The sequence below is a fragment of the Hemitrygon akajei genome, chromosome 11 (genome assembly GCF_048418815.1).
Source record: "Hemitrygon akajei chromosome 11, sHemAka1.3, whole genome shotgun sequence".
Taxonomy (NCBI): domain Eukaryota; kingdom Metazoa; phylum Chordata; class Chondrichthyes; order Myliobatiformes; family Dasyatidae; genus Hemitrygon; species Hemitrygon akajei.
Window position 1 is genome coordinate 46,715,932 of NC_133134.1, and position 121,896 is coordinate 46,837,827.

Consider the following 121,896-nt stretch of genomic DNA (forward strand, 5'->3'; position numbering starts at 1 on the left):
GTTTGAAAGTAACATAAAGATTAGTATTTGCATGAACTTTTGTAATATACACGTAAGCTAAGATCACAACTCTTTAGTTTTTGTTTGCTGAAGGAAAGGAATAAAAATAGGTGGTTATTAAATTGGAGTCTGATGCTACAAGAATTTATTAAGGTACAAGATGTTAAGATATTAAAGTAAGTGACAATGTAATCACTAACTGTCTAGATGCTGAATTAAATGTATAACTGTATTACTCTGTAGTGAAAAAAAACTCTTTTGTATTGTGTTAGATCCTAAAATCCTGTAAGACTCTGTATTAATTCATTTTTACCGATGGTAAAAATCTTTGAAGGAAGGGGGTGTTACGAATGTGCCACAACTCTGAGGGGCCGAAGGGTACAAAGTAGCCCCCTCCTTTTTGAGAATCGCAAGATCGCTATTAATTCAGGTCTGGAACCCAGGAAATGAGAGAGAGACACACAGAATCTACAAGGTTTGGAATGTGTCCTGGCCTCAGCAAAACAAAGCCACGGATAACGGCCATTGTCTCTTGGAGACGGAATTGTGTATTGAGTACTGTACTATTCAGTGAAGCCCTCAGGGGACGACCAGAGTGGGCTGGTTGAGGGATTGCATCATCCCAACCTGATTGACATCTGAGACCCCGTGAGTAAGGATAAAAGAGGGTCTGGGGAACAACCCCTTTAGACGCACCAGGAGAAACGCTAGAAATCCCGTGACAGTGTTTACTAGCGACAGCCGGTGGGGGCTCGTGAGCGTCCTTCCCTTGCCTGGGATTGGCGGCCTCGCCACGGAAGAATGGCTTTAGCTAAAGGAGAGGCCACAAGTGAACGGCCACAAGTGAACGGCCACACCAACGGGACTCCCGACGGATCGAAATCATAAAAGGAAAAGCCGGCAAGTTTTCTCCCAAAAATCTCTCTCTCTCTCCAACCATTGAAATACAGCAGTCCCCAAAAGGCTGCAGCCTGCATGAACTGAGTGACTTTTATATTTCCATCGGACAATACATTATCCCCTAGACAATGATAGAGCTATTTCTTATTGATTATTATTATACCCGCACTTTTAGATTTAGTATTGATGATGTATATTATCTGTATGTTTGCATTGATATTATTTTTGTGTATTTTTACTAATACATACTGTTAAAAATAGTAACATCAGACTTCAATGGACCTCTCCATTTTTGCTGGTAAGTGACCCAGTTACGGGGTTCATAACACTTCAAACATTGCTACTTAGTCAGGTTGACACATTAGAACTTCTCCTGGAAAACTTCGTCTGGACATACACTGTTACTGAGGATCCAATCTCCCATCCCTCCTCATCCATCATTTGGCAGGTAGCCCTGCTCTCGTGTTTCCCCAGGTATTGTGCCCAGAAACAGTACCACCACATCTGGACGATATCAAAATTAAAATAAATCTTTACTCACACCACACGGTCATGATGCCTCAAACTCCATGAATCCAAATGAACAAAGCTGCACAATGAAGACTCCTCCCAAACAATCATCAATACAACCTGCAAATAACTGAGAGTCCCTTAAAACATCTGGGTTCTCCATGCAAACTGTTTGTGTTAGTATAACTCAGGTCAAAATACTGGCATAAAATCAGTGTATAAAAGCTGGTCCATTATGTGGGCTTTAGGCATGTGCAAACATTTCAAATGTGACCATCCTGAATCACACTACTAAAATGCACTTGTTCTTGATACAATTAATAACCAATTACCAATATAAAGGCACCCAATTTCAAACTACTTTCTGCTCTTCTATGACTTTGAGGCCTCCATTAAAATATCTTTCATCCTTTACTGAATCACAAGATCTCTTAATTTTTGCATTAGCTTTCTGTTTCCTAGTTGGCAATGTGTTTGTTATTTTGTGTAATATGGAGACCAGAGCTTTATGTGTGGTCAAAGCAAGGTTCTAACAAAGTTTAAAATAACTTCTCCAGGCACTTTCCCCTTTATGCTCCCGTGAGACCCATCTCGGAAACACCAAAACAAATGGAGCAGGAGAAAACCAGGTGCAAAGGTCAGTCAAGACAGGGATGAAAACGTTAAGTGTTATTATTGCTTTGTGTCAAACTATTTTCCTTCGAATAAAGACATTTCCAATACAGAAAGAGGCAACTGGTCCCTTGTGTCTGTGCTGGGTCTTTGAGGCAACATTATTTAGTTCTCCAATCCCTGCTCATTATCTACTGTGTAACATAAGATACAGAGGTAGGGGGTAGTAGTAAACCAGAAGGCCTGCTTCAATGGTGTATCTGCCTATGATTTTGACTATGAGAATGTGAGTGAGTGGACTGCTCTTCCACAAAGCTGATACAATGTCACTGAGCTGTAATGATGCTGTGAGGTCAAATCCATGGGAGAGAGAGAGATATTTATATCCTACTTGGTTTGGTGCTCAGAATTATTGACTATGTCCTACTTAGTAAATTATAAATTTCCTTATATTCCATTCATCTGTCTGAATTCCAAATAGCCTCTAACCTGAAGGCATGAACATTGACTTCTCTCACTTCTGTTAATGCCCCTCCTCCCCTTCTTACCCCATCCCTGACATATTTAGTTGTTTGCCTGTTCTCTATCTCCCTCTGGTGCTCCCCCCCCCTTTCTTTCTCCCTAGGCCTCCCGTCCCATGATCCTTTCCTTTCTCCAGCTCTGTATCACTTTCGCCAATCACCTTTCCAGCTCTTAGCTTCATCCCACCCCCTCCAGTCTTCTCCTATCATTTCGCATTTCTCCTTCCCCCCACTACTTCCAAATCTCTTACTATCTTTCCTTTCGGTTAGTCCTGACGAAGGGTCTTGGCCCAAAACATCAACAGCACTTCTCCCTATCGATGCTGCCTGGCCTGCTGTGTTCCACCAGCATTTTGTGTGTGCTGTATCTGTTCTGTCTGGTTGGTCTTGTTCCCCTGCTTTTCTCATGTGTGCTGGTCCCGCTGTTCTGCCTTATTCACCTTGCCTGTGCTGCCATGCTGTCGGTTGCCTTTCCCAATTTACTGGTGTATCATGGTAGTCCTGCTGCTCACCCTGGACCCAGCTTCCTTCTGACCCCTTGTCTCTGTCGGGCAGATCCAGCTGGACTGCTGCTGCCTGGCGGGGGTTCTGCCCCTTCCTACCCATTGCTCCCTAAGGGTTGTGCCCTGCACCTGCCCACGTGTCTGTGCATTGCCCAGGCCTCTGTGTTCCCACCTGGGAGGCGGCCCTGCTTGGGATCCATGCGGCCCGCCCTGCGGACTCCTACCCTTTCCTCCCCTCGCTTCCCATGGGTTGTGCCCCGCACCTGCCCAGGTGTCTGCGTCTTGCCCAGGCCTCTGTGTTCCCACCTGGGAGGCGGCCCTGCTTGGGATCCATGCGGCCCGCCCTGAGGACTCCTACCCTTTCCTCCCCTCGCTTCCCATGGGTTGTGCCCCGCACCTGCCCAGGTGTCTGCGTCTTGCCCAGGCCTCTGTGTTCCCACCTGGGAGGCGGACCTGCCCAGGATCCATGCGGCCTGCCACGAACTCTGGGGTCCTCCTGCCCTGCCACAAACTCTGGGACCCTGCTATCTGCCTCGTCTGACCTCCAGGATCTAGCCCTGCCTGCCTTACCCCTTGCATGCCATGGTATCCCCATCCTGTCCTACCCCTAGTACTTCAGTGTCTGTGTCCTGCATTTGGGTCCAATCCTGCCCCCATTCCTGACATTAACACCTGAAGTTTGCAGAATCTCCTTGCCACAAACTCACCAGCTCCCAAGGACTTGCTGAATGGGAGATGGTAAGAAAGAAGGTTTCCAAATAACTAAAGTTTATTCCAATCACCTGGTGAATCAGGAATAAGTCTCAAATGTATTTCCAGAAAGTAAGGGGAAAATTTGACAATTACTTTGCACCATGAATGAACACAGTACAGAGAGCCTGAAATTAAAAGCTGAAGCAATCTTTAATGCTTTATTTCACTCTGGGTTGCAATGTTGTGTATCTGTGCAGTGAGGGTTAGATTTCCAAAGATTTTCCAAACATCCAGCTACAATTTTTATTCCATCCCCTTATTGATGGTTTCACAAAATGAACAATATGTTGGGTTCTAATTATCAATGCAATGGCCTGGAATAATCAAAAAGATGAACTGAATGACTGAAGTCACATCATTTTCTGATGAAGTGATATCACAACAATATGCAGAACATCTTTTGATGTGATGCATTTTAACTTGCAAAAGGAAGTGAAATTGTTCTTCATGAAAGATTCCTGTATAACCATTTGAAGAAGCAGAATAATACTTTTTTTGCAAGATTTTGAAGGGACGGGATGGAGTATTGGTAAATGGGGATCGAAAAACTGTTTGAGGATTACTTGAAGTCTAGTTTCTCTAATCTTCATCAGTAAAATAACTGGCTTTTTTAAAAAATGGAGATACAACATTAAGGGGGAATAAAACTAGAGAAAATGGAGAAACAAAATAAATCACCTCATGCATTTAAATGAGTGGAATAGTGACAGATACTCCATCTGGCAGAAGCTGAGGTGAGGAAGACCCTGGCGAGAGTCAACCCATGCAAACCTGCAGGGCCCAATAACATACCAGGTCGGGTTCTGAAAAACTGTGCAGCCCAGCTGACATAGGTACTGACAGATATATTCAACATCTCTCTAGAACAATCTATTGTCCCCTCAGTTTTCAAGGTGGCAACCATTGTTCCAGTGACAAAGAAGGTGACAATAACCTGCCTAAATGACTATCGTCCGGCGGCATTAACATCAACCATTATGAAATGCTTTGAGCGGCTGGTCATAGAGCACATTAAAGCCTTTCTTTCAGCTACACTTGGACCCTTTCCAGTTGTTTATCGCTCAAATCAAACCACTGATGATGCAATAGCCTCTGCCCTCCACTCTGTCCTGTCCCACCTGGAAAATGGCATCTCATATGCCAAAATGCTGTTCGACTTCATTTTGGCGTTCAACACCATTGTACCCCAGAAACAGGTGGGGAAACTGTCCTCGCTGGGTCTCAACACCTCCCTCTGCAATTGGATACTGGACTTCTTAACTGTAAGGCCACAGTCAGTCCGCATGGGCAGCAACATCTCTGGTCCCATTACACTGAGCACTGACACTCCCAAAGGCTGTGTGCTCAGCCTGCCGCTTTTCACACTGCTGACGCACAACTGCGTCACAGGATCCAGCTCAAATCATGTCATCAAGTTTGCGGATGACACAACAGTTGTTGGCGTTATCAAGAACAATGACAAGATAGAGCATAGAGCATCTGTAGATTTTATCCTTAACTTCATAAGTTATAGTGTGTTATTGTATTACTGTGCTTTGCACCCTGGTTCAGAAAAAAAGTTGTCTCATTTCCATATACATTTTATGGCTATATACGTTACCTACATCTGTATAGTTAAACGACAATAAACTTGACTTGAATGGAATAGTGGCAGATGAAATTTAATACAACATTTGTAAGCATCCTTTATTTTGAGGGGAAAATGTCAGCAACATTTATTGCACTAAAGGTGTAAAAATAACACTGAGACTGAACGAGAACGAGGTGTATTTGACACAGTGCACAGCATGTCACTGTGCAATACCAGGCTAGAGCTGCAGAAGACCAAATTAAATTCATGTTAACTCCATAAAACTACAAACAATAAAAAATTAGCTTTAAACTGCACTCCTGACAATTCTACTTGCTTGCATCTAATCACTAGAAAATAAACTGGATTACCTATGCCTGCTTCTGAACCAGTAGGAAATGAGAGACCTCTGCTCACTCATCCTGATAGAAATGTGACTCCAGGTCACAACTTCAGTCTCAGACATCCATCCAACTAGAAGGTCTAACCTCCTTTCAGACAGACAGATATGCCACGACTTCCGGTTACATCCATGGAGGAGGTTTGTGTGTCAATAAGAACTGAGGTGTGAATGTCTCAGTAGTAATGGTTCACTGCTCACCACAACTTTGCTACCAGAGGAGCGAATATATTAGACCTGGTTTATATCAACATTTGTGGAGCCTAAAGGCTGCCTCCCGCCCTCACCTCAGATACTCAGACAACATATCAATTTTGCTAATCCCAGCGTACAGAGCACAGGTTAAACAAATTAAACCAGTTTACAGGGAGTTCAAGGTCTGGCCAGAAGGTACCGTCTCATACCAACTCACCTCAGGAGTGCTTCAAAAGCACAGACTGGAGCATATTCAGGTAGGAGACATCCTATGATCAAAGTTCAAAGTAAGTTTACTATCAAAGTCCATATATGTAACCATATACCACCTTGAGATTCATTTTCTTGCAGGCATATTCAATAAGTCCATAATGGAATAATAACCAGAATAGAATCAATGAAAGACCACACCAAAGATCATCACGTCAACATTGATGAATATGTGGGATCTGTGACTGGCCACATAGGAAAGTGCATTGTGGGTGTTACCAAGATTAAACACTACAGCGGCAGAGCAAACCAAAACCATAGTTGACTGCAGAGGCTCATGCTCTGCTAAGGGATCGGGATGCTGCCTTCAGATCAGGAGTTAAGATGACTCTAAGGTCAGAAAAGATGCATTCTCTCATGCTATCAGGAAAACAAAGTGAGAGTACTCACAGAAAATACACATACTGACACTAGGGACACGCTGCGCATGCGGCAAGGTATACAAGCCATGACAGATTACAAGCCCACCCTGCACATCAACGACAGCGATATGTCCCTTCCTGATAGGCTGAAAGCTTTCTATGCAGGATTTGATGCAATGGATGATGTGACACCGAGGAAACCTCTCTCGCTCTCAGAGAAACTGGGGCCCTGTCTGGCCACAGCCAAGGTGAGAAGGATCCTAGCCAGGGTAAACTCACGCAAAGCTGCAGGGCCAGGCAATGTATCTGGTCATATGCTGACGGATTGTGTGGCTCAGCTAACGGACATTTTTAATATCTCTTTGCAACAGTGTACTGTCCCTGCAGGCTTCGAGGCAGCCACCATTATTCTAGTGCCCAAAAGAGCCATAGTTCCTGGCCTAAAAGATTACTGTCCTTTGGCATTGAAGTGCTTTGACTGGCTGGTAATGAATCATATAAATCCTACCTTCTAGCTACATTGGACACCTTCCAGTTTGACTAATACTCAAACTGGTCCATCAATGATGCAAGAGCCTCTGTGCCCCATTCTGTACTGTCCACCAAGAAAACAATGCCTCATACACATTTCTGTTGTTGATCGCCTTCAGCTCAGCATTTAACACAATCATTCCTCAGAGGCAGGTGGGTAAACTGTTCTTGCTGGGACTTTGTAACAGGATCTTGGACTTCTTGATGGGATGATCCCAGTCAGTCCGAGTTGGCAGCAAACATCTCGAGCTCCATCGTGTTGAGCACTGGTATCCCCCAGGGCTGTGGGCTCGGCCCCCAGCCATTCATGCTACTGACTCACTGCACTGCCAGATCCAGCTCGAATCACATCATCAAATCCGTTGATGACATGACAGTGGTTGGCCTCATCAGCACCAATGATGAGTCAGCAACAGAGAGGAGGTTAAATGGGGTGAGAACAACAACCTGTGTCTCAGCATGGAGAAGACAAACGAGATGACTCAGGAAGGGCAGGTCCATCACTCTCCATCGCACATCAGTGGATCTGTCGTGGAGAGATACAAGAGCACAACACTCCTTGATCTGTAAGTAGCTGACGATTTAACCTTCTCACTAGTCAAGAAAGCACAGCAGTGTTACACTTCCTGAGGAGAATGAGGCCTTACCCCCACTCTAACAGTTTTCTACAGCAGCACCATCCAGGATATCCTGTCTGACTGCATCATTGTGTTGTACAGAAGCTGCAAGGCATCAGACCTCAAGACCCTACAGAGCAGTGTAAAAACCACCGGGGGGACCACCAGGATCTCCCTCCCCCTCTACTTGTGACATTTACCAGGAATATTGCATACAAAGGGCCCAGAACATTGCTGAGGATCCCTACTACCGTTCACACAATCTCTGTGACCAACTAGCATCTGGAAGAAGGTACAGGAGCATTACGACTAGTACTTCCAAGCTAGGTAGCAGCTTCTTCCCTCAGGCTGTGAGACTGATGACTACCCTGCACCACCAAGGTCTCGTCATTAAGGCAGCAAGCTGTTTACTGTTTATTGTGTACCCGTGCTGTGCATTACATGTTCTTTGAATTATATTTTATTAACTTAGTTGTAATATTTTATATTGTTATGCCCTCGGCCCCCTCCTTTGTGAGAATCGCAAGAGCCCTAGTCAAGGGGGGGTCAACTGACCCAAGAGGGGGAGAGACGTGCTGAATAGACACAGGAAATGGGAGAGAGAGAGGGAGACGTGCGGAAGACCGCGTTCTCCCGAGAAGCAGAATAAAGGCGACATTGACTATTGTCTCGTGGAGACCACGTGAAAAGCCCTCAGGCAAAGTGGGCTGGTTGAGAGAGAGATCGCATCACCTGCAACCTGATTGATACCTGCGATCCCGTGAAGAAGTATAACGGAGGGTCTGAGGGGGGGACAACCCTCAGACGCACCAAGGAGACACCAAGGAAGCACAATACCGATTCCCGTGGGAGCGGGAAGCCATTTTGAAGGAAGCCACGTGCGTTAGATTCCGAATTTTGAATCTGTGGCTGGACCTTGGAAGACCACTTTTAACTAACAACGGGGAAGCCTACTCCCCTGATTCCAAGGATTTGCTCTGTAAAGACAACGGGCAAGTGTTTATCCTTTCTCAACCATCTCTCTCTCTCTCCACAACGTGAAACCCCAGCGGTTCCCAAAAGGGAAAAGCCTGCAGACTTCTGAGTGACTCTTTATATTTCAATTGGACTCAGTATTACCCCCTAGACAACTATAGAGCTTATTTCTGATTGATTATTATTATTACACCGGTGTTTTAGATTGAGTTTTGACGATGTATATGATCTGAATGTTTTGTATTAACCATACGTTTGTGCCCCTTTTTGAATAAAACATTTGAAAATATTAGCATCCGACTCAGCGGATCCCGCTATCTTTGCTGGTAAGTTACCTGGTTACGAGGTTACGTAACAATATACATATGTGCTGTGAGTGACACATGCTTTGTGGGCACACCACGGACCAGAGGTATGCTCTGTTGGTTTGTATATACGTACGACCATAAACTTGAACTTGAAGGAAGCTGGCATCATCTTGTCAAATTATCAGTTCATCGTCTGTCTTGGCATAGGTAAACAAGCTGATACATAAGATCTGTAATGTCAACACCATGCTTACACTGCAACCCTGACACGTTCAGTTTTGATTTTGTACGCCTTCCTGAAGCTCGCTCTCCGTCCTTCAGTTTAATAGGCTGGTTATCTACCGGATCAGAAAACCATCAGCAGAAAAGCACAGCTGTGAACTGTTGATGACAGGAGTTGAATCATAATACAGCAATTGGGAGGGAGAGAGGAAGGGAATGACTGGGAGTCGTGGAGAACGTTCATCAAACAGAAACAGTGGCAGTGGGGGGAGAGGTTGCAGGACAGCTCAAGCATGCTTGAGGGCTCGGGAATCATTGCAGGACCTTCAAGCCTACAAGAAATGCTGTGAACAAAATCACTTTACAGCATCAGCGATTGCTGTTCGGGCTTTGATTCCCTCCACTGTCCGTAAGGAGCTTGTACATTCTCCCTGTGACTGCGTGGGTTTCCTCTGGGCGCTCCGTTTTCATCACATATTCCAACGGTGCCCAGTTAGGCTTAATGAACTGTGGGCATGCTTTGCTGGCACCAGAAGCACAGTGACACTTGCAAATTGTCCCCAGTACAATTCCCAGACTAGATAGCTTTTGACACAAAATGACACATTTCAGAATCAGAATCAGGTTTAATATCATTGGCATATATATGTCATGAAATTTGTTGTTTTTGTGGCAGCAGTGCATTGCAAAGCGTAATGAAAAATGTGAATTACAGTAAATATATACATATACTGTGTATATATATATATATATGTATATATATATATATAGATATATATGTTAGATTAAATAAGTAGTGTAAAAAAGTAGTGAGGTAGTGTTGATAGGTTTCACATTATGCTTTGATGCAAATGTGATAAATAACACTAATCTTTATCTTTACCTTGCTTCTTACTGGAGGAGGGAGCTCCCTTTATTATTTTGCAACTACTTTCCCGAGGTTTTGGAAACCAGACTGCTGAGTTAAGTTCAAATCAGGACACCAGCCACACCAGTGGGAGCAGATTTAAATGTAATCATGAAACATCCTACTCACTGACAAGAGACAAATGCAGACAAACTTGGGGCAGCAAAGGTGATGGGTTAAGATTCAATAGCACTGTTCTTTTTTTTTACTTTTAACCCCCCCCCCTCCACCCCAGCTCACCCTCTCCTAACAGCCACATTCAGAATGGTATCATCACCAGTGTTTCCATACAATATCCAATTTATCTTCTTTCCCTGAATAACTAATTGCTCCACATTCAGCGATCAGACTCTCTGTACAATTTTACTGCAGTGGTACCTGCTGCCATCTTCTCCTTTGCTGGAACATGATTATCTGAGCAAACTTGACAAACGGAGTGAAAAGGTAAATGTAGTGTGAAGAGCTGCCTCCGCATGAATCTAAGGATTCTGTTTAGTATCGACCTTACTCGATCTGTAACCTTGTGCCTGCACAAATATATTTTGAACATATTAAAAGTGCAGGTGCAAAGCATTAGGATTGAGAATAAATAAAATTTCCATTGCGTTAGCATTGAAACTTGTTTTCTTTTCAGTCCTACAGTGAAACTTGAATCCTAGGTTCAAGAAATGGATTGCAGCTATACTTACCTCACCTGCTCAGACTTTGCACGTCAGTGAACTGCCCACCGCAGCTTTGTTTCCTTTGCTGGAAAATAGCAGATAAACAACCAGAAGCGGTGAATCAGCCCACACACTTGGTGACCTAAGTTTGTCTGACAACCACCGGCGTAGGTGAGAGGTTAAGACCAGAAGCTCCACATGTAGGATAGCATGTAGGATAGCAGGTCTACAACACAAGGAAAATATTAAGAACGCACCTAAATTCTGGCACCCACATCCTAATTGACAGAAGATCCTATTGAATCAATCAGCTTGCTCTACAATGTTATCATTTTTATTTATTTATTGCAATACAGCACAGAATAGACCCTTCCAACTCTTTGAGCCATGCTGCATAGCAAACCCCTGATTTAATCCTTTCCTAATCACAGGACAATCTACAATGACCAGTTGGCCTACCCACCAGTACGTCTTTGGAAACTGGAGCACCCAGAGGAAACTCACACTTTTACAGGGAAGGTGTGCAAACTCCTTACAGACAGCAGCAGGAATCGAACCCGGGTCGCTGATAATATAAAGCATAATGCTAACCACTACGTTGCCATATTAATTCAGTAATCTTAGCTCAGCACATCAATTTTTAAATTGTCATCGTTTTTAGCTCCTTTCTTTGCTTTTCCCTCCCTCTCTCTGTAACTTACAACAACCTTACAACCCCCTCAAGTTGCTCACAGACTGGCATCATCTTGTCGGATTATCAATTCATCGTCTCCCTTGGCATATGTAAACAAGCTGATACATAACGTCAACAGCAGGTTTACACCACAATCCTGACACGTTCAGTTTTGATGCTGTGCACTTTCCTGAAGCTTGCTCTCCTTCCTTTGAAGACAGCCATGCCTTCAGCCGCAGGCTATGACTTTCCACGCTAAATGTCGCCATTCCTCTTTTTAAGGATACTCCTTAAAACCTATCTCTTTTGATCACCCTGTCATAACACATTGTAATACCTCCCTGTGTGTCAAATTGTATTTAATAACACTCCCATGAGGCATTTTACTATATTTAAGATGTAGTAAAAATATCCTGTTGTTGTTGCTGCTGTCTACCTTTGAGTGGATAACAGTGTCAGAGCGTCATCCATCTCTTTTATTATTATTGTAGTTATAATTTGAGCTTTCAGTCTCAAAATATGGCCTTTCAATATTTGTGTTTTCAATCAATTTTACAACAGCTTCTCCATAATGGCCAATGAACAACAGCAGGGGCAACATAGCTGGAGAAGGAATGAGACCTGGCAAAGTCACCATGAGGCAAGCAGAAAGTTTTATTGTCATGGAGAAGGCATAAATCTAGATAGAAAGATTGTCTATTGTGTAGTTATGTAGCGGCTACAATGTCCATCTGTGATATATAAAAGGGTAAAGAAGGAAGGATAACAGCAAGATATACACTCCTGTACCTAATAAAGTGGCCTCTGAGTGTATGTTCATGGTCTTCTGCAGCTGTAGCCCACCCACTTCAAGGTTCAATTTGTTGTGCATTCAGAGATGCTCTTCTGCGCACCACTGTTGTAGCACATGGTTATTTGAGTTTCTGTTGCCTTCCTGTCAGCTTGAACAAATCCAGCCATCTCCTCCGACCTCTCTCATTAACAAGGGTTTTTTGCCCACAGAACTGCCACATACTGGATATTTTTTTATTTTTCGCACCATTCTCTGTAAACTCTAGAGACTATTCTGTGTGAAAACCCCAGAACATCAGCAGTTTCTGGAATACTCAAACCACCCCATCTGGCACCAACAATCATTCCGCGGTCAAAGTCACTTGGATCACGTTTCTTCCCTATTCTGTTGTATAACAATTGAACCTCTTCCCCATGTCTGTGTGCTTTTATGCATTGAGTTTCTGCCACACAATTGCCTGGTTAGATATTTGTATAAGCGAGCATGTACACAGTTGTACCTAATAAAGTGGCCACAAAGTGGAGTGTTGAATGTGAGACAAGCTATATATTGCTCATGCTGCTTCAGCAATGGATTGGGGCAGGAAATAATGCATGGAAAATAGCCCATTGTATAGTAAAGCTTATTTATTCAGTAAACACATTAGAGGAAACAAAGTGTAGCAAAAACCAGAAAATGCAGCAAATGAAGAAAAGTTACACTGTGGTCACCTAGCTTGATTGATAGCAAAATTGCCTTTATCATCTCAGGTCTGGCTTGAGCTAATATTGTCACCAAATGCAGCACTTGCAAACTCAAGGATTCAGGATAATTAGAGCATTGAGTTCTACAGGTAAGATCATTATAAAATAGCTTGCAAATATACATTAAACTCTTTAAACAGTTCAAACATAAGAACACATGGGAAAAAATAAGTTCAGGCAACAGCCCAGATATATAAAAGAGCATTGATGCAGGCAACATTAACAGTTCTAGCTTTATTCTTTAGAATATATAAATTACAATTGCCATACTGTACATGGAAAAACTACACTCTGATGTACCCATCAAAGAGAGGTGTTTCAAACTGGGAGAATAGCTACACACAGCTTCATTTAATTCTGTTAAAAGTTTGCAACTTGCAGCCTTGGGTTGTACCACGTCATTACCTGTTCAACTGCTCACCAAGTCCTGCGCCTCAGATCCTGCTGATTTATTGCAGACCTTGAAACAGTCCGTCAAGTCTAGCGCCCAGTGTCAGGGACGCCCTTAACATACAAAGTGACAGCATAATTTTACCCCCGGGGCTACAGACTTTACTCAGAAAACTAAATGCAGACAGATCAAAGCCACTGCTTTATCGGATAGATGGATGCCCAGACAGCTAGACAATTTTATTAAAAATTTTAAATGTTCTTTTTAGCTCTGATGTAGCTACAGATTCTGGCTTTATGCTATACAGATTTAATTGAGGCACTGCTTAAAGTCATATTACAAAATGTAAATAGCTCTTAGGGGTTATTAATTATTAAATAGCCCTTGCACGCATGGTTTTATAAACTCAGAGTATGTCTTGCACACAGAAATTATTTAAGGTTCTGTGATGCAGTGTATTTGCTTTCTTCTTCATTCTGTGCTCCATATTGCCCCTTCTTTTTCCCCGTTTTTCTAGACACCGAAATTCAAGTTAATCTTCTTTGTTCCTTTATTTCCATTCTACAAACTTTTATAATACACTTTTATATTATTTAACCTTAACTTCCCTATTTGCTTCTTCCTTTTATTCAGATATGGCATTCTTCACCCTAGAATAAACATTCTTTTACTTTGTTTTACTACACTGTAAATGAAATGAGATCTCCTCTGGCACGCTGACACTTACCACGCACTCCCCACCCCCACTACCCACCCTGGACCTTGGACCCTGTTTTTAATCTCATTTTATTTTTTGTACCAGTATCAGGAGGGGAACAATGCAAAGCCAGTTTACAAGAAAGGAATTTGATTCCAACATTTCACTGCTGTTCCAACCACAGCTATTTGTGCCAGATTGAAGAACATCATGTACAAAGTATTGGATTCACCAGGGAGGCAGTAACTGGCCTATACTTCCAAAAAAAGAACCTTCAGCCAAACTCCTGGTCAAACCAGAATGCTGATTGTGAAGGTCATGTCAATCCAATGCCTATTTTTACCCATATTCTTTTCCAAATGCATTGGGGACATCAATAACAGCAAGCAATTGCATCACTTTCCCCGTGGGGGTGGAGTTAACAGTAGCAGAGACTTATTAGGGTTTTCCCAAAAGTTGAATTGCCCAACATTGAGGGTGTAATTGTTGGAACATCTATAGCCTATCGTGCTTCATGGGCACACTATAATGGTTTATATGTGAATCACAAGGGATACCTCTCAATCGATACCTAACCTGTCTGTGACCTTCTGCATGGGCTAATGATGAATGCTCATTTCCCCAGACAAATCAATCTGACTTTAGTCCCCTGTCAGCATTGCGGTGACTTTATTTCAAGACAAAATTGACTTCAAATTGGAGGCACAAGAGTCTGTGAGCAGTTGAGCAGATGTCACTAATATAATACACAATACAAAATTGTGATGGTGCAGCCAAAGATTCATGAAACACTCTTGGATCACGATCTCTCCGCAGCCGGGCGGTACAATGAATTTAATGTATCTGTGAAAGGTAACTGTAAGCATGCTTCAGACATGATGAAGTAACAATGCTGCTGCCTCAATAGATTGCAGGATGACATTAGTGAGCCTTCCAGCAATAGATCACCATGGTTCATTGCACATCGTACATTGCCAAACAAGGAGGTTAAACGTGGAGCAAGTGTATTGGTGGGATCCATAAAATCCCGTGGTGACTGAAAGGAAGTTACCTTCGTATTTTAATCATAGAAACTTTTCCCAGGTTATTTCTCAAAGTCAAAGAAACTACAGACCTGGCAATTTGGAATACATTCTCTCTAGATCATGATGCCTTCAGCCTGTATTGGCCCATTATCTTACATACAGTCATGAACGTCATTTCTTCAGGTAATATTTTTTCCACAGCTTTCAACCCTGCACAACCTGCTTCTACTTTCTATCTGGGATCTACAAGCAGGACTACTCAGGCAGATCTATTGTTTTAGTCTGTTCTTGCTCCACTGAACATATTCCTTCCTACCTTAACACCATCCTTTCTCCTCTGGTCCAGTTCCTTCCCACTTCATGGCACTTCAGATCTCCTGCTCCATTTCACCAACCTCGCAGTCCTAATGGATCACACTATCCACAGACATACAACTCTTTATACCATTATCCCACATCAGTATGGTCTGAGATTCTCTACTTTTTCCCTGAACAGAGGCCCAATCAGTTGCCCCCCATCAGTGAACTCAGTCACTGGGGATGAAGTTATCCTCACATAGAAATGGAGCTGAGCATGGCACATTCTCCTTATGCTTCCTTCCACCACAACCCAGAGACATGTGGGTTAATTGTTTCATTGACTACTATAAATTGCCCCTTGACTATATGTGAGTAGAATCTGGGGGTGGGGTGGTTGAAGATAATGTGAAGACAGTAGCATTAGTGTAGAGCAATGTAAATGGGTGCTAGATGGTAGCTCAGATTGAAAGGACCTGCCTCAGTGCTGTACCTTCTCAATATCTTTCACACCTCACGCATAGGACTGACCATACCCACTGGACTGACCATACCCACAGGACTGACCATACCCACTGGACTGACCATACCCACAGGACTGACCATACCCACTGGACTGGCCATACCCACAGGACTGACCATACCCACTGGACTGACCATACCCACAGGACTGACCATACCCACTGGACTGACCATACCCACAGGACTGACCATACCCACTGGACTGGCCATCTTTGCAGAATAAGAAAGTGATGAGAAGTACAAATGTTTTAAGATTTTGTACACAAAATTATAATTCCTTTTTTTTCCCCAGATTTACATCAGCCACAAGAACTTGAGTCTTTGGGGAAGGTGGCATGATCTGAGATGGAGGCATTTTCTTCACCTGCTCAGATCCTCATACTTGGTGGAACTAGTAATGCAAGTTAGAGTATTTGCAGAGTTTCCCTCACACATCATGAGCGGGGGTGAGGGGGGCATGCACACAGTATTCTGGGTGTGATCTCACCGACATCTTGTACAACTATAACATGACACATCTACTCTTGGTACTCAATGCCCCATCTGATAAATGTAAGAATGCCAAATGTCTTCTTCACCTCCTTGTTGCCCTGTGTTATTACTTTCAAAGAACGACGTACTTAATCCCCAGGTACCTCTGTTCTACAATGTTCCTCTCTTTCCTGCCATTTACTGTGCATATTCTACCCAAGTTCAACTTCCCAAAATGCATCACTTATCATTTGCCAAGTTAAATCCCTTGGTCCATTTCCCCAGTTAATCTGGATCCTGGAGCCTTAGATCAAATTCTTCACTGTTACCACACAATCAGTTTTAGTGTCATTACAAATTTACTAATCATGTCAGCTAGATTCTCATCCAAATCATTTATATACTGTATATGAAAATTCATAGAGGATCAAGCACCAATCCCTGCAGCACACCTCTGGTCACTGGCCTCCAATGTGAAAAACAAACCTCCACTAACACCTTGTGACTGACCACCAAGCCAACTTTGTACCTACTGACTAGCTCATGCTGGATCTCATGATATCCAGTTTGGGAACCAGAATACCGTATCAAAGGCCTTGCTGAAGCCCATCAACCTGCCCTCATCAATCCTCTTGGCCGTCGTTTCAAAAAGCTCAATCAATTTCATGAGACACAATATCCCATTCACACAGCCTTGTTCACCATTGCTGATCAATCCTTGACTTTCCAGATACAAGTAAATCCTATCTCAACGAATCCCCTCCAGTAACTTACCCAGAACTGATGTTAGCTCAGTGGCCTGCACTTCACTAGCATATACTTGAATTCCTTCTTAAATAGCAGCACATTTCATTATTGCAGCACTTTACCCATAGCTAATGAAGATACAAATATCAAGTCAAGTCAAGTCAAGTCATTTTTTATTGGCATTTCGACCATAACTGCTGTACAGTACAATAGGCACAGTAGGGGGCAGTAGGTTGGTGTCAGTCCAGGCTCTGGGTACTGAGGAGTCTGATGGCTTGGGGGAAGAAACTGTTACATAGTCTTATCGTGACAGCCTGAATGCTTCGGTCCCTTTTGCCAGATGGCAGAAGGGAGAAGAGTTTGTACGAGGGGCGCGTGGGGTCCTCCATAATGCTGTTTGCTTTGCAGATGCAGTGTGTGCTGAAAATGTCTGTAATGGCGGGAAGAGAGACCCCGGTGATCTTCTCAGCTGACATTATCCACGGCAGGGTCTTGCAATCCAAGATGGTGCAATTTCCAAACCAGGCAGTGATGCAGCTGCTCAGGATGCTCTCAATCCAACCTCTGTAGAATGAAGTGAGGATGGGGGGGGGGGGGGGGAGATGGACTTTTCTCAGCCTTCGTAGAAAGTAGAGACGCTGCTGGGCTTTCTTTGCTATGGAGCTGGTGTTGAGGGACCAGGTGAGATTCTCCACCAGGTGAACACCAAGAAAGTTGGTGCTCTTACTGATCTTATCACCAAGAAATTTGGTGCTCTTATCTCCACCAGAATTGCTGCAGTTTCTTCCAACAGTGCTTTGGGCAGTTCTGGGGATTTATCCACTTCAACACCTGACTTTTCATAATGTCAATGTTTGAGGACATCACTGGCCTCTTTTCTGAACTCCCTCACTTCCATGACTGTCTTCACAGTGAATGCAGTCAAGAAGAATTCACTAAGAACCTCTCCCATCTCCTGTCACTCCACACATAGACCACCACACTGATCTTTACAGGAGATCTATTCTCTCCTTAGTTACCATTTTCAAGATTCAAAAACTTCATTGTCATTCTAACCGTACATCAGCTCTTCAGGGCAGAATAAGACAGCATTTCCCAGGAGAATGAGACTTGCTTTTAACTTACCTACAGAATCTCCCAGGATTCTCCTTTACCTATATCTCATGTCCCCTTTTGCTCTCATGAGTTCAAGATTCAAGTTTAATAGTTAAGTGAACATTGAAACATAAAGTGAAATGCATTATTTGCATTAACAACCAACACAACCTGAGGACGTGCTGTGAGCAGCTGGCAAATGTCGCTACACACTCCAGCATTCAGTATGCTGCCCACAATGCTCAGCAGAAAAACATACAACACAACAAAACAACAACAAAAAACAAGCTGTATTCCTCCCTCTCACCCACACACATACACAGTCTTCTAACCCTCCAGGACAGGCCATCTTTGCCACTGGCCTCCAGCGGATTCAGGCTCACACTCCGTGGGGTTTGATTTCACCAGTGGACTTACAGGACCCTCGGATCACTGAACACTAGACCTCGAACTCCAGACTCACCACTGGCTGGGCGCCAAACACTAGTCTTTGAACTCCGATCTCACTGTTTTGTGATCCCAGTGGAGTCATTGGACTCGCTCCCCCTCCCTGCATGGAACTCTGACTCTGAAACCAGCTGACAACTCGCTAACTCTGTGGAAGAAGGCACCAGCCCTCATCCATGCTGGTCTGCCAGCCCAACATCTGGCCACATGTGTCTCACATCTGCGTCACTGGTTTTAAAACATGGAGCAGAGACTTAGACTCCAGCCTGACCCATAATCCCCCACATCCCTGTCCCTAACCCTAACCTGACCCCTGTCCCCCCTCTGTCCCCAAACCCATCACTACAAAACTAAAAAACAACTCGAAAACAACTAAATCTGAGCCATAATTTCACAGTGCTCAAAGCTGTTGCCCTCTTGTTCAGCAGACCTTCTTAAATGTTCTCTTAAATCCCTTAAAGTCCTCAAGAGAATTGTTTGATCTCAGATGCCTAATCCTGACATATGCCTCCATTTTCCAAACCACAGTCTCAATATCTCTCATAAACCAGGGATCCCTAATCTTGCCCAACTTGCTATGCATTCTAACAGTGACATCTTGGCCCTGAACTCTCCCACTTGGCAGATATCCCTCTAATTGCTAACAGCCTCTCCTGGTCAACATTTGCAAGTTCCTGTCTGATGCCAGCAAAATCTAGGAGTTAAATTCATGGACCAATCCTATAGTTCTCCACAATTATTTTAAACTAATAGAATTCTGGTTACTGGTCCAAAAGTGCTCCACCATTGATACTTCAGCCACTTGCCCAGGATCATTTATCAATCAATAACCAATACATATTTACCATGTTACCAACATTTACCAATGTATTTGATTCAGTTAGACGGAACTTTCTGGGCACACTATTTAAGGGTCAGAAGCAGGAAGTACTTTATCATTTCATCCTCGTTGTTGTGTCTGTGGTTTCATGAGATTAAAGGCAGGAAACTCACAGACATCTCACTCATGCTTTTCCCCTGAAATGACTCATTGCCTGGGAGAACCCAACCGTGGAACTAGACCTCAAAAATTCCAGCCAATAGTTTTAAGCCCTTCTCCCATTTTCATCTCTGAATATAATACAACCTGAACTGTTACTCTGTTATGCAAAACACTGGAAATTAAAACTGAAGGACTAAACCTGCAGGGCTATAAACCAATTACACACATAAGAAAAATAATTCTTTGCTAATGAGCTAAGAGAGTGCAATGTCACTGCCATAAAACTTTGTGCATTTACATTTTTACCACAATGGAATTGAAATCTACATTTGACAAAACTGTATCTGCATAAAAATCCCATTGCTTATGTTTGTTTCCCAATTAGCTCACCAAAGAATTAAGATAATTCCAAGTGCTATATTAATTGTAAGAGCCATAATTTTTATTCTAGAAGAATCCAGTTTAAATATCATTTGCTATCATTCCAACTGTATACAGATTAATGTGTAATGTCCTAATGAATAGAATATATAAGGCCTTCTTATGCCTGGCTACTTCAGGTAGTTTACACATTGAACAGGATAGCCTCATTTGACACTGGTCTTCAAAGTCAAAGTCAAGTTTATTGTCATCTGCACAAATACATGCATGCAATTAAAACTGTATTATGTGCCGGTGATGCTGCTACAAATAAGCTTTTGTTGCACTGAGATTAGCCGTGTTGTGAGCTTATTGGTTAGGATCATGTAAGACTAGGACAAATTTTAGTGGGAACATGAACTCGAGCAAAGTGTTCCTCAGTACCTAACTGACGGAGTCTAAAATTTCAGTGAGGTTGAGAAAGACCATGTGTAGTGCTTGATGCTGCTACTTGCATTTATCTTCAAGTTGTTCTGTGGTGAAAATTATGTGTGCCGTCTCTCCAGACCAGGTGTTCCCAACGTGGGGCCTACGGGCCCCTCGGTTAATGGGGGAGGGGGGGGTCCATGGCATGGTTAGGAATCCCGGCTCCAGATGGATAGAACTGATAATGTGATTCAGGGAGCAGATCTTAAGCCTCGGAGATGGAGGTGAAGGTGAATCTAGGCAGTAGTCGCGACCACAACATGTCTGACACCCCCTGATGTATCCTCCTCTTCACTGATGTGCCTGATGAGACTGTGGAGTTGTAAATGAAGCTCCTCACTGCTGATCTTTAGTGGCAATACTACCACATTCAAGGTTTTGTTGCTTTTTTAAAATTAAGATAGGATTTTTTTAACTTTGTGTTAATTAATAGTGCCAACAGTTCCGGACTGAACATTGTACAGTGGGTTTGTTAGTTTTTTTCATGTCAAGGAAACAGAGGTAATTGAACTGGTCCTTCTAGCTAGCATTGACTGTCACTAGTAAGTTCATCTTCACTTTTGGTCTCATTTGGGTGAAACTTTGAGTGCTTAAGATGTAGACGTCCTTGGCAGCTTTGAAGAACCCACCCATGCATGCCCTTGGCTATCAGCAAGTTCAAAGGTTCAAAGATTCATTTACTGTCAAAGCTTATATTCCTCTACAACTCTGAAATTTGTCTTCTCCAGATTGCCACGAAACAAAGAAAGAACATGAAAGTAATTCAGAGAGAAACGACAAACCCACCCCTGATCAAAAAAGAACTGCATCCTGACCATCAACCCCAAAACCCTGCATACTTTGCACAAAATGGAACTGAAACATTGACCCCAAAAAAACAACCACTTCCCAGCACAAAAAACTAACAGATCACTAATAGAACATCAACCCTGAAGTTACTAAGCCTCTTTCTGCATATTCTCTCCCTTCTAGCTGTTCTCTAGGTCATGGTTTTACTGCTGGGCCTCTCTCTTCAGGTAGCTCCATAGCTGTTTTCATTCCCTTGAAGAGTGGAGGAGCTTCCAATCTTGAAATTCCTTCTGTTTTCAAGTAATTAGTTTCTTGTTATCCTGTCCATTCTCGTCAAATCAGTTCTAGTTGTTCTCGGTAGAAGAGCCAAGAGTCTTTTCAAACGTGCCAATAAGCTGGATTCCAGGGTAGCTCATGAAGTGTGAATGCCTTTTGACTCCTGTAGGATAGGAGTTGACACATCGTCCACGAGGTCACAATGAAACTGCAGCTGTTGCCTTTGTGGAGTCCTTGAAACATTGATCCTTTTGCCCTGGCATTTTTTCCAGCCCTTCCCAATGCTGCACCTCAACTCCAATAAGTTTTGCAGGAGTGAAATGCCTACCTACAGACTAGAATCAAGGTGAACACAGCAGCAGTGGCCAAGTTACTCTGTGGAGACAATTTTGCATCTGAGCTCCAAGCCATCTTTGGAGTATGGGCATTAAACTCAATATCCAAAGAAGCTCAGTCACCTTGCACCTGCTGCATCTTACTGGCCTCTGCCAAAAACAGTGCATGGTCTTTTGTGGGAAAAAAAGGTGTTTTAGGATCCAAAACTCTGATATGACTCAAAATGCTGTGATGATCCTTGCCTCCTATGTGCTTTTGAGACAAGGATTACCAAGAGCAGGCTTCTCAAAGCACTGGAGGTTTACCAATAAGGCTTTATTCATAAAATGCTCTAAACTTACTGAAGAAAAATAGATTATTTCTCCCATGCTAACATCTCCTGCAATAATGCCTTGTTATAGTCAGTTGACTCGAGTGGGAAGGCCATAATTTTTTCATGCCTAACACCAGAGATTTCAAGGGTCAGTTCAAAGGCTGCTTATAAAAATGCAATATTTCCACCAGCTCCTAGGAATTCCTAGCCAGAAGCAGCTCAGAGTGGAGAAGGTACATTTGAGATGTCATTAAGTAGTCACAAATTTGTTGACCCTTATTTTTGAGGATGTATGTGACTGAGAGAGATCTTTAAACAGATTATTTGCAAAACTGATTTGGAAGGTATGTTCTCCAATGTTTCTCAATAAAGAAATTATCCCAACAAAACGACTTTCATATTCATTCTTTCCATCAGTTAAATTGAATATCATTCATAGTTCATAGTTTGGTAAAGAAATAATCATGGCTCACAGAGTCCCAGATTTGACTTGCACTATTGGAGCGTAAGCAGGAAGAGGTGTATGCACATTTGTTGCATAACTATTCCTAGAAAATATTCTGCACTATTTTCTCCCCAATCAAATCCCTGAAAAGAATTGCATAGAGATCCAATCGGTCAGAGCAGTCCTGTTTTCCCTCCCCACGCCTTGTGGTGCAACGGGCAGCAAACTTGGTGTTTCTTTAGCATTTGTCTGCTTTTTTTAAAAAATGAGGCTGAGTTGCTAGCTCGATGCTTAACCCAGCACGGATGGAAAGTGAGCAAGTAGATTCGAACCCGGGACTACTTACCTGGAAGTCCGGTGCGGATGCCACTACGCTACAGCCAGCAAATAGCAGTCCATAACCAAACCAAATCCATTCTCTATCCAAGTATTGCACTCCCCCTCCAACCTCCAGTCTCCTGGAAGTGTTAAGGTACTGCCCTGTCACCCTACCCAAGTAATCTACCTTCATCTATAGAACGGGAGCCTCCATGAATCTATTCAGTTGATTTGCAAAGTAATTCACTACTAGGTCAATCATTAATTTTAAATCCGAGAACTGATACATTGTTGTTAACTGACCTTATTTCAGAAGGTGGGGAAAGAAAAGCATTCTGACGTTAAGTCACTTCCAGTTCGACAGATGAATAGTAATAGTCACTTGGACAAAGTGTCAGAGTTGTATCTCAACATCAAGTAACACTTTCATATTACTCAGTGCATTGGAGGAAGGACTTGTTATAAGCCCTTTGATAACATCCATAGAAGGACAAGAATGTATTTGCTGGCCACCAAAGAACAACTTAAATAAACACTCATTAACTTGCACAACTGAACTGCTGTATTTGCCAATGTACTTGCAGGCAATTTGCCAGTTCTGGAGTTCTTTGAGATATCATGAAACTGTAATAAGGTGCTGGTTTTAACAGGGCTGAAACTCTGTGGAGAACAACATTCGGATTAAAATGCAGCCGTTAAGCAATCTGTCAAATTTTTGCATTAAGTACAATTTCAGTTTCAAAGATGCAGTTGAATCTTTCCGAAACTGCTGAAAAATGCAGGAAAAATATGAATTGCAGCAGAGTCTATGACCATAAAACTGGTCCAATGGAATTTATGCCTTAAAATGTTATTTGGCAAGATGATACATGGACCAACAAGCAATAAAAATCTGTTTATCCAGCTGTCAAAGCAAATTCTTCATCAAGTACACTTACTCTGGCTCTGTAGAAACTTAACTGTTCCATCCTGAAATCCAGCACCATCCTCCACGATGCCACCATCATTTGCCCGAGATGCTTTAACCCTTTGTGCTGTTCATGGTCATTTGGGTTGGCATTTCTAGCTTGGGGAAGCCATTTGGCAATCATTCCTCCTGGAAATTAAAAGATCAGTAATTCCCTTCGAATATCATGTAGATTCAGACAATTTTTTGTTCCTGCATCTTCACCAAGAGTACAAAATCACCAATGAAAAAACTGCAGTCTGCAAACATTTGCTGTTCAATAGCACTAAGTTTCACCAATATAGAAAATCTAAGAAATGCCAAGTATTCATAGAAATCCTCCTTTTGTGAAAGGTCTGAGAAATGGAATAATATAGGTGAGTAGTTTCACATTCCATTAACCACCAGTGTGGTCCTACTTTGTATCTTCAGTAGTCGTGGATTAGGAAAGGGAAGATTCAAGAGGGGATCCCACCCATGATTACTATCCAAATGAAACACTTGGGAATGATGGTGAGAATAAGATCGGATCACATATAAATTGAATAGATTGAAGCACAGCTAGAAATTAAAAATATTGGCACCTTCACGAATCCCCATAGCCCCCGATGACCCTGTGATTTCAGTCTCTGAGGCTGACATGAAAGCATGCTTTAGAAGGGTGAACCCACAAAAAGTATCTGACCCAGAAGGTGTACCTGGCTAAAGATTGAGTATCTCTGCTGGAGTGTTCACTGATATCTTCAACCTCTCGCTTTGGCTGTCCATGGTACGTACTTGCTTGAGGTGGGCTTCAGTCATACCAGTGCCCAAGAAGAATATGGTAACCTGTCTCAATGATCATCATCAGGTAGCACGTACATCCACAGTGATGAAGTGTTTTGAAAGCTTGGTCATGAAGCATATCAACTCCAGCCTGAGGAGTGACTTGGATCTGTCCCAATTTGCCTACTGTCACAACAAGTCAACAGCAGATCCCATTTCATTGGCTCTTCTCTCAGCTCTGGAACATCTGGACAATGAGGATATATACACCAAGATATTCTTCAGTGACTACAGCTCAGCATTCAACACTATCATCCTCTCAAAACTAATCACTAAGTTCCTATATTTAGGCCTTTTTAGCTCCCTGTGCAACAGGACCCTTGATTTTCCCTCTTGCAGATCCCAGTCAGTACAGTTTGGCAACAGCATCTCAGCACAGGTACACCACAGGGCTGTCTGCATAGTTCCCTGCACTACATGCTTTCTAAGTACAATTCCAATGCCATATTTAAGTTTATTGATGACTCCACTGGTGATGGCCAAATTGAAGGTGATGACAAATTGGCATATAGGAAGGAGATTGAAAGCCCGGTTGGATGGTGCTATAATAACAACCTCTCACTCAACATCAGCAAAACTGAACAAGTGATTATTGACAATGGGAGGATAAAGTCAAATGTCCACGAGCTAGTCCACATTAGGAGATCGGAGGTAGAGATGCTTAGTAGCATTATATTCATTAGCATTACCATATCAGAGGATTTGTCCTGGGACCAGATCGAAAGTGCCATCACAAAGAAGGCATGATAAAGCCTTTACTTCCTTACAAGTTTGCATAAATTCAGCAAGTCATATAAAACTTTAACAAATTTCTATAGATGCACAGTTGAGAGAATCCTGACTGGTATGGAAACACCATTACCCAGGAATATGAAAAGTCCGCAGAAAATGATGGATACAGCCTAGTCCATCACCGGCAAAGGCCTCCTCATCATTGCACACATTTACAAGGAGCACTGCTACAAGAAAGCAGCATCCATCATTAAGGACCCCCACCATCAACGCCATCCTCTCTTCTCGCTACTACCATCAGGTAAAAGGTACAGGTGCCTCAGAGTCATTGCACAGAAACAGGCCATTCAGCCCATCTATTCTGTGCCAAACTATTAATCTACCTAGTTCCATCAACTGGCACACAGACCATAGCCCTCCATACCCCTCCTATTCATGTACCTATCCAAATCTCTCTTAAATGTTGAAATAGACCCTGCATCCACCAATTCCACTGGCAGCTCTTTCCACATTCTCAACACCCTCTGAGTGAAGAAGTTCTTCCTCATGTTCCCCTTAAACATTTCACCTTTCAATTTTAACCCATGATGTCTAGTTTGAGTCTCACCTAACCTCAGTAGAAAAAGTCTGCTTGCATTTACCCTGTCTATACCTTTCAAAATTTTGCACACCTCCATCAAATCTCCCCTCTTGTTCTATGCTGTAGGGAATAATATCATAACCTATTCAACCTTTCCCTATAATTCAGGTCCTCAAGTCCTGGCAACATCCAGGTAAATTTTCTCTGCATTCTTCAATCTTATTGACATCTTTCCTGTTGGTAGATGACCAAAGCTGCACACAATACTCCAAATTAGGCCTCACCAACACTTTATACAACTTCAACATAACATTCCAACTGCTGTACTTAATACTTTGATTTATGAAGGCCAATATGCAACAAGCTTTCTTTATGACCTTATCTATCTGTGACGCCACTTTCAATGAATTATTGACTTATGGTCTCAGATTCAGTACCCTACCATTCACTGGGTCAGACCTACCCTGGTTGGTCCTACTGAAGTGGAACACCTCACACCTGTCTGCATTATATTCCATCTGCCATTATCAGCTCATTGTTCCAGTTGGTCAAAGCCACTGCAAGCCTTGATAGTCTTCCTTGCTGTCCACTGCACCCCCAACCTGGGTGTCATCCCCAAATTTGCTGATCCAGTTAACTACATTATCATTGAGGTAGTTGATATAGATGACAAACAATAATGGACCCAACACCGATCCCTGCAGCTCTCCACTAGTCGCAAGTCCCTAGTCAGCAAACATCTACTACCATTCTCTGTCTTCTCTTGTGAAGCCAATGTCTTGTCTAATATACTACATCATATTGAGCAGCAAGCAACTGAACCTTCTTGACCAACCTCCCATGCGTCATCTTATCATGGAGCATGCTAAAGTCCACATGGAGAACATCCACTGTCTTGCTTTCATCAACTTTCCTGGAAACTTCCTTGAGAAACTCTGTTAGATGGGTTAGAGGCGATGTACCACAAACTCAGCCAGGTTGACAATCTTTAATTGATTGAAAATTGAAAATCTGGCTGAGTGGCGTCACAACAACAAACTATCACTAAATGTCAGCAAGAGCAAAGAGCAGATTATTGACTTCAAGAGCAGGAAACCAGAGGTCCATGAGCCAGTCCTCATTGGGGCTCAGAGGTGGAGAGAATCAGCAACTTTAAATTCCTCAGTGTTATCATTTCAGAGGATCTGTCCTGGGCCCAACACGTAAGTCCAATTATGAAGAAAGAATAGCAGCACCTCTGCTCCCTTAGAAGCTTGTGAGATTCAGAATGATATCTGAAACTTTGACAAACTTCTATAGATGTGTGGTGAACAGTATATTGACTGGTTACATCCCAGCCTGGTATGAAACCACCAACGCCCTTTGACAGAAAATCCTACAAAGAATAATGGATATGGCCCAGTCTATCATGGGTAAAGCCCTCTACACCAATGAGCACACCTACATGGAGCTCTGTTGCTGGAAAGCAGCAACCATCATCAAGGACCTCCATCGTCAAGGGCCTCCATCACCCAGGCCATGCTCCCTTCTTGCTGCTGCCATCAGGAAGGAGGTACAGGAGCCTCAGGACCCACAACACCAGATTCACAAACAGTTATTACCCCTCAAACATCAAGTTCTTGAACCAAAGGGGATAACTTTACTCAACTTCACTCACCAGATCACGAAACTGTTCTCACAACCTACGTACTCTCTTTCAAGGACACCTTATCTCATGCCTCGATATTTATAGTTTATTTATTTTTTTATTATTTTTCACCTTTCATATTTGCACATTGGTTGGATGCTGTTGGGTGTGGTCTTTCATTGATTCAATTGTGCTTCTTGAATTTACTGTGGAATGCATTACAGGAAGGAGGTTTGGGTTCAGAAAGTGAGACAGAAAGCATGGATTACATGTAAGCACATTAACTATTTATTTACACACAATCAAACACTCGATCAAACATCTAAGGCACCCTAAGTAACGAAAACTATGATATTAAAGATTCAGTAATGCTTCAGACTCAACAGATACTTCATTAAGGTACTTCTCCCCGAGTTACACAACTACGAAAGTAAACATTCAACAAACAGGTACATGAACCCGCCTTTATCTGCAGCACTTCCCCAATGGTCGTTCAGCACTGGCTGTGACCTCGGTGTGAAGATAATCCCTGGAGACAAAGAAAAGTGAGTGAGTCTCTCACATATGCTAATTTCCTACCTGTGAGGTGCCCGGAATCAGAAACTGGTGCCAGTGGTACGCAAGGCAACCCATGGGAAAGAGCAATTGCGACCTTCCAATAGGCCAGTCAATGACTGACACGGCAGAAGTGGCTTTTGACCAGCAAATACGCCAACCCTCGAAAGACGCAACACAGTGGCAATTTGGTCTTCAGACTATTTTGACCACCCCTGCAAATGTCCCACTAAACTACAACACAAAAGTACAATATCCAGTACTATAAACTCAATAGTAACCTCCCAGTGAAGTACAGTAGTCAATCAGCCATCATCCTCTCCTCAGATTGTAATAGCTGTGGAAATGGCCCCCCACTGCTTTAATCTTACCACCAGCTGTCGGATGTGATCAGCCAAATGAGTGATACTCCCCAATTCGACAGGATTGTAGGTGCAGCATTCTGAAATGCCACCTTTCTTTGCAAACAGGTAATCTAATAGCAGCAGCCAAACCACCAGAGGGGAGCCAGGGGTATGTCCAGGAGCCACATGTCCTGTAAATGCCATCCAGTTTCCAGGGAGTGCCACCCTCACAGCACCATTTAGCGTAGGCACCGTTATCTCATGATACTGTCCCATTGACCGGTTGGACCTCTGCCTATCATACTGCCTACATCAGCATTCCTTTCCCTTCCCTGTCCACTGGGCAATCACTTTCAGAGTCGGACCCTTGGGTTAAACAGATTGTATGTAGGGAAATACCAGCTGTTTAAGCACTTACTCCACTGGGATTACTAAGATTCAAGTTCTTTAAGGCTGCTACCATACTTTGAGGTGAGATTGGCTGGAATTGCCTACTCCCTCTTGGTTTCCCCAAAAACAGAATACCAAAACCTGAGAAAATGGGAACTTCCCACAATAGTCTTTCTCTTTGTCATTGTGAGGGATCAGTATTAACAGCATTGTTTCTGCGGAGTGGTTAGGAATCTTCATACAAATCCAGAAATCTGACACATTGGCCCTGTTTGCATATCTGTATGACATCTGCAGGAACATGTTCTACTGATGTCAGCATCCATTACTTTGGCATTCTGTAATGCAGGAAGATACAAGATCACTCACTCCAGATTAGTCGCTCGGTATTTAGACATAGAGCAGTCTTTGTTAGCAAGGAGAAAAACTTTTGGGATCACTTCCCGAATCTTCTATTCTTCCAAAGTATGAATTCCTCATTTCCGATTTAAATGTCCACAAATGAATCTTTTTCTCAAATATTAATTTCCCTTTGAAATGTGGGCATCTCATATCCAGCGTAAAGATGGCCAGTGTGGAATCCAGGTCTCTCCCTAAAAGCAATTGCATGGAAAACGAAGTAAGAAACTAAAAACACTGATAAATAAAAATCCATGCTTGTAATTTTCTTCCTTCAGAACCTTGACAAGTAACTGCAAAACTTAAACAGTTAATTCCCACAGTGAAAAACTAACACTTTTTCCAAAGAACAAAGAACTGTCTGAGTACTACTGTGATATTTTCCCTGACAAATAATGCCAGCCTTCCCCCTTTAACCTCTCCCACTCTATCACATGTCAAGTAACAGAACTCTGGAACATTGGCCTACCAGTCCCGTCCCTCCAGCAACCAAGTCTCACTAATGGCTACAAGGTCACAATTCCAAATGTTGATCCATGCCCTGAGCTCATCCACCTTTCCTACAATACCTCTTGCATTGAAATATACAGAACTCATATCATTAGCCCCACTATGCTCAAATATTTTGATTCCTAACTTTGCAGGTAGTCTTAACAAAAACTTTACCCACAATGACTCTACTATCTACTATTGCTCTTTGGTTCCCACCACACTGCAACTCTAGCTTACACCCCCGTGCAGCACTAGCAAACCGTCCTCAAGGGTATTAGTCTCTCTCCAGTTCAGGTCCCCACTTCCATGGAAGAGAGGCCAATGGTCCAAAATCTGAAGCCCTCCCTCCTGCACCATCTCCTTAGCCACATGTTAAACAGTATGATCTTCCATTTTCTGGCCTCACTAGCACGTGGCATGGGTAGCAATTCTGAGATGTCAACGCAAGAGTTCCTGTCCTTTAGCTTAGCATCTAACTCTCTGAACTCACTTTGCAGAACCTTGCCATCCTCCCTACCCGTGTTATTCGTATCGATATAGACCACAGCATCTGGCTGATCACCCTTCCACTGTAGTATTCTGCGGACTCGATCCGAGATGTCTCTGACCTTGGGGCCCAAGAAGCAACATGCTGTATGAGAATCTCATTCTTGTCCACAGAACCTCCTGTCTCTTTCCCTAACCAATCACTACAGTTCGCCTCTTCTGCCCCCTTCTCTTCTGAACCACCAGAGCCAAACAATACCAGGGATCTGATCACCATGGCTTTCCTCTGCTAGATCATTCCCCCCACAACAATATCCAAAACAGTATACCCGTTGTTGAGGGGAAAGGCCGCAGGGGTAATTTACACTGGCTACCTATTCCCTTTACCCCTTCTGATGGTCATGCAGTTACCTGTGACCTGCACCCGAGTGTAACTACCTACCTGTATCACTTGTTAATCAACCCCTTAGCTTCCCGAGTTCTTCCAACTCCAGTTCCTATTCTGCAACACGATCTGAAAGCAGCTGCACTTGGATGCACTTCTTGCAGGTATAGTCGCCAGGGACACTGGACGTCTCCCTTCCCACATCCCATAAATGGTGCATTACGTTATCCTGCATGGCATCCCCACTGCTCTAATAGTGCAATAAGAAAGAAAGAAAGAAAAATTAAATGGATAAATATCTACCTGCAGCCTTCACCTCTCCTCGCCCTCACCTCTATGAGCCAAAGCCTGAACACTCCACTTTAACACTGGTCCACACTCACAATAACCACTCCACTTAAACATAACTTTTTAAAAAATTTGTCCTTGCCACCTAATTATGCACAATCCAACATCCTCTTAGGAACTGTGGTGCGCAAAATGCCCCGACTGCCTCCCTCCACTTCTTTTGAAATCTCTCTCCTGTTACGTAATCCAGTATCTCCTCAAGAACCGTGATCCCACACCACCAGGTTCAGGAACAGTTATTATCTTAAACCATGAGGCTCCTGAACCAGTGTAGCTAGCCTTATATACCTCAATTCAGAACTGACCGTACAACCTATAGACTCACTTTCAAGGTCTCTTCAATGCATGTTCTCAGTAATATTTACTTAATTTTTAATAAATGCATGATTTGTCCTCTTTTGTAAATTGGTTGTTTGTCAGTCTTTGTTATTTATAGTTTTCAGAAATTCTATTCTATTTCTTTATGTTCCTGTAAATGCTCAAAAGAAAATGAATCTCAAGGTAGTAATTGGTGACATATATGTCCTTTGATGATATATTTTTGATAATTAATTTTGACTTTGGCTTTGATTTACCAAAGTTAAGATGAATGAATTGAAGAATTAGCTCAGACATTTTGCACAGATCTGTTTATGTAAATGATCACAGCTGAATAAGTTGATCATATCTAAGGATAGAATCATTGATACCTATACAGGTATATTGTATAAAAATCTACATCACTCTTTGTGAATTTCTATTGCTTGTAAGCATAGGACAAGGACCCAGAACATCTACCTTACATAGAAATATGTTTATACTTGTGCAATAATGCTTATACAACATTTTACAGCACAGTTATTAGTGTGGATTAAACTATTTATGAATCTAATTGCAATTTATTTTTATCATAAACATAAAGGTTGCACTTTGGTTCTTGGCTCACCTCAAATTAAGATTTTATCTCTAAGTACAGTGTCTTTGTTTATTGCAGATTTTTTTTATGCGTGTTCCAGGAAGTTTCTTCTAGACATTGGAACTTGAAGTTAGACTTTCTGCAGTTTCTCTCAGTGTCTTTTGCTCAAAGTTGATGAAAATTATGGCAAATTAAGTATGAAATGCATTCAGTGCAATTTGAGTTTCCTGGGTGCTTTGAACTAATTTTTAAAATATTACACTTGAAACTATCCCCACCCACAAAACTGGTTTCAGCTCCAGGGTAAATTAATTACCATAGAGAGATTCCACTAATTGGACTCTTTTGTATGCATTTGAAAATAATCCAAAAATTAAGCTGTATCTTCTGAACCTGAGGACATTAATGGATATGTTTTGAAAGGTTTTGAATTTTTTTTAAATTACTGAGTTGACCACTGATCCCAATCGAAAACAAATAGCTTTGTGTGTTTTTAACATGATTATCATTTTTTTTGTTCAATCGACACATGTGGTCGATTGACAGACTGATTAAAAATGCCTTCTTGGGTATTAAATCCACTTTCATCTGATTTAATCAAATTTTAACAGAATATCACTCTTAAGTTTATTGAGAAATCTTTCTCAAAGGCAGTTTGTAAAGGAAATACATAGAAAACCCAAGTCGTGTGCTGATTCATTGCAAATTGAAAGGTATCCAAAGGAGTTTGAGCAGAAACATGAGTAAATAATACCATACTCAAAACAGGGGCAATTTTGGAAAAGATCACAGGAGACATGATGAAGAAAACAAAATTTATTGTGGTCACCTGAACTGTTCTTCCTCAAAGCCATTTTATTAGGTTTCAATATGTTCTAACAGCCATTGTAATTTAGTACCTCTGCTAGGAAGGTTTGAAGTTAATCGTGACACCCAGGGGAATAGCTGGTGGTAAAGTGGGCAATGGCGATGTTATTTAATATCAAAAACAAATTTTGTGAGTTCCTGTAGATGAAGATGGCCACTGCCATATTCAACTATAGGACACCATGAACTTGGCAGTTGTTATTCCAGATTGCAAGAGTAATCAGATCTTACTGCATTCAGGCACTGTATACCACTCTGACTGAGCCAATATTTAGTACAGTAGGTCCTTATCTGATCCTTAAGGCAATTACGTACATCCTAACTCTGTATTCAAAGAAGGACTCTCTTTTTACTCATCTGCCTTCTTCTTCCTCCTTCTCTTACTCATCTTTCTGTCACGTGATTCCTCCTCTCCGGCCACTTCCAGCTGCTGCTTGGAGTGACTTAAGGCTGCTCCAGGTAATGGTAATATATTGGAAGGTACAGAAGGTGAGGATAGAAGAGAAGACTACTTCTGTAGCATATCCCAGGACATTTCTTGGTTGATTCAGATAACAAATATTCACTTTAAACACCTTAATGATAGCTTACAAAGGTTTCTCATGGCCCCATGATCATGTGTGGAATTTAGCTCAGCAGTAGCTTCAGGCAAATGAGGAGCTAAACACCAACCACCACTTGGGTCGTCAAGGACTGATCAGGAATAGTCAGCATGGGAGGTCATGTCTGATGAATCTCTTGGAGTTTTTTGATAGATGAAAGTAGGGTGGTAGATGTTGCCTGTATGGACTTTAGTAAGGCCTTTGACTGGAAGGTTAGGTCACCTGGGTTTCGGGGGAGTTAGTGAGGCGAATTCAGAAATGGCTCAAAGATAGGAAGTAGAGAATGTTAATTAAAGGTCGATTCTCCGACTGGTGGCCTGTGACTAGTGGGGTGCCCCAGGGGTAAGTGTGAGATGGCCAAGTGATGAATGGCCTTGATAGAGTGGATGTGGGGAGTATGTTTCCTTTGGCAGGAGAGTCTAAGACCAGTGTACACAGCCTCAGAACAGAGGGGCATCCTTTCAGAATGGAGATGTTCTTTAGCCAGAGAGTGGTGAAACTGTGGTATTTATTGCCATGGGCAGCTGGGAAGGCCCAGTCTTTAAGTATATTTAAGGCAGAGGTTGATAGATTCTTGATTGGTTAGGGCATGAAGAGATACTTGGAGAAGACTGGAGATTGGGGCAGAGAGGAAAATTGAATCAGCCATGATGAAATGGCGGAGCAGACTAGCTGGGTCTAATTCGGCTCCTATGGTCTTAGGGTGTATTTTGTATAGTCAAATCAGGGTACGAATTATACAGTGAATGGCAGGATACTGATGAGTGTTCTGGAACAGAGAAACCTGTCAGTCCAAGTACACAGATCACTGAAAGTGCATGCTCAAGCAGACAGTGTGGTTAAGAAAATGTTTAGCATGCTGGCCTTCATCAGTCAGGAGATCAAATTTAGGAGCGGGAGTACTATATTGCAGTTATACAAGTTGTTGGTATTTGGAGTATTCTGTACAGTTCTGAGAACGAGACTGTAAAGTTGGAGAGGGTGCAAAAGAGATTTACGATGATTCTACCTGGAATAAAAGACCTGAGCTGGCCATGCTGGTTCTTCATTCCTGGGAAAATAGGGGAATGAGGGGTAACCCAAAGAAATGTATAAAATAAAGAGGAATACAGGTAAGGTGAAGTCACAGTCCTTTCCTCAGGGCTGGGGAGTGCAACACGACAGGATACAGATACAAAAGTAGAGGGAAGAGATTTAAAAGGGACCTGAGAGGGAACTTCTTTTCACAGAGGGTGGTAAGCACCTGGACAGAGCTTCCAGTGGATATTGTTGCAACATTTGAGTTGCATTTAGATAGCCTCACCAATGCCTTATACAACTTCAATAGAACATCCCAACTCCTGCACTCAATACTTAGATTTATAAAGGCTGAAGCTCCCTTTTCAACTTACCTACTTGCGATACCATTTTCAAGGAATTATGGATCTATATCCCCAGATCCTCCTGTTCTACTGCACTCCCCAGAGCCCTACTGTTCACTGTGTAAGTCCTACCCTGGTTTGTCCTCCCTAAGTGTAACACCTCACACTTGTATGCATTAAATTCCATCTGCCATTTTTCAGCCCATTTTTCTGTTACAGACCTGTTGCAAGCATTGTCAGCCTTCGTCACTGTCCACTGTGCCCCCAACCTTGGTGTCATCTGCAAAGTTGCTGACCCAGTTTACCACATTATCATCCAAATCATTGATACAGACGGCAAACAACAACAAACCCACCAATCCCTGCAGCACACCACTAGTCCTCCAGTCAGAGAGGCAACCATCTACTACCACTCTCTGCCTGCTCCTGTGAAGCTAATGACTAATCCAATTTACTACTTCATCTTGAATGCCAAGAGGCTGAACCTTCTTTACCATCCTCCTATGTGGGACCTTGTCAAAGACCTTGCTGAAGTGCATGTAGATAATATCTACTGCCTTACCTTTGTCAACTTTCTTGGTAACTTCCACGAAAATCTCTATAAGATTGGTTAGACATGACGTACCACACACAAAGCCATGTTGACTACCCCTAATCATTTCCTGTTTATCCAAATACTTATATATCAGGTTCCTTAGAATACTTTCCAATTACTTACCCACTACTGATGTCAGGCCCACCAGCCTATATTTTCCCAGAGTCTTTCTTAAACAGCAGAGTAACATTAGCTATCCACCAATCCTTAAGCACCTCACCCATGGCAAGGACATTTTAAAATATATCTGCTAGGGCCTCTCTATTTCTGTACTAGCCTCCCACAAGTCACAAGGGAACACCTTGCCACCCCAATTTGCTTCAAAACAGCAACCACCTGCTCCTCTGTAATCTGTATATGGTCCATACCCTCACCTCTATTTTGCCTCACTTTTATAGAGTCTGTGCATATTTCCCAAATAAATACAGTTGCAAAAATAAAAATCAGTTTAAAATCTCTCCCACCTCTTTCATAGATGACCACTCTGATCTTCCAGAGGACCAATTTTCTTGAGTAAATGTAAAACATCTTGTGTCCTTATTTCAAAAAGGAGCCGGGAAGTTGTGCTGGCTAAGACTTAGTCCTCAGTCAGCAATGCAAATTGTTGGGTCATTATCACACTGTTGTCTGTAAGCTCAATAAGTGAAGCAAAGACGACCAATTTACTGATGTAAATACATTATAAAAGTCCTCATCCCTTGCAAAGTGCCTGGGAGAACAAGTGAAACCATATAAATGTAAGTCTTATTATAAATTCCAAAATTCTGCCTGATAGGTTCAGTTTGTAATAGTTTACGATTAGTTCTCTCTCTCTCTCTCTCTATTACATCTGTATATGCGTGTACTAATGTATATGATAATGAACTTAAAATAAAAGTCATGAAGAATAAATAACAGGTGGCCAATTCATATCATAAATTTTCCTATATTTATGCCTCCCTATTTGCTCATAGAGAATCCCGAAGGGTAACTTCAGCCATATCCCTCAGAGTTCTGAATATATTCCATTGACCTTTATATTTTATCTTCATCTGAACAAAATAATTTACACAACATTTTTATTTTCGTTAACATAACTCTGCACATCTTCCTCCCAGTCTCCTTGACAGCTATCTCTTCTTTTGTTTCCTCTTTAGTATAAACAATTGTATTAAGTGACTTCAATATTTTTGTTTTGACTAACCTTTACAAATTGTCAGTCCTCTCTGTAATGAACTCCTTGTTCTTTTGACAAGTATTCTTGTAAGGTGCTGTGACAGTCTTTTCATGAGTTTTTAAGATGTTGCTTCTCCCACTTAGTTTTATCCTGTTATCACCCTCTTCAATATTTTACCCCAGATCTCCAGTTAGCTTTTCTTAATGTCATCATGGGCCCTTTTTTCTATTTTCATTAGCTTCTAACTTCTTTACTTCTCCATGGAACCCTGAAACTACAGTGTTTGCCTTTTGGACAAAATGCAATTTGACAACATTTGGAATTTCTTTCATTCTCCCATCTAATAATACCCAACTCTTCATCTTTCCAAAATCTCCTCATGCTTTATCAGGTCTTTTGACTTCTACTTTATTACATTGTCATTACTACTCCCAAATTTATTTCATCCCAAATCTTATTTCTATAGTCTAACCCTAATCAGAAAAGGCCTCTCAAGCTAATATCCAGCATGCATGTCTTCCAGACTAATTTCTGTCATTCTCTGACAACAGGAACTGTTCTGAATGTCAAAAGTCATAATTTCAGTAAGAACATCGTAAAATATTTTAGAACAATGTTCAACTTACTTTCTGGGAGTCAAACCAAGGTTCCATTATTGAAAGTATCCAATTACCCTATTGATGGATAATTAGATTGAGCAAGATATTTGTCCCCTCTCAAAATGCACTGCAGACAATTCTAAGTGCATTTTCCAAAATAATGACTTCTTCCACAAGGGCAATGGATGCAGAGGAACACCAGTTTCTTGAAGTAGTTGGCAGTCATTCACTCTGAGAACAGTGAAGGAAGACATTCAGTGATCATGCTAGTTTTGTCACAGTAAATGCAGTAACTCAGATATGATGATCAGCACATATAGTACTACTGTTATTACATTTCCCTCCCCTTCCCTCTTCTTCTATTCCCCAATCTAACATCTTTCCTCTTCTCACCTGCCCCTTCTCCTTCTCTTTTTCCTGTGGTCCACTCTCCTCTCTTATCAGATTCCTTCCTCCACAGCCCTTTACCTTCCCCACCCACCTGGCTTCACCTATTACATTCTGGCTAGCCTCCTTCCCCTCCCCCTCCTTTTTATTGTGATGTCTCCCTCCTACCTCTCCAGTCCTGGAAAAGGGTCTCAGCTCGAAACGTTGACTGTTTGCTCATTTCCACAGATGCTGTCTGACCTGTTGAGTTCTTCCAGCATTTTGTGTGTGTTGCGTAGGATTTCCAACATCTACAGATTTTCTCATATTTATACAATTAACTTTCTCCTTTGGCTTGCATGATAGGCGGGTGCTTCAATAAATCAGCGGGAACTGTTCCAACCCTAATGCGTTTATGACTTCCCTCAATTGAAGGGGTGAGTCCTCCCCCTGAGCACTGGCTAGCACAGGCTCCCACTTCAGTAAAGCCATTCTGATGCCTCTTCTCCTCATAATGACATCATGTCCATATCTGCTGTGCTCAGCATTCTCCCAGGCACATGCCATAACATGCTGTTCCCTTTCTTTTTACCATTTATGTCCAATGCGTCATCCACATGCTAACATATTCATTTGTTACGTGCCATGACATATGATATAGGCAATCGTGGTCTTTCCATGATCCTGATTGTTTGTGACAAATTTTTCTACAGACATGGTTTGCCATTGCTTTCTTCTGGGCCGTGTCTTTACAAGACGGATGACCCCAGCCATTATCAATACTCTTCAGAGATTGTCTACCTGGCATCAGTGGTCACATAACCTGGGACTTGTGATATGTTCCAGTTGCTCATACGACCATGCAACACCTTCTCCCATGGCCTCAAGTGACCCTGGTTGGGGTGGGGGTGCTAAGCAGGTGCTACATCTTGCCCAAGGGTGACCTACACGTTAGCAGAGGGAAGGAGCACCTTACAGCTCCTTTGGTAGAGACGTATCCCCACCCTGCCAGAACTAACGTATTCAATTCCCAAATATGCAAGCTTTAAATTTCCATGCAATTTGCAGAGCGTAACTGAACTTGCACAATTCATAGACAAAACACCAACAATCAATCACATTTTCAAAAAATAAGTCCAAGAAATATGACAAAAGTTTGGGTTATCATACCTTTAGAGACATAGAAACATAGAAAAACTACAGCACAATACAGGCCCTTCAGCCCACATTGCTGTGCCAAACATGTACTTACTTTACAAATTACCTAGGGTTACCCATAGCCCTCTATTTTTCTGAGCTCTATATACCGATCCAGAAGTCTCTTAAAAGACCATATCGTATCCGTCAAAACCACCATCGCTGGCAGCCCATTCCGCGCACTCACTACTCTCTGCGTAAAAAACTTATCCCTGACATCTCCTCTGTACCTACTTTGAAGCACCCTAAAACTGTGCCCTCTCATGATAGCCATTTCAGCCCTGGGAAAAAGCTTCTGGCTATCCACACGATCAATGCATCTCATTATCTTATACACCTCTGTCAGGTTACCTCTCATCTTCCATCGCTCCAAGAAGAAAAGGCCAAGTTCACTCAACCTATTCTCATAAGGCATGCTCCCCAATTCAGGCAACATCCTTGTAAATATTCTCTGCACCCTTTCTATAGACTCCACATCCTTCTTGTAGTGAGGTGACCAGAACTGAGCGCAATATTCCAAGTGGGGTCTAACCAGGGTTCTATATAGCTGTAGCATTACCTCTTGGCTCTTAAACTCAATCCCATGGTTGATGAAGGCCAATACACTGTATGCCTTCTTAACCAGAGTCAAACTGCGCAGCAGCTATGGACTCAGATCCCAGGATCCCTCTGATCCTCCACACTGCCAAGAGTCTTACCATTAATACTATATTCTGCCATATTTGTCCTACCAAAATGAACCACTTCACACTTATCTGGGTTGAACTATATCTGCCACTTCTCAGCCCAGTTTTGCATCTTATCAATGTCCCACTGTAACCTCTGACAGCCCTCCACACTATCCACAACACCACCAACCATTGTGTCATCAGCAAATTTACTAACCCATCCCTCCACTTCCTAAACCAAGTCATTTAAAAAACCACAAAGAGAAGGGGTCCCAGAGCAGATCCCTGAGGCACCCCACTGGTCACTGACCTCCATGCAGAATATGACCCGTCTACAACCACTCTTTGCCTTCTGTGGGCAAGCCAGTTCTGGATCCACAAAGCAAGGTCCCCTTGGATCCCATGCCTCCTTACTTTCTCAATAAGCCTTCCATGGGGTACCTTATCAAATACCTTGCTGAAATCCATATACACTACATCTACTGCTCTACCTTCATCAACATGTTTAGTCACATCCTCAAAAAATTCAATCAGACTCATAAGGCACAACCTGCCTTTCACAAAGCCATGCTGACTATTCCTAATCATATTATGCCTCTCCAAATGTTCATAAATCTTGCCTCTCAGGATCTTCTCCATCAACTTACCAACCACTGAGATAAGATTCACTGGTCTATAATTTCTTGGGCTATCTCTACTCCCTTTCTTGAATAAGGGAGCAATATCTGCAACCCTCCAATCCTCTGGAACCTCCCCTGTCCCCATTGATGATGCAAAGATCATCGCCAGAGGCTCAGCAATCTCCGCCCTCGCCTCCCACAGTAGCCTGGGGTACATCTCAACCGGTCCCGGAGACTTATCCAATTTGATGCTTTCCAAAAGCTCCAGCACATCTCTTTCTTAATGTCTACATGCTCAAGCTTTTCAATCCGCTGTAAGTCATCCCTACAATCACCAAGATCCTTTTCCATAGTGAATACTGAAGCAAAGTATTCATTAAGTGCCTCTTCTATCTCCTCCAGTTCCATATACATTTTTCCATTGTCACACTTGATTGGCCCTCTTCTCTCATGTCCTATCCTCTTGCTCTTCACATTCTTGTAGAATGCCTTGGAGTTTTCTTTAATCCTGCTCGCCAAGGCCTTCTCATGTCCCCTTCTGGCTCTCCTAATTTCATTCTTAAGTTCCTTCCCGTTAGCCTTATAATCTTCTCGATCTCTATCATTATCTAGTTTTTGAAACTTTCGTAAGCTTTTATTTTCTCTTGACTAGATTTTCAACAGCCTTTGTACACCATGGTTCCTGTACCCTACCATCCCTTTCCCTGTCTCATTGGAATGTAACTATGCAGAATGCCATGCGAATATCCCCTGAACATTTGCCACATTTCTTCCGTACATTTCTGTACAACTGTTCTCAATTTATGCTTCCAGGTACCTACCTGATAGCTTTATATTTTCCCTTACTCCAATTACATGCTTCCTAACTTGTCTGTTCTTGTCCCTCTCCAATGCTATGGTAAAGGAGATAGAATTGTGATTCACTATCTCCAAAATGCTCTCCCACTGAGAGACCTGACACCTGACCAGGTTCATTTCCCAATACCAGATCAAGTACAGCCTCTCCTCTTGTAGGCTTATCTACATATTGTGTCAGGAAACCTTCGTGAACATGCCTAAAAAACTCCACCCCATGTAATCTCCTTGCTCTAGGGAGATGCCAATCGATATTTGGGAAATTAAAATCTCCAGCCACAACAACCCTGTTGTTATTACACCTTTCCAGAATATGTCTCCCTATCAACTCCTTGATGACCCTGTAACTATTGGGTGATTTATAAAAAAGACACAGTAGAGTTATTGACCCCCTTCCTGTTTCTAACTTCCACCCACAGAGACTCAGTAGACAATCCCTCCATGACTTTCTCCTTTTCTGCAGCTGTCACACTATCTCTGATCAGCAGTGCCACACTCCCACCTCTTTTGCCTCCCTCCCTGTCTTTTCTGAAACATCTAAAGCCTTGACACTCTAAATAACCATTCCTGTCCCTGAGCCATCCAAGTCTCTGTAATGGTCACAACATCATAGCTCTTTACTTGGATATAATGCATTGAAGCAGGTGCAACATGATTTGACAACTTTGAGTCTAAGATTCATGTTAAATTTGTCTTCATTTGTAAAAAATATGATTTATTGTTTGATGTGCTAAGAAGTACAGAAAGTGGTGATGTTAGCAAATTATTTCATCACTAAACAAGTGGATTCCAATTCAAGGCTTAATGTGAGAACGCCCATTACAAGCAAGTTTTCCCCTAGAGTTCTAGACATGTCAAGCTAATTTTCAGCTCAAGCTAGGATTAGTATCGGAAGATACCTGAAGCGATATACATGATGGGAATAGCAGAGAACACAGGAAAATTGCTCTCTCTTGCTAATCGTACATACGTGCACTGAAGTTACCTGAGAGGCTGAACATCAATAGAAATGACACCAAAAAAATAAGGTTTAAAGCAACAGAAGGCTCAATATTCTTTAGTTAAAATAAAGGGCACAGTATTTATTAGATCAATATCATGGAAGTTCTTTGCGTGAAATTCCATGAAGAAACTATGATGGTAACATCCGCTGAAGTATTAAAGAAACAAGATGTAACATTAATACATGCATTTTTTAGTTTTATGGATTGCCATGATCAAAGAAATAGCTTTTCTTTCTCTTAAAATCTGTTGCTTCAAAGTGTGAACATAGATTTTGTCAATGTGTGCAAACTACACTTCTGAAAGAACAGCAAAAAGTTACAAATGATTATACTGGTTAAATTGGGCCAGGTTTTCAGCATATTCTGTCCTGGTTCATTGAAAGTGTAAAGGGTCCCGCCTAATTCTACATCTGTGTAGAATTCTGTGTGTAATGACATCATCATAGGAGAAGAATTATTCTCATCAAAAGGAATGTGTCTATGACTTTACTGGACCAACAATAAGATTAGTCTTATATTTGTGGACAGACTGTAAAAAGGCTTTAACATACACTATTCAAAATCACAGGCTACACAATAGCCTTCTTGCTTTGTTTAACCTACTAGTGTGGTTCAGGTTGGAGAAAAGAGTTAAGGGCCTTTTGCCCCAGTTTGCTCCGAGTGAGGAAAGAAAGTGTGGTAGTGACACATGCATCCAATTACAGCAGTGAACTAAAGCGAAAATTATAGAATGAGAAATGTGACACGCCCGCTATTACATATTCAGAGAGGAAAAGAACGAGAGCCAAGATTTGGCTCCCGGGCACAGTAAGGATGGAAAAACTCACAGGGCAGAATCAGCACCAGCATGCTTTGCAAGTATTTTTGTCTGAGTGGAAAATTGTTTTGCACCAGAGTACCATGGGGGAAAGCTCCTATGATGTTGTTATGTACACAATAGTCTAGAATACCTGAATGGATGAATACAATATTTAAAACAGCTGGTTGTACAAAATAGATGAAAAATTTAAAGTAATATTTAAAATTATTAGAGTGGAATTGCAATACAAGTTATTTCCCAAACAACCCCATTAATGTTTGACGTCAATTTCTCCATATATTTTTTAACACATAAATGCTTAATGTTCACTAAAATCCATTTGCACCAACTAGATTACACACCCTACAGTCCACAGTGACAGAGTTATTTTACATTGAGTCTTCACACATTGCAAGCTCTGTGGCAACTCGTTTCTGAGATCACAATAACATCAAACAAATTAGGGACATGGTAAAATTGACTCTTCCTGCATTACAAAATTAAAGTGCTAAGCAGAAATATAAAGGCAGAGTTAATTGGAACTGCAAAGTACATGCATTGCAGGTTGAAAGCTAGGTGAGACATAATGTATAAATTTAATTCAATGAAGTATTTTCAGAGAATGTAAAAGATAATGGATTGAACCTTGCATGAAAGGTAAAGACAAATTAAAGATGCATCATGATATTAATATAATAAATTAGGTAGCAGGTTTAGGGTTTAAAAGGTAACACTGTGAGTTATGAATCTTCAGAGCTTATGATTTGCACCATTCCACACAAAGGTAAACCTTGCCCTTAGCCTCCCCATTATTTCGAAGAACTCACTGGATTTACATATTAATTGATCATTAAACTCGCTACAGAAAGTTAAGTTACGCAAATAATTGTGTAAGTACCTTTTTAATAACATGGTAGTTGTTAATGCAATGCCAATCACCCACCCTCTTCCAGAAATGGTTGAATTTATCTGTGCAATTTCACTCTTTAATGTTGTAATTGTTCTCAATCTTTTTGATTTATTTTTCTCTCCATGTCAGTTCTGTCTGTTTTTCTTAATCTGATCCTTCTTCCCTATACTTGGGGGGGTGGTGGTGAGGACTAAATTGATTCTTGTTCTCCCTGCTTATCTGTCATTTCTCTGTTCCATTGTTTAATCTCATTGGTTCAGGAAATAAAACATTGATGACATCATTCAGTAAACCCCAGATGCCCTTCTGCTCCCACTATGCCAAAGCCATCTTGCAAGTTCACTGTGTACTCTATTAAAAAAAAACTGGAAATGAACAATGCAGGAAATAGTTGATCAGGCATTTTTTGAGATTCCCCACATCAGCAAGATGTGCTCCATTGCTACAACCTGATCCTAGACAGAATCAGAATCCAGTTGTAGCAATGTCACTGCCGCACTTTGTGAAATACATGGTTTTGCAGTGGCAATACGTTACAATACATAATAACAAAAACTATAATTCACAATTTTTAAAAAAATAAATAGGTAGTGCAAAAAGAGAGCTAAAAAAGCGAGGAAGTTTTCATGGGTTCATTGTCCATTCAGAAATCTAATGGTGGTGGGGAAGAAGCTGTTCCTAAAATGGAGAGTATGTGGCTTCAGGCTCCTCAACCTTGATGATGGCAATGAGAAGAGGATGTGACATAGGTAGTCCTGATGAGGTAGTTGAGGCAGTGCCTTTTGAAGATTACCTCAGTGCTGAGGAGGCTAGTGCCCATGATGGAGTTGGCAGAGTCTGCAGCTTTCTGGAGCTTCTTTCCATCCTGTGCAGTGGCCCCTCCATTCCAGACCGTGATACAATCAGTGACTCCGAATGCCCGAGGTGAATAATAAACTCATCACGGCTACCTACAGCAGTATCTGCGGAGGCAAAGGGATGGTTAACATTTTGGGTCAACACTCTACATCAAGACCTTGTAGAGGGAAGACAGCCAATACAAAAAATGAGAAAGGGAATAGGGACATTGACTATGCATTAGAACACATGTAATTGGTGAGATGGGGGTCGTCATGACCCAAAGTGTCCTTTGAATGTGTGGCTTTCTAAGGCCTATTCAGACGCCTGAATTATGTGCCCAGTCATACGTTTCAGAGGGATAGTTAACCATTAACACATTATTGAGGATTTGGAAACAATATAGGTCTGCCTTGCTAACCAGACCAAACTTCCTTTCTTGAAGGGTACCAGAAAATATGATCTTTTTTCAATACTCAGATAACTTCTCCACACTGTTACAGATTCTAAATGAGTTTATTTACTTACATAGGACACGGAATGTAGAACAGCCCTGCACAGGTACAGGCCCTTCACCCATGGTGTCCTATGCTGACCACGATGTCAAATTCAGCTAATCTCATCTGCCTGCACATGATCCATATCTGTAAATTCCTTGCCTCTCAAAGTGCAGCACTACACACCTTGTCTAGATTAAACTTAATATATTATTTCTCAATCGATATTTCCAACTGTTCTATACACGGTTTTATCCTTTGACAATTTCCTCTATTTTTTGCCATAATTGTAGACTTACAGCCCTTTATCATTCTTATCCAAATGGGGAAAGAGAGGGGAGGGGGAGAGGGGAGAGGGGAGAGGAGGGAGAGGGAGAGGGAGAGGGAGAGGGAGAGGGAGAGGGAGAGGGAGAGGGAGAGGGAGAGGGAGAGAGAGAGAGAGAGAGAGAGAGAGAGAGAGAGAGAGAGAGAGAGAGAGAGAGAGAGAGAGAGAGAGAGAGAGAGAGAGAGAGAGAGAGAGAGAGAGAGAGAGAGAGAGAGAGAGAGAGAGAGAGCAGTCATAACATATTAGATTTCTAAAATAACCCAGAAATGGCTGGAAATACTCAGTTCATTTGTCAGTATCTATGGAGAGAGACACAGTTAATGATCTTTCATCAGGACCAGGGAAAGTTAGATACAAAACAAGTTTTAATTTGCAGATGAAGTGGGAGGGATAGAGAGAATGAACAAATTGGGCAGGAGACAGTGGTAAAGCCACGAGCTGAAAATGATGTCAGAAAATGGTGTAAATAAAATAAAAATGAAATCTAAAATACCAGGTGACTTAAAACAATTCATTTCTAGCTTTTTCACTTTTCACCAAAAGTTAGTGTTCCACCCCTTCACCCAAAGGTGTTGACTCAAAGGGTGTTGAGAGTGTGGAACGAGCTGCCAGCAGTAAGGGTGGATTCAATGTTAACATTTAAGATGAATTTAAGCTGTAGTTTTCTATTACTCTAATACCTCTTAACCCTGTTTCTCCCTCCACAGATGCTGCTTGACCTTTTGAGTATTCCCACCATTTGCTGCTTTTATTTGAAACTTCCAGCGTTTTTGTGTCTATGTTATGTGTTTGGTGGTCCTGTCAATTACACTGTATGAAATATAAGAGAGAAAAGTGAAATGCACCATGAACACCAGAGCAGAAAAACTGAAATGATACATACAAATGCCAGGATTTTCAAATGGGTGGCCAGTTTATTTATATGCTGGGACACACAATGAATATCCATATTAGACTATATAGTTTTATAATTATTATTGCTTTTTTATTTTTCATAATAAACACTTGGTCCAATTGGATGTTGGGGCAGATGTTGTGGAGAGAAGGGCAGGGAGTGTGCAGGCAATCAAGTTTCAGTCACAGCATCTTGCCAAAAATTCCTTCACTCCATCTACTCATCTGCTAGCAAGATTCCTTAAATCCAACAGAAGTAGGTCTTTTACTGGCTCCTCTACTCTATATAAACTATCAACTGTGCAGCTGTAGATGAGACAAGAAAGGGGAATATTTCAATTTGGGCCTAATGAAGGATGCGTTCATTGTAAGTGGATATCTAGATCTGGCCAAATCCCTTTAAATCAACCCAGATAGTTTCTAAAAATACAATGTATTATTTGAATAAACAAAATTCAATACTATATTATGAGTCTTTCTACTATAATCTTTTGTCTATCTGGCTTTGCTTTGCTTAAGATTTTGAAAGATTTCAAAACCCATGTACCTTGTTAAATGACAGCTGGTGCTACTGACAAGCAACATTTGATTTCCCTGCGCTTAATGCTCAAGGGTTCCTTTAATTCTGTTCAAGGCAGACAGATGTGAATTCAATTTGAATATTAAAAAATACTTTATTGGTAAAAATGTAGATTGTAAACCTTTGCGTTGAGGCCATTGGTTGTTACAAAAGCACAAAGAACTTAAATAAATAACGTATTTTCTGTCTCACTTTTCCCCAGCATTTTTTTCACAAATTTGCCTGCTGACAAATTTGGTACAGATGGTTGGAACAGTGGAGGAGGCTGTCAAGGCTGATTTACAATCATGTACATGACAAGAGGGCTGATTGTATCTGAAAGCCTTCATGAAGACCACATGGACCCTGACATTTTGTGATGAGCCCTCAAGAAGCCTTACAGTGGACTAGAGGGAAGACTGAGCACCGTGAGCTGCCTGGAGGCCCTGAGTGGCAGCACTCAAAGCTTGCAAGGCCAGGCTAGATACACCGCCTGTGGACTTGAAACACAACTGCACTCACATCTCACTCTGCTGAACCTAAAGTTGGAGGCTGAGCCGTGTTCCCTTTTATTACGCCTTACCTGAACTCAACGAGGGGAAGTGTTTCTGGAAACTGAGAGATTTCGGTAAGCCTCTCCTTGACAAAGCATAGATGGCATGTAAGACATTTAGAATTCTAATCAATCTGCCCTCAGAAATCCTTTTAAAATAATAATTTACATTTTATTTTTGGGGGTTGATACACTGTCATAAAAATATAAAGGTGAATTTTGCTAGGCTATTGTTTTATGAATACTTAAAAAGCAAATAAAAATCTCAAGTTAAAGTTTATCCACATTTTAAAATAGTTTGAGCATCTTTCACAGCAGATACGTTTTACAAAATAACACACCAATAGTCACTGACAGATGTTTACGATTGTACTCTTTTTAATGACTCTATACTTGCTGCTTAAGTGCATTCTGTCTAATAAAAAATTCACTTTGATCTGTATGAAACTTTACAGTAATTCATTAAAATATTTTGTAGTACCCTTGCAAAATTTTAAAGATACATAGTTGCATTAATGACTTTAAAATAATGTCCATAAACTGTTGCCTAATGCCATGTTTCCAATATACTGAATGGAACTGAATACCAAACATTTGATTTTCTTTCTAAGATATGTCCAAAATTGATAAAGTTAAAAAAAATCACTTTAACTCACTTGCCTAAGCATTACAATTTTTAATCATTTTCAGTGTATAACTATATTCTGCAGAGGACCTTCGTATTTTCCAACCAAATGCTACCTACTAATCCTATTTTCTCAGTGTGTTATTCAGGGAATGATTTTTAATGTAAAATCTTATTCTCATTATAATATAGCTTGACCAAAAATGAAAGAAAAATGAGCAATAATGTCCAGAAAAGTTTTAATTTTTCTCCTGAGAAATATGTATTTTCTCTTTATTCTTGAGCACAGCAGCCTTGTTAAAAGAAACAAAAGCAGTACAAAGTTCTCATAAGTTGAAGATCAGCTTTCCGAAGAAAATGAGAAAAGTGTGCGACCATGCCGTGTTCTAACAACTACATCAAAAGAGTGAATGCTGTATTTATAAAGGTTTTGTGGCTGAAAAAGAAATAGCTTCCAGGCACAAGGCACATGACTATACCATTTAGGGAAAAGGGGAAGATCAGCTCGATCAGTACAGCCCCAGGGCCCAACTCCCAGACAATAAATACCTTACACAAAATTTAATTGTTTTCCTTTTCAGTTGGGGAGATCGAAGTGAAAAGCCACAGAGCACATCACGCTAGCGAACATAAACTGCAGAGCTGGAGAACAGCGTTTCTGAGGTAAGCTGTTTGATTATTTTCCTGGGAACCTATCTTGTAATAGATTGTGCATGATAACCTGTCGTATAATGCAAGCAAGCAGCTTCTCAGTAGACAAAGTTTGACACACCTGCAAAATAACAATTTTATAAGACCCATGAGATACATTAAATATAATCTTCATTTTCATGGTTGAGGTGGATATATTCAGCAAAGTGGAGGAAGAAAATAAAAATATATTTATATCGTGGTCTATCTTTAAATATGTCTGGATAGTCAAAACTGTGAATCTGCTTTTGACTTGCTTTCAGACTGTATAGCAGTTATTGTGGGAAGAGTTCCAAACCTGCATGCTGAGTGAAACTGTGAAATGCAGTGATCTCAGAAGTGCCAGAGCTCAATCGATTTCACTGATTTTTCTGATGGAAAGTCAGAACATATACATTGGTGGCAATAACTACAGAAATGGATGAAGGACATTTCTGCATTATGATAAAAGTATGTACCTTCTACAGACAGCAGATCAGTCACCGGGCTGCTGCTGTGTGGATGCAGAACGAATTGACTATAAATCAGAAAGTTCAGCTTACAGTGGAATTATCCATATGTCAAGCACAACTTTATTTCCAGTACCCTTGTCAGTGCAAGACAGTTACATTGTAGCTTGTGGTTCAGTGGTACTCTGCAGCTTGTATGATTATCATGGTCTTAGAAAAATGAATAAGATAGGAAGGTGCAATTATAAACATACCTTTTCAGATATTTGAAAGTGCTTTACAGTCACGGAAATGTTTTGAAAGTGCAGTCATTTTTGTACGGCATGAAGCTGATTCATTATGGAGTGATGCCACTTATGTGTGCAATGGATGGGAATCACCACCAGCTTAAAAAAAATAATTTATTTAGATTTTATCTTATTTTGAGATGCTGCATGGTAGTGGCTCTTCCGGTCCAACAAGCCCCTGACACCCATGTGACCAATTAACCTACTAACCCGTACATCTTTGGAATGTGGGAGGAAATCGGAGAACCCGGAGTAAACCCATACAGGGAGGGGGGCGGTCACAGGGAAAACATACCAGCTCCTTACAGGCAGTGACAGGAATTGAACCCGGGTCACTGGCAATGTACTTGCATTACTCTAATTGCCACTCTTCTGTGTCTCCCAGATGTTTATTTCAGTGCAGAATTGTGCACTCCTTGTTCCTGATAAGCTAACATTCAAAACAAGAAAGACAACGTGAGGACCGTACAAATGCATGGATTTCATCATCTATTGACTCAAAACTCCTCTCACTGCTTAATCATCACTGACTGAAATTTTCCATTAGAACTCTTTCATCATAGCACATTCAGGCCTTTTTTTTAGATTTTCTGTGGTGATGAAAGAGGATCTGAGGAATTCAGGTGACATACTAAAATGGTGGGACAGATTTAATCACTTTTATACTCTTGTGTTTATTTACTTATTTTCACTACATTTTAGTGAATGGAAATTAAAATTAGGAGAGTTGAGTAATAGGTCACCGACTCTTTGCAGCTTATTTTGTACTATCACAGTGAAAATTATCCCTTACTGTATGTATCTGACATTGCAATCAGTTTGGTATAGTTCAGTTTTGAAGAAGTGTCTCAGCCCAAAACGTCGACTGTTTATTCATTTCCATAGATGCTGCCCGACTTGCTGAGTTCCTTCAGCATTTTGTGTGTGTTGCTCTGAATTTCCAGCATCTGCAGAACTTCTTGCATTTATAGTTCAGTATTGTTTTGTGTGGAATTTGTCAGAAAGCCAGTCCGTTTCTGTGGTGAAAGCCACAGTAAAAAATAAAATGCTGTGTGGAATATAGAATTCAGCACAGAAATAGGCTATTGGACCCACAATGTAATACCAAACTAATTCAACTAATGATACCTAAATAAACTAATTAATTCTACCTGCACATAACCTTCTATTCTCTGCCTATTCATGTAGTAGTTTGTTAGTGCCTGTTATGCTACTGGCGTTTAGGGCAGCAATGAAGGTCCTTCATCTCTGTCTGTCCTTGGCCATCTTCCCTATTGTGCCCCATGTGTGGGTCAGGGTCTTCATTCCTGCCTTTATAGTACGGCACTGTTGCCTTTGGTCTCCTGTGTTTCCTCCACCCTGCAGGGGTCCAATGAAGTGTTGTCTTTATGATAGAGTTGGCCTTTCTTCTCATCAGGTGCCCAATCCATCTTCAACGTTTCCTCATGATGATTGTGGTCTTGTCCTCTTAGTGACACTGAAGGAGTAGGGCATGGTTAGAGATCTAAGAGTCTCTTAAATGCCTCAATTGTATCTGCCCCACCACCCTCCCCTGCTAGCTTTTTTTTTTATTTTGTGAAGTCCCCCTGTGTTAGTTTGCATTATTATTATTATTATCCTGTATCTTGGATGAAGACACACTGAGGTAAGTAATGTCACTATGATTACTTAATGGAATTAATGCTTATAGAAATGTCTACTATAATAATTATTTCACCGGCAGTATTACCTTAGAGTGTTCCCTGAAAATTGACTTGCAAAGTATATTATAGTTCATTAAGAAATTACTAATGTTAGGTGATGAGATAAATATGAGAAATACCTGCTCTCCAAAGTTGGCAAGCCCTGAGATCTTAGGCTTCTGAATTTGAGCTAGACTCTCAGGCTGAACCCTTGGCGTGCCGAACAAAGGCCGGTCCTGAAACCCCGAGAGTGGGTCTCATTCCCACAAAGAACCGAAGTCATCATGTAACTCCAGGTCAGGATCTTCTAAAGAACCCTGAAGGTGTAAAATAAAGATATTAAAGATGGAAATAGAGCTGCTTCCGAAGATGCAAGCAAAGGAGTCACCATTTAGCGCCATCTGAACTTCACTCCGCCTCCCAAACTTGAAGTGCTATTTTTTGTGTTCTACATGATACAATAAGAGAATGTGACACTAACTCCAGAAAGCCCATGCATCTTCTGATAAGTGGTATCCAATCATGTGCAGCCACAACTGAACTTAATTTCCTGGCTACTATGGAAGAAAGCCGCGACAGCTCTTGTGAGGTCTAAGTGGTCTGATTGTGGGGCCCATTGGAATGTTCTTTCTTGTCCACATTGCTACTGAATCATAATTCTCACCATCTCCCTTATCACATTTTCCACTCCTGCCCTGTCCCAACTCTCAACATTTCTCCTGCTCAGAAGCCCCTATCTCCCACCACAACTCTCCCATGACTCCTCTGTCAACCTATTGTATAAATCTCTCCCTAAGCTCCCCTGATGATCTGCCGTTTGAGTCCTTATAATGCCACTCAAAATCTTTGCCTGGCCTTCCAACTCTGGATCTACCTAGACAATGCCCAGAAAAAAAACTTTCTTCCCCATGACCCTCGCTTCATTTCTGTCAAGCTATTATCCAGCATAGACTTAACAGTCTTCTCTAATAAGCTTCATGATGGAAGAGTATAGAAGGGAACCACCTTTGGGATGTGGGTTCCTATTTCAGTAGAGTAGACCTCCTTGTCACTTGTGCACTATGAAACTTTACAGAGGTGGGCCCGCAGACACAATGCTCATTGGCAAACAAGACATTGACAACTTAATGAGTTAAACATGCCATCCAATTTCCAGGCAAATGAGCCAACTGTTGTGATACTGTAAAGCCCAGTATCAGACTTGTCGTGTGACACACTCCGATAACAATCCGAGACGCTCGGAGGCAGGAACAGCCCTCAGCGATGCTACCTGTAGGAATTATCCAGCAGACACAGGTTAGTCACTAACTTAGGGCTGAGAAGATCTTGCTGTTAGTCTGTTACTTTGGTAGCCTTGCACCCATGGGCAGGCCTGGTAAGGCTGCCTTCAGGTCTGGAGTTGGAGTGAGAGAGAACCACATGTAGAGTGAGGAAGAACAACTTACAGAACGGGGAGGGCAAAAGCACTGAGAGTGGCTTTCCAGGAACATTTTTCTAGCTCATGATTCCCAACGGAACAATGGATCCCAACGGATAATAACAGGAAAGGCAAGAAAAACTCCATAAGTCAGGCAGTATCCAAGGAAAGAGACAATTTAATGTTTCAAGTTTTAGAATTGAGAAAAAAAGAAAGAGGCTAGACTTGGGGGAAGTGATACTAGGGGAGGATGATAGGGTGAAATAATGTGGCTATGAAAACCAGTTAAACACCTTTGTCTGCCTGATGCATGGCTGATGTTGTAAACACTGTGTGATGTTGCTTGGTCTGGCTTTCTGGGACATGAAGGCCAAACTATACAAATTAAACTACGAAGAGAGAAGATAAAAGGCTGATAGACAAAATAGCCAGGCAAGTTCAAGTGCAAGTTTAGTTATCATTCAACCACACACAAATGCAGCCAAATGGAACAGCGTTCCTCTGGGGCCAAGGTGCAAAATAGACACAGCACAATGCAGCACAAGGCACACACAGCACATTCAAGACAGAAAGCAAACATACAGTCATGCAAAATAATATTCATACATAGCCTAAGCCTCTGAGTGGCATATCCCACAATATAGTAGTTCAGATCCTGGCAGTCTGCAAACAAACACAGGGACACACGCGTGCTGTTCAGCTTGTCATTCCACTGATCAAACACTAGAGGGTAGTAGTGATGGGAGAAGCCAGACCCCAGCCAGGCATGGATGCCATGCAACATGGCCTCCAGCATCTCCTTGCCTGGGCTGCAGCAGCGGGCAAAACCACAGCTTGAGGCTTAGTCCTTGCTACAACAGCACCCCCACCACCTGTCGTGCCAACGTACAAGGGAAATGCGTCTGCGGCATATTACATTATCGATGTCCAACAGCGTCTTGCGATCACAAGAGAAACATCCAAGATGATCACCAACTGTTACACTGCATATCGTTTTCACACTCTAAACTCTGATGCCTTCCATGCCTTCCTGTAGAAGGCAACGAAAGAGTCTCCACCACCAACAAGTTCTGCACCGTCTTGCATTCATAAAAAGAGCATTTACAAAAAGTCAACAATACCTTTGGTTGGCCACCGAGAGGCCACTGCGTCCGAGCGCGCTGCCATCTTAATGGAAATTTCTAATGTGAGCAAAAAGAAAGAGCAAGTGATCTAAAGTAGAAGAACATGATAGGGAATCCTGCAAACTGCAAAACGCCCAAAGGAGGAATGAGGTGCTTGTGTCTCAGGGTCCTTTACAAAATAGGCCCTTACTCAGTTTGGTCACCTGCAGATCAGTGCATAGTCCATACTGCCTCCTTCATCAGAGCTGCCTAGGTAACTATTGCCCTTAAGTTAATGCTTTTAGCTTCTTTCAGGCTGCAGCAAGTGACCCAAGCAACAGCTGACTGGTAATTCCCAAGACTTTCTATATTAGGTGGAATAACTCCATAACATCCTCCTTGGCAGTGCAAAACAATGTAAGATAGTAGTGAGCAAGCTGCAAACCAGACTTGCCAACAATCCCAGGGATCATAGTTGGGATCCGGTTTTCATTGTCTGCTTCCTAGCACATGTTTGGCCTCTTGGTTAAGCAAGGGGATCTTCATTCTCTTGTGACCCAGCAGGATCATGACCACAGGCAACATATGCAGATCTGTGTCAATTTTATTGGGACAGCCATACTTACTTCTGATTCCCCAATGTTTGTCCCACCTTTCCACTGAATAGCTTTTAACGTGCAGGCAGGCTTTGGACAACATGAAGTGGCCCCTCTTACGTGGTCTACATTTCTCTTAGGAACCCTGCGTGCTGCAGGGTTGAGCTAGAAGAGATACCTGCTGCTTTTTGACATGTTTAAACTGATTTTGTGTTGCTGGTGATGGATTGCCAAGGGTGGAGGACTGGGATCCATTGCATTAAGTTGAAGCTACATCATAGGATCGATGGGATTGTAGCAACCCTTCCATGTCTAGACTACTTAGGATTATTGCAATACTCCAACTAAAGGTTCCGTGCTGCACACTCTGTAGTTCGTGCCTCATGATAAGGTTGATTGGGTAACAGTATCTGGGTGGCAGGAAGTGCAGTGGAAACAGGAGAAGGCAGAGCAGGAGGTTGGAGGAAGAGCAAGAGTGGCAGTAACTGCCAGTGCCTCACTCAAAAAGGACAACTCATTAATGAGTAGCTCTCCTGACCCAATTCTTGCATTGCAAGTACTGCAGCCATTACAATCCCATCATCCCACGATGTAGCTTCAACCTAGTGCATGGTTACTAGTCCTCCACCCTTGGCAATCCATCAGCAGCAAGACATGATCAGTTACAATAAAATAAATCAAATGAATCCATTGCAGCAGTGTCTAAGTGTCATAAATCATTCTGAGTAAGAATTATAGAGTCCTACAGCATGAAACGAGGCCCTTTGGCCCAACTGGTCCATGCCAGCAACAATATCCTCCATGTTGGCCCCGGTTGCCTGTGTTTGGCCCATCACCCTCCAAACCCCACCCGCTTAAGTGTGGTAATTATACCTGCCTCAACCACCCCTCTGGCAGTTCATTCCAGCTCCTCACCACCCTCTGTACAAAAATGTAATTGAACACTTGATCCATAGCATCACAGGTCACAGTACATCAAGGTTTATCCAAGTACTTTCCATATACGCTTTTTTAAAATAATTTTATCAGTTTATTTGGGTTTGGGCATCATGGTACAGCTGATTGCATAACATATTGGGTATATTTAAAGCAGAGGCTGATGGGTATTAATTAGTAAGGGCATCAAAGATTACAGGGAGAAGACAGGAGAGTAGAGTTGAGAGGGAAAGTAAGTCAGCAATGATCAAATGGCAGAGCAACTGGATGGACTAATTGCCCTAATTCCGCTCCTATATCTTATGGTCTTTATTATGCTATTTATTGCTTATTCTTGATGCTGTGATAAGATGAGAGTGAGTCATTGCCTTCAACCGCATCTCCTTCAGATGAAGATACTTTTGTATAGGGTGATCCTGGATTATATCTACTGACAATGAAGAGACAATGATATATTTCCCAGTTAGGATGGTGCAGATGGTGGTGTTTACACGTGCTTGCTGCCCTTGTCCGTGGAGATACAGGGGTCCTGGTTTGAGAGCTGATGTCAGGAAAAGCCTGGGTGAGTAACTGCAATCCGTTTGGTAAAATATCTTAGCCTCTGCCATTCTTTCAGGCAGTGTGTTACAAACGCCAATTACCACTGTCAAGTGGTGACCTCTCTAGTGTGCTTGAGCAGAACTTCAAACAAGAAGCATCTCATATACCAGCTTTATATCATTGTCCTGCTCTTCCAGGAATCTGTGAGTTATGCATTCAAGGTGCCTAGCATCCTCTCTAATTATTTATTGCATACTTTCTTGGACTGGATGGGATTGAATCCAGTCATCAGCCTGAACTTGCCACAAGCATTGGCCACCCTCTGGCATTATCTTGGAAAAGGGATGAACAGCTGTGCTGATACTCTATTACTGAGAGACAGAGAGTGTGTTGTACTGACACAAAGCCTCTGGCACTGGAGCCCACGGCCCCACTTCCAGAAAGTCCTGACATGTTTGACACCTCACCGTTGTCCAAGGCATTGGAATTGTTTTTAAATGTTTCAAATAGACAAAAATAAAACATTTGAAAATCATTCAAAGAAATGTCAGTAATCTTAGAAAAGTAAAGATTACTCAAGGAAAATCAAAATTCATTTAAAAATCTCATTCTCTCAACACTGCAGAAGATACCAGTAGCCCACTCAACAAATGCTCTTGCCATTTTCTCCTTGTTCTGTGCAGAGCATAGCCCTACCTTTAAATCTTGCAGGCAGAGACATTAGCAAATTTCCTGTCCTTCCACAAAGAAACAAGAATGGTTGTTCAGATTTCGAGGAAGAGTCTTTGACATGAAATATTAACTGTTTCTCTCTTCATAGATGCTGGCTGAATGCTCAAATCCTTCTAGCATTTTCTGGGGTTTTTTCAGATTTTCATCATCTGCAGTTCTTGGGGTGGCAATTGTCTAGGCAGCATAGGCTACCACCTGAGTTATGACTATGAGCTCCCAAAACCATTACACATGATCTCACCTCCCTGTGAGCATAGGGTGCAAATAAATACTTCAGCAGCACTTACAAATACTTTTTGTTCCGACTGCAACTTGCCGCCATCTACTGTGATGGGCCAGCTTGAGGTAGATATGCAACACCATCAAACCAATCAGCTAGCTTTTGGACACACTGTCTCTGCACAGAAGTGGGTTTGAAGAGGTTTGCTACAACCCAGTTAACAGCCAGTCACTGTGTCAGAGACACAGAGGGCTGCCACAGTTGATTAGTGATCAGTGCTGAGTTATATTACCTCTGCTGGGCTGCACTTCAAGCATTAGCCCTAAATCAATGGGAAAATTGTTGCTCTGAATTATAATTTCCTTATGCAAGTGGGCCATAGGAAAGTTCAGGAGGTAGGTGTTGCTGCTGCACAGCTTTAGTGAAGAGGATTCGATCCTGTCCCGTTGTTGTTTGTGTGTAGAGTTTGTAAATTTTCCATGTTTATCCTGGATGGTCCAGTTTCTTCTCTCCTCCCAGTTATCTTATTCATTTAACTGGCATCTGAAACTTGCCCCATAATGCAGGGGGTAGTACTGCAATCAGAGAGTAATTGGTAAGCAGGTGAGAAAGAATAAGTTGCAGGAAGATCAGTGGGGACAATTGGATTGATGAGAATGCTCTGAGAGTAGACATGGACACAAGGGGTTTCTAATCTTCTCTTTACAGGCCACCAAATCATAGTGATGGGCACTGACTTGGCAGCATCTGGATAATCTGATATCAGAATATTAGGCAGATAAAGGAAGCCTTCCTATACAATGAACGGGGCAGCACAGCAGCATAGTAGTTAGCACAATGACTTTACACCACCAATGATCACCAGTTCGATTCCCACCACTGTCTGTAAGGAGCTTGTGTGTTTTCCCTTTGTCCACATGGGTTTCCTCTGGGTGCTTCAATTTCCTCCCACATTCCAAATACATATGCCTAGGGTTAGGGTGAGTAAGCTGTAGGCATGCTTTATTAGTGCCTGAAGTGGAGAATGATCTGTGCACTCCCAGCACAGTCCTCGCTGATTTGATTTGATACAAAATGATGTATTTCAATGTATGTGTTGATGTTTCGATGTAGATGTGACAAATAAAACTAATCTTATTAAATACTGGTTTCTTCCCGGTCATTAACCTTAGGGTGGAATCTTTTACAGAAGGATCTGAGCTCACATGTGTAAAAGTGAGTCCCATATTCCAGATGCATATGGTACTGCTGTGAAAGCAGGTAATTTAGAGGCTGGAGATTTCATCTGAAGATTACCTCCAGGGAAGGGAATGGAGAGACTTCCGGCAAAAAAAAAAGCTGTCCTTAGAGACATGATAAGGATTGTTCGAATAGGCTGATATTCATTTGCACTGTTTTACTTAATCCAGAGACCACAGTGTCTGGTATATAGCCAAAATGAATGTTGAAGAGGTACTCAAATTAGCGTCTGTAAAAATAAAAATTTCTCACTGTGCATGTTACTTCAAGAAATATGACTTCCTGTCTTTTCTACAGTAACTGCTGTCTGCTCTAGTCTAATAATTTTCATTCATATCAATTTTCCAATTTTTTTTTCATATTTTTGGTCCCCTTAGGACGTGCCCAGCCTGCAGTAAAATTGACTGGCTAGGCTGCTAAGAGAATAAGTTGTAAAGCTAGATAGCGGTCCGGAACATGACAGAAAACACTTGCAAAAAGAGTAGTGGATTGGGCAGGGGGGATAACCTGTTGACTTAGTGTGAAGCCTTAAGAGAGTCAAGGTCCTTCTTCCACAGCCATTTTGGGCATTAGAGATCATAGAGGAAATGAATGGGCAGCCTCCACATGTATGGGCCTTACTGTATATGCATGACGAGACATCTTGCTTCTGGAAGTAGCTTCATTGTTTCAGTTTTGAAATTCCATCATTTAGCACCGCTCTGTAGAAAAGCTTCCAAATCCTCAAAACCTTCTACAGGGGCACCATTGAGAGCATCCTGACTGGCTGTATCACCGCCTGCTACAGGAACTGCAACACTCTCGATCGCTGAGCACTGCAGAGAGTGGTACAGACAGCCCAGAGCATCTGTAGATGTGAAATTCCCTCTACTGAGGACATCTACAGCAGCAGGTGCATAAAGAAGGCCTGGAAGATCATTGGGGACACCAGTCACCCCAACCACAAACCGTTTCAGATGCTTCCGTCTGGCAAACAGTACCACAGCGTTAAAACCAGGACCAACAGGCTACGGGACAGCTTCTTTAAATTCACATGTCTGTACATTGCGACGGAGTCATAACACAAAGATTTTTACTCCCTCACGTTGTGGGACGGATGTAAGATTTAAATAAATTCAATTCAATTCAAAAGCATTCATAAAGCAACACTATGAGCTGGATGTGATCTGCAGTCTTTTTATTCTGATGTTGTACAAATGTATGTACTGTCCCTATGCTTCAAAGCAGACTTTTCAATGTAATAGAATTTTAAATCGTCATGTTACTGAAATAGAATACAAGGAAAGGGCACCTACTATTTGATGAAGATATTGTCACGTTTGGGCTTTGTTGGACTGTGTTTAGTAACTGCAAAATATTGGAGCCTTGAAGCCAGATTGCACCATTTGGGAGATCTGTAAAACTGATACAGTGGAAAAGGCCCAGGTTATTCATGGGGTCCTTATGAGTATGAAAGCAGTCAGTTCACAGAGATGCTACTTGAAATCAAAGTAAAGAAATCATTTCTCTGCTTTAGGCATCACTTTGATGCAGAGTGATGCAGCAAGTTAGGAGACATGGCAAATGTCTGCTGCAGCCACTCAGAATGATCCCATCACTAGGGAGTCGTGAACTCCACATCCATGACAACAACGGTCAAGCCACAAGACCTCAGCCAATCACCTTACTGCAGGATGTCACCTGTCTCAACAAAGTTAGCCGCCTGACGCTGCTAACTTATCATTTTGACTCTTGCCTTACTGACCTACCAAAATCAGAAAAGGCAAGTGTGGAAGCTGCAGCAAGACAGGGGTTAAAATGGCGCTCTGACAGAACAGAGCATTAACAGCACACCATTTTCACACTTGTCTTGCTGCAACCTCCACAAGACTCGCTCCATGGGTATTTCAGTGATGACACTACTGGTACCACTTCATAATCAGAGAGATTTGTTATGCCCATGGCTGGTCTGGCCACTCAGGGAGGGTTGGGACCCTCAGGAAAGCAAGCAAAGATTTGACGAACGGCAAATAGCCTCATCCTCGAGAGTCTTCCATGACAGAAGATGCTCACTCTCCTATCACCCTCTCTCTGATTGACAATATATTTGTAGGCTTGGCTTCCCTAAAGGTGAGTATGAGGTGACTAACAGCTGGGCAAAGCATTCTGTGTTAGGTGAAACGCATTGTGGACAGTTTGGGAGGTGTCTGAGCAGCCCACACATCCTCCCAGTGAAGCCTCCTCACAACAGCATAGTATTCTATCAAATAGTGAAAAAAGTAATTATCTGGCACAACGTGCTCCAAGTTCAACCAAGACTTTTCCACATGGCAGGACAGTGGCAGTTTAATCCCCGATTTATGCCGGTGTGAGCAGAAATGTGAACTGCATAAACAATGTCTCTTAATTCTGAGAAAAGGTTAGAACTGTCAGCATGGATTGGGATGAAAGCATGTGGTCTAATTTTGTACCAAATGCATTTGCACTCAGAAGTATTTACTAGCATGATCCATTTATAATAATATCTAATAAGGTGCTATTAGCATTTACAGACTCAGTGCCCTCATAGTCTTACAAGTAAAACCCAAAGACAAGACAAATGAAGTGGAAGACAGGATTATTTTGCAAGGATTTTAACACAGGCATTAATGCTACAAAGTTAGATTATACAAGAAATGTGGGTGAACAAAATGAACAGTTGCACTGATAGAATTAGGTAAGAAAAAGACATGAGTAGGCACTATGCGGAGCATAAATAGCGTAGACATAATTCCCTGCTGCTGTATTGTTTACTATGTGTCATATATACAATATATCTGTTTTATGATCTGATAAATACCCTAGTGCATTGTGAGCCATATTTATTTTTGTGGATTTTATCTTATTAAATACTAAGGTATATCTCACCAGCCATCCTATCAACTCAACTCTGAGAATGCAAGACTCTTATGCTATCTTGAATTTTTCTTTCAAATTGAGCTGTATGCCATTGGTCAGGGAGAATGTTAGTCCAGTGAACAATTTTGTGGTAGCATTGTGGTCAAGTTCCTGAGCTAGTGCCAACAAGTCTAGATCTAAAGACATAATTTGATCTCTGATTTAAGGAGGTTCAGGTATTTAATGGATATCCTGTATTTACTGGATCATTGGGAGACATTGACTTTAATTGTTCTATGAGGCTGTGGTGGCCAGTGCTATCATGTTTGCTGTTGTGTGCTGGGGCAGCAGGCTGAGGGTAGCAGACACCAACAGAATCAACAAACTCATTTGTAAGGCCAGTGATGTTGTGGGGGTGGAACTGGACTCTCTGACGATGGTGTCTGAAAAGAGGATGCTGTCCAAGTTGCATGCCATCTTGGACAATGTCTCCCATCCACTCCATTATGTACTGGTTAGGCACAGGAGTACATTCAGCCAGAGACTCATTCCACTGAGATGTAACACTGAGCGTCATAGGAAGTCATTCCTACCTGTGGCCATCAAACTTTACAACTCCTCCCTCAGAGTGTCAGACACCCTGAGCCAATAGGCTGGTCCTGGACCTATTTCCACTTGGCATGATTAACTTATTATTATTTAATTATTTATGGTTATATATTGCTATATTTCTTCACTATTCTTGGTTAGTGCGGCTGTAACGAAACCCAATTTCCCTCGGGATCAATAAAGTATGTCTGTCTGTAATTTCGCCACAGGGAAGGAGAACTGTCATTCACATTTGTGCTGATCTAAAATTGATTCCAAATCCATAGCAATGTGGTTGGTTTTTAACTGTACCTCCTGAAATGACCCAGTGAGCCACTCAATTCAGGACCAAGTTGGGATGTACCCAAAATGCTAGCTTTACCAGTGATACTCATGTCCTGTAATCAAGTAAATGGAATACATCCTAACCATAACTTAAAAAATAGGAATAGAAATGGGTTATTTAGACTTTCAAATCTGCTCTTTCTTTCATCAAAATCATGACTGAACATTTTTCTGTGCTACTTGTGTATCACTCAATACTCTTAATATCTAGAAAAATTCCCAACCTTCATCTTGAATGATCCCAGTTTACCAAGTCTCCACAGTCAAACAGGGTAGAGAATCCCCAAGATTTGCCACTCCCTGTGCGAAGAAATTTCTCTTCATTTCAGTTCTAAATGGGCTAATATTTAATCTTGGAACATGATTGGTTCTCAGCTCCTCAGCCAGGACCAACCTCTAACCTTCATCTGGCCTGTAACAGTTTAAGTTTCAATAATACCCGCTCTTATTCATCCAGAAATCAAGCTTAGTCTATTCAATCCCTCCTCATTCAAAAGGAAAAATTCTGTCACCCTTGGAACCAATCTAGTGAATCTCTGCGGCACTCCCTCATTGACAAACACATTCCTTTTTAAGTAAGGAGACCAAAACTGAACAAAATGCTCTGGATTCACCCTCACCATCTTCTTCTAATAAAGGCCGACATGCCATTTGTCTTCCTAACCACCTATTACACCTAATCACCTACGTTGCGTTTCAGTGCCTTCTGTTCCTCAACACCTCAGTCTCTTTGAATATGTTTCCCAATGCCCTACAATTTCAAACATATTTAACTTTTCTATTTCACTTATTTATTGAGATACCTTGTGGAATAGGCCCTACCAGCCCTTCAAGATGCTTTACCCAACAACCCCTAATTTAATCCTAGCCTAATCATAGCATAATTTACAATGACCAATTCACCTACCAACCGGTACATCTTTGAACTGTGGGCCAAAACCGGAGCACCCATAGGAAAACCACACAGTCACTCCTTACAGATAGCAGCGGGGTTAATGAACTGCAGTAGATAAATTCACATTTTTCACTATGGTATTGCATCTGCCATGTTCCCGTTCACTAACTCAGCTTACCTATATCCTCTTGAAGCCTCCTTACATTCTTCTCCCTACTCACAATTCTACTTGGCTTTGTTTCATCGCCAAACATATAACAATAGCTGGGGTCCAAGTACTATTGGTAATCCTTGCAGTAGTTTAATGGACCAAGCCTGCCAACCTGATTAAAATCCTTGTATTCACATGCTTTGCTCTTTGCCTAGTAACCACTTCTTGAATGCTTGTTAAGTAATTGCTTGTTGTTGTGTTATCAAAAACCTGAAAACCTAAAATATTCAATCTACTGGTTCACCCTTATTTATTCTACCAGCCACATTCTCAAAGAATTCCAGTAGACTAATCAAACATGATTTACTCCTGACATTTGTTTTTACATCTGACCAAACAATAATTTAAGAATTTGCAAGTTAATGACAGAATAAAATGATAAAAAGAAATTTCAATTGAATGTTGTTAAATTAAAAGATTCAAGTCAAGGGCCTGAATAAGTCAGCTGTGAACTAATGTACATGAAATTAAACAATACATAAACAATACAAATATTGGAAATATATGCAGTAGAACTCTGATGAAGATCATATGGGTTTGTAGCATTTTCCCAATGAAGATAATTTTCATACTGAATATTTTGTGCTTTGAATGGTCTGAAACTATGGGACAATACTTTGACATAATACCAACCGACAGTTAAATGGATTCATGCATGATCAATATCTTTATTCTTTAAAATAACATCCAAAATAAAAAGAGAAAATAGGAGAGAAAGGATTATCCTAATATTCAATTAAATACTTCATACATAAATATTACCAGTCATGATTGCCAGGGCGTTACAGTTCAGTGATGTAACAAAATAACTTGGAATAAGTGGCAAGATTAAAGTGGACTATTATTATAGTGGTTTGTTACATAGAAACATAGCAAACCTACAGCACAATACAGGTCCTTCAGCCCACAATGCGGTGCCAAATATGTACTTACTTTAGAAATTACCTAGGGTTACCCATAGCCTTCTGTTTTTCTAAGCTCCATGTACCTATCCAAGAGTCTCTTAAAAGACCCTATCGTATGTGCCTCCACCGGCAGCCCATTCCACACACTCACCACTCTCTGCATAAAAAACTTGCCCCTGACATCTCCTCTTTACCTACTTCCAAGCACCTTAAAACTAGGCCCTGTCGTGTTAGCCATTTCAGCCCTGGGAAAAAGCCTCTGATTATCCACACGATCAATGCCTCTCATCATCTTACACACTTCTATCAGGTTACCTCTCATCTTCCATCACTCCAAGCAGAAAAGGCCAAGTTTACTCAACATATTCTCATAAGGCATGCTCCCCAATTCAGGAAACATCCTTGTAAATATTCTCTGCATCCTTCCTATAGTTTCCACATTCTTCCTGTAGTGAGGTGACCAGAACTGAGCACAGTACCCCAAGTGGGGTCTGACCAGGGTCTTATATAACTATAACATTACCTCTCAGCTCTTGAACTCAATCCCACAGTTGATGAAGGCCAATACACCATATGCCTTCTTTACCACACAATCAACCTGTGGAGAAGCTTTGAGTGTCCTATGGACTCAGACCCAAAGATCCCTCTAATCCTCCTCAATGCTAACAGTCTTACCATTCATACTATATTCTACCATCATATTTGACGTACCAAAATGAACCACTTCACACTTATCTGGGTTGAACTCCATCTGCCACTTCTCCGCTCAGTTTTGCATCCGATTGATGTCGCTCTGTAACTTCTGACAGCCCTCCACACTCACAAAACACCCCCAACCTTTGTGTCATCAGCAAACTTACTAACCCATCCCTCCACTTCCTCATCCAGAACATCTATAAAAATCAGAAAGAGAAAGAGTCCCAGAACAGATCCCCGAGCACAGCACTGGTGACCGACCTCCATGCAGAATATAACCTGTCTACAACCACTCTTTGCCTTCTGTGGGCAAACCAATTCTGGATCCACAAAGCAAGGTCCCCTTGGCTCCCATGCCTCCTTACTTTCTCAATAAGCCTTGCATGGGGTACCTTATCAAATGCCTTGCTGAAATCCATATACACTACATCTACTGCTCTTCCTTCATCAACGTGTTTAGTCACATCCTCACAAAATGGCTTGTAAGGCACGACCTGCCTTTCACAAAGCCATGCTGGCTATTCCTAATCATATTATGCCTCTCCAAATGTTCATAAATCCTGCATCTCAGGATCTTCTCCATCAACTTACCAACCACTTAGATAAGACTCACTGGTCTATAATTTCCTGGGCTATCTCTACTTCCTTTCTTGAATAAGGGAACAACATCCGCAACCCTCCAATCCTCCAGAACCTCCCCCGTCCCCATTGATGATGCAAAGATCATTGCCAGAGGCTCTGCAATCTCCTCCCTTGCCTCCCTTGCCTCCCACAGTAGCTTGGGATATATCTTGACTGGTCCTGGTGATTTATCCAACTTGATGCTTTCCAAAAGCTCCAGCACATCCTCTTTCTTAATGTCTATATGCTCAAGCTTTTCAGCCCACTGTAAATAATCCCTACAATCACCAAGGTCCTTTACCGTAATGAATACTGAAGCAAAGAATCCATTAAGTACCTCCACTACCTCCTCTGGTTCCATACACACTTTTCCACTGTCACACTTGATTGGTCCTATTCTCTCACGTCTTATCCTCTTGCTCTTCACATACTTCTAGAACACCTTGGGGTTTTCCTTAATCCTGCTCACCAAGGCCTTCTCATGGCCCCTTCTGGCTCTCCTAATTTCATTCTTAAACTCCTTCCTGCTAGCCTTATACTTCTCTAAATCTCTATCATTACCTAGTTTTCTGAGCCTTTCACAGAGAGTGATCCACCTTGACAGCATAAGAACTCTTCCACAGTGATTAAATCTTTAGCCGTGAATGGGACAATTTAAAACTTACTATGCTGCGTTATATTTGCACACCTTACTAAAAGTAAAAATGAAGAGTACACATGTTATCCCCAGTCTCCTGTGTTTTTCTTTCAATTAGTCTTATGTTTTGGAGTTACAGAACATAACAATAGCTATCACTTTATACATTATCTCCCACATAATAACTTTATTTTGTTTTTTACAATATTCTTAAGGGATAAATATTGACTGAGCTACATGAATAATTCCCCTGTTCTTCTAAGCATCAAAGTCTAATTGGCATCTATATGAAACTTGGAAGGTCATCAGTTTAACATCGCTGAAAGCTAATATTTTGAGCTGTGCACCACTCCCTAAAAACTGCTCTGGAAGTCAGCCTAGACTATTTTGTACACATCTTTAGACTGAAGTTCAAGCTCACAACATCTGATTCACAACCAAGAGTGTTACTCAACAGACTACCACAAGGACAGGTTGAGTTAAATAGGATAAGGGATGATCTAACTGAGAAGTTTAAAATAATGAAGTAATTCAATATGGTGGATTTTTAAAAAAATATTTCTTTTTCACACTGATGATGAAAATCCAAAACTAGGAGACACAACCTTCCAATAAGAGCTAATGAAATTAGGAAAATCCTTTTCAGATGAATTATTTTGGAAAAAGGAAGCTTCCTTTCCCGAAGACTTAAGTATTCTTCATCAATTTAATTTTTCAAGACATGTTGAGAGATTCCTGATAGTTCAAGGATCAAGTAATATGATTAACCATCAAGTTCCTTTATGCTAATACAGAAGTGCCGTTCAGAGCTGATGTCACATGGAACAAGCAGAAGAATCGGAGCCAATCACAGCATTGATATCATGCAACACCTTCCTTAATGCAGCTGATAGAAACCCTGACATAATCAGTTACCTGCAGTACATTGTCTCAATAGCCTTTATTGCCCCGTGCATGGGATTCATCTTTCGCAGATATCCTCCTTACAAAATTAAGACCTGTGAAACTTACTTTGGTTAAGCTGTGAAATCTCCTAACACAATGCAGATGAGCAGCATCTTTCTCCTATTTTCCATTTCCGGTTGTTCATGCTCTGTGCATCACCAAGTGGAATCCCTTTTCTCCTTACCCTGACTTTGGGAATAAGATAATAATCAAAAGTAACTGATTTAAAGGGACATAAATGGAGGGGTTAATTTCTTCATTGTCTTTGGTTAGTTCCTATAACTAAGCTATTGCTGCCTTTCATATTTTAAGTCTCCATTGTAGCCACCTTAAGGCCCTGGGTACATTTTTGCCTTTTGTTGTTTAACCTGAACATAAACCAGGCACATCGGAACCAAGAACAAATACGTTTGCCTGACAAAGCTCAGTTGTAAATTACATTAAGAATGTTAATTTGGATGTCATAGGCAAGAAAAGTCACATTGATTCTATACTGTATGTTGACATAGGAAAGAGGTGAGCTACATTTGCACAGTTTCTGTTGCAAAATCACCACCATATTTATTACATTCACAAACACAAAAAAATCTGCAGATACTGGAAATCCAAGCAACACTAACACAATGCTGGCAGAACTCTGCAGGCCTATGGAAAAGAGTAAACAGTCGATGTTTCAGGCCGAGACCCTTCATCAGCTCTGAACGGCACCTCCGTATCAGCATTAAGGAACTTGATTTTCCAAGATGGCAGCGCGACACAGCTTGCAGCGGCCACTCCGGAGCTGATTATCTGTTATTTGTGAAGTGGGGTGCCGTGCGCAATCATAATCGATTGAAAACGGACGTGGGAACACGGAGGAACATCGGGAAATCTCCAGGAAGACCTTCTTCATTGCTGCTGCTGTTGTGAGGTCTGGGACTCTGCTGGGAAGAACAGGCCCCCAGTCCTCGGGGTCGCGTTGCCGATGGCCATTGGCGGGGCTGTCTTAATATGCTCAGCAGAGGATGGTGCTCGGAGAAGCTGTGCCAGAGGGGATGGTTGTCAGCTCGGAAGTTCGACGGACTCGGAGTCCGCAGCAGTCAGGTCGCTTTCGGTGTGTGCTGCGTCTGTGAGGCTGAGTCGGGCGGCGCCGTGAAAGTCCATAGCGGGGGTATTCCCTTCTGCCGCCGGCATGAGATGACGAGTCAATCGGGGACCCTGAGGACTTGTGGAGACTGTGTGGTGGTTTCTTTCGAACTTATAGTCTTTTAACATCTATTTTTACCGTGCCCATGGTCTGTTTTTTATCAATTATGCTATTGTTTGCACTGTTGTAACTATGTGGTTTTGTGCAGGTCTTGTAGCTTTAGTTTTTGGTCTTGCTTGTCTGGTGGATTTGGAGCTCCTTTTCGGGGAACGCACTAAGACGGTAGCGTGATATTAATACGCAGCAGCCTCTCCGCACTCTGGATTGGGGATTGCCAAACATTATGTGGATTTTCTGGTGTAGTCTGTTTTGTCATGTGTTTTTGTGATATCATTCTGGAGGAACGTTGTCTCATTTTTTAATTGCATTGCATTTGTGGTTTCTAAATGACAATAACCTGAAACTGAACTGAAGACTTTTGAGGGGAGGTGATAGATGGATGGAGTTGAGGGTTAGGTACAGTTGAAATGAAAACCCAGTTCAGAATGTGTTTTCATAGAAAAGATGTGTATTTAATATTTCAGTGGTATTTGAGTAATATTGTAAATGTATTGTTTGATTAATATTCTTTGTTTTTTTACATAATTCATTACTGGTTATATGTATGTAGTACATGAATGGCATATGTCATTATGCCACCACATCATATGTGAGTGGTCTACTAAAAGTAAAACGAAGAGAACACGTTATTCTGTGCTCCCGCATTTTCCTTTCAGTTAGTTTCTGGAGTTACAAAGCATAACAGTGGCAATGAGTAATTTTAAATTGAAACCCAGGATGACTACCCACCCATCAAAGCACAGCAAGTTTTTCTTCTGTAGGGGGGAGAGAGAAGTTGGAGTTTTTAAAAAAAACTCTAGCAAGTATTTCTTTGGATGGGGGAGAGAGGCAGTCTAGTTAAAAAGAAGGGAGCAAATGGATGAAATTCCCTGGTTCATAAACAGTGAGTTCCGGGTGATAATGATAACTTAAAAAAAGCAGAAATATTTGGCTGCATTGGAAAGATAGGTTCATTCGACTGATAACTTGATGACATATACTGAATGAATTAAACAGTATATTAAAGCAAATGAAACAGCTGATAAGAAACGAGAGCCAGGCTGGCTGAGTGTAGTAAGTGGAAAAGCATGCAGTTTGTTTAGAAGTTTGACTCCTCTAACCATACCAGCCAAAAGGAGCTTTGCTGATATTGTGAAAGTAACACAGGAACATTTAGAACTGAAACTAATGCTTTAGGTTTAATAAGTGGATTTAAAAGGAAGGGGAGCCCGTTTCAGATTACGTGGATGAAATTGTCCCAGCATTATTAGTTCAGCAATTGGATTAATGATGCACTGAGAGACCACTTAGTTTGTGGAATCTTACAAGAATGCATTCAAAAATTGCTCCTAATTGAAGCCCAAATTACAGTACATTTAAAAGAACCACTTCTTTTTATGAGGTTTATCAATGATTTATGGAATAAATAGTTTTGTTGCCAAGCTTGCAGAGGATACAAGATTGCTGGAGGAGTAGGTAGTGTTGAGGAAACAGGTAGGCTACAGAAGGAGAGATTAGGAGAATGGAAAAGAAAGTGGGAAATAAAATACATGCTGGAAAATACATGGTCATGCACTTTGGTAGAAGAAGTAAATGTGCAGACTATTTTATAAACAGGGAGAAAATCCAAAAGGCTGAAATGCAAATGGATTTTGGAGTCCTTGTGCATAATGTTTCTCACCATAAATATTCACAAAGGGCGTTATCACTATAATAGGCCTAATTTTGGAGCTGCATCTGCACCTGCACTCTGGCAAAAAGTAATGGACAAGGTGCTGCAAGGTTGAACACGCTCAGTGTTAACTGGAGGACATCATTGTTACCTGTAAGGATGACAAGGAACACCTCTAAAATCTCAAGACAGTATTAAAAAGATTAGAAGATTATGGCCTCAAGCTCAGCGCAATAAATGTAAATTCTTTAAACCAAGCATCACTGACTGGGGTGTGACCTGTTCTGCTGAAGAGTCTCAGACTGAAACGTCGACTGTACTCTTCTCCATAATGCTGCCTGGCCTGCTGAGCTCCTCCAGAATTTTATGTGTGTTAGTTAAATGGAAATCTGTTTTGGAGACCTGTGTACAGTTAAGGTGTTTCAACTGATTGTAGTAAAAGTACACCTATATCTGGAAGATGAGTCAGTATCCTGGTAAATGCTGCACCATGAAGACAAAAGAACATCCCAAGCAACTCCATGAAAAGGTTATTGAAAAACACAAGTCAGGAGTTGGATACAAGAGAATTCCCAAGTCACTGAATATCTCTTGGAGTACAGTTAAGTCAATCATCAAGAAATGGAAAGAATATGGCACATCTATACATCTGCCTAGAGCAGGCTGTCCTCAAAAACTGAGTGACCATGTAAGAAGGGGATTAGTGATGGAGGCCACCAAGAGACCTATGACATCTCTGGAGGAGTTACAATCTTCAGTGGCTGAGATGGGAGAGACTGCACATTCAACAACTGTTGCCCAGGTGCTTCACCAGTCACAGCTTTCTGTGAGAGTGGCAAAAAGAAAGCCACGGTTGAAAAACACACATGAAAGCTTGGCTAGAGTTGCGGGAAGGCACGTGGGCATCTGTGAAGTCAGCTGGAAGAAGGTTCCAGGATCTGATGAAACCAAAACTGAGCTTTTTGGCCTTCAGGCTGAACGTTATGTTTGGCATAAACCAAACATCGCACACATCATCAAAAACACACCATCTCTACCATGAAGCATGGTGGTGGTTGCATCTTGCTTTGGGGATGCTTCACTGCAGTAGACCCTCGAAGGCCTGTGAAGGTAGAGGGTAAAATGAATGCAGCAAAATACAGGGAAATCCTGGAGGAAAACCTGATGCAGTTTGCAAGAGAACTGCAACTTGGGCGAAGAATTGTTTTCCAGCAAGACAATAACCTGAAGCATAAAGCCAAAGCCGCATAGGAATGGCTTAAAAACAACAAAGTTAATGTCTTGGAGTGGCCAAGTCAGAGTTCAGACCTCAGACCTCAATCCAATTGAGAATTTGTGGCTGGACTTGAAAAGGGCTGCTCACTCACGATCCCTATGCAATCTGACAGAGCTTGAGCAGTTTAGTAAAGAAGAATGGGAAAAGTTGCAGTGTCCAGATGTGCAAAGCTGATAGAGACCTATCCTCACAGACTCAAGGCTGTAATTGCTGCTGAAGGTGCATCTACTAAATACTTACTTGAAGGGGGAGAATACTTATGCAATCAATTATTTTGTGTTTTATATTTGTAATTAACTTAGAATAATTTGTAGAGATCTGTTTTCATTTTGACACAAAAGAGTCTTTTTCCGGTTGATCAGTATAAAAAAATCCAAATTAAATCCACTGTGATTCAATGCTGTAAAACAATAAAACATGAAACTTCCGGGGGGGGGGGGGGAGTGGTGAATACTTTTTGTAGACACTTTTTATATTGAGTTGGAGTTTATAGCAAAGCAGGGAGGAGTGTAGTGTATTCAATAGAAACATAGAAATACATAGAAAACCTACAGCACTATACAGGCCCTTCGGCCCACAAAGTTGTGCCGAACATGTCCCTTCCTTAGAAATTACTAGGCTTACCTATAGCCCTCTATTTTCTTACATAATTCTTACGGGTTATACATACGAAGTATGTGAATGACATATGTCATTACGTCATATGTGAGCACCTTACTAAAAGTAAAATGAAGTAGACGCATTATCCCAGGCTCCCGTGTTTTTCTTTCAATTAGCTCTTTGAGTTACAAAGCTCATCAGTAATGCTTGCAAACCTTGCTGAGTTGACATGTGCCTGATTCAGTCTTTAACTTCCATTGGAATTGGTTTTGCTCTTAAAATAGCCTTCTGTAGGCTGTACCTGAATTTCCTGTGTAGTTCTGGATCACCAGTCTTGAATATCACGGTTCTAGCCCTCAGTAGACTATGATCTCCTGGTTCGTCCACAGTTATTGGTTTGGATATGTCCGGTCTGTTCCCAAAGGCACACAGGTATTGAAGAAGTCGGTGACAACTATGATGTATTCATTCAGACTCAAAGAGAACCCGTGGCTCAAAGCAGTCCTGAAAGTAGTCTCTGCCTCCCTTGACTCTAAGTTCTGGATTTTCATCACTATTGCTGCAGTCTTTAAAGTTGAGTTTATCACTGGTTTGCAATTATGATTATAATCATCCATCAGCTATGTAAAACATGTTTAATTAAAGAATTTCATCATCTTTTTCAAAATCAAGCTGTTTGATACAAAAAAAAGAAATAGCAATTAACTTGCATGTCCTTTGGGTGTTCCATCTTCTTCAAGGGGAAAAAAATATTTTTCTTTTAGGAGCATGTCCTGATGACATCACTTGGGAACTAATTTAATGAGGCTGCTCACCAAACAAATGTAATTGGGGTGGCGTGATGACTAATGCATCCTGAATTGGTGGATGTGCCCACCAACAGTAATTCAACTCACAGGCACTGACGTCAGAGTAAATCTACCTGGAGCATTTTTAGACTGAGGATGTCAGTCACCAATTAAGCACATAACAATATTCCACGATATCCCAGACATTAACAGAATCCCCTCCCTTTGAAAGTATACAAATTTAAACCGGGTTTGCTTATCTGTCATGTTGAAAGAAAAATCCAAAAAAAACTGAAATTTCCCTTTTAAGATAGGTGATGCATGAAAAAATCAGAAATGATTGCCCTTAAGCGTTCTAATGAAGGTAGATAGTGAAATACAAGTAGATCACTAGCTAAAAATAGTGCCTAGCATAAACTATTGCTTCATATTGTTTGGGAAAGTAGTCTCCCATAATCAGATTTTACTGTCACAATAATTGCGGCATGGTTACAACATATATTTTCTTGTTCTGATGTGGTCTGCACCCAAATAAAAGAATTACCTGAGGAAATCTTAGTCTAGGCAGCTTCTGAATTGCTCAATTTGTAATTGTAGGTACCTACATTGATCAGAAATATTATTTAATTTATTAAAATGACTGTGATAGAAAAGGGTGTTGTGCAGAAATCTACACTGCTGCTGTCACATTTGTGAAGCAGTTCAAAGTAATACATTTTGTTGATATTCAATCGACTTTTCTTTGTAATTTTCATTTTAGTTTGTATCAGCATTTCATCAATTTGAGTAACTTATTAATCTCTGATCTTCAGTAACAACATTGCCTACAGACATAATTTTACTAACTTCCATTGTTGGTGCAATATAGTTTCAGTGAGTGAGGAACAATAGAGGAAATGTTCTTCCTTGCTGGTGATGAATGCAGAATCAACAGATCCGTATCAAAGCAACACACACAAAATGCTGGAGGAGCTCAGCAGGCCCGGCAGCACCTATGGAAAAGAGTAAGCAGTTGATGTTTTGGGCCAAGATGCTTCTTCAGGAAAGTCCTTTTCGAACATATTATTTTGGAAACAGGGAGCCAGGAAGCTTCCTTTCCAGAAGACCTGTGTGTTCTTCATCAATTGAATTTTTCAAGACAGGTGGAGAGATTTCTGATAGTTCAAGGATCAAGTAATATGATTAGCCATCAGATTCAGATTCAGATTCAGTTTATTATCATTTAGAAACCACAAGTGCAATGCAGTTTAAAAATGAGACAACGTTCCTCCAGAATGATATTTGCTACAAGACAAAACCAAACATCATGAGTGGTGAAGAAACACACACAAGATGCTGGTGGAACGCAGCAGGCCAGGCAGCATCTATAGGAAGAAGCACTGTCGACATTTCAGGCCGAGACCCTTCGTCAGTTCCACCAGCATTTTGTGTGTGTTTCTTGAATTTCCAGCATCTCCAGATTTCCTCGTGATCATGAATGGCTTTGGTGCTTCACTCCCAGATGAGCTCAATGCCTTTTATTCCTGCTTTGAAAGGAAGAATAAAAGTATCCCTGTGTAAATCCCCACAGCATCTGGTTCCCCTATGATTTCTGCCTTGGAGGCCAGCATCAGAACATACTTCATGAGGGTAAACCCTCACATGGCATCAGGCCCCGATGGTGTACCTGGCAGGGCTCTGAAAACCTGTGCCAACCAGCTGGCGGGAGTGATCAATCTCTACTTCGATCTCTCATTGCTGCAGTTGAAGGTTCCCACCTGCTGAGGGTGGGAACAATCATACCTGTGCCCAAGAAAAGCAGGGTGAGCAGCCACAACTATCACCCAGTGGCACTCACATCCGCTCTGATGAAGTGCTTTGAGAGGTTGGTCATGACTAGAATCAAGTCCTACCTAAGCAGGGACCTGGACCTGCAGCTATTCGCCTCTTGTAGGTGCAATCTCACTGGCTCTCCACTCCGCCTTGGATCCCCTGAACATCAGCATTACCGATGACAGGCTGTTGCTTATTGACACAGATCAGCGTTCAACACAATCATACTCAATTCTATTCAACAAGCTCCAAAACCTGGGCTTCTGTACCTTGCTCTGCAACTCGATGCTTGACTTCCTCACCAGGGAACCGCAGTCAACCGGATCAGAAATAACATCTCCTCCTCACTGACAGTGAACACTGGTGCTCTACTCTCTTTACACCCAAGATTATGTGGCTATGCACAGTTTAAATGCCATCTGTATATTTGCAGATAACACAACTATTGTTGGCAGAAAATGGTGATGGGGTGGTGTACTGGAGTGAGATAGATCAGAGGATTAAGTGATGTCACATTAACAACCTTGCACTTAACATTAGTAAGACTGGGGAATTGATTGTGGACTTCAGAAAGGGGAAGTCAAGGGAATACATACCAGTCCTCATCGAGGAATCAGCAATGGAAAGGGTGAGCAATTTCAATTTCCTGGGTGTCAACATCTCCGAAAATCTATCCTGGATCCAACACATTGATGCTATTATAAAATAGCATGACAGCAGCTATACTTCATTAGGAGTTTGAGGAGAATTGGTATGTCACTAAATACACTGGCAAATTTCTACTAGAGCATTCTGTCCAGTTGCATCACCGTCCTGTATGTAGGGACCATGGCACAGGATCATAAAAAGCTGCAGAAGGTTGTGAAGTCAGCTGGCTCCGTCATGGGTACTCGCTTTCCCAGCATCGAGGGCTCCTTCAAAAGAAATCCCACCAACCAGGATATGTCCACTTCTCATTTCTACCATCAAGGAGGAGGAATAGAAGCCTAAAGACACACACTCAGTGTTTCAGAAACACTTTCTTCCCTTCTGCTATCAGATTAATAATTGTACAATGAACCCATGAACACTACCTCACTATTTCTTCCTCTCTTTTTGTGCTACTTATTTCATCTATACTTATTATACTTGCTGTAATTCATAGTTATTATCATGTATTGCAATGTACTGCTGCCACAAAACAACAAATTTTATAACATATGCTAGTGATATTAACCCTGATTCTAATTCTGATTCTGATTCAGTGTCAATTAATTTTGATTTGCTATATGTAGGCTCCATCTGGAATTGGAGTTAGGAGCAAAGGCAATATGCCTGGTTAAAAGCCCAAAGTGGTTCAATTCCGGACTGCAGCAAATTCAACTCTAATGCATGTACCATGTGTTGGTTTCTGTTGCATTTATCTGACAAGTGGAACATAACCAGAGAATCACTCGTGCCAATATATTTGAGGCTTTCTACATTTTTTATCTCAAGTTGATTACAGGAACAGCTTGTGTTAAAACAACAATTGCTGCTTTCAAACTACAAAACTGCTGTCATCAACACCCTATCAGGAAAGACACGAGATCAGGATTGTGTACTTACATCATTTTATACGATGTACATTTTAATTTTTCCAAGCAAATTGTGACACTACCCAAACACATGACGCAACGACCAACCCGCATTGACCATACAGATTCAGTGGTTCAAGCTAGGTAACTCACCACAACCTCAAAAGGCAGTTGGGGACGGTAAAAGATGCCAGGGCCGCATTCGCAGAATTCTATAACTTCTTCAAATCAATTTTGACGAGTACTATGAGTGTGTTATTATAAGTTCCTAGTGCTTTTACGTCAACATTTAATATTTTGAACAGCTCACACAAAACTCTAAAGGAATAATGATTGCTAACAACCATCACATTATTTTCTGTTATTCTCTGCCTCTGCATCACCCTCTATTGACTCTTTCTCTAAGTGTTTTCCTCCCAGGCTACTTAGACTGCTCAGGTTAGAAAACATTTTGAGTACAAACAGCTCTCAGCAAACAGTGTTTCTCCTGAGCAGCCTGCAGTCAGCGGTTTCAAATGATGCGACTCCTGGGATGCTCAGACAAGTTTGCTCGCAAGCTGCCTCCCTGAGGTGATTAAATATAACAGAAACATTTTCATAGAAAATCACTGGTGAAGGAGCCAATAGTTAAGGTGAGAGGCAGTAGCCAACAGCTATGACCGTAAGTTCAATGTCTCAGCACCTTCAATGCAACAGTGAAAACAAAAAAGAATTGTTTCCTTCATAGGATCTGGACACACACCTTCAGGTACTCTTTGAAAATCATTTAAATAAAGTTATTTTTGGAATAGTTTTTATTTAATTTTAAATAATTTCTTAGAGTACTGCTTAGCATTTTCAGATAGATTCTAGTTCATCCATTATGTTTACATATGTAATGTACATGAAATTTAAAATCATTTGAAAAATTCGTAGTTGACAGTCACTGTATTGATCCTACTTAAGCTGCCACTGAAATGCATTTTCCTTTTGTGAATTTTCATTGCGTGACATTGTTTGACTAACCTTATTACTTTCCAAATAGATGAATGCTTGCAGCACTCGTTCTATTTGCTGACCACTTCACAACCATTTGTCCAAAATGTAACTTTCTAGGTGGAATTCAGCAGCTACTGTTTGCATTTTGCTTTAATGAACAGATCGTTTGAGTCAGGTTTCTCGTCAGTTGTTAGTTTAGTCAAACACACTACAACGTTGTAATTAAATTCATGAATGATCTGTACCTGTCTCTGTAAATTCCTAACAACTATTTGTCCACAGTCCAGGAACATGCATTTTGGCTGAGCAGCACCCAATATTTGACAGCTGGAAAAGGTGGACATAGTTCCTAAGTAGTGGCTATGGCAAATGATAGATGACTGATAAGAAGCCATAAGAATGCCTCCTTACTGCAAAGCATAGGTCTGGTGGAATGAGCATATTAGAAAGTCAATTAGCCTGCAATGTTGATTTGATGCCAGCGTTGCTCCAGCTAATGTTTTTCCTTAGGTTTGCACAGTTGAATGCACATAAAGCAGCAGAAAGGACTTCCCACGCTGCTCGGAACCAATCCTACTTCAATCAATCCTACTTGAAACAGTTACCGGTTATACACTGGTTAGTTGATGGTCATTTCTTTCAGACATTGTGTTTTTGGTGCTTTCAAGGTTTGTTTCAGTCTTTTACCACCTGCCAGTACATGCAATAGTAGGCTTTCTTTTTGATGCACCATCAATAACTCTCTGAGATGTGAGACGAGATATAGGCTTTTATTGACTGGAAGAAAGAACAAGCAGCAATTGACCACCACACTGCATCCTGGAGACTGAGGGCTGGGCTCAGGCCTCAATCGCCTTTATACCGGGGTCTGTGGGAGGAGCCACAGGAGCAGTCAGCGGGGGGGGGGGGGGCCTGTCCAGACAGGTATATGTAGTTCACCACACTTTTTGACATTGAACATGACCTGCAGAGGCCCCACAAAGCAGAGAGGAAGAACTCTTCTCAGGAAGGGGCCAAGTCTGTTCTGATTGTTTGTGGAACAGTTCTAAAAGCAGGAGTTTGGTGATGAACCCACTGTAAGACAATTGTGTTGCATTAGGAATAGCCTGACTTACAGTAAATCCACTGTGGCCACAGTTACAAATTTGGTAATAGTTAGGAAAGTAACTTCAATGTGCCTGGCCCTGTACAGGCGACTTCTGGAGCTATCAACAACATCTTGCAGTTTGCCATCTGCTATTTCAGTCTCTCTACAGGAGCTAACAATTGAATTTGCTTTTGCCAAAGACAAGCAGATGGAAAAAGTACAAAGTTTGCAGGCTTTCCCATGATGTAGTGCACCATTATCTGCATCCAGATTGCTGTATATATACCACATGTTAATACTAACACACAACAAAATCAAGAGACAACACCGCCTCAGCATTCAGCTAGTGTGTAACAATAGACAACGGACTATGTAGTTCAATCCTAGGTATCCCTGGCAGAAATCATTTTGCAGGGAGGTTCCTTGTTTAATATGTATGAGACATATGATTGAATGAGGCATATCTTGGAAACAGGGGACCCAACTTCATAAGACAGCACCACAGATACCTACATGTTGTCAGCCATCATGTGGTTGTGGTAAAGCTGCGAAGTATCTTTCGCGATACACTGGTGTCAGGAAACATTTGTGTTCTGAAGAAAGTACACAGATGTTCCTGGAACTGTAACTAAGAATGTGGGCATCTCTCTGAAGATTGGCATTTATTGCCTGCTTTTGTTGCTCTGAGCTGGCAGTAGTGAGTTTGTTACAATTCATAACTTCAATAGGTACATTTAATGTCAGAGGAATGGATAAAATATACATCCTGAAATTTTGTTTTCTTCACAAACATCCACGAAAACAGAGGAGTGCCCCAAAGAATGAATGACAGTTAAATGTTAGAACCCCAAATGTTGAGAGAACATTTCAAAGAGCCACACACACAAAATACTGGTGGAACTCAGGTCAGGCAGCATCTATAGAAATACGCAGTCAATGTTTCGGGTTGAGACCCTTCTTCAGGATTTATTTCAAGGAGCTTTTAATAAATTAACACACACACACAAAATGTTGGTGAGGGAGAAGGCAGGTGTAGCACTTTGTCCATTTGCAGGGATAAGTGCCAGGAGGGAGATTAGTGGGGAGGGACGAAAGAAAAGGGAATCATGGAGGGAACAATCCCTGTGGAAAATGGGGGGTGGGGGGGGGGTAAAGATGTGATTAGTGGTAGGATCCCTTTGAAGATGGCAGAAGTTGCAGAGAATGATGTTTTGAATGCAAAGACTCATGGGGTGGTGGTAAGGACAAGAGAAACTCAATCACTGTTAATGTGGTGGAAAGACGGGATGAGTACTGTTGCTCAGGAAATGGAGGAGATGAGGGCGAGGGCAAAATCAATAGTAGAGGAAGGAAAACCCCATTCTTTGAAGAAAGAAGACATCTCTGCGGCCTGGTAAGGAAAGCCACATGCAGTGGAGATGAAGAAACGAAAGGGAATAGCATTTTTACAGGAGTCAGGGTGGGAAGTATAGTCAAGATAGCTGTGAGAATCGGGAGGTTATATAAATTAGCCATGTTGAGTAGACTTGGAGTCTCAGAAACAAACGTTTTCTCACCAAAAACATGAAGTCAGGTTATCTGCTTTTTTAGTGATAATCCAACCATTGAATTCGCTTTTAGTGAGTAGCAATAAATCAATGAACAGAATTTACAATATTTTAATACTTGACCATGGTTCTGATAATATTTACACTTTTGTTTTAGTATGACCACACTCTTGGGATCAGGACCTTATGTCTGCACAGTCCCTGTTCAGGCATATCATGCTCCATGTCTGGTATCTCACCTTCGCCCCCCCCCCCCCCCACACACACATTCTAATATCTCTGATGAATCATCTAAATGATACCTGTATCCTTGGGCTGAGTTACAAGGCAAGATTCACAGGCTAGTAGAAGGAGGAAGCAGAATCTCCCACTACTCTACTTCATGCTGAGGTATCATTGGTAGGAGGATCAGTGTACAATGCTCATGCCAATCATCATCGTGATTAATGGAGATGAACCATTATGTTGTGTAGCACCACCATAGATGGATAGACTCATTTGGCAACTGAAAAACAGGCAACCATGAAGTGGTACAGACTCTGGGCCATCAGCATATTACTATTCCACCACCCCTTGATTCAGCATATCCTTCACTCTGCCATTGCTATCAAGCCTAGGGATTAACCATGGTTCAACAAGGTACACAGATGGCCCTGGAGTTTACCACGAACCTTTAAAAATGAGGTGCCAACTAAGAGAAGCTGCTTGTGTACCTTTTGCCACAACAGGAAATTGACATGGGAAAAGCAAAAGCACAAATGACAAACTAGATCAAACCTCAGCACAGCCCTTTGAGAGGAAGTTGGGCCTCTAATTCTAGGCTCACCCCACCTCAGTGGAATAAGCCTGCTTGCATTCGCCCTATCTATACCCTCATAATTTCGTATACCTCTATCAAATCATGCCTCAGTCTTCTACTTTCTAGGAAATAAAGTCCTAACCATTTCAACCTTTCCCTATAACTCAGGTCCTCAAGTCCCAGCAACATCCTTGTAAATTTTCTCAGCATTATTTCAAATCTTATTGTCATCTTTCCTGTAGGTAGGTGACCAAAACTGGGCACAATACTCAAAATCAGGCCTCACCAATGTCTCATACAACCTCACCATAACATCCCAACTCTTGTACTCAGTACATTGATCTACCTGTGACAGTTCCAAGGAAATGTGAATCTGTATTCTCAGATCCCTCTGTTCTATCGCACTCCTCAGTTCCCTGCCACTCACCAAATAAGACCTACTGTAATTGATCCTCTCTAAGTACAACACCTCACACTTGCCTGCATTAAAAACTCTTTCCATCTAACCTTTTTACAGCATGGGAGTCCCAGACAATATGTGGAAAGTTAACATCACCTATTATCACAACCTTATGCTTTTTGCAACTGATGTTGCATCAATTTTATTAGCTGGAAGAGAGCAATCAGCAGCAAGAGACCATCACACAACATCTCGGAGACTGAGGGAGGAGCAGTGCCTCCAATCGCCTTTATACCGGGGTCTGTGGGAGGAGCCACAGGAGCAGTCAGCAGAGGGGGCGTGTCCAGACAGGTATATGTAGTTCACCACAGCAACATTCTGCTATCTCTCTACAGATTTGTTCCTCCAATTGTAACTGGGTGGTTTATGATACAATCATATTAACGTGGTCATACCTTTATTCTTCAGTCCTACCCGTAAGACCTTAGTAGATGAGCTCTCCAGTCTGTCCTGCCTGAACACTGCTGTAACAGTTTCCCTAGTAATGCCACCTCTTCCCCTTTAATCCGTCCTGCTCTATCACAACCAAAACAATGGAACCCTGGAATATTTTGCTGCCAGTCCTGCATCTCCAAGTCTCACTAATGGCTACAATGCAATAATTCCACGTGCTGACCCAATCGCCTAAGTTCATCCTCCTTTCCTCAAATACTCCTTGCATTGAAATATACTCAACTCAGAACACCATGCTCAACCTTTTGAATTCCCAGCCTTGTATATAGGCTTCACAACATCTTTCTCCATAACACTCCATTATCTGTTCTGTGTCCAATACACCTGCAACTCTAGTTTAAACCCCCCTACCCTATGCAACACTTGCAAACATCCTGCTGGGGTATTAGTCCCCCTCTAGTTCAGCTGTAATCCATCCCTTCTGTACAGGTCCCACCTTCCCTGGACGTGAGCGCTGACTTTGTGTTTCTAAACACCAGGAAGAAAAAGAATGCTTGATTGTTGCCCGGTTATATTGACGTTAGCACAAGCCATCTCCCTTACAGTATTAACTGTATAAATCTACAGTAGTTGCACCACTCTGCCCGCACCCTTCTGTAGTTCGGTCTGCTTGAGAATTGTGCACTGTCATTTCATGGTTAATAAATGAATGCTTGTAATTGTCAGTTACAGACTGTTAAATTTGACAACTAATTAAGAAATCTCATTACTTAGTAATTTCCCACCTAAAGAGCAAGGCTTCAGTGAGCATCACTGCATTGCAGGTGCTGTATCTATTTAATTGAAGTCTTCCATTCTAGGTATCACTCTGGTGCAAAAATTCCATATATTTTTCAATGAAACCAGTTAATCTGAAATTGGATTTATTGCATCATATTTCCTGCAAAATCCATGCATATTTTCCTCTTTCCTGAAATTTTTCTGCTGGCTACCCATGCACTAAATATTTTTTTTTTGCCTGCTTCCCATGTTATTTGAAGGAAGACAAGTTCAAATCAAAATTATAAAAGATTCAGCTCACACTAAGATAAGCTGAGGCAGTGAAAAATGGAGAGTTCAATAACAAGCAGCACCTGAAAAGTTAAGTAATAATGCCAAAGCTTGTCAAAGTGTTTACCTGTCTGGCATTGGATCAATACAGCAAAAAAAAGTGTGATTTTACACAGAACATTCTGTGAGAGCTCAATAGCAGTTGTGGCAATACATGTTTCATCATGAATAGAGAGGGACAACAAAGGGAGATATTATCCATTATCAGAGAAAATGCAAGCAGCACTCTCCTTTCCATATTTGCTTCATCTATAGCAATCAATGTCAAAAACTTGCTCAATATTTGACACAGTTGATCACTATTTCTCACAATCTTAAATTGTTTAGAATGAGAAATACTTGTCAAATGTTTCATGTATTTTTAAGTAAACTGGGTAATTAATAGCCTTCTCATCAAAGACAACAACAATAAGATCATCTTATAATATGAATTGTTGCTTTTTCTAAGGTTTTTGGTGCAATAGATTCAATTATCATGATCTACCAGTTCTTAAAATAATTCACCCAACTCTTATCAGAAGGAAGACCAAATCCCTAACAGCATGCAAGGCAACTTGCACACAATCACTCTGTTAAAGTAAAGCAAGAATTTCATGCTTTAACTCGTGAACAAGGGGAAATGGTGGTGCCTATTATAAGATCCCTTGTTAGTCCTTGTTTAACCAAACTAATTAGATTTGTTCAGCATTGAATTCTTTAATTCTGCAGCTGAAAGGAGTTCTGGTCATTAAGAAGCAATCACTCATTATCTGCGCAATTTTATTCCACATGTGCTTAACTACTTAAGTAAAAAAAAGAGGAAATTCTAAAAGCACTTAGTAGATGAGATGAACCTGGTGGAAAGAAGCATAGAATAATGGTTCAGACTGAAGAATCTCGGTTAGAAATGAAACAAGAGAACAGAAAGATATGATGTATCTGAAAAGCGATAGATGCTGTAAGTCTTAAATTAAAAATGAAACAGAAAATGTTGGAAATGTTTGGCAGAATCTATAAAACAAGAAGTAGGAAAGAAAAAAAATTAAATTGTGTTTAAGTTGCACAGAAGATGGGGGATACATGGATAGAACCAAAGGAACACGTACAAAATGCTGGAGTAACTCAAAATTATTCATTTCCATAGATGCTTCCTGACCTGCTGTGTTCCTCCAACATTTTGAGTGGGTTGTTTTGGATTCCTAGTATCTGCAGACTTTTCCCTGTTTAGAACAACGGGAAAACTGAACAAATTAGCATTTGGAGAGTGAGAATACAAATAAAAGAAACTGAAAATGTGTGTATAGTAAGCATATTGGATGTGCCCAGCAGGTCTAGCTCTGCGAATGGAAAGAAGAAAATGGATGACTTCCAGTAGAAAATGCCCAGCTCTGTTACAGGGAAATCCAGTCACCTGAAGTTGTCAATCTTGACATCAGGCCAGAGTGCTGCAACGTGCCCAGTTAGAAGATGAGGTTCTCTTCTGCAAGCTTATGGTGGGCATTATTATAACAGGGCTGGAGGTCATGTAGAACTTGGGCAGCGTGAAATGAAGAATTAAAGTGGCGAGCACTAAGCCACCCTGAGGAATGGCGTAGATACTCTACATAGTCACCATCCTTCCCTTCCCCCCCCCCACCCCCCAAGCCACCAACCTCATCCTGCAGGTCCTCTATAACGACAACCTCACCACTGGGACCCTAAATGCACTTGACACAGATGAAGAGACGGAGAGACCATACCATAAGCATACCCAATACTAGGCTCCTGATTCTGTTTCAAGCTCTGTCACGGCAAGAAATTGCCAGATAAACCGAGAAAAAGACCCCAGAGCATTCTTAAAGCTTCCTTGAAAATGTAAATATCCCCACTGACTCATCAAATTGGTGAAGGTTCATTTGGGGATGGAACTGAGAACTGAGAATTCATCAACTGCATTCAGAAGCTGAACATAAAAAAACAGAAGAGGTGCCCCACCTGCCAGACTACACCTTCACCACACTGTCAAAGTCCCTCCTGCCTCAGACAGCAGGTGCTCAATAGCTGCCACAGAACTATGGTAGAAGCAGGTTATCCTTGATCCCAAAGGACACCAAAAGGAACTCAGACTGGGTAATCAAACATGTGGCTTCTTTCAGCACACAATCTTCACTTTTCCTTTTGTTAGTTTAAAACAAACAATAATTTCAGAATTCTGGTTTAAGCAATGCTGCTAGATATTCTGAGAATAACTATACAATATTCTGACTATTTTTAGTGAACAAGGTGGGCTGTTCTTTCTATTGATGGATACCATTCATAAAATCATATCACATGTCAAATTGAAGAACTATCGGCCTGCCTCACAGGTTATCCCTCTTCAACAACAACGACTTGTTAAAAATACTCTGTTATTACTGTTGCAAACCTCAGCAGACTTAATTAAAGATTTTGTTCCCCTTTTCAATGCAGACATCTAACTTGGTAAATATTTTGTGCATCATATTTTATTGTTCTGTATTTTGGATGGAGGACATCATAGATTTCCAGTTCCAGCCATTGACCAGAATCAAACAGACTGGCAAGATGCACATCTCTTTGCATCATCCAGCATCTCTGCCTCAACCCTTGTTAAATGTTCTTTCTCCAGTTACAGAAGCTACATGAAAGTCCGTTGCTTTTCTTTGGTATAGTCAATTACATTTCATCTGTGCTTCTCCTGTTGGTGAATTACAATTACCTGACTAGCTGCTTAGATGAAGTTTGCCCAACGATTGACAAGTAATGGAGTGCAATCACTGGCAACTGTGGCGGAATTCAAAGGGACTTCTATTGATCAAAGAGTTAGTCCTATTTGAAATGTGCGAGGGAGAGGGAGCAGTTTGGGCTGGTGTCAGATCTTATATCCAAACTAGATTGTTGAAAGGAGGTGAGGCAGATAAACAGAAGAGATTCTGCAGACGCTGGAAATCCAGAGCAACACACGCAAGTTGCTGGAGGAGCTCAGAAGGTTAGGCAGCATCTATGGAAAATTATCCTGCTCTTTCTGAGGTACAAGGACACATTTTCACGACAGAGGTATACTGTATAAATATAGGCCCAGAAAATTCATAGTTGCTTGACAGTTGGGCAGCATAGCAGCAACATAACACAATTTGGACTCACATTTTATTACAATGTCCCACCTAATTTTCTATCTATTTTCATGATTTTTGATGAGAGGATCTAATTGTTAAGTACGCCATTCATAGACACACAAAAGCAAATAATATGTATGGCTTAAGAAGTCTAAATTCCTGTCAGATTTGTACCTATGGATCAGGGTAACAGATGTCAAATATTAATGCCATTTTTCTAACTGTCAGATAGGAAGCACTTAAGAGGTTCTTAATGAATATCTAAAGGAAAAATAGCTGTAGGATGTGCTTGAATGCCACAGATGTGATGAGCCAAAAGTCATTTTAGAGAACAGTGTTTAGAAAGGGTTGTTAATATTGGGGAGGTACAATGTGGTAACAGTGGAATCATATATGTCATTACATTCAATAAAATATGACAGGGAAAATGAAACAGGCAGTAGGGTGAATTCTGATAACCAGTCCAATTTTGCAATGAATAATGCAACACTTCAAACCATGTGCAAAATTCTTTTTTTTTGCATGTTTTAAGGAGACTAATACAGGAGTAAGATTTTATGCCCAATAAGATGCATGTTCCTTTGCAATACTCCAGATGGAACATTTCATGGGGAATGACATCATTCTTCGTGTCCCTGATGTTGAAATTGTATCAGGGTTGCTACGGTGACTCTAACAGGAAATGCTCGAGAAGAAATGGTTGTCATCTTGGTACACTCAGAAAAATTGATTTTCAATTGCATAGTGCTGAAAAACATACCTTTCTGTAGTTGAAATTCTAGGCAATCATCTTTGTCCCACACCCAATTTCCTCACTTGTCTTGAGAAAATTATTTTCTGTTGAAGAGAGCGACTGAACAGGTGTGTTGAATCATTTTGATCTCCGGCACATTTTCAATCCCTACAGGAGGGGATGCCACAGAGACACACGAATTTCCTCAAAGGGATCGTCCTGTTTGTTGTATTAAAATGGAGAACAGAAGGGAGAGAAGTAAAATGAAATAGCATGAGAAACAAAATAGAAGCCCAACCACTATAATAAACAACAGCAAGTAAGTAATGCCCATGAATGTGTGTTCCTATAGCAGATTATTTATTGCTAAGTGCCATTGTCAGGACTTCCCTCCACTCTGGAAGAGTTATTTCAACAATTTATTCAAGGACATGTAATTTTGATAAATTAATTTGTGAACTCTATCCATAATCACAGCTAGTCACAGCACACCATACAGATACTTTCAAGAACTTGTGTAAAATCATTCAGGATGCCAAAATCTGCCATATTTACCAGGTCATCGTTAACATCATCAAGAGGTAGTGGATGATTCTTCAATGCTGCTATAAAAACAAAAGTACAAGATTTAGTCAATGGTTTATTATTCCCACTTGCGCCGACATAAAATGATACAAGCCAATATTCCATACAATTTCATACAATGAAAAGCTTTTGTTGTGTGCCATTGAGGTAGTACAAAAGGTCAAAACAATATGAAGAAAATTACTGTTACAGAGAAAATTCTGTGCAAGGGCAGTAACGAGGCAAAATGAGAGATCAAGATTTCATCTTTGGCTTTGTAAAGTCTGATTACAGCGGGATAGAAGCTGTCCGTGAGTCTGGTGGCATGTGCTTTCAAGCTTTTGTTACATTCTGGCCAATGAGAAAAGAGGATGACTAGTGTGGAAAGGGGTCCTTGATTTTATTAACTACTTCCCCAAGGCATGGGGAAGCATAGGCAGAGTCAGGAAGGGGAGTTAACTTGTGTGATGGACTGGGCTGAGTTCACAAGTGCACTTTCTTAAAATCTTGGGCAAAGGATTTCAGGTAACAAATGATCTGTAAAATTGTATTACAGATGGTAACTTTAGGCATTGGGCTAGATAGCTGACAAAATGAGAATCAAGTGGGCTACTCTGTTACTGTCCACGTGTTGAAAGTTAAAAGTTATCCCATGTATATAAGAGATTCCATTTTGCTTTCAGTTTTAATAAATCCTGTAAGTTAATGCAGAAATTGTAGGGAGTTGTCTTACTGCATTTGCTTGAAGGAAAACCAGCCTCCCAGCTTTGCTCTGGGGAGACGGAGAAGTGTCAGCAAAAACAACTGCAAAATGCCGAGTTTGCCTGCTTCTACCTCCGTGTTCCCTGGGTAAGCCGATAGAGTGCGAAGCTGAAATCATGGTGAAATCTCTTAAGAAGGCAGGAAGGAGCTTTGATTAGAAATTACTGCTATTAAGCATGCTGACAAAGGCTGGAGGAGACAAAACTCTATTCCTCTCTCTCTCCAAAATCAGCTGGCCATTAAGCTGCTGCAGGCTTTTAGCCGGTCTGGTAGCAAGTGTTATCTCATTTGTTTCAATCCTCCAAATGACTTGTGCAAAGATTGGCACTGGGTTGCACACCTGGTGCATTATTGGAGGATAAAATCTCTGAAGTTGCTGGAGTAGTACAGTGGCTGGCAGGGGTCACAACCTCCAACATAATTGGAGTGTGCATGCAGTAAGGGATCCATAATGTGGATGTTCTGTTCAGAGGAAAGGAATAACAACTCTGTGCTGTTAGGCTTTGTAACCCATTACACTGGACAACAAATTTTTTCAAAAATGTTGCTTCCTCAGCTTTTTTTGTTTATGATAGACGGCTTGAAGATGAACACCAATATAATTTCAGACTACTTATATCACGTAAGAATTTGAAGGAACAACAAATTAACTTTTATTGAATATAATTTGTTTAATTGCATAATGGTGCTGATGCTTTGCAATAGTTCAACTAAGTTAAAAATATTTTGTTAATGATTTTCATTTGTACTCAGTGTCTGAGGCTTCTTGCTTAAGTGTCCAACAGTAATTCACCAGCATTGATGGCTTCCAGTTGCCCTGGTATCCTTTCTCCATGACCGCAATGTCCTGGTGAAACCTTTCACCGTGCTCGTCACTAACAGCACCAAGATTTGCAGGGAAGACGTCTAAATGGGAATGCAGAAAATGAATCTTTAGTGACAAGTTGCATTTCATGGTTTTATATGCTTGAAGCATGCTTTCAACCAGCTGCATATAGTTTGGTGCTCTGTAGATGCCAAGAAAAATTTCAACAACTTCCTTGAATGCCTTCCATGTGATTTTCTCCGGTCCCACTAGAAATTCTTCAAATTGCTTGTCATTGATGACCTGTTTGATTTGTGGACCAACAAAAATGCTTTCCTTAATCTTGGCATCAGTTATTCCGGGAAGCATCTGTCTCAAATATCAAAATCCTTCATAGAAATTCTTGTGCCTGGTGATAGCAAATTCTCGGACCCCAAGATCCCTCTGATCAGGAAGCAAAATCTTTGTTGTTCAGTGTCATTGTTGATGCCTTACTTATTATTTATTCAAAATAATAAAGAATTCCCAATAAATTTCATAGAAGTCAGCAGCATATTAAGCAGGGATTCTTCTGTTGATCTGAATTTTGGAGACTACATCATAGAAGTTAAATTACTAGACACAAAACAAGAACAAAGTATATTGTGAATGATCAGGCTTCAAGTGTCATCAGTTAATTGGAATGACTCGTATTCAAAATTAAAATTTTAAAATTGGATTGCACCCATTTTCATGCAGTAAAGCATAGCTGCTCTTAGCGATAATACCCAATCAGGATTCATATTTAAAAAACAAAGTCTTGAAATTGATCAAAATCCAAATCCCACATAATCTCATTCTAATTCACGTATCTCCCAACTTGCTATCGTGCAATATTTGGGAAGTGGTTTCAGTCCTTAAACATGACTCCCTCCAGTAGCTGGCACACAGCAGCAGCGCAAGCTTTGGCTGCCATGAAGGAGGTGGATGCTCAGAGCAAGGGGCAAAAGCTTCTACATTTACTCAGCTGCACTTATAATCCTCATCGACTAGATATACTTCAGAAATAATATCTTGAGCACCTGAAAGACCAGAATATCCACTTTGTCCACCATAACAAGAGCCTTGGTGGTCTCCTGCTCTGATTGACAATGCCCACACAATAGAACAATGCAGGAAGAAATTTCATGATTTCATGAGTCATGTCAATGTGATCTGAACTCCCCCCCCCCACCCCGCCCTGCTTAAACCTGTAGAGTGGAGTTCCTCACAGAAGGCATTTACTCTTTGGAGGTCAAAGGTCCTTCATAAGTGAGGTATCACTATCAGGAAGTTTGCAGATGACACTGGTATTAAGGATTGCAGTGTGGAGGAGGTCACTTGGTTTGCATTGGTAAATTTTATTTGTAGACTCACAGTGACAATTGCTCTTATTTCCCATGCCTGCATCCTCCATTCAGCCAGGTGATGAGGCCGCAGATGTTGAACAAGGGTGTCCCAGTAGTTTTTGTCCTGACCCTCTTGCAGCCGCTGCTCTCCAGACCCTCCCTATGGACCTCAGTCTCCCGACTCTCCTTATAGTCTTCCCTCTGGCAGTGGTTGCTGCCTTTGATTATAGTCTACTTGGGGCTGCACGACCTGACCAATGAAGTATCTGGATCTCTTTGGCAGACATCGCGAGGCATCTACGTATTGACGCAGCTAGCAAAATCTCAGCTTCAGCAGAGGTATAGCATTTTCTGACCCTCTCCCAATACTTGTATGGTCCGTGTTGAGTCTGTGTTTAGCTACTGAGTTTGGGCAGAAATTTTATGTGAAGCAACCTCCAAGGTCCACTTCTTTGAGCAATGCCGACTGCCAGAAATGTCCAGCCAGGCAGATTTCCTGAGGATAAGAAATGTGTGCTTCTCAGAAATATGTCATCCACCATCGGAAAAAGTTCCTGGTGTTTCACAGCAACCTGCCTCACTGGGGGAGAGGTGGAACAATGGTCTTATTTATCAATGGGAACCTTATGGGTACTTGTGAGAAGATAATCATGTTGACTTCTCTAAGAAATCCCTAAGAAATTACAGGGTATTCAAAGTAAATCAATTAAGTTCTTTTTGCATGTAGTGGGTACTCTCTGGGAACCAGTTAGTGAGCAGTAAATGGTAAGTCATTGCAAGGATCTGCTGGAACTTTAAAAGCTTCTATCACAAGGATTTTGAAAATTAACGTGACCTCCTTTGCCAAGAAGAGAGCTGTCCATGCCCGACAGTATGGCTGAGGGTCTTCCTCAAGCAGTTCGTATGCTGACTGCAGGTCAGTGGTACTAGGTGAGAGTAAGCGTTCGGCACAGACTAGAAGAGTCGAGTGGCCTGTTGCAGTGCTGTAATTGTTATATGGCTATATATCTCAGTGATGACATCCTTAGGATACCCGAGTCTCTGACTGGATTCTTTATCAGGAAGGATGTGTTGTCTTGGAAAATTTTGTTCGAATAGGCTTTTTGCCATTTGACTCTAGGAAATATGAGGTTCTTGCTGGAGAGCAATGAGGAAATCAATCTTGTTTTCCTTCTAGTTAAATCTTAGAGGAATTGCATGAAAAACAGAATAAAATCCCAGGGACTTCTCCCTCAGATCAAAGCAGAAAATATTGAAAAGCTGAACAGATCTGAGAACACGCCCAAGGTTTTTGATTAAAGGGTATAGGGTGAAAGCAGGGGAGTGGAGATGACTGGAAGAATTGGATCAACACATGATTGAATGGCGGAGCAGACTCAATGGGCCGAATGGCCTACGTCTGCTTCTATATCTTATGGTCTAAATGGAACTTAAACTTCCACCTAAATTAATGGTAGACTGATTGGACAAGTTCTTTATATAATCAAGTATACCACTCTGTGTTGGTGCGTGGCCAAGTGGTTAAGGCGTTCATCTAGTGATCTGAAGGTCGCTAGTTCGAGCCTTGGCTGAGGCTGCGTGTGTGTCCTTGAGCAAGGCACTTAACCACACATTGCTCTGCAATGACACCGGTAAGAAGCTCTATGGGTCCTAATGCCCTTCCCTTGGACAACATCGGTGGTGTGGAGAGGGGAGACTTACAGCTTGGCAACTTGCTGGTCTTCCATTAAAAAATCCTTGCCCAGGCTTGCACCCTGGAAACTTTCCAAGGCGCAAATCCTTGGTCTATTGAGACTAACGGAGTCCTCCATACCACTCCACCTGACACTTCCTCTGGCCAGATGATCCAGTGAAAATTTTCCATCATTTTTTTCTGTTCCCCTGCATTAATCTTTAATTAATGGTGATCAAAGTCACAGGAATCCTATATTATTTTGAATAAATAATAAATAAGGCATCAACAATAATGAGCCACTAAGCTTAACAGCAAAGAGTTGCCATTCCTTTAGTCTGAACAGACCATTCACTAATGGAGTCCCCAAAACAATCACATTCCAGTTATATGATCCTAGATTTAAGGATAAATGTACTCAAAATTGTAATAGTATACTTAAGTAACTCCACCAATGGGAGTCACAGAGTCAGAGGAAAGTACAGCACAGAACTAGGCCCTTCAGACCATCTACTCCATGCCAAACCATTTAAACTGCCCACTCCCATCAACCTGCACCAGGACCACACCCCTACCATCCATGTACCTATCCAAACTTCTCTTAAATGTTGAAATTGAGTTCACATGCACCACTTGTGCTGGCAGTTCGTTCCACACTCTCACATCCCTCTGAGTGAAGAAGTTTCCCCTCATGTTCCCCTTAAACTTTCACCATTCACTCATAACCCATGACCAACTTCCATGGAAAAAGCCAACTTGCATTTACCCTATTTATAGCCCTCATAATTTTATATACCTCTATCAAATCTCCTCTCAGTCTTCTACATTCCAAGGAATTATGTCCTAAACTATTCAATCTTTCTTTATAACTTAGATCCACCAGACCTGGCAACATCCTTGTAAATTTTCTCTGTACTCTTTCAACTTTATTTACATTTTCCCTGTAGGTAGGTGATGAAAACTGCACATAATACTCATTGTTAGGTCTCACCAACATCTTATACAACTTCAATATAACATCCCAGCTCCTGCACTTGATACTTTGATTCATGAAGGCCAATGTGCCAAAATCTTTCTTTACAACCCTTTCTAGTGATGCCACTTTCAATGAATTAAGAACCTATATTCCCAGATCCCTTTGTTCTACAGCACTCCTCAGTGCCTGACATTTCACTGTGTAAGTCTTACCAAAGTGCAAATCTCACACTTATCTGCATTAAATTCCATCTGCCATTTTTCAGCCCATTTTTCCAGCTGGTCCAGAACTCACTGCAAGGTTGGTTTTGTAAAGCATGAAATCAGGTTTCAGCATTTAACAACCACAAGTTAAGATAAGGTCACTTTTTTAAGAAAGGAAGATCAAGGGAGCAAGCTAGCTGTTGGTTAGGAGACATCAAGAAAGGCTTTTAGCAGACTGAAGATGGTAATAGAAAGGGTAGGCCATAAAGCATAGGAGTTCATAGATATATTTGTACTTAACTTTCATTCGCTGAATGTGGACATCGATGGCAATGCTTGTGTTCATTGTCCATCATTAATTGCTCCTGAACTGAGCAGCTATCTTAGAGACACCCACATTGAAGGGTCTTGGGTCACATACAGGCCAGTCACAGGAAGGATAAGAGATTTCCCTCCCTGAAGAGCATTGATGAACAGAATGGGCTTTTACGATGATCCAGTAGTCTTACAATCATCGTTATTGCTAACGGATTTCATTCTGTTCCAGAATTATTTCTTTTAAGTATTCCAGGTGGTCTGGTGATATTCAGACTCAGATTTCTGGATGCTAGTCCAATCGACTGCAATAAAAAAAGTAAAATACAATTGTTAAGCTGCCTCATTTGTTGGTTTTGGCAGTTCTAGCAGAAGCTGAGGATCTCAAGGACCATTTGAACAGGACCAAAGAGTTATTTTAGAATATTACCAGCCCATGTCCAGGAACTAACACCTTCACAAAGAACAGCAACCAGTCATTAGAATCTTTCTCTGTGTATCATGCAACATTTTGCTGATCAAACCTCACACATTTCTGGTCTCCATAATTACAATAAAATTCACCAGAGTAATAGGGAAACTGACAGGTAATACATCTCAGTAGAGGATGGATTTACAAGGACACTTTTCTTTAGAAATAAGAAAATTGAGATGCAACACACTGGAAGTTTTCTTTTATAATTAAGAAGACTTTTCAATGAGTAAACATTGAAAATGTGAGGTAATTTTAGCTGCCTACAATGGTTGTGAGAGGTTGGGTGGCTGTTTAAAAATAAAACAAAGAGGGAAATAGAGGAATTTCTTCAGCCAGAAAGTGGTGAATCTGTGGAACTCATTGCTATGGGCGGCTATGGAGGCTAGGTTATTGGGTGTATTTAAGGCAGAGGTTGATAGATTCTAGACTGGTCAGGCCATGAAGGGTTATGGGGAGAAGCAGAAGATTGGGGCTGCGAGGGAAAATGGATCAGCAATGATGAAATAGTGAAGCAGACTTGATGGGCCAAATGGCCTAATTCTACTATATCTTATGGAAACCTGACCTCAAGCTAACTCCAATACTTATTTCTGCTTCCAACAGAGGTGAGTGAAAAGGATGATGTGTTGGAATCGGAAGTGCTGGGAGGTGTTGTAGGTGCGGTGGCAGATAACCAGTTTGATTATTGAAGGCGTAACTTAAATTTAAATATTTTGGGGAGGCTGCATGCACACATCACCACATCACAAATCTTTAACAAATAAACCCAAAATAGGTAAATTAAATGCTCCATACATGCATATGGATGTTTTTATTTATGATGATAGAAATGCACATCAGATTCTAAGCAAGTTCATATAGACCATCATTGAACAGTCCCATAATTTCATATTCAAAGATTCAAAGTACATTTATTATCCAACTATGTATGCAGTACACATCCCTGAGATTCGTCTTCCTCACAGACAGCCACGAAACAAAGAACCATGGAACCAACTCATACAAAGAAAAACATCAAACATCATACCTCCCCACACACGCACAAAAATTAATCGTGCCAATGGCAACAAAACATGAGTGAAAACACAGAATATAAAACACAAAATCAAATGGCACATTTCAGTTCAGCTCAGTGTTGGTTATCTGTAGGCTACGCATTTCAAAAATCGCCCAAAAGTAGTAACAGCAAAAGAGCAACCAGGACTAGAACTGGAAGCTACAACAAATCATAAACCTGAATTAGAGTCCAAATCTATTAAACCACGTTGATTAAATCGTGCTCCATCCCCATCCACCAGCAGCATTGAGGGACAGAGAAATCACTCAGACCTAAGGACCTTCCCTCAAGAGCAGCGAGCGAATGGGAGAAAGAGTCCACCGCACACAGACACCAGCAGCAGAGAGCAAGAGGCTGGGAGATGGCGCTGAACACTTGCTTGCCTTCCGCACTCACCTCAATGACTTCAGTTTTCCTTGGCACTTTAATTGGCGAGGTTGGTGAGAGATGGAGTCGAGTGTGGGCCAGTGCCGCATCTCCTGGCTTTCTGGACTCCATGCCACGTGCTTTGGTCGCAGACTCCCGGAACACTCTTGGAGACAGCAAAGCGCTAAGTTCCCCGATCAACCCAAAACGACACTGCCAAAGTGTAGATAACATGCTGTAACGGTAGCAGAACCACACCTTAAATAAAACAAAGTGAAAGGAATAGCTTTGTGAACCGTCTTGACGTTGTCGCTTTTGGTAGCGTTGTTTGCCGGCGCCATCTTCTTTAACTAGCTACAACAAACAAATGACTCACCCTCGATGACAGTCCCACTTTCCACTGTCCCTGCCCTCACTCTGCCACCTTTACAGGCAGAGATCAGGCACCACAAGCCTGTAAGAAAAGAATTTAGGTTCAGACACAGTTCATCAAAAGTTTCAGGATCACAAATTTTCTATGAATGTGCAGTGTACTGACACACAATCAGTTCAGAAATTTTCATTAAACCATTAGTCAATAATGCTCAATCAATCAGCCCCTGCTATGGTGAAGTGAAATGGGATAAAGAAAACATTATTCCACTGTATTTGCAATCAGCCATCTGCTTTAATATTGTATTGACTGTTAAAGTTGGCTTGTTATTACCTTAATCCAATGAAGCGTGATATTTTTTAGAGTGGAAAAAAATAATGAAAATAGCCAGAGAGTATTTTATTTCACAATTTTTGCATAAACATTCCTGAGCACCCAATCAATGAAACTACAATGATCACAGTCTATACATAGAAAGCTACAGAAATTGTGCTGAACATCAATACAAGCAGTTTGCAAAAATACAATCAAGACCCACATTTATACTGAATTTGTAACAATATGAAATCATGATGGATTTAATTGTAAATAAATAATAAATATTGCAGTGTGCATGCATGTGTTTCTCTGTGAGATGGATACATGTAATCCATCTACTTGTATTATTAATGACAACAACATTTTATTTTCAGCTTTGAAAATACTAATCAATTATACTGATTGCTAGTGGTCAAAATTAAAGGAAATCAGTAGGAATTTGGAATTGAAATGTTCTTAAAATAAAAGGACAGGAAAGTAGCAAGGCGATGGCATGTTGCCCTAAGACTTCCTGTTGCTGTGAAGATCTTCTTAATAATATCCAGTCAAAGAAAAGATTTGAAACAGGTGGGTACTTCAGTGAACACCCCAGCCAGTTGATCAGCACAAGTCTTTAGTACTTGGCCAAGTACCCCATCTGGGCAGAATGTTTCTCCTGCTGGTGCTCATACACCATCCTCAGAGACTGAAGTCATAGGATCATCGGAGGATGTGGGAGGTTGTGACGGTTCCTCCGTGTTTTGACTGTCAAAGCAAGTATATAAGACATTGAGCTCATCTAGAAGTGAGGGCCTGTTGTCGCCTATGTCGCTTGATTTAACTTTATAAGAGGCAATAGCATTCAAGCCCCACCACAACTGTCGAACATTCTTCAAACAAGAGAAAATCTGCAGATGCTCGAAAACCAAGCAACACACACAGAATGCTGGAGGAACTCAGCAGGCCAGGCAGCATCTATGGAAAAGAGTAAACGGTCAACATTTCGAGCCGAGACCAACTGTTTACCTTTTTCCATGGATGCTGCCTGGCCTGCTGAGTCCCTCCAGCATTTTGTGTGTGTTGTGTCAAGCATTCTTCATTGATTCAAGTTTAGTCTGAAATTACTACTTCAACCGTGAGATGGCTTTCAGAAGATTGTTCCTGGACCTCTTGTAACTTTCTTGGTCACCAGACTTGAATGCCTCTGATCTGGCCCTCAGCAGACTGCAAATCTCATGGCTCATCAAGGTCTTCTGGTTGGGGAAAGACTCTGAATGATTTTGTGGGGACACACTCGTCTACAACTGTTTTTTATAAACTCCATGACAACCATGGTACATTCATTCAGATCCACAGATGAGTTCTTGAACATGGCCCAGTCCACCGACTCAAAGCAAACCTGCAGCTGCTCCCTTGCCTCCCACAACCATCTCTTTGTTGTCCTGATCTCTGGAGGTATGCAGTGATCTAGTATGTTGGTGCTACAGGTTATATGGGGTTTTCTTCAAACAAGCCTGATTGAAGTCTCTATGAGTCAATACATGTCAGGAAGGACAGTTTTTATTTGAGACTGCATGATGTATTATCTTCATTATAGATGGCCACTGGTGGTATGTAAACTGTGGTCAGGATTATGGAGGAGAACTCCCTATAGGTGTTCAAGATCAGGGGAGCATGAACTCACCAAAACTACTATATCGGAGCACATCAAGAGTTTATCATGAAACATACACCTTCACCTTTTGCCTTTTCTGAATCAGCAGTCCAGTCCATCAGGTAAATCAAGAACCCTTTGGGTCTGACGGCTGTAGTTGGTGCACTAGGACAAAGCCATATCTTGCTCAGACATAGAACACAACAATCTTGCATTTCCCTCTGATACAGCAATCTTACCCTCAGGTCCTCAGTTATGTTCTCCAGTAAGTGCACAGTTGCTAACTAGATGCCGGGTAAAGGGGGCCTCATCCCTCTGCGTTTCAACCTGGCTTGGAATACCCCCTCCTGCCTCACTTCCAGCCATGACAACGAATCTTCATCCGTTGAAAGGTGCCATACCTGAGTCCTTCTGAAGATTGTGAAATCTGTAGATAATTAAGTTGATTTAAAAGTACATCAGTTAAAGTACATTGCTTCAGTACATTGACTTCTGGTTTAAGATGGTGCTACCGAAGATGTGCAACTGGTAAATCATAAGGCAAGAGATTCAACTAAAAACATTACTTATAACGTCGGTCATGAAGCAGATAGTGGTGAACTATCACTGCAGACAGTGAGGAGGCAGGCAGAGGTGAGGCTGGTTCTTGTGAAGAGCCGTGATGGGGTATTGCGAGACACAATGTGTTTGAGCTGGGTTCACAGATGGGGTTCATATCACTGCCAGAGATGGAGTGAGTGATTTCGAGAGGAGTCACTGTGGAAGAGTTTCGATGCCCGTCCACCTAACCTGGGTGCAAGGTTGGATCACTCTAAGCGCCAAGCCAATTTGGTGAGATCGAGATCAGCTTCAGGCTGTGTCACCCTAGCATTTCAAGGTGCCATGACCCGGGTCCTAGAACATGGCACTATCCGGTACTTGGACAATTTAAATGTTATCCCAGATAGTCTGAAAGCCCAAGGGTGGGGTAAGGAGGTGAGGGTTGGGCTGCTTTTGCTTGCTCTCTTGTGAATGTTTATTCCTTTCTCCATGACATCGAGGTTGTGAACTGATCTGGCTGCTGTGCATTTCTGCCCCACTGGTTGATGACTGGGGACCAAGGCTGTGGGCCGATTCCAGCTGCTCTGGGACTCAGTCTGGTTCGGGATGCTGTTGGCTTGCTTCCATTGTTTGGGTTTTTTTGTCTTGCTTTCAGTGGATCAGTGATTTTTGGTCTTTTTTTAAATTGGGTTATTTGGGTTTCTTGCTTTATGGATGCCTATAAGCAGACAAATTTCAAGGTGTATAATTTAATCATTCTTTGATAATAAATGTGCTTTGAATTAAAGGGAAATTACATGCTTATATTGCAGTGAGAGTAATTCAAAAGTGGTATATTTAGAAGTGTTGTACATAGCCTGCAGAATGTCACCATGGTTCACCAGTACCAGCTTGATGACTTCTTCGCTCCCAATTGTTATATCCTATGCCTGATCGAGATGACCCTCAATCATGCATTAGGATATAACTGGGAACAGACTGGGGCATTTTAAATAGGAGATGATTTAAGCGAGGAAAAAATAAAATTGCTGAGGTACAGAATGGGTGAATAATGGAATACCACCTGATTTCCAGCATCACCCTAAGCCAGAATTGGTCTTGTGTATCTTGATCTGAAAATTACAGTCCTCACAAGTACTTTCCAGCAGAGTAAAGATCTAAACTAACCTGATGTGTGGAAAGTTCCATGACTATACAAATTGCCATCCTCTCAGACTACTGCACTAACAACTAAGGACAAATGATTAAACATGCTTTCAAGACCTTTATATATTCTCTGTAAAGCAACCTTAAAATCCTCTAACTGTGACTCCTTCGTTGCCTACAACAACCCTCATCATTCAGCAAAATGATTTAGTAATTCTCAACGTGATAATTAGTCCTTGTTCAGTTGCCCTTAGGTTGCAGGTGGAAGTGGGATTTATTGATCAGGGAGGTGATGTTCCCACCGTTGCTAGAGGAATTAACACAATATCAATGAAGGAGCAATCATATATTGTATGTTTAGTCAGAAAGTTTTATAGGAATATGAAGAGATTGTGCTGCACTTCTTTAATCTTCTCGATGATGAACCACACGGAGGTTTGGTGGTGTTATTGAAAGGACATCAGTAAATGGCTTCACTGCGTCCTGTATATGATTCATACATATACAGTCCAGTGAACAAAATGAATATTTAGGATAAGAGATCAAGTAAAATTTTTAAAAGTATTTTATCAAGGTTAGCAATGACGTTCTGAGTTTTGTTCTGGTTAAACCTTGTAAGCAAGCCGAGAATGCTGCATTATTCTAACACAACTTACAGGTTACGTTGACAACCTAATTCAGTCCTCAGATACTGCCTGACCTGCTGAGTTCCTCAAGCATCCTCGTCAATATAAGTGTTAGAGAGACCTCAGGGAGAGGGAGCAAAGAAATAATTCATCTATTACAAAAGTCCCAAACCTGTCCTGTTGTGGCTTTTGCTATTTTTCAATAATTTCTTTTATTTATTTGTGGTAACTTTAAATGCCTAGCATTATCATATCAGAGGACCCATCCTGGGACCAACACGTAAATACCCATTTCAAAGAAGGCACAGCAGTGACTCTATTCTCTTGGGTGTTTGTGCACATTTGGCAAGTCATCTAAAACTTTGACAAATTTCTATAAAGGCACAGTGACTGGTTGCATCATGGCCTGGTATGGAAACACCAATTCCCCAAAATGGAAAAGCCTACAAAGAGTGGTGGATACAGCCCAGTTAACACAGGAAAATTGCACTCTACCATCGATCATGTCTATGAGGAGCACTGCCTCAAGGATGCATCATCAAAGACTCCCACCATCCAGGCCATGCTCCCATCTTGCTGTTGCCACTGGGGAGCAGGCACAGGAGTCTTAGGTCCCACAACACCAGATGCGGAGGTTATCACTCTTCAACTATCAGACTCCTGAACCAGCGTGGATAATTTACTCACCTCAACACTGAACTACTCCACACCCTATGGTCTCACTTTCAAAGACTCTCCAACTTATGTTCTCAGTATTATTTATTCACTTATTTGTTTATCATTTTATTGTTATTATTATTTGATTTTGGTGTGTATTTGCACAGTTTGTCTTCTTCTGCACACTGGTTGTTTGCCAGTATTTGTGTGTAGATTTTTTATTGATTCTATTATATATCTTTGTTCTACTGTGAATGCCTGCAAGAAAATAAATCTCATAGTTGTATATGGTGACATATACATACTTTGATAATAAATTTGCTTTGAATTTTGAACTTTGGTCTGAACATCTTTGGTCTGAACTTTGCATATTAAATTCTCTTATCAACCAACGTTGTCAGTACTAAACATGTGCTACAACTGATTTTAGTAATAATAAGCAACGCATTTACCTTTATAGCAATGCCAATTATCTTTACTCAGAAGGTTGGAAGTGGAAATTCGGCCTGTATTTACTACAATCCTAAGTGAGTTTAGGCTGTTTTACCTCAGCTTATAGTGGAATGTTTTCATATCATTCCTCAGACAAACTCCCAGTCCATTGGGATACAGTGACTTCCAGACCTGCTGGGGTGACAGTCATTAGATTGTCACATGCACACAATCAGTTTTGCACACAAACTACTGAAAACTGGCAAGAGAACACATACCCTATCCTATTATTATGATAATTATTATTGCTATTGTCACTTTAGCTGTTATTACTAGCAATAAATCTATTAATAACACTGGGCAACATTTTTTTTCAAAAGTGTTGATTCCTCAGAATTTTATTTTGTTTATAATAGACCGCTTGAAGCTGAACACAAATATAATTTCAGACTACTGGTATCACGTAGGAATTTGGAGAAACTACAAATTAACTTTTATTGAATATAATGCATTTAATTGCATAATGGTGCTGACACCTAGCTATAGTTCAAGTAAGCTAAAAATGTTTTGTTGATGATTTTCATTTGTACTCGGTGCCTGAGGCTTCTCACTTAAGTGCCCAACAATAATCAGCCAGCTTTGATGGATACTAGTTGCCCTGATACTGTTACTCCATAACTGCAATGTCCTGGGAAACTTTTCACCGGGGTCGTCACTGACACTGCCAAGATTTGCAAGGAAAGAAGTTTATGCAGAAATGCAGAAAATTAATCTTTAGTGACATGTTGTACTTCATGGTTTTGTATTCTTGAAGCATGTTGTCAACCAGCTGCATGTAGTTTGGTGCTCTGTAATTGCCAATTTTCAGCAACATCCTTGAATGGTTTCCATGTGATTTTCTCCAGTCCCACTAAAGTTCTTCGAACTGCCCGTCATTGATGACCTGTTTGATTTGTGTACCAACAAAAATGCTTTTCTTAATCTTGTCATCAATTGTTCTGACTTAAATTAAGAATTGAAATAACAAATATTGGCATTTTTTAAAATGGTGCGTGATAAGATTTCACAGTGCTTTTCATGATCGGCAGCCCAAAATCCATAAGATACACCCAGAAGTATTCAGGAAGCAAAATATTTTGTCTAAACTTGCAGACTGTTAGTAGACGCAAGTCTAACTGCTTGCAGATGCAAACTATTTGTGACTGACCAACAGATGATTTTTCTCTACAATCTATTGCTGAGGTGGGATGTAGAGGAACTAGTGGGGAAGTGTGTACTTGAAGATCAGTCAGGAAAGTGCATTCCTTAAATACAGTTTGTCCAGCTGAGGTCAGTTCCTATTAAAGGGCTGGGATCTGTTTAGGTGGGGACCCTAGACGTGCTACAAAGACGTGTTTTTGTTCAAGTTCCAGTAGATTGCATGCCATTGAATCTCATTTGGCATGTCCAGCGTTATCTGTATATAAGAACACGTGAATCATGGAGAATTCAGAAATAAATTAAAGTAATCACTCAGTGCTCAATTTAATTATCCTGCACACTACAATCTGTTTTCCTGACTCCTGGGATAACTTTCAATGCAACACTGCACTCCCAAATGGTTCAGCAGCCTTTTCTAGCTATTTCAGATTGAAGCTGCTCATCTTCCAAGAAAACTTCAGTTCCAATTCTTACACCCTGTTTCTTGAGCAGACATTCAGCTCAGCTGGAAAGATAATGGCAATCAGGAGCTGGCAAGTCCAATAACTGCAAACATTCTTACTTTGCAAACTCCTAATATACACACAAAATGTATTGCATACACTGGATACACACAATGTGGTGGAGGAGCTCAGCAGGTCAGGCAGCATCCATCAATAGGAATAAACCATCGACATTTCGGGACGAGACCCTTCATTGCGACTCTTAGTGAGGTTTGAAGTTGAGAAGGTTGATATCTCAGGAGGAGACATCAACTCTTAATATGTTGCTGCTTTTTCATTATGTTTACCTTCTCATTGAATGGTATACAAAAACATGGCATGACATGATTTGTTGTTTAATTGTGTCTCCACACTGAGAGAGAGAAAAAAGAAAGCTACCAATTCTTTCTATGCTTCTAATTTCCACCATTTCCCTACCTTGTATTGTGTAACCATCCTCCTCATATTTTCTTTCAACAAAATCTTCAAAATCACATGGGATTTTTATTTTAAAAATTAATTCTTAATGCATGCTCCCATTCTATGTATAATAAGTTAGCCAACAAACCAAAGTGTTATGATTTTATTATTGTGACCTACTATTCTTACAAAATAAGTTCTTGGAAGTATGTAGCACAACGGGTAGTGCTGCTGTCCCAGAGCTCCGCTGACCCAGGTCCGATCCTAACTGCTGATACCGTCCACTGTGAGCGCATGAGATTCTACCAGTTGCTCACTACTGGTTAATGGAAGAACTGGAGGGGAGTTGGTGGATGTCTGAGAGTAAATAGGTTGCAAGGATCTAATTGGGAAAATAGGCTTATTGTAACTGATCTGAGAGCTGGCATAGATACAATGAGCCAAAGGCCTTCATTACCATTATTCATTTAAGTATCTATTCTGGCATATCAGTACAATAAAAACACAAGAGCACCAAAAACATAAAATACAAAATACATAAAATGTTAGAAATAGATTCTTCTCATCAACATTTGGAATGCTATATAAATAAAAAGCCACACCAATGCGAATCCCTGTAGCATCTGGTGACCTTGTGAGCCCCGTCTTGGAGGACGATGTCGGAACATCTTTCAAAAGGATGAACCCTTGCAAGGCATCAGGTCCTGATGCTGTACCTGGTAGGGCACTGAAAACCTGTGCTAACCAACTGGCGTGAGTGTTGAAGAACACCTTCATTTTCTCACGGCTGCAGTCGGAGGTTCCCACCTGTATCAAACGGGCATCAGTCATACCAGTGCCCAAGAAGAGCAGGGTAAGCTGCCTCAATGACTATCACCCAGTTGCACTCACATCTACTGTGATGAAGTGCTTTGAGAGGTTGGTCATGGGAAGAATCAGCATCTGCCTAAGCAACAAACTAGAACAACTGTAATTTGCCTATCACCACAATAGGTCTACAGCATATGCAACCCCATTGGCTCTTCACTCAGCCTTAGGCCATCTGGACAACAGCAATACCCACATCAAAGTTTATTAACTACAGCTCAGCATTCAACACAATCATAGTCTCAGTGACAAATCAACAAATTTCAAAACCTCGGCCTCTGTATCTCCCTCTACCACTGGATCCTTGACTTCCTCATTGAGAGACCACAGTCAATGCAGATCAAAAACAACATCACCTCCTGGCTGACTATCAACAACAGCGCAACTCAAGAATTCATGCTTAGCCCATTGCTCGACGCTCTCTACACCCATGACAGTGTGACTAGGCACAGCTCAAACGTCATCTATGAATTTGCCGATGGCACAACTGCTGTTGGCAGAATCTCAGATGGTGACAAGGAGGCGTGCACTAGCAAGATAGATCAGCTGGTTGAGAGGGGTCACAGCAGCAATATTGTACTCAATCAGTAAGACCAAGGATTTAACTGTGGACTTCAGGAAGTTGAGGAAACACACAACAGTCCTCATCGGGGAATCAGCAGTGGAAAGAGTAAGTAGCTACACATTCCTGGTTGGCAACATCTCTGAAGAATTATCTTGGGCCCAACATATTGATGCAATTGCAAAGAAGGCATGACAACACCTATATTTCATTACGAGTTTGAGGAGATTTGGTATGTCACCAAAGACTCTAGCAAGATTGTCAGGTGTATTATGTTACAATTTAAGAATGTTTATCGCGTCCAATGCAGCTGAATAGGTCTGCTTGACTTGTAATCACCCAATAAAGAATGGACACGTTCACACACACAGAATCAGTAGGTCAAATGTTAATCAATACATGAACGAACCCACAAAATCGACCAGTCCCATGATGTCACATGACAGACCAGTAAACAGTCACATGGTGGATAGGGTATCTCTCAACCTCTAAGTTTTTAGGCGCAACCTGCTCGATGGTATTCCACTGGTTTTGTGGTCTGTTTTGATCAGTGCAATCCAGAAACCCCAGGATCAAGTGCTATCTAGATCCAGTGCTTTCAACAGGGGATTCTGCTTCGATAGGTTGTGGGGCTAACCAATCTTGTTCACTAGCTCATTCTGGAATGAGGGATTCACTTGGGCATTTCCTGGTGTGGTCTAGACGTCAGTGGCATATACTACCATCCTCAAGTGCTGGAATAACTTGTTGGCCCTCTTCCACCACAAATTTGCTTTTCATCCACCTTCGGCTCTCAGGGCTTGAGTGAATGTAAACTGGATCTGTCACCTCAAAGTTACGATGTTCCATATTTGAATTGTGTTGTAACTAACTGAATTGAAGTGTTCACCGTACAGGTAATGGTGAAAATTCATGACCCCAAAAACAATTGCCAATGCTTTGTCCAGATGTGCATAGATTGATTCAGCTGACAACAACTGTTTGTTGTCTGTCTCTTTCTTGGTTTTCCTGAACTGGGCACAATAAATCCAATCAGGAATGAAACCTGCAGCCCACCAATAACTCAGATGGAGAGAAACCTGTGGTAGATTGTAGGGTTATTGGGTACCAGAACAAAAGCCAGTTGATCCTGGTTTGTATGTCACCATTCAACGTTTGTAGCCCCAGTCCATTTAGTATGTGCATCAACGACTACCAATAGTGTGTGATCATCCAATAGATCTGTGTTGTCTATGTGCAAACATCTCCAGCGCTTGATAGGCCAATGTCATGAAGCTATAGCTACAGGAGCAGTTAAAGGTCAAGACTGCGGGCATGGATTGCATGCACAAACAATGTACCCAATGTCTTCATCAATTTCTGATCACCAAACATAATTCTGGGCTCGCGCCTTCATACGTGATATTCCTCGATGCACACAATGCAGCTCTTCCAGGATAGGGGACCGTAATTCTGTAGGAATTACAATACAACGAACGTCTCTAGAGTAGACAACCGTTGTAGCTGTTATGCTTACTTTAATGTCTGGCATACGGTAGCACAGTTTCAGGCACACTAGTTGGTCATCCATCTTCTACTTACCTTCTGACTTGTGCCAATGTTACATCTAGCTCAGTTTCTTCTTTTAACTGAGAAGCAGTGATCAGAGATGCGTTGACCCAGTCAATCAGTAATACCAGTTTGCCTGGAAGTTCTGAATCGCAAGGGTATTCATGTAGCAGAAGACGGCTTAAGGCATCTACAGTTTGTTTCTACCAGGAACATAAGATATCGTATACTGGTGAACGGACAGGTATAGGGCCACCATTGCATCTTTTGTGATGCAACCTGCAGCACAGCCTTGCTCTCACCAAGCAATCCCAATGGCTTGTGGTCCCTATGCATATCGAAACGTTGTCCATACAAGTAATGGTGAAAACGCATGTCCCCAAAAACAGCTGCCCATGCTTCCATGTCCAACTATGCACAGTTTCATTCAGCTGAGTTAAGGGTGCACTACCTGTATCATTCTGGGTTAACACCTCACCAACACCATACAGGGAGGCATCACAGTATAAAACTATTGGCACCCCAGGTTCCCAACGCCACCTCGTACCTCTCTTCAACAGAGCGTTAAGCAAAGCTGGAAGCCTAACTGTGTGAGGCAAAAGTCTGGCATAATGATTGAACATGCCCAAAATGGAGTGAAGTTCATGGATATTCCTTGGTGTCAGGGCTTCAAGAATGCGATGAAGCTTTTCTTTGATAGGACGTACATCTTTGGAATCCAAGCAGAAACCCAGTTATTCTACATAATCTGTCACAGGGTGCATTTCTCGTGCTTTAGTCGTAGACCAAGTTGCATTATTCAGGGAAGTTTTTAAATCAAGATTATTCAGATGCTCTTTCAGGGTCAACCCAGTAATCAGACTATCATCTAAACAAGCTATTGTATTGGACAGGTCTTTAATGCAGGATTAGATGGTGCATTGGAATATTGCTGGATATGAATTTATGGTGAATGGGAACCTCATATAGTGGAACAGGCCTTCGTGTGTTGCAACAGCAGTGAGGCTCCTAGACATTTCTTCTAGTTCAAAGTGCATGTGCAAGGTTAAGTTTAGTGAAGAAATTTCTGCCTCCTAGTGTTGTGTCGATACCGTCAATCTTTGGCATTAATTCACTGTGACCTTGTAATCTCCACATATTCTCCACAATGGGTGTGAAATTCTCACAGGCTCAATGATCCTTTTTTTTGTAATCCCATAAGCTCCGCCTCAACCTTGGGGCAAAGCACGTGTGGCAGGGAACATGCCTTGAAGAACTATGGTTGTCTGTGGCTGATTCTGGAAGATGTACTTTGGTACCCTTGAGTTTACCTTCATCAGGATTGCTGTAAAGAAGTTTTTAACTGCTTCAGAAGATTATACTCTAGATTGACATGTTGGTTTTCATCTGATGCACACCTAGGACAGGCTTTTGCTTTAGCCAATCATGCCCAAATAAATTCACACCTTCTCCTTTAGTGATATGCACTGGTAGTTGGAGCGATTGAATTTCAAGCTCTAGAAGAACCCTGCCACAACTAAGCAGCTGTAACTGCTCCCCTGTGTGAGCCTTCAGTCTGTAATGCAGTGGCACAAGTGTTTTCAAGTAGTCAGGGCCAAACATATCGACCCATGTCTTTTCACTGCATATAGTAATAGCACATCCAGTGTCAAGTTCAAGTTCAAAAGAAATGGGTCAAAACCTGTACAGGAGGAACTGGCCCTAGACCATCTAATTGCATTACCATAAAACCATAAGACATAGGAGCAGAATTAGGCCATTTGACCTATCGAGTCAGCTCCACCATTCAATCATGGCTGATCCTATTTATTCCCCTCCTGAGTCCCACTCCCTGGCCTTCTCCCCACAACTTTCAATGCTGCAGCCAATCAATAACGTATCAACCTCCTCTTCAAATACACCCAACGACCTGGTCTCCACAGCCTCCTGTGGTAACAAATTCCACAAATTTACCACCCTCTGACTGAAGGAATTCCTCACATCTCTGTTTTAAATGGGCACTCCTCTATCCTGAGAGTGTGCCCTCTTGTCCTAGATTCCACCATCATGGGCTCATCACCATTTCCACATCGACTCTGTCCAGGCCTTTCAACATTTAAAAGGTTTCAATGAGATCCCACCCCTTCATCCTTCTAAGTTCCAGTGAGTATAGGCCCAGAGCCATCAAATGTTCCTCATACGATAACCTTTTCATTCCCAGAATCAACCTTGTGAACTTCCTCTGAACCCTCTCCAATGACAGCACATCTTTTCTTAGATAACAAGCCCAAAACTGTTTACAATACTCAAGGTGAGGCCTCACTAGTGCCTTATAAAGCCTGAGCATCACATCCCTGCTCTTGTGTTCTAGACCTCTTGAAATGAATGCGAACATTGCATTTGTCTTCCTCACCACTGACTCAACCTGCAAGTTAACTTTTAGGGTGTTCTGCACAAGGACTCCCAAATCCCTTTGCATCTCAAGGTTTAAAGGTTCATTTAATGTCAGAGAAATGTATACAATATACATCCTGAAATGCTTTTTCTTCGCAACCATCTACGATAACAGAGGAGTGCTCCAAAGAATGAATGACAGTTAAGTGTTAGAACCCCAAAGTCCCCCCAACTCCCCTTTAGAAAATAGTCTGAACATTTATTTCTTCTACCGAAGTGCATGACCATGCATTTTCCAACATTGTATTTCATTTGCCACTATCTTGCCTATTCTCTAATCTGATTTAAGTCCTTCTGCAGCCTACTTGTTTCCTCAACACTACCTGCCCCTCCACCAATCTTAGTATCATCCGCAAACTTGGCAACAAAGCCATCTATTCCATCATCTAAATCACTGATACTCAGCATAAAAAGAAGCATATCCAAAACCGACTCCTGCGGAACACCACAAGACCTCTTAAAGGATCCGCTTATTCCCACTTGCTGCTTCTTAATAATTAGCCAATGCTCTAACCATGCTACAACATAAGAACTTCAGCTCCATAACTGTGTACTGTGCTACTGTGGAACATTTGGTTTGAATGGAGGTGGAGATCGGTAAACTCTTGCCAAGTGTCCTTTCTTTTGGCAAGTACAACAGATGGGTCGTCAGTTAGTAGGCTTCTGGTGAAATTCGCCACAACAGTAATATCGGAAACCTCCCGGAGTATAATTCCTTTTTTTTCTTAGTGCCACTGTTAACGTTGGTTTAATCTGCAGCAGTAGTAAGTGATGGGGAAATCGCCTGTCATTGTACTTTGCACAATCGCTACAAAACTGCATACTTATCTGCCGCTTCCATGCTATTTGCAATACCAAAGGCTGACTTAAGTGTGAGCGCTGGTTCTGCCAATCGACGATGTTGAATACAAACATCACACACGCTGACAACCAAGCGATCTCGTATCATACTGAATCTTCTCGAACGGCTCCAAAACTCACAAAATTCAGTCAATTTTCATAATTCAGCAACAAACATTGTTACTGATTCATTTCTAACTGAATACGAGTGTTGAATCTAAAGCGTTAACTGGTGATTTAGACTCACGTAATCTCATATGTTCCTCATAAGACTTCGAAGAGGGCAAATCGGGGCTCACCAAACTTCGGACGATGTCATATGTTTTCGGACCATGTAGACTGAGCGGGATGCTAGCTCTTTTATTGGACTCAATGATGTCTTATCATTTATCATGTCTACTGCAGCCGAATAGGTCTGCTTGACTCCTAGGCATCCAGAAAACAATGAACACGTTCACACGCACAGAATTAGTAGGTCAAACGTTAATTGATAGATGGACAAACCCGTGATGTCATAGGAGAGACCGAGGAACAGTCACCTGATGGATAGGACGTATTGTAGAGAGCATTCTAACTGGTTACATCACTGTCTGGTATGGAGGGACCACTGCACAGAATTGGAAAAAGCTACAGAATATTACTAACTCAGCCTGCTCCATCATGGGCACTAGCCTCCCCAGCACCAAGAGCATGAGGGCATCTTAAAAAGGTGATGCCTCAAAAAGGCGACATCCATAATTAAGGACCTTCATCACCCAGGACATGCCCTCTTCTCATTGCTACCACCAAAGAGGAGGTGCAGGAGCCTGAAGATAGACATTTAATGTTTTGGAAACAGCTTCTTCCCTTCTGCTATCAGATTTCTGAATGGACAATGAACTAAACCATGAACGCTACCCCACTATTTTTCTTATTTTTGTTCTCATTTTGCACTACTTATTTAACTTAATTTTACAGTACAATATACAAAACAGTATAAATTACAAATATATGTATAACTGTAATTTATAGTTTTTGTGTATTGCAGTGTAGTGCAGCCACAAAACAACAAATTTTCAGAATATTCCAGTATATTAAACCTGATTCTGACATTTTAGATATTTTCACAATACCATGTTCTTACATTAGTGTCTACTTTACATTGATCCAATTTTGGAGGCTGTTCTGTTTAGTATGAAGTTGCATGTGATGCAATTCAGCATATAATTAAAGTAAATCATAAAACAAATCAATAAATTTCAAATGTTAATTTGCCCATTGATGAAGCATTTTTGCATAATAGTTAGATGTTATTAATTAATTATTTTTCTACCATCTCTCATCACCTACTTCTCCATTTCATACATGCAACTTTACCAAGTCATTTAAATGATGCTGTCTATAATTATTACCATCACTTAAGCTTTCCTAAGAGAAACAGTTGTGAGTCATTAGCATGTGATACTTTAGAGTGAATATTCCATGGAACAGGTGTTATTCTTCTGCATTTTTATGCCTAAAGGCCATAGTTCCATTACCTACTTTGTCTTGTAGTCAAGCGTAAATAATGTACAGTGGCAGGTAAGCATGAAATCTGAACATATTTGCCATCTTTTGTCAAAGAACAAAACACTGTTCAAGACCCCAGTGATTGAACCATCCACACCCAACTCACAACTGCACCCTATTGGCTTGTTTTATTTAAGGAAAGCTTTTTTCACAGTTTTTTCATCTGGGTTAATGTGTATAATGAGTTTACAGTACATCACTATGTTAAAAGCCAAATCCATTATTTGCAGAATAATTTAAGAGTAAATGTGGTTTAAATACTAATCTAAGCATTGAAGTTATTTCTTCGGAGGCAGAAATTCAGGCTTCTGAATTTGCCCTATAATGGTTATATATATTTAAAATAACATCACAATTTTATTGTTAACATTTACATGCAGTTTCCCTAGCCACCTAGAAAGAGTTTGTATGCTGTATGTGAAGTTACAGAAACCAGTAAATCTCAAACTTTGATTACTGGTTCATGGTTGCTTTGGTCTCTTCTGGATCTTTTGTTTGTTAGCCTTAATGACTTTGTTTGAGGGAGTGTATCTATCTGATTGTACTTTTTCACACAGGAAAATGTGATATTTAGATAAAGCAAATAAATGGTACTGGTAGCGTTTATAATATCAACTGAATTTTTTTTAATTGTGTATGTTTATTTAATAATGCACAAAAAAGGAACAGTATGATTGGAAATAACTGCTTGTCAATGTACTTTACAATCACAACTCTGTTAATATGCTAAGCTGATGTTGACTGAGTTTTATGTTAAATATTAGCTATATATTTATCTTTTAGGTTCTGGAATGTATTCTTGTAAGGACCAATAACAAGTCTTCCGTTGCTGATAAAATGTCTTTCTAAACGTGGAAGCCATCTGAGCTGAAGCACATTCCTGACATATAAAAAAGCAAAGATATTTCTGCAGTATTCTGTGAATAAAATGTCCAAAGACGAAATAACTTGCAAGATTAATGCAGTTTGTAAGCATAAGGAGCGCAAGCCAAAGAAGCCGCATTACATTCCCCGACCATGGGGAAAACCGTACAACTACAAGTGCTTTCAATGTCCTTTTACCTGCATGGAGAAATCACACCTTTACAACCACATGAAGTACAGCTTGTGTAAAAATTCCCTTTCACTGCTAATAGAGACTGATTGGCCCTACAAGAAGAACAACATTCTCAATCCTGACCTCCACTTTCTGCAAAGTACTGCAGAGCGAGGTCGAACTGGAAAACATAAAGAAGAATTGGAAAGCAGTGATAGTATTTCGATTGCAGGCGATACTTCAATCAAAGTAGGTGACAGATGGGACTCGTGCAAAGCCAGCATTGAATTAAGTGCAGATCTGACCATTTTAGAAGGATCTGATAAACAGACATGTTCTTTTCGAGAGCGAGAGAAACTGGGCTTTGCTGCTGAACAGAAAGCAGTAGAGGATTACAAAAAAGCACAGGATCCAAGGTGTTTACCTAACACTGACATACAATCTCCCTCAAGAAGCAAAATGGCAAAACTGAGCAAAAAAGCTGAGAGTGATTTCATTATAACTGATGTATTTTCCCTGAAGGACTCAGTGGTGAAGAATAAGATTTTACCAGCTGCAGGACTGGAAGCCAAGCTGAAACAGTACAAGCTTCCTAAGAACTATGTGAGCAGCAGTAATGGAATTCTCATGGAGCAGTGGAGGCTAGTCACATCTGGGCAGAGAAAAAACACAGCTGACATTTCCCCACCATGTACTGATACAAATGTAATTCCATGCTGTCCACCACCAGCATATAGTGACTACCAAGAGCCGCAGGGACTGAATCTCTCGGTGCTGGAGGTTAATTACCCCATGAACCACAATCTGTTCTCCTATTTGAGTCCTGGGATCACTTCCAGTGGAACAACACCTGCACAAATGGCTCAGCTGCCTTTTCTGACCTCATCGGCTCAGTTAGTTCACCCACGATCTGGGCATATGCAACCTGCACATCTTCCAGGAAGACCTCCAGTTCCATCCAGATTCTTCTATCCCCTGCTATTTGAGCAGACACTCAACTCAGCAGAGAACAGACCAACAACTGGCAACAATGATCAGGAGCCAACAAATCCAATTACTCCCAATATCCTTGCACCAAGAATGCTAGATATCCCAAATAAAGCATATTTGCATAAGGTTCCTATCCTAAGGCCTCGTGTAAGTAAACCTGGTCAGGTGGAAGGGAATCTAGCTGACTCCAGTTACAAGTCTTTTTCATCACATGATGCTGAACAGAAATATTCAGCACAAAGCAGGGAAAGTACCACAATAACTCCTAAAAATGCATTTATGTACAAGTCACCAATTTGCGTGGACTCAAAAGGTGATGAAGATATGTCCAATAAGCTTCGAGCCATAAAAAACCAAGAGACTGCTGTGCCCGTTTCTACAAGTGCAAGTGAAAGTTCAGTGAGATTTGTCGAAAATAAAGTACATTTGTCACCAGAAAACCCAAGCAAGTCAACATTACTGCTAGGTTGTCTTTCTGCAGAAAGCTTGAAGCAACCTCACAACAGGTTAGTTCACAGCTGATACAAAGTGTTCATTTTCATAGCAAATAAAATGTATTTCATTTACTGATCTAACTGGATGAAATATGTTCTCTCCCACCCCTCTTAGACATTCACTTTACTTGGGTACAAGGAAAAAATTCTATTAAATAAACAACAGTAAAGGATTAAAATAAATTAGAAGCCTGCAGGTCATCAAAGCATATATCAAAAGGGGTTGTCCCTTCTTCTCTGCTGTTACAAAGTAGTAGGAAGCACAGGGTCATGGAGTCATCCAGAACGAAATAGGAGCTTTAGCCCATGAAATATCTATCTATACTAATCCCCTTTACCAGCATTTGCCCTTTGGCTTCTATTCTCTAGTGATTCAACTGTTCATCTAGATGTTGTGAAAGCCTCTGTCTCTACCGCAAACTCGGACAGTGCATTCCAATTTACTACCACCCTTTGGGTGAAAAACTTCTTCCTTGCATCTTCTCCAAACCTCTCTCTTCTTAGGCCCATGTCCTCTGCTTTCAGATACTTTTACAATGAGAAACATGTTTACTATTGCCTACTCTATCTAGTCCAATTTTGTCAACTCTTTCATGTCTGCCCTCAACAAACACAGCCTATCTAGTCTTTCCTCATTAGTGAAACACTCCCTCCCATACAAAATCTTGGTGGATCTCCTTTGCACACTCCCCAGTGCAAGCACATCAATTTGATACTGTGGCAATCAAAACTGCATCCAATATTCCAAATGCGGCCACACCAATGTTCTGAGAAGCTATATCATGACTTTCCTACTTCTGTTATTTAGTATATAAGAGGGAGCAGGAGGTAGTGGAATATCCCTCAAGACAACAAGGAATAAAGATTCTCTTTTTAAAGTTAACAGGAAAATTTTAAATGGAATTTACATCAAGTAATATTTCTAAAGAACCCTCAGGTACAATAATATCTCAAGCAGGCAGAGGACAAGGATACAAATGACATGTTGAAGGAAACAGAGAATAAAAGGTTTTTTTTTGAAGGGGAGTAAAAGCAAAAAAATGTGAGATAACAAGATTGAGCTGCAGGGAATACAGCATGGACACTCCAATAAAAGAACAAATGAACAAGGTGCAAAAAGCAGGGTAATTCATGAAATTTACCAAAGAAAGAAGTAGATAAATGGATGAGCAACCTTACTAATAATTAACAACTTGAAATTACTTTTTATTCTTGATAATCTGGATTGTAGTTGCTGCATTTCAAGATGAGCATTTCTGAGCAAATAACTTCCCAATATGAACCACAGCTTTAAGAAAAACATGGTTCAACATGTTTGAAGAACAGGTATTTAACGGGGAAAATCTATAAGAAAATTAAAATAAAGGAAGGAATTTTCATGGCTGCCTGCCCGTTGCCATATTTTTTTCAGCAATGATGCAGCTCCAGACAGAAAACACAACTTATGCAGCAAGATTTTCCCATTTTCTCCATGGCACCTACCACTTCTATACAATTTCAGACAAATTTTAATAAAGGCTTGATTTTGTTCCATCTGCTTACCTTGATGCTACTTTACTGCAAAAGTTAACATTATCCATGAAAGTAATGTATATAAATTTCAATTGTGAACTGTGAATCTTACCAACATAATCGTTATCTGTAATATAGCACCAAAACTGAACACACATTGGCAATTTTTCTCTCTGCTTTTTTTTAATTTTATTTTCTTGCAGGGCACCAAGTATCTCCAGATAGGAGAACAGATCAAAAGACTAAATGGTAGATTTCTGTCTCCACGGGCTTGCTTGTAATGTGTTGCATATCATTTATTGAATTGTGCTCATTCGAATTCAATTGAAATCATTGTGACTTAATATGGCATAAGAATTTTTAGAAACATTTTTAATGGGTAAAGTGTTAGAGAGAATCAACAGTTTATTTATATACTACTATTTACAATCTTAGAATATCCTACAAAGTATTTCATGTCAAATGGAGCCTCAAAGTTCCCATTCTCAAAAACAATTAAACTAACCAGGTAACCTGTTTTAATGATATTGAACAAAAAATAAATATCAAATGGCAAAACAGATTTTAAAGAATGCAATGGAATTATTTACATCTAGCTAAGGGATCAAATGTGTCAGTTTTGTGTCTCAGGAAGACTTCATCCTTCAATACTGCTAGACTGCTTAATCTAAATTTCATGTCCTCTAAAGATCAATGAATCATACACTCTGAGTTAAAGACAAATGTTTTATCATGAAGTGAAGTGAGACAATGAAACATTTTCAGATTTGGAGGAATACTAGAAATTCTTAACCCAGCTTAGTTTCAGAAGACACAACAATATTAAGTATACAGATCACTGAGTAGTGAGCAATATTATCTCCATTCCAGCATTCATGATATTCTAATTTTTTTACATATTCATTTTTAATGAAAACATGATCAATGTGTAATACAAACACAAGAAAATCTGCAGATGCTGGAAATTCAAACAACACACACAAAATGCAGGTGGAACACAGCAGGCCAGGCAGCATCTATAAGGAGAAGCACTGCAGTACTTCTCCTTATAGATGCTGCCTGGCCTGCTGTGTTCCACCTGCATTTTGTGTGTGTTCAATGTGTAATAATTTCCTTGTCATTATATGTGAGTAAAATCTCATTTGGTAGAGGTGCAGAATGGGTGATAATTGATTGTCTGTCATTTAACTTGCCCTGACTTCTTCCCTGTTAATGCCGCTTGAAATACAAATAGTGGGATTTCCCATTGTCAATATCAATGCTCCCAGTCCTGCCTCATCCACTTCAATGAAATGGATGAATGGAGTTGAGAGGAGAGGGTCAATAATGGAATGTAGATTTGTTTCCCAAATTTATGCTCACATCCAGCACCAATTTGAAATCAGCAAAAGAAGATTCAGTATAATTAAGGTCTGTTGAAAGTTTCCAACCTGAATGCCCAGATACTGACCAACTCACACAAACAAAGCTGACAATTATATCCATGAGTTACATGTGAAATGTCACTTTAAAAAAAGATTTGACTTGTATTAACCCTCTTATATCCTGTACAGGACAATGTAAAGTGTTTTAAAACCAAATAAACTATTGTGATACCATTGCCAGGATATTCAAAGCAAACATTTCAAGCAGATAACTTGCTTCTGTGATGTTGTTTAATGGAATGATATTGGTCAGGTCACCTGGGTTAGCTCTCCTTCAATATTATACTATGGGATTTTATATACACACACCTGCAAGAACTGATGAGATTTGGATACATTATCCAAATGACACACTATCACTTGAGTTTTGAGTCTCCAAAGTGGGAACTGACATCACGTGACTAGCTCAGTAGCAAGTTTACTACCAACAGAATTACACTTGACCATTTTTTAAAATATGAAGCAACTATATTGGGTTTCTGGGTTGCAGTAGTCAGCTTACCAGTAGTTAAAATGTAATTTTGCAAGATAATTTGTAACAATGGATTTAAAAGAAGATTTCACTGCTCCTAAATTACTTACTTGCTGGTCTTAGGCAGCAGCTTGTTTTTTTATTATATTTTACTAATTAGACAAATAAGGAAAATATGCAAAAAACAAGACATAGAGTTAAGATGTTCTGTTCAGTTCAAAAATTTGATTTCCTTTGCATAAACATAACTTCAAATTTTTTCTCCAGTTCAACACGTTACATTGAGAGCATTTCTTCACCTTACCGAAAGATACTTCCCCAATGGAGCTCAGAACCTGAGGAAGTGAAGAAAGAAAACACAAGAAGTAGCCCAGAGTTTAGACGATTGTCCCCAGCTGCATCTTCCCCTGGAATTAACAGCCTTGGCAATTCTGGTAAAAACTCAGACTGCCTTCAGATTTACAAAGAAAAGAATGGCCCAATGGTGTTGATAAATGATCTCTGTAAAGTGATTCATGAATATCAAGATGTTGAAGAACAACTTTGCTTTGTGGATAGTGAAGATACACCTGGGCAGAAACAATTAAGAGGGCAACTAACTAAGATTAGGAAGGAATTGTTCCAAATTCGTCAGGCATTGGAAAAGACATCCAAACAACATGAAGGACCCTTGGACCTTTCAGTCAAAAAGTCATTAGATGGGATTGTGAGGAATCATAAGAACATTGGCTACTCAGAAGATACATTTGATGATTGCGACATGCAGCACAAAAACTTGGAAAGAGTGGAGCAAATGGATAGCAAGTGTATTGAAAACACAATCAATAAGGTGACGGCATCACAAAACTCTTTTGCCAACACTGAAAATAGGTCGTTAGATTTATGTGTGAAAGTGCACAAGTTCGAAGGGCTGAGAACTTTTTCAGAAAGGAGCGCAGGTACACCTAACAAGGCAGAGATGATTAAAATGACCAGTCCTCAGCAACCAAGAAGCAGTTTAATGGAGACAACATTTATAAACAGAGCAACAAAATGTGAAGCGGACTCCAGTGTACCTCTTACTGTTGACGGAAAATTCAGCTTACAGCCTAGTCATCTGCTTCCGGTAGCCGAGGAGAACTGCACCAAGAATGAGACCTTGAAAAGGCCACTAGCAGGTGAAAATCAGAATGAGGGGGAAAAGTTGTGCATGCTCAGCCCTTTGGTGGCAGAAAGGTTAGGATCAATAAAACAGAATAGGATCATATAAATCCAGCAAGGTGTAGATGAAAGCACTATGACTAGGTTGGTAATTAGAGAGGCTAGCCTAATGAACACCCAGCACTAGTACAGATCAGTAGAATATCTGAAATGAACTACAAATATGTTAAAATTTGAATTATATCAAACAGGAATTAGTAGAGTGCTACTTGTTAATTAAAGTAAAACACTCAAGCTTCCAGAAACTGTGATTTTATATATCGTATACATCACAATTAAACTGCAGTACATGTTCTATATTGTAGGGTAAACATCCAGTTACTTTGATCTTTTGCATTACTGAACACAGGTATATTTGATAAGTTTATAACCATTATAATTTCTCAATTTTACCCTTTATTCATGCACATGTATAGAAGTTTGCATATTTTGGTGAAATTATGAGGCAAAGACTGTATGGCATCTAACATGTTTTCGGGATCTGAAATAGGTGCCACAAAGTCACATTCAGGAGGGGGGTCAACAAAAGGATGGAGCATGCACGCTGCCACAACAGCTTTCTGTGGTAGACAGTGTCATATCCCTTTATCTGAATTCATTCCCATCATCAGTGACTGTATTCATCCAGCAAATCATGGTGTGGGTAGTCAGGAATCAAATTTTAGAGGTGGTTGTTAAAGAGATCATGCTCATTACTAAGGTAATGGCAAGAAATTATGCAGGGCTTGTCAGCGTTCTCACCAGATGCCAACTCCTCACACACCCCTTGCCCAGAACATCAATAACTTGCTCTTTAAACAGAGGCAGCATGCAGAAACCTGCAGCAATCCACTCCTTGTTGTTTGAAGTGATCTGCCCATTAGGACAGAATGGCACTCTAGTTTGTGAAAGCAGGCAACAATGTACAGATGCCAGAAAATAGATGCAGATTTAATGAGAGAAGCTGAAGGATTTGAAGTGTGCCACAATGATTTATAGGAGAGTGTTGATATTTAACAGTAGGAATGGTGGAGCAACAGATGGGCAATGCATTTCATAAGCTCTGTATTATTTTATATCTGTTTTTATATTATAAGCTCTGTAAACTCAGTGGTTTGGAAACCACCATTCAGTTGGACCAAGCAACTTTCCTGCAAGTCTTCCTGAGACCTGGTGGACTAAGGGTGTTCCACTTACCTTCATCAAAACCTCCAGTGAAATGCTCAAGCATTGAAGAGGGATTGCACCTTCACCTGCACTGGCTATTATCTACCATCCTCAGCAAAAGTAACTTTGTCCGTCTGTCTTCAAGTAATGGCAGGATTGCATGAAAATGAGCCCCGTGAGCAAAGTTCAACTGGCAGCCTGCATATTTTACTTTAATTGATAAGTTCCACAAATGAGTCCTCTTTGTGCACTGTGATATATTTGTTCTATGCATGAAAATGTACTCTATCCAAATTCTACTTCTATGTCCTTGAAAATGCCTACTGTATATTGGCTTTGAAACACCAATAGTTCTGTAATTTTCAGCCTCCAGTATTTAATATATATTTAATACATAGCATGCAGCGAGTGTTTATCAATGGGAGCTGAGTGGCTGAGCCATCCTAAATAATGCTGGTAATCTCTCTGTCTGTTATTTGTGCTGGTCAGTTTTCATAAATACCTTTCACTCCAGTTTCACTAAGAACCGAGTGAAGAAAGACACTGCGAGCTTGCAGTAACTTACTCACTTTGCTGCCGATACAGCAGTGAAGGAGACTACTTAACCTATTGGGAGCCACAATAGATTATTCCATTTGTCTCCAATTGGTGATTATAATCACAAAGTGGCTAAGGAACATTAATTTTGTTCTTGGGTATCACATGTTTGCTATTGCGTTCACATTAAGAATACGTAGCTAACAGTAAACTTGTTTCTTGAAGACATACAAGACATTTGTTGTTTCTTGATACAAGACATCTTTCAGACTGTATGCAATTATTCAGATGCCCAATTATAATTATGCAATTATAAGAACATTGCCTAACTCTCAGATATGAATGGGAGTGTTAGGACAAATAATAGCAATTCCAACTGGAATAAGGTAACAAATTCATGTTTGAGTGATGCTTCTTTTTAATATATGTTGTATATTCAAATGCGTTTGAATGTCATTCACTAATTTGCTAATTCGGAAAATATAGATCTAAGGGTATGTAAGATTTCATTTTTAAGATCCTTTCTTTGTCCACAAGTACTGTCTTATAATTTAAATTATTTATTCTTTCCACAAACATTTTGTCATTCCATTTGTTATGTAGAAAGCACTATGATATAATATTAAAAACTGTACATTTTACAAGAACATAGATTATGCTCCCACTCTACAACTTCTTAGGATGTATTTCACTACAGTATGTCATTGTAGACACCAAAAAGGCACTTTATGATTAAAATATTAATTGAAAAACTATTTATTCATGTAGTGTAATTAAATTTGATTTTGTATGTTAATTTTGATAGATTAAGCATGCTCTGAACCTATAACATATAAGAATTTCAACACATTTTTTACTTCTTTGTTGAGTAGCAATTATTCCATGTCTTATTTAATGGATAGTTATATCTTACTTTGTGATTTTAACACTGGTAAATAAATATGAGAAGTGATAAAAACCCTAAACATGGGATGGCAATGATAATGTTTTTAATCTTTGTACTTCTACCACTTTTTAAAAATGTATGTAATAATTGTTTGCATGGACAATTTCCCATAAAAAACAGAGAGAAGATACTTTCTACACAAAGCGTTAGAAGAAAGAATCCCACTGCCCCCTATGTTGTGACTGATAAATGTCCTACCAGATGGAGTGCACTCTCATAACATTTAATTCTATTTTATTATATTTAATTCCACACAGAGACATTCATGGCTTTTTCATTCCTGTAGAAATGATGTGTTGTCATGCTGCTATCTTGCAAAATTGAACCATAAGATAATAAATTTGATATTATTTTTCTTGCGTTACTATCTCTGGCTGCCCACCACCATTTGTAACCGCATTTACTTGTAGGAACATCAATATTTTTAGTGTTTTGGGCACAGTGTTTGCCACAAATACTGCAGTAAGCCTTGAATAAATTTGAAAACGGAGGGTTTAGACAGGATAAAAAATGACAGAGGTGTTTGTAATTTGCGCATATTGCGTCCATCGGTATTTGGCCCAGGATTCAAGTATTCATACTCAGGAACACCTCTTTAGCAAGTGCTTTATAAGTTATACTTTACAGGTAGAGAAAGTGTCGCTGAGTCACACTGAGATCTTAATTGTATCCAAACACATGTCAGCTGATCATTCCCGTGAATATTCTTGTAGCGTTGCACCTCTACATAGCTGCAGTGTATACAGCAATCACTGATGACTTTCATTACATTATTTAGACCGTTAGTCCTTTGGTGAGTTGAAAATAGATGGAAGTTTTATTTTGGGGGAAATAATATTACATTGCACATTTTTCTACAGAAAGACGTAAGTAGGTTTGAACTTTCACTGCACTAGAAGTACCTTTGCATGTGCAGAGACATGAAACCAGTTAAGTAGCTCTTTCAGCAAGCCAACATGATTTTAGTGAGATGAATTTCCTAATTCTGTGCTCTCACACTCTATCATTATGGTCGATCTATGCTTTCTGGTTAATTCTTCAACTATAAGTTAACCTTTATTGAAATCACCTATTCCTAAAACTTAATTCTCTAAAAGTATACTGACAACACCCAGCACCACCTCTCTCAACCCTCAAACTTTCTGATGTTATTTAAACTGCTTTCTCAACACAGAACCATCATTTTCCTCTATCGTGTGTTGAGATCAACAAAGCCATTATCTTTGGCTGGCTTCATTAAGTCTCTGCCAGATCTTAGCCAACTTACCATCCTTGGCCAACTTTTCAAATTTAGCTGGAGTATTACATCAGCATCCAAAGTGATCTGGACCCAAGCCGCCAGCTACATATCTCTACATCACCAAAATCAGCCAAAGGCACAAAGACAGCTACATCTAATAGATAGATATTAAAAAGTTCTTAAAGCAGGAAAGAAAATCGGAAAGGTAAGTTTAAGGAGGGAATGCCAGAGCTTAAAGCTTTAGTGAGCAAAGGCACAGTAACAAGTAACAAGCATTGGGAGTGGCAGATGGTTGGTAAAATAGCTGAGATCTAGCAGAGACTTTACGACGCCAGCCAAAGATAATGGCTTTGTTTTTTCCTCAACACATGATTGAGGGAAATGATGGCTGTGTTGAGAAAGCAGTTTAAATAACATCATATGGTTAAAATATGAACCCTACCTCAACTTGTGGCTGAAACTTTTTTAACTACTCTTATGTTCTCCAAGCCAGCTTCTGGTTACTTATTATCCATAAACTTAATCTTATCCCAGACTCTACTGCATATGTTCCGACTCATATCAAGATCTATTCACTTAAAACCCTCTGCTTGTTCATTATTATTGGTTCCAGTCTCAAAAATACGCCATGTTCAGATCCCTCCATGGCTTCAGTGTTTTGCTGCCTTAAAGGCACGATTTAATTTTAAGCTATTATTGTTCTGTGATTGCTGAAAGCCTAAATTAGTGTTTGGGGGGGTGGGGGGGGAGGGAGTTAGGAGCAGTGCGCGTGTGCTGCAGCAAATTACAAATTAATATAAAAAGATGAACAGGGAAGAAAACAAAAAGGATTATGGGAGTTTAAAATAATAAACCGGCATTCTATACAAGCTCATTTTCTCAAGGACTGCTTTTAGCCAGTGGAAATATACAGACAGCTCACTTGAGCAGTAAGTCAGCCTAATGCAACCTAAATGAAACTGTAATGTTTGAATAATTCAGAAATGTTCATTCTAATGTATTTCCCCTAAACTATTTACAGAGGGCTATAATGCACCTTTCCTAACTACTTAAACTGCATATCAGTTAGATCTGAAA

At 40.9% G+C, this 121,896-nt stretch overlaps 1 protein-coding gene across 1 annotated transcript; it reads left to right on the forward strand.

Moving 5' to 3' along the window:
• Positions 1 to 48,508: 48,508 nt before the first annotated feature.
• prr35 (proline rich 35) lies at positions 48,509 to 117,339 on the forward strand. The gene is made up of 3 exons (XM_073059895.1): positions 48,509 to 48,580; positions 110,606 to 112,354; positions 116,018 to 117,339. Exons 2-3 carry the CDS (start codon positions 110,751 to 110,753, stop codon positions 116,997 to 116,999), a joined length of 2,586 nt encoding a protein of 861 aa, XP_072915996.1. The 5' UTR covers positions 48,509 to 48,580; positions 110,606 to 110,750; the 3' UTR covers positions 117,000 to 117,339.
• Positions 117,340 to 121,896: the final 4,557 nt, after the last annotated feature.

Bases quoted from the DNA above. Each gene is read 5' to 3' on its own strand.
- prr35 (XM_073059895.1), top strand. From the start codon at position 110,751: ATGTCCAAAGACGAAATAACTTGCAAGATTAATGCAGTTTGTAAGCAT. The intron at 112,355-116,017 runs GTTAGTTCACAG...TTTTTTCTCCAG, and splicing joins TTGAAGCAACCTCACAACAG to TTCAACACGTTACATTGAGA.